General features: G+C 36.3%; 12 protein-coding genes across 19 annotated transcripts; 11 read left to right on the top strand and 1 right to left on the bottom strand.

The window, feature by feature from the left end:
- Positions 1–4,632: 4,632 nt before the first annotated feature.
- On the top strand, positions 4,633–9,272 carry LOC111405680 (late embryogenesis abundant protein At5g17165-like). 2 transcript variants are annotated; one of them, XM_023034681.1, is made up of 3 exons: positions 5,191–5,207; positions 8,559–8,657; positions 8,774–9,272. In XM_023034681.1, exons 2-3 carry the CDS (start codon positions 8,650–8,652, stop codon positions 9,033–9,035), a joined length of 270 nt encoding a protein of 89 aa, XP_022890449.1. In that variant the 5' UTR covers positions 5,191–5,207; positions 8,559–8,649; the 3' UTR covers positions 9,036–9,272. The 2 variants fall into 2 exon arrangements, with proteins under 2 accessions (XP_022890448.1, XP_022890449.1); XM_023034680.1 differs by lacking the exons at positions 5,191–5,207; positions 8,559–8,657 and adding an exon at positions 4,633–4,860.
- A 2,286-nt stretch (positions 9,273–11,558) lies between these two features.
- LOC111405679 (pentatricopeptide repeat-containing protein At5g42310, chloroplastic) lies at positions 11,559–15,206 on the bottom strand. Of its 4 annotated transcripts, none has more exons than XM_023034678.1 (5): positions 13,443–15,206; positions 13,204–13,356; positions 13,053–13,116; positions 12,038–12,285; positions 11,559–11,850 (listed from the first exon to the last, which is right to left on the bottom strand). In XM_023034678.1, exons 1-3 carry the CDS (start codon positions 14,682–14,684, stop codon positions 13,057–13,059), a joined length of 1,455 nt encoding a protein of 484 aa, XP_022890446.1. In that variant the 5' UTR covers positions 14,685–15,206; the 3' UTR covers positions 11,559–11,850; positions 12,038–12,285; positions 13,053–13,056. The 4 variants fall into 4 exon arrangements, with proteins under 4 accessions (XP_022890446.1, XP_022890443.1, XP_022890445.1 ...); XM_023034675.1 differs by having other exon boundaries at positions 13,053–13,124; positions 13,443–15,204; XM_023034677.1 differs by lacking the exon at positions 11,559–11,850 and having other exon boundaries at positions 12,161–12,285; positions 13,014–13,124.
- Positions 15,207–18,433: 3,227 nt separating this feature from the next.
- On the top strand, positions 18,434–25,351 carry LOC111405678 (pentatricopeptide repeat-containing protein At3g18110, chloroplastic). Its single transcript, XM_023034674.1, has 4 exons — positions 18,434–22,270; positions 22,390–22,590; positions 23,300–23,390; positions 24,244–25,351. The coding sequence occupies exons 1-4, from the start codon at positions 18,702–18,704 to the stop codon at positions 24,760–24,762; spliced, it is 4,380 nt and encodes a 1,459-aa protein (XP_022890442.1). The 5' UTR covers positions 18,434–18,701; the 3' UTR covers positions 24,763–25,351.
- A 15,318-nt stretch (positions 25,352–40,669) lies between these two features.
- LOC111405677 (60S ribosomal protein L13-1) lies at positions 40,670–43,184 on the top strand. Its single transcript, XM_023034673.1, has 5 exons — positions 40,670–40,762; positions 41,676–41,791; positions 41,930–42,063; positions 42,517–42,675; positions 42,753–43,184. The coding sequence occupies exons 2-5, from the start codon at positions 41,683–41,685 to the stop codon at positions 42,972–42,974; spliced, it is 624 nt and encodes a 207-aa protein (XP_022890441.1). The 5' UTR covers positions 40,670–40,762; positions 41,676–41,682; the 3' UTR covers positions 42,975–43,184.
- An 861-nt stretch (positions 43,185–44,045) lies between these two features.
- On the top strand, positions 44,046–45,021 carry LOC111406619 (aluminum-activated malate transporter 9-like). The gene is made up of 3 exons (XM_023036007.1): positions 44,046–44,385; positions 44,491–44,628; positions 44,753–45,021. The coding sequence occupies exons 1-3, from the start codon at positions 44,046–44,048 to the stop codon at positions 45,019–45,021; spliced, it is 747 nt and encodes a 248-aa protein (XP_022891775.1).
- Positions 45,022–45,068: 47 nt separating this feature from the next.
- On the top strand, positions 45,069–46,333 carry LOC111405675 (60S ribosomal protein L13-1-like). Its single transcript, XM_023034672.1, has 3 exons — positions 45,069–45,227; positions 45,689–45,847; positions 45,925–46,333. Exons 1-3 carry the CDS (start codon positions 45,084–45,086, stop codon positions 46,144–46,146), a joined length of 525 nt encoding a protein of 174 aa, XP_022890440.1. The 5' UTR covers positions 45,069–45,083; the 3' UTR covers positions 46,147–46,333.
- A 785-nt stretch (positions 46,334–47,118) lies between these two features.
- LOC111406618 (aluminum-activated malate transporter 4-like) lies at positions 47,119–49,726 on the top strand. The gene is made up of 6 exons (XM_023036006.1): positions 47,119–47,557; positions 47,663–47,800; positions 47,925–48,188; positions 48,272–48,408; positions 48,509–48,655; positions 49,061–49,726. Exons 1-6 carry the CDS (start codon positions 47,218–47,220, stop codon positions 49,724–49,726), a joined length of 1,692 nt encoding a protein of 563 aa, XP_022891774.1. The 5' UTR covers positions 47,119–47,217.
- Positions 49,727–50,476: 750 nt separating this feature from the next.
- LOC111405674 (aluminum-activated malate transporter 4-like) lies at positions 50,477–53,362 on the top strand. 3 transcript variants are annotated; one of them, XM_023034671.1, is made up of 8 exons: positions 50,477–50,916; positions 51,022–51,159; positions 51,284–51,547; positions 51,631–51,767; positions 51,868–52,014; positions 52,244–52,703; positions 52,791–53,011; positions 53,102–53,362. In XM_023034671.1, the coding sequence occupies exons 1-7, from the start codon at positions 50,577–50,579 to the stop codon at positions 52,934–52,936; spliced, it is 1,632 nt and encodes a 543-aa protein (XP_022890439.1). In that variant the 5' UTR covers positions 50,477–50,576; the 3' UTR covers positions 52,937–53,011; positions 53,102–53,362. The 3 variants fall into 3 exon arrangements, with proteins under 3 accessions (XP_022890439.1, XP_022890438.1, XP_022890437.1); XM_023034670.1 differs by having other exon boundaries at positions 51,671–51,767; positions 52,225–53,011; XM_023034669.1 differs by having other exon boundaries at positions 50,478–50,916; positions 52,244–53,011.
- A 1,455-nt stretch (positions 53,363–54,817) lies between these two features.
- On the top strand, positions 54,818–57,109 carry LOC111406617 (60S ribosomal protein L13-1-like). Its single transcript, XM_023036005.1, has 5 exons — positions 54,818–54,833; positions 55,773–55,812; positions 56,195–56,387; positions 56,430–56,600; positions 56,678–57,109. The coding sequence occupies exons 1-5, from the start codon at positions 54,818–54,820 to the stop codon at positions 56,897–56,899; spliced, it is 642 nt and encodes a 213-aa protein (XP_022891773.1). The 3' UTR covers positions 56,900–57,109.
- A 728-nt stretch (positions 57,110–57,837) lies between these two features.
- Positions 57,838–62,675, top strand: LOC111405673 (aluminum-activated malate transporter 4-like). Of its 2 annotated transcripts, XM_023034668.1 has the most exons (8): positions 57,838–57,995; positions 58,369–58,673; positions 58,783–58,920; positions 59,669–59,932; positions 60,012–60,148; positions 60,248–60,394; positions 61,577–62,359; positions 62,450–62,675. In XM_023034668.1, exons 1-7 carry the CDS (start codon positions 57,961–57,963, stop codon positions 62,267–62,269), a joined length of 1,719 nt encoding a protein of 572 aa, XP_022890436.1. In that variant the 5' UTR covers positions 57,838–57,960; the 3' UTR covers positions 62,270–62,359; positions 62,450–62,675. The 2 variants fall into 2 exon arrangements, with proteins under 2 accessions (XP_022890436.1, XP_022890435.1); XM_023034667.1 differs by lacking the exon at positions 57,838–57,995 and having other exon boundaries at positions 58,288–58,673.
- A 3,140-nt stretch (positions 62,676–65,815) lies between these two features.
- On the top strand, positions 65,816–66,244 carry LOC111406615 (S-protein homolog 5-like). The gene has a single exon (XM_023036004.1). It carries the CDS (start codon positions 65,816–65,818, stop codon positions 66,242–66,244), a length of 429 nt encoding a protein of 142 aa, XP_022891772.1.
- Positions 66,245–97,585: 31,341 nt separating this feature from the next.
- LOC111405672 (transmembrane protein 120 homolog) lies at positions 97,586–103,379 on the top strand. The gene is made up of 10 exons (XM_023034666.1): positions 97,586–97,890; positions 97,971–98,049; positions 98,135–98,229; positions 99,028–99,132; positions 99,240–99,319; positions 101,236–101,326; positions 101,472–101,579; positions 102,025–102,111; positions 102,701–102,769; positions 102,924–103,379. Exons 1-10 carry the CDS (start codon positions 97,699–97,701, stop codon positions 103,056–103,058), a joined length of 1,041 nt encoding a protein of 346 aa, XP_022890434.1. The 5' UTR covers positions 97,586–97,698; the 3' UTR covers positions 103,059–103,379.
- The last annotated feature ends 2,841 nt before the right edge of the window (positions 103,380–106,220 follow it).

Below are 106,220 nucleotides of genomic sequence, written 5' to 3'. Positions count from 1 at the left end.
CATGCTCGTTGCATTATTTAATTGCTTGATAACTAACAAGGTAATTAGTTGCTTATTGTAATGATGAAAGTAGAACATTGCATGATTAACACATTGACAACAAATGTTATAAATAACAATATTACATGTGCAATCACCTCAATAATTATTATTGAATACGTTATCCACCTAGATAATCGTGTAATTAAATGTGTTGTACTCATTTGAGTTCAGATTAGGAATAAGATTCAGTCGTGTTTAGAATAAAATTAATTTATATTGAAAAAGAATGTTGAGTACTATAGGACTGTCGATTGCCAACACATGCAATAATGAAAACAAAATTACATAATTAAGAATTGAAAATTAGATAATAATAATAAGTGGATTCAAAATTTCAACACATTTATCCATATTTATTTAAAAATAATTTTAATTAATTAATAGCTTGATTTAGGTATATAATCAAACACTCTCATTTATTATTTACATTCGAATTTGTTAAAATTCAATTTAAGTTTTATTCTTATGAGACGATACTCTTCACTTATCTAATCTTTTATTTTTCAAAGATCCCGTATGTCTGTGAAAATTGTCCGAACATTTGCTATTTTGAATCTTTCATACTGTGATGATGGAAATATCACAACAAAAATCTAGAAATAAACACGAAATGTCTATAAATATTAATTATTCAATTTTTTTTTTTTATCTTTCTTATTTTGCTTCCCATCTATTAATATAGTTCATATTTGATTCCACTAAAAATGTTAGATTAAAAATAAATCGAAAGTCTACAATTAACTCTAACCATATATTTCATATGATTTACAACTTCTCAATCCCTTATTTCATTAATTTTTATCAAGATTTAATAAAAAATTAATTTTTTATCTAAACCAAAAATGGGCATAATAGAATAAAGCCCTTGTCTGGGCTCCATTATAATGACAATTTGGGAAAAATGTATTTTAAAATAGTGATTTTTTAAATAATACGTTGTTAAAAAAGAATAGAAATTTGTGAATTTCGTGTAATATTATTTTATTGAAAAATATATAATTGATAAAAAGAGAAAAATGAATTATAATTTTAATTGGAACCAAACAGGAGCAAGTCTTTCTAAATAGAGAAGCAGGACGTGCCATCACCTACAATTTTTTGTTTTTTCGTAAAATGAAAAGAAAACAATTTGAAAGACGTGACTATTTTATGATCAAACTATGAACCTAATTACTTAACATTTAACTCATCAAATCTAAGATAGTCGAGAGTAGTCCCTCCACAATTTGGCAATTGACCAGAGAACAGAGCTAAAATACCAGATGGAAAAAGTTATTCTAACATATTCATTTAAACAGATTGTGTACAGATTACTCACAATAATATTATTTGTGCCATTTTTTAATTGGGTGGGACCCTTCTCATTTGTGAGTAACCTGTTCAAATGAATCTGGTTGTATAGCACTTTTCATTTCAAATTGAGGTGAATTAATTTTTACTTTTGATTAATCCTCCCTCCGTCTCATTTATACATGCTAATTTTGTTTTTAACGTGAAGTAAAAAATCTTATTTAATGTTGTTGAAAATGCAATTTTTGTCAAATACCCTTATTTTTATTTGTACAATTTTAAGATCAAGTAGGAAAAGTTGTTTATAATTAGACAAATTAAATAATTGTATATTAGTACACAAATAAAATAAAACATTCTCAATAAAGAACATGACTGTATAATTGGAATAATAGTATAAGAAAAGTCGGCCTATATAAATACGACGAAGGAATTATATAACTATTCTTTTTTAGATCTAGTGTGTGAGCCACATAATTTTGAAAGAACGTATTTTATAATAGTAGATTAATGGAGAATATGTTGTTAAAAAATAAAAAATAAGAATTTTTTTATTTAAGTGTAATATTATTTTATTGAAAAATATGTGATTAAAATGATATCAAATTACCATTTAAGAATATATTTTTTTGAAAGAATGCTAGTCAAACAAAACCTTAGTCTAAAGCGATCACCCGATTTTACCAAATGATTGTCTCTACAAAGCCGTAAGATGAGGTGTGGCGCCTAACATTAACTCAGCCCTTGTTTGGTTAATTAAAATCTAAGTTTTTAGCAATTTTTAATAAAAATTAATAAAATTTGTAATTGAAAAATTGTAGATCTTTATAGTATGATTAAAGTTAAGTAGTAACAAATTTTTAATCTAAACACGAAAAGGGGTTGATTGTCAATATGTTGTAGGAAAGATCACAATAAGCTTAATGAGGTCGCACGCAGCTTATCTACGCCCAATACGCGTTTCTTGCGTGTTACCAAGACAAGGAAGCATGCCGTGAGGCTAACCAAGAAAATAACTTCTATTTTGAGGGACAGATAAGTCAATTTATTAGGCACTGTGTCATTCCTGGGACACACTGACAATAAAATATACCAAAAAATAAGGAAGATAAGACTTAACGGTTGTTACGAGGTTCACTTCATCAATTAAGACCCTGTTTGATTTATTTAAAACTCATAGATTTAGTCCCCCTTTGACCCTCTTTTTCTTTCAAATTTTTTTTTTTATTCACGCAATCTTTCATAAATTAATATTACAAGGAAATCGAAATTTTTTCCTACTTTTTCAATCACATATTCTCCAACAAAATACCATTTTATACATTAAAAATTAAAAGAAAGGGGGCCAAATAGATGCTTAATAAATAGTGATAAAAAATTAATAAAATATGTGAATTTCATAAAATATATAATTAATATTAATTTTAACTTCATTTTGATCAATATTTTTAGCGAAATACCAATCCTTGTAGCAGAAATTAAAATACAATATTAGAGGGTATAAAATGCTCATTCTATTCCATAATTAATAATTTAGCAATTGATTCTTTATTCCAAAATTAAATTTTGCTTGAGTATAATTTGTATTTAATATCATACGTAGTAGGCAATCTCATCTTGAAAATAAAAATTTATTATCATCTTTAAAAATCGTAATTGAAGTCACAAAATCACAACACATAATTCTTACACGATTTAATTGATAGTGACCTTATAATGTTTTGATTAATAAATAAGTGTGTTTAAAACATAAATAATTTTCATTAATTAAAGTTGAAAATAAATAAATTACATTTTGATATGTAAAGAGTTGCTTTCTCATTCCGAATGCGGAATGTACGGAAAATAAAAGTAACATTGTTTTTGTTTGATTCCCATTCTTTGGAAAAAAATAAAATTTTTAATAGTATTTTGACATTATTTTTATCACATTTTTCAATAAAATAATATTACATGCAAATCCAATTTCATTATTTTTTAATCGGGTAATTGGCGCAAAACATCCTTACCTTTCGAGGTTATTGAGGAAAACGTCCCTACTTTTCATTTTTTGGTATTTTTGCCCTTATTTACCACCTTTCTTGCGTTGAAGGTCCTTTTCACTGTTTTTTGACGATTTTGCCCTCTATTCAAATAAAAGAAAAAGAATAGAATAGAAAACAAAAGAATTAATTGCAACTAATACCCCAAAATTTTAAAAAATTACAAATTAGTAATAAATATAGGAGTTAATAGCCCAAATAGTTACTAAACTTTGCCAAAGGTCCAAAAAGGTCATTAAACTTTTTTAAATACAAAAAGAAAAAAAAAACCAAAAAAACCAACAAAAAAAATTGAAGAAACGGGCCCCACAACAAAAAAAGGACCAAAAATAATAATAATAAAAATAAAATAAGGAATGTGAAAATAGAGGAAGGTGAAAAGTAAACCAAAAATTATTTTTTATTTTTTCAATCGTACATTTTTAATCAAAATTTATTGAAAATTTTATTTTTAGCAAAACTAATCTGTATTTTTTTTCTTTATTTTTAAAAATAAAATTTTCAATAAATTTTGATTAAAAATATATGATTGAAAAAATAAAAAATAATTTTTGGTTTACTTTTCACCTTCCTTATTTTTTTTGTCCTTTTTTTTGTTGGTGGGGCCCGTTTCTTCAATTTTTTTGTTGGTTTTTTTGGTTTTTTTTTTCTTTTTGTATTTAAAAAAGTTCAATGACCTTTTTGGACCTTTGGCAAAGTTTAGTAACCATTTGGGCTATTAACTCCTATATTTATTACTAATTTGTAATTTTTTGAAATTTTGGGGTATTAGTTGCAATTAATTCTTTTGTTTTCTATTCTATTCTTTTTCTTTTATTTGAATAAAGGGCAAAATCGTCAAAAAACAATGAAAAGGACCTTCAGCGCAAGAAAGGTGGTAAATAAGGGCAAAAATGCCAAAAAATGAAAGGTAGGAACGTTTTCCACAATAATTTCGAAAGTTAAGGATGTTTTGCGCCAATTACCCTTTTTAATCACACATTTCCAATCAATACATAATTCAAAAATTCATTTTCCCTCTAAAAATGGGGCTCAAACAAGGGCATTATCAATTTTTCAAGTTCAGCCAAAAATGTTCTAAAAGCAATGAATTAAGAAGTTTGAACTTGAACAAAAACAACTTTCAAAGGTATCCAAACAGTCCCTTGATTGCTCCGTTAATTGTGACGGTAGCCGTCCAATTGTTGGACGGAACCGGGTACTCCATAGTACGGGGTAGGTGCGGACCGGGAAGGAGACAGATTTTTTAATACACACGGTCACCAACCAACTCCACACTATAAGAAGGGTTTATCACATAATTATTTGGATATAAGCTCTGTATTTCTATTTTCTCTCTCTAAAATCTGTTAGTAAAAGGGTTTGTGATTTGTATGGCAGCAGCTAATTTGCATAATCGGAAACTGGCGAGTTTTGGAAAGCGATTTGTAAGCCAGATCGTTCCGCGTGATTCTACTCTACTCCCAACCACTTTTCTCTCTTTCAGGTATATAGTGTATGAATTTTGGTTTTTGGTGTTTGATGGTGAAATTTAACTACTGACTTTACTGTGTTTTTATTCCGATTATTTTGCATCTCTGTAGAAAACAATTAATTGATACCCTGAGTGAGTTGTAGGCTGTGATGGCGATCTTATGGACTCCGTGAATGTAGTGCTTTTCTGGATGTGTTTTCCCCGGAAACAATTTACACACACGAATTTCTTTGTGCTTGTGTAGACAAAGTCGGAACGGTATTTTTTGAGAAATTTTTTGGATGATCAAAATTAGAAGTTACGGCGCTGCACACAGACACACACATGCGAATTTTGAGTACATCGGCCTCATTTTAATGGTAATTTTGCCATATTCAAAGTTTTTTTCTTAACGAACTCTTCCGTTCAATATTGAATTTCTTCCCCTTTTTTAATTTGTTTACAGTTAAAACGGGAAATCAATTTCTACGCCATTATTCAACCGTATTTTTGACGTCATTATTTATGATATTTTCACACTTTAGCCCTTATTTGTCAACCATTCTGCTTCACATTCTATCACATTATTTTTCTTAAGGTATTCATTTTCAATTATACATTTTTCATTAAAATAATATTATTCATAAATAAAAAATTATTATTATTATTTTTTAAACCACACGTTTCAATATCAATCGCTATTCCATAATACACTTTTTGAATTTAAAGGGGGGCACAAATAGGCCTTTAGGGTGTTGAGTTCTCGTCTTTCTTTCGAGATATTTTCACGTTAGCTCTTGTTTGGCCCTATTTTTTGGAAATGAAAATGAGAGAGATAGTGTTTTTTTAGAAAAATGAATGGTTGAAAAAGAAAGAAAATTTTTCGATTTATGTATAATGTCATTTTATGGAAGATTGTACGGTTAAAAATAGGAAAAAGAAAAAGAAAATGTAATAGAATGAAAATTAACGAGGGGCCAAATGGGGGCTTAATGTGTTTGAGATTTTTGCTCGCAAGTCCAATTTATTATGGGACGTTTCGAGATATTTCTTACCTTAAATATATTAAAATACTACTTTTCGTAATTGGTGGGTGACAGTGGATATTGACAAGTCAATTAAACTACTTTCTCAGAATTATTTTGACATAATAGCTGACATTCTCTTACAACGCACCCTTTCCTATGTGAGTATTGGTCATCTATTATGTCAACAAAATTCGATCACCATAGCATGATTGATTGACAAGCTATTGCCACCCAAGAGCATGTTTGGTGACAGAGGAATGCTTGGTGTGCAGGGAGCGGTCCAGAATACTCGCAATAGGCGATGTGTGAGATTTTTTTTGGAATTAATCTCACAGAGCAATTCCAGATTACTCACATGGGTTATCCCCATACGAGTAAAACATTACAAAAAAAAATCCCACCCACCCCCTATTGTGAGCATTCAGGAGGGATTTCTTGTACACCAAGCATTTTTCAATGTGAATTAGTCTGTGTGTACATACTAATTGTTCACATAACAATTTTATAGTACTCACGTTGGTGGTCTCGTGTGAGTAAAATATTGCCAAAAAAAAAAAATTCACCTACCCCTTGTTGTGAGTATTCTGGAGGAATAATTGTTCACATAACAATTCTAGAATACTCATATGGGTAGCCTCAAGTGAGTAAAATATTACAAAATAAAAATAAAAATCTCTCACACTCCCTTATTATGAATATTCTAGAGGGGCTATGTGAATACCTCCCTACACAGACTAATTGTTGATGGAACAATTTTAGAATACTTACATAGATGGGCCCCATGTGAGTAAAATATTGCAAAAAGGAAAGAATGCTTGGTGTAGAGTTCACAGAACCCCTTTAGAATACTTACAATATAGGGGTGGGTGTGATTTTTTTGCAATATTTTATTCACATGGAGCCCACCCATGTGAGTATTTTGGAATTGTTTTGTGAACAATTGGTCTATACATATAGATTAATTCACATTGAAGAATGCTTAGTGTACAGGAAGGGGTTCATTTCTCGAGAATATTCACAATAGTGGGGTGCGTGGGATACTTTTGCAATATTTTACTTACATGGACCTGCCCATGTGAGTGTTTTGGAATTGTTCTTTGATTATTTCCAGTTACTTTCGTGAACTTATCTTAAAATTAGTGTACTTATTTTTAAGATAAATGACTTAATTACTATAAGCAGCATGAACCACTGTGTCTAAAAAATAAAGCATAAACCAAGGTGGTATATTATGGAGGTGTATTGAATATTTTTTTCCTCCTTTTTCATATATTTAATTTTGTCCTCCTCTTTTAAATTTGTTTACATGTTACTCGACACCCATATAAGCCTTGTACTTTATCTTTATTTGCACAATATGTAGAAAATGAGTCGCCTGCATGTTTACTAACTGAATTTTTAATATTAATTGAGATTTATGAATGAATTCTTAATTAGTACTTGGTCTTAAAATGGGAATTTGCTGAATCAGAACAAATTCTTAAATTTTGTGCTTGCGTGGGGATTTTCCCGAGAACGGCCAAGTAGTATAAATTCAAGCTTCGTCATTTGAGATGTAATACAAAAGATTACCTCTGTGTGCTTGGAAATGTTGAGATCATGTTAAAGAAGTCTAGAAACTGAACATTTAGTTTAATAAATTAGGTGATAATAAAGATGAATTAGGTACGACTCATGGCACACGTTAATTGTTAAGAAAAATGTGTACTGCCTAGCACTTTGACATGTTGGGTTGGAGTGAATGTGCCTTTTTGAAGCAAAAACATTGGTTATGATTTGATTGGATGCCTCTCACTTCATAGAATTAATCTGGTTTACAAACTAAGTGTTGACAAGATCTAGACCATTGATTTCAAAAATTGTTTTGAAATGATTAGCCTACATGTTGTCAACACATAGTTTGTCAACCTAGTTTGTACAAATAGCATGATTCCACTTCATATGAGCTTGTTGAAGGATATTTCTTGTGCACCTACTTTTTCATGGTCCTTGGGCTCCTTGCCATAGATCTGTTGCATAAACTTTGCATCTTAGAATTTCCTGTATTATTGCATACCTGATTAATATGCACAGGATTAGATATGACATGCGAATCAAAATTGATTGAATTTACTTTCTTTTAAACCAGAAACGAATTTACTTGATATGGTTGTAACCTTGTAAATTTCTTCAATCTTAGTCCTTGATTCAAGGTCTTATTATCTGTAACACACTGCTGAATTCGTGTCGTCTCTTCGCTGCCATATTATATATTTCAAAATTAATTTTCTTTTGGGTCCCCTATTTGAATTGGACATTTATAAAATAATTAATATTATGATCACTATCTCCTCCTCTTTTTCAATATTAGGACCCCACTACCATCTGATAGGATATGGAGTCATCATCATTGTTTGTTCTGTATGTATCCTTGTTTTGTTTACACTTTACAGCTTTTCTTTCACCTATATCAAACATCAACCGTGGAAATGTGCTAATATCTTATGTTCATTAATAAAGGAATGAAGCTTGGTTGGTGGCTAGTCCTTATCTCATTATTTGTTTTTCCCTGATCATGAGACTAATATCCCAACCCTATGGACACTGACTACTCTAACGTGTTACAAAAACAAACCTATCATTAAAGTTTAGTAGTATAGAGTTTTTGAATTTTTATTTTATTTTATTTTATTTTAAGTTCTCTAAATTTAATTTCATGCATAGGGATGGAGGGTGGCAAATTTAGTTTGGAGTGAACTATAAATTTTCCTTCAAAGAAGATTTATACAATTGTGACGTGCCTAGATTTACTGCCATGTTCAAGTATTCATTTTTTTTTCCCTGTATAATATTACGTGATTTTACAATTTTTGATCCTTGTTTCTATTATTTGTTGCTCGGTGATTATTAACTTGTGATGATTTTACCTCAACTTGTAGGAGGGTGCACGTTTCAGTTTATGACAAGAACCCAGAGGAGCATGTCCGCCCTACTGTGGTACCAGACGATGTAATCGCATCCCACTCTGACAAATACTGGGCTCCTAACCCGCAGACTGGCGTGTTTGGCCCAGAAACTGATCACAAACCAACTGCAGGCACTGCTGCAATTGGAAGTATCGGTGAAGATTCGGTCTTGGAACAGAAGGCCTTTTTCCGTCCTCTTGAGGTCGAGGATTTGGAGAAACCACCCCATCCTTGAGTTATCCTATTATAAATAAGTTCATTGTGGAGGCTATATTCGTGAGCTAGCACACATACATATATAGCTATATGTAGTACAGTGGAATAATACTGCTTTGATGTCTATAATCTTGTGAGTAGCTAGCTGGAACTTGCTTTTAACCAAAGCTGTTACTACTTAGTAGTTGTGTACTTATGGCTGGATGTTATATCAGTGTTATGCTTTGTGAAAGAATTTGTTTACTTTTATTTGTCACTTTATTCTTATGGAAACATAGTGGTTATGGCTTCTCAATTTGTGAAGAATATAACTAAAGCATTAATGAAGAAACAATCAGTTTAGGTTGTCAATGTTCAGTTAACCTGAGTCTATATGTGACATCGTCCTACATTGATGAAGTTGAACGCTAATGCCATGTCCTTCCAGGTCTGGATCTTGGTACCTCAAATGGGGATGTTTGGATGGTGATTCCCAAATAGAAAACACGTGACAAAATTTACCGGTTGTCACATTTTCCATGATCGCAAGCAGCCTAGATTGAGGGTAAGATTACAAATCACAAATTTGACAGTATTTTTGTTGGCAATAGCAAGCAGCAGCACATGTTGAATCAGTTATTACCAGTCATAAATCCCTAACCTGCCACTTCGTTGGCAAAATTAATATGAGATAAGATTGTGTAATGAAAGATAAGGTAGTTTGGCATCACTCTTGAGATGACTCTCTTTAGCCTCAGAAAAAGTATCTACGTCAAAAAAAAAATCTAAAACCTTTGATTTGTGGATTAGATTACATGAACGTTGATGTGCTCTACTAAGGGCTTAAATTTCGAAAAGTCAAAAACTACTTTTAATACTGAGAAACTACTTTTGAATCTTTCTAAATAATTTTTTAAAACTGTTATGTCTAATTAAAAGAGTTTTTAAAAAAAAAAAATGACATAAAATAACTTTTTCTCAAAACTCTTCTATAAAAAGCAAAAGCAACAGTAAAAATCCTCCTAAATAGTCTCAAAGTAATTTAAAATTTCGTATTTAATAAGTTATATAGTCAAAAAAGGCAACTTCAAAAATTTGAAGTACACGGTCCACACATTACCATAACAATTCATCAACGTGGAAAGTGGCTCATATCTAAAAGCAGACTAGCGAATCATAAAGGAAGAAAAATTCATCTATTAGCTTTGTCTTTTGATTAGCAAAAGCAGAAAAATCAAACATGAGAATATATTCATGCTTGGTGTCGTTAAGAACAAGTGCAGAGAGTAACTTTCATGGTACATTAAGTGGCGTAAAGAGCAACTAAAGTGTGATAAAAGTTATGCAACAAAAAAAACTCATTAAGATGCTTCCTGTTAATCAGCCACATCACCGTTTATAGAGAATTTCTCAAAATTCTGATTCGAATAGATATGAAAGTCATCAAAGAGCAATATGCATTACCAGGTGACAGAGACATGTTAAGGATTCCCAACTTCAACGGAAGAGAATTTAAGACAGAAAGACATGGGAATTCGTCCATGAAGTATACAGCAAAAGGGAGAGAGCTTAACAATCGTTATTTTGTGAAGCAGCATAACAGAATTAGCCTCTTGGAATGCAGAAACTGAACTCTTTCCGATGTGATTCAGTTTGTAGCCAAAAAATTACATTAAATTGCATATTTTGAGTGGAAATAGCAAGTGATTCAACTGGAAATATCTTGGGAGTTCAACTTATATAATCTTGCACCAAATTTCATTTATTGCATTGATACAATGTCACCAACACAAAAAAATAGCAAGCACCATGACAATCTACTATAGAGTCGAGAAAAGTGATGGTATGAGAAATGACAAAGTATTGAGTTTTTTACTGGGCTAGCATTGAAGAAAATTACAGCAATGTTTTAAATATATCAGTAACTTATGTTTCATCTATATCCAAATTATGGAAGTCATACTCTAATGTGATCTAGGTAAATTCAAAAGAAAGGGAAAACTACAAAAATTGTTCTGATTTCCATATCATATACTCTAAGCCTCAAATTGAAACTGGAATTAGGACAAATAGACCCTTCCACCCATATCTCGTCGTACACAGAATTTTTTGGTAGCTTGTTTGTCAATGGTGTAAAGGAAGTAATTGGAACCTTTTGCTCATATGTTACTGATATCTGATCTTATTGAAAGCTCCTGGGATGGCGTGGTATAAGGTATAGGTAAATGATTTGGGACTCATTTGACAAGACTTCCGAAAAGTTAAAAGCTGCTTCTAAGAGTTGATTTTGAACATGTTTTGATATTTTTCTGGAAGTGCTTTGTTGGGTTAGAAGAGCTTTTAGAGAAAATGAAATATTTATTTATCACTTAAGCATTAAATGGTCCTTCAAAATGTATTCTCCAAAGTAAAACGATTCATACTTTAATTGCCAAAAAACAAATAGAAAAGGAAATTTTCATATATTTCAATCCGAGTGCTGATATTCTGAAAACCACATTTCTCACATTTAAAAATGATAGCAACCAAGTTGCTCACACATATCTCAATTTTAGAAAATGCATCACCAAAGTTTTAGTTGAAAGTTCTTCATATTTACACATTAGACTCCCGTTTCTAATAGTGAAACCTAGAAAAGATTTTTCCTAATTGATATTAATTATTGGGCATTAGTAATATTGATCCCAAAACATGTCAATAATTATTAAACATTACTAAATTAACAAATATTAGTTATGAGAAGACCAATTACATTTTAGAGCTTTTACTGAACACATGACTCTACTAGGGACCAAGTTTCTTCACAAACCTTGAGGCATCATAGAGCAGCCAATCCACAAGGGAAGTAGCAATATCTGAGGAAAAGAGACAATTAAAGCATCATTCCAACTAAGTAGCCAAATTGTCAAAATAAATATTTGATAAAAAAATTTCATCACACGAAAAATTAGAACAAATAAGTCGATGGACAATATGTAGCAAGAAAGACAGGAAAAACGCAAGAAAAAACAGTAGTTATGAAATTAAGGATTAGTGACTTACTTGAGCTCCTCAAACTTGTCCAGGATTCCTGACAAACCCCAAGTAACAGTAGGACTCTTCATATCGACTCTAGTGGAAGTCTTTTGTAATAAGTAGCAGATAACCACAGTCCCTAAACCAACTAAAGCTTATTGAATATGCTGATAATGTTTCTGTTCAAGAACCATCAAAGCAGATTTCAGCATTTCTCTAGCTTTTCTATCTGGTGAACATCCAAAAGATTCCATCTCACTATATATCTTAGGGACCTGACGGGCAACCAACAGAAGAAACTTTGATTAAAGCAGGGTATAAATTTAGAAACTGAAGTTGTTCATGCTTTTAATACTATTAACTGGTCGGCACCATCTTCTGGTACAAACCCAAAAAGGGCCAAATTTTATGGGGCATTGAATATTAACTAGATGTAATTAAATAACACTTCTGAGCCACATAAAACTCATTCTTCTATTTTTCATTCATTCCTTTCTATTACATTAAGGTTCACAAACTGAAGGATGTCAGAAGAAATAGGTGGGAATTGCAATTCACAATAAAAGCAAAACTTTACATATGGGGAAGCGGGTGTTGTTCAAATGTATCTCAGGGAAGTCAGAGGGAGCCACATAAAACTCATTCTTCTATTTTTCATTCATTCCTTTCTATTACATTAAGGTTCACAAACTGAAGGATGTCAGAAGAAATAGGTGGGAATTGCAATTCACAATAAAAGCAAAACTTTACATATGGGGAAGCGGGTGTTGTTCAAATGTATCTCAGGGAAGTCAGAGGGAGTTCAATGAAAGTAAGGAGGATTCAAAGATAAAACTTGTATAGAAAACAAAGGATAATATATAAGCTGTGGATCAAAGAGCAATACTGACAGATTAGCTATCTAGCATTTTCGAATGTTAGCCTGCCACCTTAAGAACACTAGAGTTTTAATTCCTCCATTGAAAATTTGGCAAAGACTAGTGAAGATAGAATGAAATAGTACATTTGATGGTAGTCAGCTTCAAGAAGAGATAGCACGCACCAGATCAAACTTCCGAGCCCGTATAAATGCCTTCATAAGTGTACTGTAAGTAACTACATCTGGACTGATGCCCTTCAAGAGTGATAACACCACTATTAGTTAAGAAAAATGCATATTTAAACAATGATTAAATCATTGAGCTAAATCTTACGCTCTCTCTTATGTGACGATAAATCGATAGTGCCTCCATATGCCTTCCAGCAGTACCAAAAGCATTGATCAACACATTTAGCATTATCAGGTTTGGTTCCATTCCTTCTGCTTCCATGAGTTGCAGAACCCTAACAGTTTGCTCACACAAGCCCTGCATTGTAAATATGACAAAATCACCATGCAAGCCAAGATCAAATTTTGTCAGAACATACATAGATTGAAGAGGTATAAAGTAACCTGCTGAGCATAAGCATTTGCCAGAACACAAAATATGCTCGGTGAAAGCTCTAGACCTTCCAATTTTAATGTGCTTATGCAATCTTCAGCATTTTGGAATTTCCCATAATGCCCATAAATATCAACCAAAACGGCATAAATTGCACCACTCCTCTGATGTCCTCTGCCTTTCAAATTCTCAAAAATATTCTTCATGCTATCCCACTTCCCCTGCTCCCCTAAGCGTGTTATTATAGTAACGAAGATCTTCGGATCAGGATATATCCCTTGTTCCAGCATCTTACTAAACAAATCCAGAGCACTACCTAAGTTCCCGAATTTGCAATTCCATTGAATCAACGAATTCCATGTCCTGACATCAGGCACAATACCTTCTTGTTGCATTCTCTCAAAAATTTCCAATGCTTCTTCTAATTCTCCGTATTTTCCAAATGTATCAATGATGCTGTTATATATTCTCCTATCCATTGGTATCCCCATCTCCCGAATCTCCCGCATAATCGCAATTGCTTTCTTCCACATCCCATTGTCTCTATAAAGTTCAATAATCTTACTGTACACAAAAGAATCTAGCTGGTACTCCTTCCTCTTCATCTGAGAAATGACTAACCAAGTATCCTTCAACCTACCGGCGTGAACATAATAGTCAATAAGGATTTCAAATGTTTCGCGATTTCTTACCAAACCCGAATCATCCAATACTCTCGAGACTTTATCTGCAAGCTCCAAGAGGCCTTTTCTTAAACAACTTTTGAGCAATGCATTGAACACTTTAATTCCTGGCCTACAATTCGAAAGTATCATTTCATTGAAAATTGCATCCGCTTCTAATGTCCTGCCAATACTTCCAAGAGCTGTTATCAAGCAAGTGTAAGATATTGAATTTGGGTGGTATCCTAGAGCCTCCATTTGTGAAACCAATGTCATGGCACTATCAATATCTCCTTCTTTGCACAACTCACATATTGTTTCATTGTATGAATCACGAGAAAGCTCCTTTCCAGTGCCGTAAAAATCATTTGCATGCTCAGAAATTGAGATGTGACGGGAATTTAAATAAGACATCATTGATTTCGAGCCATGTTTTTTGACCCTATTTTGTTGTATATGGGAAAAATTTACTATCTTGAAATTTGCATTGTAATTAAGAAATTTGGAAACAATTTCACAGAAAGGTGGAAAGCCCTTTAATTTTGCAATTGAACGTGATTTACTGGCTGGCAAAATCTGCTGCAACTCCATGATTTTGACTTGACAATCCCAAAACCCCCCCCCCCCCTCCTGCAGTATATCACTAGAGGATATTGTCCGGGAAGTCGAAATTGGAGGATAGCAAAAATGAAATAATGAAATTTTAGAAGTTTTCTAAAAGAACTTCAAAAATTTTAATATTAGATACTGTATGATACAACTTCCCAATATCTCACCTCATCTCAATCCACATGTATCAATTATCATCCATCCTACTCTTTTTTACAGTGATTCTGATTGTACAGAATCCTTCCCACAGAATAAATCCAGAAAATTCATATGGGATGGGTCCTTGAAACCCTTGTTCTTTTATTTGGCTTCAAACCAGAAACGGGAGGATGGGAGCAAGACACTGTGCAGAGAGGAACCCGCTCGAGTGGATTCCACGATCATGTGAATGTGCGGATAGGGTTATGTACATAAAATTATTTATAAGTAGTTATTCTGGAGAAATTGGTGAAAACTGACCTCATTTTCAAAAGTGGTGCATATGGTTCTCTTCTCGAAAGCATGACCAAGCAAGTATTAAGATAAAATCAATATATAATCCTAAAAATGATAGAAGAGTGTAAATTTTATCCGCCGTTGATATCAATTGACTCACTAGTTGCCCGGTTGGAAAAATTTATAAACGATTTGATAAATAGATAAAATGAATGGCAAATAATTGAATAGTACCATGATCTATAAAAATACGCTGTTGAAATGAAAGTTGATTTATTATAAATAATTTATTATATTATAAATTAGCCAAACGGAGTTGGATATCTAAATTTAGTTCATAACTTTGTCACATTTTGTCATATATCTTTCTTTAAAAAAAATAAAAATGGTTGGTAGTCGTGCAATGTAAAAACAAAAACAAAAAAATAAAATAAAAATGGCAATACTCGTATTATAACATCTTTTAAAATAAAAATGTTAAAATGCACTATTTAACACTTTTATAGTGTGAATTCACATGTCATACAGTGATTGCACAAAGATACTTTTTGTGAGATGATTGTTAATTAAATAATTTTCATCAAATTAGGAGACCATACGCGACATAGTAGTAAAATTTTAAACTTAATTGAACTTTATATGTATATAATACACTCTCCATTTATGTTCTGCAAACTGTAAATCATATTTTTACATTTTACATGATATATTTTAGTTATTGGTATCAAAAAGCACTTTTTTTTTCCAGATGAAATAATGATATTTATAGTTATTTGTATATAAACATGCCAAAAATACCATTAACTGAAAATAATAAATCATACAAAATATATTGAACTATATAACAATCCACACACCAATCGTTGACTATTTTATTATTCCTTGAAAGTTTAATCGCTAAAAGCTTATGACATTTCATTACTTTTTCTCTAAAATAAAAGATGGTTAAGAGTGTTTACAAAAGTTACGAAGTTCATTCTTTTCCTAACTACAACTTAAAAATTAGAAAAATAAATTTAATAAATTAATAGTACCGAAAAACATAGCAAAAACTCCATTTGATTTCTTTCCATCATTTAGTTTAAATAAATTTATTTTTTAGTAAGGTGAGGAATTCTTGTACCGTTCTGTAACTTGACAAATTTTAAAGTATTTATAAACAAAATTTTAGCACCTGTTCTTAGTTTTCTTTTTACGAAAGAGTGTAAGAAAAGAAGACACATATAAATATTATTAATAAAAATATGAAATTATGTCTAAAAATGAAAATAAAAACATTTCATGACAATAGCTTAAAATTAACTTATAAAATAGAGATATCTAAGACCAAAAAAATAAAATAAAAATGAATGAAAGAATAATAAAAATTTAAATACTGAAAAAATCATGAAAGGTATATAAAGTGTTACGTAAGTTAGAAAACCACCCACGCCATGAATAGTGTGTGATGCAATTCCTTTCTATAAGGGTGTGTTTGATTGACATGGAAAATATTACCTAGAAAAGAAAATATTTTCCATCTTTTGTGGAAAATAAAAACCACCTCTATCCAAGGAAAATATTTTCCTTAAAAACAAGGAAAATTAGGCATATTTTCAAAAGTTGGAAAATGTTTTCCATGGAAAAAAATAGCAATCAAACACTCAAAGTGAAAATTTGGATGGAAAACTGATATTTTCCATGGAAAATAAATGTAATCAAACACACCCTAAATGTAGTGCAGTTCTCTTTTTTATGTCGTTCCCTCTTATTATCATCATCATCATCATCATTTTTTTCTAACTTACGTAACACTTTATATACCTTTCATGATTTTTTCAATATTTAAATTTTTATTATTCTTTCATTCATTTTTTTTTTTTTGGGTCTAAGATTTCTCTATTTTATAAGTTAATTTTAAGCTTTTGTCATGAAATGTTTTTATTTTCTTTTTTAGACATAATTTCATATTTTTATTAATAATATTTATACGTGTCTTCTTTTCTTACACTCTCTCGTAAAAAGAAAACTAAGAACAGGTGCTAAAATTTTGTTTATAAATACTTTAAAATTTGTCAAGTTACAAAACGGTACAAGAATTCCTCACCTTACTAAAAAATAAATTTATTTAAACTAAATGATGGAAAGAAATCAAATGGAGTTTTTGCTATATTTTTCGGTACCATTAATTTATTAAATTTATTTTTCTAATTTTTAAGTTGTAGTTAGGAAAAGAATGAACTTCGTAACTTTTGTAAACACCCTTAACCATCTTTTATTTTAGAGAAAAAAAGTAATGAAATGTCATAAGCTTTTAGCGATTAAACTTTCAAGGAATAATAAAATAGTCAACAATTGGTGTGTGGATTGTTACATAGTTTAATATATTTTGTATGATTTATAATTTTCAGTTAATGGTATTTTTGGCATTTTTATATACAAATAACTATAAATATCTCTATTTTATCTGAATTTTTTTTTTTGATATCAATAACTAAAATATATCATGTAAAAATATGATTTACAGTTTGCAAAAAATAAATAGAGAGTGTATTATATATATATATATATATATATATATATATAAAGTTCAATTAAGTTTAAAATTTTACTTCTATATCGTGTATGGTCTCCTAATTTGATGAAAATTATTTAATTAACAATTATCTCGCAAAAGTATCTTTTAGGCAATCATTGTATGACATGTGAATTCACACTATAAAAGTGTTAAATAGTGCATTTTAACATTTTTATTTTAAAAGATGTTATAATACGAGTATTGCTATTTTTATTTTGTTTTTGTTTTCGTATTGCACAACGACCAACCAATTTTTTTTTTTTTTTAAAAGAAAGATATATGACAAAATGTGATAAAGTTATGAACTAAGTTTAGAGATCCAACACTGTTTGGCTAATTTATAATATAATAAATTATTTATAATAGATCAACTTTCACTTCAACAACGTATTTTTATAGATCATAGTACTATTCAATTATTTGCCATTCATTTTATCTATTTATCAAATCGTTTATAAATTTTTTCCAACCTGGCAACTAGTGACTCAATTGATATCAATCGTGGATAAAATTTATACTCTGCTATCATTTTTAGGATTATATATTGATTTTATCTTAATATACTCGCTTGGTCATACTTTCAAGAAGAGACCCATATGCACCACTTTTGAACAAGAGGTCAGCTTTCACCAATTTTTCCAGAATAAAGCTACTTATAAATAATTTTATGTACATAATCCCGTCCGCACATTCACATGGTTGTGGAATCCACTCGAGCGGGGTCCTCTGTTGTGCGTCTTCCTCCCATTCTACCCTTTCTGGTTTGAAGCCAGATAAAAGAACAAACCACCAAAAGAAAATATCCGCCTTACATGCGTCTTATCTTTTAGAAATATAGCCCCTTCTAATCTTGAATGTACTGTACATATTTTTCCCGTGTACATATACAATTATCTTATAGACGAAATAAATCTATTCAACATGCCAAAATTCCATTTTTTCCCATACCAAATCGACGTCTTGACAACTTATGAAAGAGCCCAGAAATAAAATCAATTTCAGAGGGCATGAGTTTCACTGGAATGCTAATCGTCACTCCACTGTCATTACCCATACGCAGAAAATCAAAGGTACACAAGAAAACTTATGTTCCTTGCTGCTCAACTTCTGTTTGTACAAATACTGGTAGTGAACCAGAAACTGCTAAAAAATTTAGTTATAGTAGAGCCTCACCATCTGTGAGATGGCCCAACTCAAAATTCATAGATACCCACAAGTATTTACATGATTCCTCATTCATTGTTAACCCTCCCCCACTGACCGATGTTGGAAATGTACAAGATTCTGAAGGTAAAGATAAAAATGGAATAGGAAGTGAAGAGGAGTTATTGACTGTGGATAGAATGAATGATGAATATGTTGAGGTTTTGGATAGGAGGATTAGTAGGAATACGGTAAAGAAAATGAATAAACTGGCATTGAAAAGGGCAAAAGACTGGCAAAAGAGAGTACAATTTTTGACCGATATGATTTTAGAATTGAAGTCTGAGGAGTTTGTAGCTGATGTTTTGGACAAGAAGATGGTGCAAATGACCCCTACTGATTTTTGCTTTCTGGTGAAATGGGTCGGTCAGGCTAGTTGGCATAGAGCGTTGGAGGTTTATGAATGGTTAAATCTCCGGCATTGGTACTCTCCCAATGCTCGAATGCTTGCCACAATACTTTCCCTGCTTGGAAAGGCAAACCAGGAAGCGTTAGCTGTGGAGATATTTACTCGGGCGCAGCCTTCGGTAGGTAATATAGTCCAAGTTTACAATGCGATGATGGGGGTTTATGCTCGGAATGGTCGGTTTGCCGAAGTTCAGGAATTGCTTAATTTGATGAGAGAACGTGGCTGTGAGCCAGACCTTGTAAGTTTTAATACTCTGATAAATGCACGTTTGAAATCAGGGCCTATGACGCCAAACTTGGGGATTGAACTTTTAAGTGAAGTTAGAAGGTCAGGGATTCGACCTGATATAATTACTTACAACACTCTTATCAGTGCTTGTTCACGTGAGTCCAATTTGGAAGAAGCTGCGAAGGTTTTTGATGACATGGAAGCGCACAAATGTCAACCTGATTTATGGACTTATAATGCCATGATTTCTGTGTTTGGAAGATGTGGATTGGCTGGTGAGGCTGAACGGCTCTTTAAGGAGTTGGGATCGAAGGGTTTTTCCCCAGATGCAGTTACATACAATTCAGTAGTCTATGCATTTGCAAGAGAAGGGAATTTGGAGAAGGTGAAGGAAGTTTGTGAAGAAATGGTGAAGATGGGATTTTGTAAAGATGAGATGACCTATAATACTATCATTCATATGTATGGGAAGCAGGGTAAGCATGAGCTTGCACTGAAAATTTACAGAGACATGAAATTCTCTGGCAGAAATCCTGATGCAGTGACGTATACAGTTCTTATTGATTCACTAGGGAAAGCAAATAAGATGACAGAAGCTGCAAAGGTGATGTCAGAGATGCTAAATACTAGTGTTAAACCTACATTGTGTACCTACAGTGCTTTGATCTGTGGCCATGCAAAGGCTGGAAAGCGAGCAGAAGCGGAAGAGATGTTTGATTGCATGCTGCAGTGTGGAATTAAACCAGACAAGCTAGCATACTCAGTCATGCTGGATATCCATTTAAGATCAAATGATGCTAAAAAAGCAATATTGTTGTACCTTGAAATGGTTCGCAATGGTTTTGCCCCAGATCTTCTTCTGTACGAGGCACTGCTCCGGGTGCTTGGCAGAGAAAACAAAGAAGAAATTATCCAGAAAGTGTCCCAGGATCTGGAAGAATTGCATGGCTTGGGCCCAGAAATGATTTCATCTTTACTCACTAAGGGAGAATGCTATGACCATGCAGCAAAAATGTTGAGATCAGCAGTTAAGCAGGGTTATAGTTTTGACCGCAATCTCTTATTTTCAATTTTGAGTTCGTACAGTTCATCTGGACGATACTCTGAAGCAACAGAGTTGTTAAACTTTATAAAGGAACAAACCTCTGGATCCCGGCAGTTTATAACTGAGGCCTTAATTGTTATTCTCTGCAAAGCTAACCAATTGGATGCTGCTTTAGATGAGTACTACAAAAATAATAACTTATGTTTTTCTGAGAGTTTTGCCATGTACGAGTCCCTGATCCAGTGCTGCAAGGAGGAACGTATTTCTGAAGCTTCTCAAATATTTTCTGACATGAGCTTTTGTGGGGTTGAACCTTCCAAGAACATATACCAAATAATGGCCTCTATATATTGCAGAATGGATTTTCCAGAGACTGCGCAGCACTTAGTTGATCGTGCGGAAATAAAGGGCATTCCTGTTTGCGATATCTCAATTTGTACTGACCTCATCGAGACTTATGGAAAACTGAAGCAACTGGAGAAAGCAGAGAGTGTTGTGGGAAGGTTGAGACAGAAATGTAGTGTAGTGGACCGTAAAGCTTGGAATGCTTTGATAAAAGCTTACGCGGCAAGCGGCTGCTATGAGAAAGCAAGAGCTGCTTTTAATACAATGATGAGAGATAGTCCTTCCCCAACTGTCGACACAATTAACTGTCTCTTGCAAGCACTGATTACTGATGGAAGATTAAATGAGCTTTATGTTGCGATTCAGGATCTTCAAGATATGGGTTTTAAAATTAGCAAGAGTTCTATCGTTTTGATGCTGGATGCTTTTGCACAATCTGGTAACATATTTGAAGTGAAGAAAATATATCATGGAATGAAGGCTGCAGGGTATCTTCCTACCATGCATCTCTATAGAGTTATGATTGGGTTGCTGTCCAGGGGGAAACAAGTAAGGGATGTTGAGGCCATGGTCACTGAGATGCAGGAAGCAGGATTCACACCTGATCTTTCAATATGGAATTCAATGCTTAAGCTGTATACAAATATCAAAGATTATAAGAAGACAGTTGAAGTTTACCAGTGGATACAAGAATCTGGTCTTAAACTGGATGAGGAAACTTACAATACTTTGATACTGATGTACTGTAGAGATTGTAGGCCTGAAGAAGCTATTTCATTGATGCATGAAATGAGACGGCTTGGTCTAGAACCTGACTTAAACACCTACAAAAGCCTGATAGCAGCATTTTGTAAACAGCTGAAGCGAGAAGAAGCAGAACAACTGTTTGATGGTCTAAGAACAGAAGGAATCAAACTAGATCGCTCTTTTTATCATTTAATGATGAAAATGTATAGAAGCTCTGGAAACCACTATAAAGCTGAAAAGCTACTCGTCACTATGAAAGAATCAGGAGTTGTGCCCACCATTGCTACAATGCATCTGCTTATGACTTCTTATGGCAGCTCAGGGCATCCCATAGAAGCAGAAGAAGTGCTTAATAATTTAAAATCAACTGGGGCAGAACTTAGTACACTACACTACAGTTCTGTCATTAATGCTTATCTCAAAAATGGCGATTTCAACATTGGCATTCAGAAATTCACGGAGATGAAAATAGAAGGTATAGATCCAGACCACAGGATATGGACTTGTTTCATTCGCACTGCAAGTTTGCGACACTCTACTAGTGAAGCCATTACACTCTTAACTGCTATTAGAGATGCTGGTTTTGATATTCCTCTCAGGCATGGTTTCTTTACTTTTTTGTCCTTTTCTCTTGTTTTTCATTTTAGGGGTGCTGGTGTGGGATGTTCTGTTTAAACCTCTTCTCTGATTGCTAATATAAGTGATTTTACATTCACAGGCTTCTGACAGAGAAATCAGAGTCACTGTTGTCAGAGATAGACTGTTACATTAAGAAACTAGAACCCGTAGAAGACAATGCTGCTTTTAACTTTGTCAATGCTTTAGAGGATTTATTGTGGGCTTTTGAACGCCGTGCTACTGCCTCGTGTATTTTCCAACTAGCAATTAAAAGAAACATTTATCGCCATGACGTGTTCAGGTAACAAACTCTACTCTTTAAATATCTGGATCATCCTATTTATTTACTGCCACTCTTGTTTAAATATGGAGTTTGCTCAAAGAGTGCTCCGGAAGAATACAAAATATGTTTTTTCATTTCATTTTTGGAATCAGAAAATGAAACATGAGTCAGTTCACATGATTTAGGGGACCAATTGCATATTCTTGGCCCTAGTTGCAGGATTCGAGCATATCCCTTCAGGATGTATGATATGTAGTTTAGAGGAATGCCATATTGCAAGCGAACATGTGCTATTATATTATGTGATGTCTTTATTAGCTCATGCTAAAATTAATATATCAAGTATGCAAGATAATGAACGAATGCTTATAATCTCATACAACAGCAGTAACAATAAAATAAGCTTTGTTCTCAATAATTTCATCGTACTACTTCTGAGCTTAGTACCTTTTTAACTAATAACAATCTTGAATAACTTCTTTGTTCATATAGACAGGCAATATGACACTCTCTGTGCATTTGACATTTTTTTTTCCTCTTTATGATCTCATTGAATAATCCAATAGGTGAAAAATGATTATGTACCATGGATTTAATATGTTATCAACTAGCCAAAAGTATATCATATGCTTTCAAGAAAATCTTTCACATTGCTGGAGCTATCTGAAATAGCTTCTGAGTTTCTATTTATCTGATTTGCTTTTGATTTTATTTCTTTATTGTGCAGAGTGGCTGACAAGGAATGGGGAGCTGACTTTAGAAAGTTATCTCCTGGTGCTGCTCTTGTTGGTCTAACTCTATGGCTTGACCTCATGCAGGCAAAGCTTCTTGCCTCTCTCTCTTAGATTTGTGATTTTGAGTAATGACGTATTTCAGGTGGAGAAACAATTATGACGAATCAAGAACTCCATGTTCATAATTTTGAGCAAACTCTTCCCTACTAATGTTTTTACATAGCACTGTGAACTAATTTGCTTAAATGCACCATATTCAGGAGTTTGCTCACTTATTAAACCATAAATGAAGTAAAAATCACGATTTTGCTTATCATATTAATTAACAGTGCACATGAAACCTGGAATTTTCATTACCTCTCTGTATATTTTAGATATACTTGGTTATATCTTTAGTACCTAGAAAGTTACGAGTTTGGTCTATTTCTTTACCGATTGCCTCAATCATCAATCCTTGTTGCTTCACATTTTTGAGGTGGATTATACTCATACTTCAGTTCATAGTTCATTTATCCCTGTTTAATATTAGTACATCATATTGGCTTGTTATCTTCTGTTTCATTATCTTTAGTTCCATATAAACCCCTTTGGTTTGTATTTTTTGTAGTTTCTTGCTTTGCATGTGCTATAACACTATAATCACCATACGTTCTTGGAGGATTCCTATAATCCCTAAATCAGTAATACTGACTCAGATGACTTGTCAAACGAAGCCCCGCATGCACAACACAAAAGGGCAAGAATGATGATCATGATTTTACCCGTTGTCTGAAGTTGATAGTCCAAGTATACATGTTCAACGTTGATTCATTTTATTGACTTTGTGGCTTGCCTGCTATATCCGGCTTTAACAATTTATTAGGAGCACCATTTTCCGGTACATTTATTATTTTTATAATTTTATTTTCTATCGGAGATGACATTATGGTAGCTGCAGGATGCATCCTTGGAGGGGTTTCCTGAATCTCCGAAGTCTGTAGTACTGATTACAGGGGCATCAGACTACAATAAGGTTTCTTTGAACAGCACATTGAAGGCATACCTTTGGGAAATGGGATCTCCATTTCTTCCCTGTAAAACTCGGAGTGGAGTCCTTGTAGCTAAAGCTCATTCGTTGAGAATGTGGTTGAAGGATTCCCCATTCTGTCTGGACCTGGAGTTGAAAGATAACCCCGTGCTTCCAGAGATAAATTCAATGCAACTCATAGATGGATGCTTTATTAGACGTGGGCTCGTTCCTGCTTTCAAGGACATAAATGAGAGGCTCGGGCAAGTACCACCTAAAAAGTTTGCAAGGCTTGCCTTGCTTTCTGATGGGGAGAGAGACAAAGTTATTATGGCTGACATTTCAGGGAGGAAAGAAAAGTTAACCAAGTTGGGAAGGGTCGGGAAGGACATCTCGAATTTCAGGAATAGAATACTCCCAACTGCTGTTCCTTCAAAACCAGAAAATTGAGACGACCATGACATTCTCTAAACAAAAGTTCCCCCGACTTCTTTGTGGATCATGACCATATGGAGTTGTATAGCTGAGGCTTGAAGGTGCTGGAAACTTAAGAATGTACATTTGTCGCCATCAATGTAACTCGGACATTCTCTCTATGGAGTCATCGGAAAATCAGCTGGAAATTGGCTTGTTGCTTCTTTACACAATTGTGACATTCTTGAACATGATCGAATGGTACGGGGTTGTGAGAGAGGAGAAAAGCTGTGAAACAAGATCTTCAAGGCAATGAGTTACTAATGAAAACGGAATGACTTGAAAAGCTCATCCTTTTACAGGCAAGCTTTTTAACAGAGTAGCCTGTGCACTTGGTTGAACTTGAACCTGTGAATCCACCTACATGTAATAAGTAAATTATTTTTTTTTAATTTTTTTTTCTAAACATTAGTTATTGATTTACGTGGTAGGGCTAGAAAAGGAAAATCGACAAAGTTATCATGTATTTTTTCTTCTTTTATCTTGTCTAGTTGTATTATTTCAACGTCTTAAACATGTCGTAAGTTTGTATCAAGTTTGTATGCTTAGTTCCATTTAGATTCTCGAATATCAGTTTTCTTATTTGTCTGAAGTATTTCAAGATTTTTAATACCTGTTCATGAAATTATTTGTTTAGATTTAAAACTCACCGCAAGTGTACGGTTCGTTAACAAATAGTAAAATGAATTATGAGCCCAAGTATCGATCCCACAAGGATTGAATTAGTTCAAATCAACCTATAATGACCTTAACCGAAATACGAAAGTGAAATTGATGTATTGTAATTTAACTAAAGAAGACGTAAACTATGATGCAATTATGAATGAGAGAATTATATTAAATGCAAAATGACTTGGATACAATCTACTAGAATTTATAAAATTAATGAATTTACTAAAGCACTAGGATCACGAATCCCCAAACAATACCCGTTCAATTTTCAATCATTCAAATTTGACACAGAGTTCCGTAAAAGATGAATCAATATTTCTATTTTAATTTAGCAATCTCTTTCGAGTAATGTTAAACCTATCCCAATAGGCGATTCGACTATATCTCTATGACGAATACTAGCATACAAGAATGCATTATGATTTCATGAATATTCAACAATTCACACAAGGCATAGAGGTATATTTCTATCCCCTATCGGACCCTATGATGATTTATATTATGTCGAGCCTATTTTTCTTTTTTCGAATGCATAAAATAGGCCACCAAAATCATATAATAACGTGCACAATAACAATATGGAAATAAAAACGTAATAAATCATTCAATTTCGGAACATGTGTTTAAATATGTCAAATATCCAAATCAAAAATCAAACGTAGTATTGCAAGGTTCATCGATCTCCTAGCAATAAAAAATCTAGCCTAACATGCTAAAAAAAAAAAATACAAAAAAAAAAGTCATCACCCGAATCAAGTTTCAATCGAGTCTTCACTTGGTGCGATATTTTCCTCTTGTTTTCTTCTTAAAAATCTCCCTTTTTTCTTGTAAAAACGGCGTCCTCTTCGTTCTGGTCGAGTTTTTGTTTATATAGGACCCTAAAAAGATTGTTTTCATAAGAGTTTCGGCGGAATAAGGAAACTACGGATTTGGTCTAAGAAATGCTCTATGCGACAGCATAGAGCATCTCTATGCGGCCGCATAGAGTAAAAGTTTTGTGACATTTTATTTTCGGTTTGCCTCTATGCGACCGCATAGAGGGTAACACTATACCAACTATGGAAGATGTTCATTTTGGTCCTTCTACTTGAATTCTTCACTTCTTGGCATCTTTTCTTTATTCTTTCCATTCCATTATCCCAAGATATCATCAATTGGCATTTGGCTTAATCAATTTCGCAATTTTTTCATCAGGCCAACTTTTGGATAATTGCACCTTGGTCCCTGAACTTTCACTTTGTCATTTTAGTCATTTTTCGCGTCTTTTCTCCTGAATTTCACCATGTTCATCAACGTTCCCTACAATTCACAAATTTAACGAGATTAAGTCACAATTCAATCATTTTGCTCGTTATTTAAGTCATGTTTGTGACCTAAATAAGTGTGCAAAAACATACTTATCAAACCCCCTAAACTTGAACTATTGTTTGTCCTCAAACAAGATAGTGACTTAATTCTGAACAAATATGACTTAATACCTTGTTGTGGCTTAGGATTAGACTAAGTAATTGACTTTATGAAAATTTATCAGTGCAAAAATGACATTAACCTTTACCTGTTAAATGCAAATTGACGTGTGCGTGTGAATTCATGCCAACATATTAGGTTCATGATGAATTTGAGTCCCGACCCCAAGTGGTTAAATATATCCTTACTCGCTCGAGAGATACACAACCCCCAAACTTATTCTTTTCACTCAATTATCCCGGGGTTGTGTTTTAAGATTAGAAATTTTCATAGTTGTAGTCCTCACCCTCTCGTAGTTTGGATTAGTCTTACTATCACAGGTTTACATTTCAACAAGTGAAGACTCTTCTAAGTCTGATTGCTTCGACACTCAAGATTAAACTACGTTACTTGCCTCGCTTCAGAGGTATAGTTTCTTAACCAAATGTCCAAGGGCTTTTCGTCATATTATTGTCTCTCTTTTATTTTTCTCACTTTTCTCTAATTTTTCTCATTTATCTTCATCTTCTCATTTGCTTTCTATATAACCCATGTAACGAGTTTTAGGCCGGTGACTCCCAAACCAGTTGGCCTTAGGGCACCAGGTTTTAAACCCTTGCAGGCTTATTCACTCGAGTTATAAAGGCTCGATCAGATGACTTTTTATTAACCTCTTTCCCTCTTGTTTTCTATATGATCCATGTATCGAGTTTTGGGCCGGTGACTCCCAGGCCAGTTGGCTTTAGGGCACCAAATTTTGAAATATCCTTACAGGCTTACTTGCCCGAGTCATAAAGGCATGAAAAGAAGTGTCTTATTCTCACACATTAATTTTATGCCATTTGTTATTTTTCTAGACATTTAGTTTCCAAAACCAATCTCAATTTAAGATTTTCACCAACTCTTCACCCCACTGGTCTAGACAATCCACACAATAAAATTCATGTACGAAGCCCCCGCTCATCTCAATGCTCCCCTATAATAGCTCAACCATCACCAAAACTATCCTAAGGTAGTTTATGGGTTAATTTAATAGAGGGTTATCATTCTTTTCCTACTTTATGCTCAAAATCTAGTCATTCACCTAATGTGTTAAGCATGAATACTGTGCATAGATAATGTCAAGTGTTACATCAACAAGTATCAGTTAGTCTAATTAATACCAGATCCAAAGTTTTACATTTTAAACTAGTCCAATAATAACATCATAGCTAATAAGGTTATCAAACCCACACAAGCATGCATGAAGAGAATTAAAACAAACTGAATAAAATGCAAAAAAATTTTTAGCACTCATCATGCATACATTATGCAGTAATGGAAAACAGATAATGATGAACACAGATAAAGATTTAAAATTATGTCACCCCCAAACTCAATTAATGTATTGTCCTCAATGTAAGATTAACAAAAAATTAAAGACATAATTTTAAGAACAAAATGAAGAAGAAAAATCAAAATGGGGTAAACAGTACTCCTCTGATCAAAATGGTGGCTGTGATGGAAGGTTGGGTCCGACAGCATCATTTCCAGGAGGGGGAGGAAGGCGGGCTAAAATCTCTCGCAATATGTCAGACTGTTGGGTCTGCTCCACCTGCATGGCCTGAACCCTGGTCTCCAACCTCCCTAGACGGTCCCATGTCTCATTTACCCGCCACTGTATACCATCCATCCTGCCAAGGTATATGCCTAATCGCCCGTCAAAGGTACTCATCTGTCTTCACGCCGCAAGGGACTCACTGCTGGCAGTGGAAGCGAAGTTTCGTGTGGTTGCCATATCGGTCTGCAATTGCTGGATGGTGGTACCCAGTGCTCCAAATAAGTGCTGAAGACTCTGCATGTCTCGGCTGTGTCCTGTCATAGTGGCAAACATCTGCTTCAATAACTGGGTATCCATGTTAGTCGGTGGTGAAGGAGCTTGTGGCATTTCAAAGTCCTCAGCTGCTTGCCCTTCCTTAGCCTGTTGCTGTCGACGTCGCTCATTTTTCAACTTCTGTTGATGTATAATTCTGGCCTAGTCCTGGGCCTCGAGTGTGAGGTGCTTGATATAGGGACTTGGTTTCTCTAGTGCCTTCCTAGGTTGAACTTGTATGCCGGCAGTTCTACAAATCCCACTTATCAAGCTTGGAAAAATCAGTGAGGTGTGCCTGTCTCCCCAAGCGCCGATAACGTGTATCTAGTTGTAGATGTAAGTGACCAAGTCAATCTTGTTTCCCCGAACTAAATGATATATAAACCCTGCCTTTTGATTTGTGAATGTCGTCCTATGGGATATGGGCTCGATGTTGTGGCATATGAACAACCATAGGATGGTTATAAAAGGGGTGAGGTCAATCTGATACCAATCTGCATTAGGGAGAGGCCAAACATTTTCACGTCCCAATAAAACTTCTGCAACCTCAATCCAGTTGAAATCATGCCGGACTGGGACTACATTATTCCAGGTTAGCTGATAGTAGTCATGAATTATTTCAGGTGAAAACATAATCCATTTGCCTCGAACCCATATTTGATGCAGATGATCGGATCCAGGCGTGTCTATTTCGGTATTGAAGTTGGCATAGAACTCCTTCACCAGATTTTCATATACTGAGTGTGGTCTTTCAATCACTTTCTCCCAACCACAGTTGTGGATTAAATAAACCAATTCAAAACCGAGGAAATCATCCAACTTAACTGGCCTTTCGGGGATGAGTGCCAACTCACGGACAACATTGGCGTAACGGGCTGCTTTGTTTGAAAATAGAAATTGCCTGACGCCCCCTTCGGGCTCCCTAGTCCGAGTTGTACTAAATGTGAAACCAACATTCTCTTTTCCTTTTGATGTTCTTTTTGGAGGCATCCTGCAAAGGTGTAAAAATAAAATTCATTAAACTTCATATTTAAAAACGAGAGAGGGAAAGAGATTAGCAGGACATGTATTTCACAAATCCCCCAAACTTACTTCAACATGCACATATAACTCTTTGGTGTGCACTCTTCAAAACATGATATTCAAGATAGTGTAAATAGTGTGCCAATATGAAAAACTAAGAAAATTAGGCCTAAACATGCACATTTGAGAAATTGGACCCATGATTGAGTGCGCATGTTCTTCCCCAGACATCATCGAAAAATATCGAAATTTTCCCGGACAATCTCCAGGCATATGAAAGTATTCAATGAGATCTACCATATACTCAAATTTCAAAGCAATTGGACTTTGTTTGGTGTGTCAAATAATGGTGTAAAGTAGGGGATGTAGGGTGCCGTGACATGCCGTAACCTAGCCATGTGCCTATGTGTTGCAAAATGGATGTGATGTTTTACATGGCTTTTCAAGTGTTTGTGAATGTGGTAATATGCAAACTTCAGGAAAACATGCTCAAGAACGTATAAGGAAGGCAAAATAACAATATTCACACAAACGGAGCTCAAAACATCCAAATTGTGTCAAGTGACTCATGATTAAGTGCGCATTTTCACCCCGGACATCATCGAGAAAACTCGAATTTTTCCTGAGCAACCTCTGGGCATATGAAAGTACGTAGTGTGGAGTGGCACCTATTCAAATTTCAAGCTCATGGGATGTCTTACGAGTACTTAATGCAAGGGACGAAGTGGGTGCAGTGAAGTGACGTGAGCCTACCATGTGTGCCTACATGTGTGTGGTTGGTGAGTGAGTGTTTTGCGCTCAATTTGTATGACATTTTGATCGCAATGTGTATGTTAATGTACATATTCAGCTTATCGAATGCGGGATTGCATAAAATGCACAACAATCGTCACTTAGGCAAATTATCGAACATGTTGTGTGCAATAAATTCAACACCATTCTATGAATACTTGACAAAGTATAATCACCCACAATGCATAAACATAAATCAATGCCATAAATCAAGCCTACTTACACCCTTTCAATTCAATTCCCAATTGTAAATTGTGAGTAACTTACAAGCCAAAGTCTAAATGAGGAGAAGGAATAAAGTCCATACCTTTGTTGCCTTGGATTTGTATGATGAACACGGGAATGATTGAAGAAATGAAGGAGGGTTTAGGAATGTTGTTGGGTGCGTGTGTGTTAGAGGGGAATAATGGGGCCTAAGGTTTGAGAGAAAGATGGGCGAGGAAAATGGGGAGAGTGGGTTTCGAATGAGCCGGTCATGGCTTAAGTCCATGACCGGACAACTACTATGCTGCTGCATAGTTTATTCCTATGAGCATAGTGAAATAAAATCCCCCCTTTTTTGGTTTGGTTGGGGTTTATTTATTTATTTATTTTTAAAAAAAAACATAATGAGATAAAAACATTTATTTTCCCTCGTTGAATTCTCTAGTATACATTTCCTCTTAATTATTTTTGAAAACGTCATTTTGTCTTGAAATGCGTGAATTTTAATCCCAAACACCCAAAATTATTTCAAACTCACTGAACATGTGTGTAATGCCTAGAAAATTATGTGAACGATAATTTCGTCCTATTAACATTGCATGGATGAACGATGACCTAGACAAATGCAAATGCGAAAATTAAATAACTCTAAAAATAGTGTAAAAAGTAAGATAAATAGAAGGGTACAGTGGGTTGCCTCCCACCTAGCGCTAGGTTATAGTCGATAGCTCGATTTTACCGTATTACATCATTCTAGTGGTCTAAGATGAACGGTAGACTTTTCCTTCGAAAAATTGCCGCCCCAATAGTGCTTCAAACGCTGTCTATTGATCTTGAATGTCCCCTTACTGTCGTGAGTGATTTCAGCTATCCCATGTGAAAATACCTGTGTAATAGTATATGGACTAGACCATCTCGATCGCAGCTTTCTTAGAAACAGCTTAAGCCTAGAGTTGTAAAGTATAATTTTTGCCCCACCTTAAATTCACGCCTCTGAATATGCATATCATGCCACTTCTTGCTGCATTCTTTGTAGAGTCTTGAATTCTCGTAGGCCTCCATTTTGAGCTCATCCAGCTCATTAAGTTGTAGTAGATGTTTTTCTCCCGCAGCCTTCAAGTCCAAATTTAATTTCTTCATTGCCCCAATAAGCATGGTGTTCTATCTCAAGAGGTATGTGGCATGCCTTCCCGAAAATCAGTCGAAATGGTGACATTCCTATAGGGGTCTTGAATGCAATCCTATAGGCCCACAATGCGTCGTCCAACTTCTTAGACTAATCTTTTCGTGAAGAGCTTACTGCGACTTCGAGTATTCGCTTCAATTGCCTATTGGACACTTCGACCTGTCTGCTGATTTGGGGATGATATGCAGTGGCTATACGATGTTTAACGCCATATTTAGTCAACAACTGTTCAAATTGGCGATTGCAAAAATGTTTGCCCTCATCACCGATTATTGCTCTCTGTGTTCTAAAGCGGGTGAAAATATTTTTCTTTAGAAAATCGATCACCACCTTCCCATCGTTGGTAGGCAATGCAACGGCTTCTACCCACTTCGATACATAATCCACAGCCACCAATATGTACTGATTAGAGAATGATGGGGGAAATGGCCCCATGAAGTCGATCCCCCAGACGTCGAATAGTTCTACCTCCAGGATACTGTTTGTTGACATCCGAACTCCGATCTAGTAAAAACAGGTCGCTAACCCCACCTCAGTTAAAAGTGAGTTCGGTTCACACTCTCAGGTTGGAGTTACCCGTCGTTATCTTATAAAAACACCATGATTACCCCTTGTCACATTACCTTATCAATCAGAGACATTTGCCACAGGTGATGTCATCGTCGCCCGGAATAACCAATTCCAAGTCCTCGAATTCCAGCCCCCTACAGGTCATCATTACTTTGGCAATACATTGGCACATGACCACTGGCCTCGTTGGCCAATCATTGGAGAATTCGGCGACCCGAGTTGCGAGCTCGGCACCGTTGCTGATTTGATGTAATTTCAGTTGAAATATGTATAAATAGTGGAATAGGACCCTTGTCAAAGGAGAGAGAAGAAAAAGAATTGAGATAACGACGCATGGCACAATTACATCCTTGTGATCTTTTCTAAACACATATCGCCCTTTTTCTTAAAGTTGGTTCAAAATCATCCTTGCTAATTTTGACATCAACACTGTTCAAAGGCATTTCGTTTCTCCTGAATATATTATCGGTGCGTTGACATTGGTCATACCTTTTCACGAATTCAAAAGCATCCTTAAACAGTGTAGGCCAGTAAAAATCTGATTGAAGGATCTTCACCGCTGTTTTTGAAACACCAAAATGCCCTGCGTATGTAGATGAATGACAATGTGCTAATATCAAAGGCACTTCTTCCTCAGGTACGCAACGAAGAACGAGTTGATCAGCTCCCCGCCTGTATAGAATGGGTTCCTCCCAAAAATAATACTTCAATTCAGCGAAAAATTTCTTCTTTTGGTGACTTGAGTAATCTGGCGAAATGATAAACCTGGCTAAGTAGTTAACTATGTCAGCATACCAGGGTGCCTCCCCTACACCAAAAATCTGTTCATCTGGGAAAACTTTGTTGATTTCCACGGTCTCTGTCTGCTCTGTGGTCTTGAGTTGAGACAAGTGGTTTGCCACCACATTGTCACTGCCTTTCTTATCCCTGATTTCCAAATCAAACTCTTGAAGCAACGGTATCCAACGAATGAGACGTGACTTTGCATCCTTCTTTTCCATTAAGTACTTGATATCAGCGTGATCTGTGTAAATGATGACCTTTGACCCCATAAGATATGATCGAAATTTGTCAAAGGCGTAGATTACGGCAATGAGCTCTTTCTCTGTAGTGGCATAGTTTAGTTGAGCATCGTTCAAGGTCTGACTTGCATAGTAGATCACGTGAAATATCTTATTTTTTTGTTATCCCAATACGGCCCCAACAGCAAAATTACTGGCGTCGCACATTAATTCAACTGGCAGGTTCCAATCCGGTGTGATGATCACGGGTGCTGAAGTCAACTTCTCTTTCAAGGTGTTAAAAGCCAGCAAACACTCATCTGTGAACTCAAATGTGGATTCCTTCATTAATAAACAGTGCAGTGGTTTAGTAATTTTTGAGAAATCCTTGATAAATCTTGTTAGAACCCGACATGCCCGAGGAAGCTACGAACACCTTTCACTAATGTTAGTGGGTGTTCGTAGCGGTAATTTCTAGATCACTTGAATTTTTGCTTTGTCCACCTTACCCTTTGCTGAGATTCTGTGTCCTAAAACGATGCCCTCCTGTACCATAAAGTGACCTTTCTCCCAATTCAATACTAAGTTGGTCTCTGTACACTGCTGTAACACAAGACTCAGATGCTCCAAACACTCATCAAACGAAGACCCAAACATTGAGAAGTCGTCCATGAATACCTCAATGAATTTCTCAATCATATTCGAAAAGATAGCCATCATGCAGCGCTGAAAAGTGGCAGGAGCATTGCATAAATCAAAAGGCATCCTATGGTATGCAGATGCACCGTAGGGGCATGTGAAAGTTGTTTTCGCCTGATCGTTAGGTGCTACTGGAATTTGATTATACCCGGAGTGTCCATCCAGAAAATGGTAATGCGAGTGCCCTACTAGTCTCTCTAACATCTGATCAATGAATGGTAGTGAAAAATGATCCTTTCGAGTAGCAGCGTTCAGTTTGCGATAATCGATGCAAACTCTCAATCCAGTCATTGTCCTTGTAGGAATCAACTCAATTTTCTCATTTTGCACTACCGTGATACCCCCTTTCTTTGGAACAACCTGCACTGCACTGATCCATGCACTATCTAATATTGGACAGATGATGCCTGCGTCGAGCAACTTCAATACCTCAGCCCTTACCACTTCCTTCATGTGTGGATTCAATCTCCGCTGACCATCGATGCTTGGTTTGAATTTCTCCTCCATGAGTATTTTGTGCATGTATAGCGACGGGCTGATCCCTTTGATATCTACAATTGACCATCCAATGGCTGTTTTATTCTCCCTTAGCACCCGAAGTAGTCTTTCTTCCTCCACTTCATCGACAGTATTTGAAATAATAACCGGGAGTGTAGAAGACTCCCCCAAGTAAGCATATCGAAGATATGGTAGCAATTGTTTGGGTTCCAACTTGGGAGGTTGCTGAATAGATGACACTGACTTTGTGGTCCTAGTTCCCAGTTCTTCGAAGTGACGCTTGCGCATGTATGGTGGATTAGTTTCCAAAAATCGTGCACATGTTTCAATCTCACTTGAATTAGTGTGAGTGGATTGAGAATGTGCAATGCTTGTCTCGTATGCATCGGAAGAATGATGTAGCCGAAATGTATCTTGAATTATTTTGTCAATTACATCGATCTGGAAACAACTGTCTGACTCAGTGGGAAATTTCATTGTCTTGAACACGTTGAAGGAGATTTGTTTGTCGCCAATCCTCAATATAAGCTTCCCTTTCTGAACATCGACAATAGCTCTTCCAATAGTTAAGAAAGGTCGCCCCAATATGAGTGGAACATCCTTCTCTTCCTCCATGTCTAAGATGAGAAAATCGGCTAGAAATATGAACTTTTCTACTTTTACCAACACATATTCAATGATCCTTTTTAGATGTGTAAGGGATCGATTTGCTAACTGTAAGGTGACAGTTGTGACTTTAGCTTCTCCTAAGCTAAGTTTCCTGAAAACAGAGAGAGGCATCAAATTAATACTTGCACCTAAATCACACAAAGTTTTATCAAAATGACAATTTTTAATAGTACAAGGTACAGTAAAATTCCCTGAATCCTTTAGTTTTGGAGGCATCTTTTTCTGAATTCTGGCACTGCATTCCTTAGTTAGCATTACTGTTTCATTTTCTACTATCTTTCGTTTGTTAGAGATGATATCCTTTAGGAATTTAGCATAACTCGGCATCTGAAAAGTGTCTCAGCAAATGAGATGTTGATGTGTAATATCTTGAAGACTTCAAGAAATTTACTATATTGCTGATCCAATTTGTGCTTTTCAACCTCTACGGGAATGAAATAGGTGGCTCATGAGGGTTGATAGAATTGGTAGCTGTACCTCGTGATGTATTGGAACTCTTCTTGGCAACATCCCCTATTGTTCGTTCAGTCTGTTCCACAATCTCATCATCTGAGGTTGGTGCTGATTCCTTACTAGCTACTGGTCTTTTTACATGTATCTTCGATAATTGTACTCCACTTCTGGTTGTTATAGCCTTTGCGTGCTCCTTAGGATTGATTTCAGTGTTGCTGGGTAGGTTTGCTGGTGCTCTACCTGTTATGGAGATTGTCATATGTCCCATTTGCTTCTCCAAATTTTTTATTGCAGCACTTTGGTCTTGGAGAGTCGCGTCTGTCTTTCTCATAAACTGGTTGTTGGCCGCCATGTACTAATTAGTCGTTCCCATGTTCTCAAACATCTCTTCCAATGGTGACTTTTTATCCTGCTGCTGAAATTGACCTTGTGGTCTGTTTTGATTCTGGTTGCTTCATGAGAAGGTTTGGGTGTTTTCTCCAGCCCTGATTGAAGGTTTTCGAATGTGGATTTTTCTGTTAGCGTTGACCCCATTGCACAAAATCTGCATGTTCAACCCCCTGTGTGAGAATTGGACAGTTAACAGTATTGTGGTCAGCTTCACATTCTTCACAGCTTGGCTTCTTGACTTATTTTGCAGTGACGGTCTGTGAAATGCTCTCTACCTTATGGAACAAGGAGTCCATCTTAGCGGATAATGCTGAGTAAGTATCTACTTCATAAACCCCCGGCGTTCTTTTCTGAACCACTCGATCTGTAGACCACATGGCTGAAGTTGTAGCCATTCTCTCAAATAGTTCCTAGGCTCCGTCAATTGTTTTTGTGGAGATAGACCCGTCGGATGATGAATCTACCATGCTCTTGAAGGATGGAGGTAATCCAGTGTAGAAAAATCGGATTTGTCTTCTTATCAAAGCCATGTTGAGGACACTTCCTTAGCATATTTTTGAAACGATTCCAAGCCTCTTCAAATGATTCGGACTCGCCTTGATTGAATTTACAGATGTCATGCCACATTTTTGCTACCTTAGCTGGCAAAAAACTTGGTGCAGAATTTGTGGGCTAACTCGTTCCAAGTGGTGATACTTGCGACAGGAAGTGAATCTAGTCATTTAAGTGCTTTATCTCGCAAAGTGTGTGAAAACAATTACAGTCTTATAGCATCGTCTGAGATATTCTGGTACCTGAAGTGTTGGCACATGTCCAAAAATTGGGATATGTGTGTATGTGGGTTCTCACTAGCCATCCCGTGGTATTGATGCCCATTCTGAAATAATTGAATCACGTTTGTTTTTAGCTGGAAGTTCGGTTGCCCAAATGGAGGATACACAATGCTAGATTGACTTTGGACCAACAACGGCGCCATGAAGTCCCTAAGTACCGTATTCCCTTCATCTTCAACCCCCGCGCCTTTGTGGAGTTGAATTACCGGTCGATTTTGCTCGTTAGCCATCTGTTGTGCCGCTCTTGCTTCTCTTTGCCTGTGACGAAATGTGCGTTCGATCTCTGGATCTATGGGAACCAAGTCTCGATCAGGTGCTCCTTGCATACAAGTCCTGAGACAGCAAAATTAAATTAAAGTAAACAATAAACTAAACCTAGTAAGCTAACTACTACTAATCTAGATAAGTTCGAATTAGTGTCACAATAGATAAAATCAAACTAAGTTTCAATCCCCGATAACGGTGCCAAAAACTTGTTTACGAAATTATTTATTTCGATTTAAAACCCGATACAAGTGTACGGTTCGTTAACAAGTAGTAAAATTGACTATGAGTCCAAGTATCGATCACACAAGGATTGAATTAGTTCAAATCAACCTATTATGACTTTAACCGAAATACGAAAGTGAAATTGATGTATTGTGATTTAACTAAAGAAGACGTAAACTATGATGCAATGAATGGAAGAATTATATTAAATGCAAAATGACTTGGACACAATCTACTAGAATTTATGGAATTAATGAATTTACTAACGCACTAGGATCACGAATCCCCAAACAATACCCGTTCAATTTTCAATCATGCAAATTTAACACACAGTCCCACAAAAGATGAATCAATATTCCTATTTTAATTTAGCAATCTCTTTCGAGCAATGCCAAACCTACCTCAATATGTGATTTGACTATATCTCTATGACGAATATTAGCATACAAGAATGCATTATGATTTCATGAATATTCAACAATTCACACAAGACATAGAGGTATATTTATATCCCCTATCGGACCCTATGATAATTTATACTATGTCAAGCCTACTTTCCTTCTTTTGAATGCATAAAACAGGCCACCAAAATCATATAATTACGTGCACAATAACAATATGAAAATAAAAATGTAATAAATCATTCAATTCCGGAACATGCGCTTAAATATGTCAAATATCCAAATAAAAAATTAAAAGTTGTATTGCAAGGTTCATCGATCTCCTAGCAATGAAAAATCTAGCCTAACATGTTAAAAAGAAGAAAATACAAAAATAGTTTAAAAAACGTCATCACCCGAATCAAGTTTCAATCGAATCTTCACTTGGCGTGATGTTTTCCTCTTGTTTTCTCCTCATTTTCTTCTTCAAAATCTCCCTTTTTCTTGTGAAAATGGCGTTCCCTTCGTTCTGATCGAGTTTTCGTTTATATAGGACCCTAAAAAGATTGTTTCCATAAGAGTTTCGACGAAATAAGGAAATTACGAATTTGGCCTAAGAAATGCTCTATGCGACCGCATAGAGTATCTCTATGTGGTCGCATAGAGTAAAAGTTTTGTGATATTTTATTTTCGGTTTGCCTCTATGCGACCGCATAGAGGGTATATAGTGCTACTAACTATGGAAGATGTTCATTTTGATCCTTCTACTTGAATTCTTCACTTCTTGGCATCTTTTCTTCATTCTTTCAATTCCATCATCCCAGGATATCATCAATTGGCATTTAGCTTAATCAATTTCTCGATTTTTTCATCGGGTCAACTTTGGATAATTGCACCTTGGTCCCTGAACTTTCACTTTGCGTCATTTTAGTCATTTTTCGCGTCTTTTCTCTTAAATTTCACCATGTTCATCGGTGTTCCCTACAATTCACAAATGTAACAAGATTAAGTCACAATTCAATCATTTTGCTCATTATGAAGTCATGTTTGTGATCTAAATAAGTTTGCAAAAATTCACTTATCAATACTCTTAAACAATCTAGACTTTTTGATGAATAGATTTCAACAATTTGTAGAATAAAATTAGATAAACTTAAAACAATTCTTGGATAATAAACTTAAAACAATTCTTGGATATATGTAATAAAAATAATGCTAAATGTACACTCCATGGTTAACATTTTTGTGTACAGTTTATTGAAGTCCAAAAAGTGTTGGACATGAAAGTGTGTTTTTTTTTTCCTATAAAATTCTTTAATCATGTGTCGTCTCATGTCACAATGTTAACCATGATGTCAAAAAGAATGTATGTATGGTATGATTGATGTAATATTTGAACGGTTTGCTGATTGTGTTAATTTTATTTGTGCTGCAAAGAAAAATAAATAAATAAATGGAGTGATAAACGGGTCAAGACCTAAAGGGCCTTGCTCTATCCCATCTTGTCCCACTTCAAACCCATTCCATCTCGCTTTAACCAAGTATGGGGTATGGTGAGGTAAAAAGATTATTTGAACGGGATGGGAGATGGAAATGACATATCCGCTCCGATGTCATCTCTATAATAAGTAAATATAATTTTGAAACATTTTAACAGCAATAAGTCTGTTTTTTCAATTTATTAAAATTGAAAATAAGTTATTTTAACAGTAATTTAATAAATATATAGCTTTGATTACCCAAAAAGGGGGGAAAAAAACAAAAAGAGAGAGAGGGAGATATAAAATTCCCAATAAGACACTTTTAGAGTGAAAAATAAATTTTATCAACTAGTTTTAGAGTTAGAAATGAATTTTGTCTGGTGTTTGTAAATAATGTTCATTTTTTTAAAAAAAAAATTCTTTTAACAAATGCACCTCAACTCTTAAAAGTGTACTGGAATTCTCTGCTTTAGTTTTTTTTTTTATTTTATTTTATTTTTTTTAAAGCATTCTTGTCAAAGTAGGCAAAATTAACGAAAATTTCTAATTCATTTAGACAATATTTTCCTTCAAGCAGGAATTCAAACCATCTGGATTTCATCGTCAAACTAAGTAAATTTGAAGAGAATTTCTTTCATTTAGATACACTTTTCCTTCTTTTTTGCGAAAGAAATCAAATTATGTGGATATTTTTGTCAAACTTAACAATGTGAGAGAATTTTATATTCATTTATATGCTCTAGTCATGTTCTTCAGTATCATCTAAATTATTTAGAGGACATCTTAATAAAATAACATTACAATCTTATAACAAATTTTTTATAACAAAATAAAAATCTCAATATAAAGGAAGTGAGAAAAAGTTTCCACAAAACAATATATCTAATTTTAAAATAAAAGGTTACTTTTTCAATCTTATTAAACCTTAGCTAAGACCCCGTTTGGCCTCAATTAATTTTCATTTCATTAAATCTCATTTTTTTCTTTCCTATTTTTAACTACACAATTTTTTATAAAATAATATTATACGTAAATAATTTTTTTTTTCATTTTTTTAACTACTTATTTTTCAAAAAATATTATTCCACTTATTTTCATTTTTATAAAATGAGGGTCAAACGGGGACTAAACAAATAAGTATTTATCGATTCCCCTTGGCCCAAGACTGTCACTTTTCAGTATCTATTCGGCCTGGAACAAAACCTGTTAGGCCCAATGTATTGCAATATGGGCCGATGTGAAAATGTAGGGTTTCCTCGATCCTACACATATATACTCAGAAACGATCCACATTCAGATTTTGCAGCAAAGCCTTTCCACCCCATCCCAGCCGCCGCTGTAAGTGCAAACCCCAATAGTTCTTAATTGCTGTCTAATTCCGCTTTCTGTGTTAATGTATACCGGCATTTGTTGTTGATATGAAAATTATTTAAATCAAATTCCTTGTTTAACGCGTTCGTATGGATGCCGATTGAAACGCTGTGCTTTGTTTACTGGAAATGAATGTAGGAAAATTAAGCAAAAAATATGCTGTATAATTTTAGCTTTTTCTGTTCTCTGCTTCAGGAAAATCGGAACTTCATTGAATTACTAATTATATTTGGTTTTGTGATATTTAGATTTTGTAATTTTGGCTTGTTTCTGCTTCTTATAATTCTAATACCCCCCCGCTTTATAAGGTTTCCGCCAAAATCTAATTTTGACTGCTCAAACAAGTGTTAATGTTAAAAGGCTGTCAGTGGATTTATATGCGAAGAGATTCAATCTACCTAAATTTGGAATAAAAAATATTAGTGATTGTGATCTTTGGAGGCTTTGATACTATTCTCATTGTTAGCTGGGATGCTTTTGTAAATTCTGAATGCATCTGTTCAATTTTGTTGTTTAATTATGCAAATGGTTGTAATATTGTCTGTGTACATTTCGAATATATGTTTACTATTTTTTTATTAGACTGTGTGAGGGTATTAAAAAGATTGTTTTCATGGGTTATCCAGAACACGCATACTTTAATCATGAAATTTATATTAATGGCTAGTTTGCATTTGTTTTTTGCATTTCATTGCCGTTTTCTGGAGTGTGGAAATCAATATCTATTTTTTTTTATTCGGCATTAATGTAGATGCATATATCAGTTGAATTTTTGCCTTGTGCTTTAAATTTCCTTCGATGGATCATGGTTTTGGCGAGTGTATTCTAGCATAATGGCTGTTTTACTGGTCTAATTATTAGTCTATCTGGTTTACAATAGGTAAATCATGGTCAAGCACAACAATGTCATTCCTAATGGGCACTTCAGAAAGCATTGGCAGAACTATGTGAAGACATGGTTTAACCAGCCTGCTCGCAAAACCAGGAGAAGAATTGGTGAGTGAATTTTTTTCTGCCATTAACAGAATGCAGCTCACTTGTATAATGTTTGTTTGGCTTTTACTTGTTTAATTGCCTGTTCTAAATATTTGATCGATGGCTTGATTGGTTCTTGTTTGATTGATATGTTTTCAGCAAGACAAAAGAAGGCTGTGAAGGTCTTCCCTAGGCCTACAGCTGGACCTCTTCGTCCTATTGTTCATGGCCAGACCCTAAAGTACAATATGAAAGTCAGAGCTGGAAGGGGATTTTCTCTTGAGGAACTCAAGGTGAGATGTTTTAGACATAATGCATGCAAGTTTGACTTCAGTAAATACCTCGACTTTTTGCCGCATCTGCTTGGTTTTTGCTGTTGCAATGGTTATACAGATTAAGTCATCATGTTATTTCTTGCAGCATGAGATTCTGAAAGTAGGTTCATTTAATTTAAATTTAATAACTAAAGTTTTATAATTTGCCGAAGAAGTTTTGATAGCTAGGGATCACAAAAAACACTAAAAATTGTAAAATGAATATTGTCCATAATGTTGAAATTTGTTATTAATTGTAAATGATTGACAATAATTCACTAGATGAATTAGAATTCAAGAGATTGTACTATGGACTTCCCTTTCTGCACTTTATTAGCAGCAATAGTTGTCAGTTATCACTCTGTTGCTTTGTGTGTGGTCTTTTGAATGCTACTTGTGGCGTAATAACATCTTTCTTAATGGAGCAAACAGGCTGCAGGAATCCCAAAGAAATATGCACCAACCATTGGCATTGCAGTTGATCATCGCCGTAGGAACAGTTCCTTGGAGGGTTTCCAAACTAATGTTCAGAGGCTGAAGACATACAAAGCCAAATTAGTTGTCTTCCCAAGACGCACTCGAAAATTCAAGGTACACATACCTTTCTGAACAAAAATCCTTCCCTTTTAATATATAGGACAGTTCAAGAATACTTTTCCTCTTTGCAGGCGGGTGATTCTGCTCCCGAGGAGTTGGCAACTGCCACACAAGTACAAGGTCCTTACTTGCCAATAGTTCGTGAGAAGCCAACTGTTGAGCTTGTGAAGGTTACAGACGAAATGAAGTCGTTCAAGGCATATGACAAGCTCCGTATTGAGCGAACAAATAAGCGCCATGTTGGTGTCAGGGCCAAGAGGGCTGCTGAGGCTGAGAAGGAAGAGAAGAAATAGCGAGTTTTAGTGACAGTGGATATCTGAATCAACTCTGCTTTTTGAAATTGGAATTATTTACTTTATTCTGTTTGAATCGGTAATTCTAGCTATTATATTGCCAGTTGAATGTATGAATTTTAAAATTTTGTCGTGTCATCATTTCACGTGGATTTGCATTTTCCTCTAGTCCTGTTTCTATTTTTTATCCTTTTAATCAAGACGATGGAAGAAAGGAATAGGCTTCAAGCCTGAGCAGTATCAAGTGCAGGTGTGGTGTGAAGAAAGTCTTGTTCATTGCATCTCTTTCGTACGTAAACAAGAATAAGAACATGCTCTTTTATTGCATGGTCTGAGTATTTTGCAAGTTGAAAATTAGCAGCCCATTTTCAATTTCTGATACATACCTGTAATTAGTGAACAAGCTTTTCTTCGAAATTCTTGTCTCTTTCTTAGCTGCTGTTGGTTTATTTAAAAAATTAGATTAAAATAAAAGTCAAAAATAATAATTAATTTTAGTTATACATTTCATAAGTTTACATTCATCAATTTTTATTGAAATCTATTAAAAAATTAATTCTCTTTTTATCTAAGTGAAATATGGGTTTAATTAATTATTTATAGTGCCATTATGCAAATGACGTCATAAAAGTAAATTTGATTTTGCATTATTTTTATTAATATGTTTTTCTTGCAATACAATCTGTTTGTGATTATCAATCTTTTATCAGCAAAGATATTTTTTTATAGCAACATTTGTATTAATAATCATTCTCAAATAAACTAGTCAAATATGAATAATTAACTTTTAAACTTATTAATACAAGAAGTGCATAAAAGGTAAATCATGACACGCGACTCCCATTCATTTCATTTACGATAATGATTCACCACAATCCTTTCATCACAAGGGATCCATGACCCCACTCCAAAAGTACAACCACCCCGAACTGTCGAGATCCAATCATCCAGATAAGTTAAAATATTGGCCTTTCAGAACAAATAACTCAGACCTCTACACGCTTCAATAATTAACTCTTTGTTTATTTTTTTTTAAGAGAAGTACATCAGAAAACAAGTGTTATCAAAGAAATGGCACAAAGCTTTGCAGAAAGAAGCAAAGAAACATTGTTACCCAGTAAAGGATATTCAGACAACAGAGGATTTGGTCGCCATGAAGGTTGTTGGCAAAGGTTTTTTCTATCTATTTGTGACAGAGTTGCCAAATCTTGTAGTGAGTTTCAACAAGCTGCACTCAAGGCGTATGAAATGGGTTGGTCTGATCCAAGAAAAGTGGTGTTTGCAGCTAAAATGGGTCTTACTCTCTCCTTTGTTTCACTTCTCATTTTCTTCAGAGAACCATTGAATTATATTGGTCAATACTCTATATGGGCTATCCTCACCGTTGTTGTAGTATTTGAATTTAGCATAGGTAAGAAAAGTGTAATGAACTTACGTTTTTTTTTTTTTTCTTTATTTGATCTGCACGATTTGATCCATGAACATGTATGTTGGATTTGTTGGTGCATATATGTAGGGGCTACGCTAAATAAAGGATTTAATCGAGCACTTGGGACATTATCCGCTGGAGCACTAGCTTTGGGCATTGCTGAATTGTCAGAGTTGGTAGGACAATTGCAAGAAGTTGTAATTGTTCTCAGCATCTTTATTGCAGGTTTTTTCCATAATGAAGAATTCTATAAGATGTGTTAGTGTCAGTAAGAAGCCGTTAGATGCATTTCTTTTTGTTGATAACGAAAATTTCAATTGATTGATCTCTAAATGTTTCTGCTTTTTAGGATTTTGTGCGACTTATTTGAAGTTGTACCCTCCAATGAAGTCTTATGAATATGGATTCCGGGTTTTCTTGTTGACCTTCTGTATTGTATTGGTTTCTGGAAGTTCCCATTTTGTTCAAACGGCCGTTTCTAGATTGCTGTTAATTGCAGTTGGAGCTGGTGTTTGTTTACTTGTAAATATATGTGTTTACCCAATATGGGCCGGTGAGGATTTGCACAAATTGGTGGTGAAAAATTTTAAGGGAGTTGCAAATTCTCTGGAAGGTTAGCTTGTTTAATTGCCTGTTCTAAATATTTGATCGATGGCTTGATTGGTTCTTGTTTGATTGATATGTTTTCAGCAAGACAAAAGAAGGCTGTGAAGGTCTTCCCTAGGCCTACAGCTGGACCTCTTCGTCCTATTGTTCATGGCCAGACCCTAAAGTACAATATGAAAGTCAGAGCTGGAAGGGGATTTTCTCTTGAGGAACTCAAGGTGAGATGTTTTAGACATAATGCATGCAAGTTTGACTTCAGTAAATACCTCGACTTTTTGCCGCATCTGCTTGGTTTTTGCTGTTGCAATGGTTATACAGATTAAGTCATCATGTTATTTCTTGCAGCATGAGATTCTGAAAGTAGGTTCATTTAATTTAAATTTAATAACTAAAGTTTTATAATTTGCCGAAGAAGTTTTGATAGCTAGGGATCACAAAAAACACTAAAAATTGTAAAATGAATATTGTCCATAATGTTGAAATTTGTTATTAATTGTAAATGATTGACAATAATTCACTAGATGAATTAGAATTCAAGAGATTGTACTATGGACTTCCCTTTCTGCACTTTATTAGCAGCAATAGTTGTCAGTTATCACTCTGTTGCTTTGTGTGTGGTCTTTTGAATGCTACTTGTGGCGTAATAACATCTTTCTTACTTTCTTTATGGAGCAAACAGGCTGCAGGAATCCCAAAGAAATATGCACCAACCATTGGCATTGCAGTTGATCATCGCCGTAGGAACAGTTCCTTGGAGGGTTTCCAAACTAATGTTCAGAGGCTGAAGACATACAAAGCCAAATTAGTTGTCTTCCCAAGACGCACTCGAAAATTCAAGGTACACATACCTTTCTGAACAAAAATCCTTCCCTTTTAATATATAGGACAGTTCAAGAATACTTTTCCTCTTTGCAGGCGGGTGATTCTGCTCCCGAGGAGTTGGCAACTGCCACACAAGTACAAGGTCCTTACTTGCCAATAGTTCGTGAGAAGCCAACTGTTGAGCTTGTGAAGGTTACAGACGAAATGAAGTCGTTCAAGGCATATGACAAGCTCCGTATTGAGCGAACAAATAAGCGCCATGTTGGTGTCAGGGCCAAGAGGGCTGCTGAGGCTGAGAAGGAAGAGAAGAAATAGCGAGTTTTAGTGACAGTGGATATCTGAATCAACTCTGCTTTTTGAAATTGGAATTATTTACTTTATTCTGTTTGAATCGGTAATTCTAGCTATTATATTGCCAGTTGAATGTATGAATTTTAAAATTTTGTCGTGTCATCATTTCACGTGGATTTGCATTTTCCTCTAGTCCTGTTTCTATTTTTTATCCTTTTAATCAAGACGATGGAAGAAAGGAATAGGCTTCAAGCCTGAGCAGTATCAAGTGCAGGTGTGGTGTGAAGAAAGTCTTGTTCATTGCATCTCTTTCGTACGTAAACAAGAATAAGAACATGCTCTTTTATTGCATGGTCTGAGTATTTTGCAAGTTGAAAATTAGCAGCCCATTTTCAATTTCTGATACATACCTGTAATTAGTGAACAAGCTTTTCTTCGAAATTCTTGTCTCTTTCTTAGCTGCTGTTGGTTTATTTAAAAAATTAGATTAAAATAAAAGTCAAAAATAATAATTAATTTTAGTTATACATTTCATAAGTTTACATTCATCAATTTTTATTGAAATCTATTAAAAAATTAATTCTCTTTTTATCTAAGTGAAATATGGGTTTAATTAATTATTTATAGTGCCATTATGCAAATGACGTCATAAAAGTAAATTTGATTTTGCATTATTTTTATTAATATGTTTTTCTTGCAATACAATCTGTTTGTGATTATCAATCTTTTATCAGCAAAGATATTTTTTTATAGCAACATTTGTATTAATAATCATTCTCAAATAAACTAGTCAAATATGAATAATTAACTTTTAAACTTATTAATACAAGAAGTGCATAAAAGGTAAATCATGACACGCGACTCCCATTCATTTCATTTACGATAATGATTCACCACAATCCTTTCATCACAAGGGATCCATGACCCCACTCCAAAAGTACAACCACCCCGAACTGTCGAGATCCAATCATCCAGATAAGTTAAAATATTGGCCTTTCAGAACAAATAACTCAGACCTCTACACGCTTCAATAATTAACTCTTTGTTTATTTTTTTTTAAGAGAAGTACATCAGAAAACAAGTGTTATCAAAGAAATGGCACAAAGCTTTGCAGAAAGAAGCAAAGAAACATTGTTACCCAGTAAAGGATATTCAGACAACAGAGGATTTGGTCGCCATGAAGGTTGTTGGCAAAGGTTTTTTCTATCTATTTGTGACAGAGTTGCCAAATCTTGTAGTGAGTTTCAACAAGCTGCACTCAAGGCGTATGAAATGGGTTGGTCTGATCCAAGAAAAGTGGTGTTTGCAGCTAAAATGGGTCTTACTCTCTCCTTTGTTTCACTTCTCATTTTCTTCAGAGAACCATTGAATTATATTGGTCAATACTCTATATGGGCTATCCTCACCGTTGTTGTAGTATTTGAATTTAGCATAGGTAAGAAAAGTGTAATGAACTTACGTTTTTTTTTTTTTTCTTTATTTGATCTGCACGATTTGATCCATGAACATGTATGTTGGATTTGTTGGTGCATATATGTAGGGGCTACGCTAAATAAAGGATTTAATCGAGCACTTGGGACATTATCCGCTGGAGCACTAGCTTTGGGCATTGCTGAATTGTCAGAGTTGGTAGGACAATTGCAAGAAGTTGTAATTGTTCTCAGCATCTTTATTGCAGGTTTTTTCCATAATGAAGAATTCTATAAGATGTGTTAGTGTCAGTAAGAAGCCGTTAGATGCATTTCTTTTTGTTGATAACGAAAATTTCAATTGATTGATCTCTAAATGTTTCTGCTTTTTAGGATTTTGTGCGACTTATTTGAAGTTGTACCCTCCAATGAAGTCTTATGAATATGGATTCCGGGTTTTCTTGTTGACCTTCTGTATTGTATTGGTTTCTGGAAGTTCCCATTTTGTTCAAACGGCCGTTTCTAGATTGCTGTTAATTGCAGTTGGAGCTGGTGTTTGTTTACTTGTAAATATATGTGTTTACCCAATATGGGCCGGTGAGGATTTGCACAAATTGGTGGTGAAAAATTTTAAGGGAGTTGCAAATTCTCTGGAAGGTTAGTTTTTATTTTTTATTTTTTTTTCTATCTTGATGGCTTTTAGTTTTGATCTTGACTCGTAACTGTAATCCTTTGTATAGGTTGTGTCAATATGTATTTACAATCTATTGAATATACTAGGATACCGTCGAAAATTCTTCTCTATCAAGCTTCAGACGATCCTTTATATAGTGGATATAGAGCCGTATTGGAATCTACAAGCCAAGAGGATTCTCTGGTATGCTGTGCTTACATGGTTCCAAGTATTTTATTTTCTGACTGAAAAAATTTCCCTTTCAAGAATTGGTATCGTTAAGGTTTTCTTTTTTCCTTTCTAGCTTGGTTTTGCAGAATGGGAGCCACCACATGGACCTTACAAAATGTTCAATTATCCTTGGAGTGCATATGTTAAAGCTAGTGGCGCTCTTAGGCATTGTACATTCATGGTTATGGCAATGCATGGGAGTATACTTTCAGAGATTGGGGTAATAAAACTAATTTTGCTCATTCTATTCATTTCAGTTATACCATCTTCATTCTTATTTGGATGTTGTTACCCCATTTAAATTTTATTTTTGTCTGTCTTCCTACTAGATGAATTAGAATTCAAGAGATTGTACTATGGACTTCCCTTTCTGCACTTTATTAGCAGCAATAGTTGTCAGTTATCACTCTGTTGCTTTGTGTGTGGTCTTTTGAATGCTACTTGTGGCGTAATAACATCTTTCTTAACCCCATTTAAATTTTATTTTTGTCTGTCTTCCTATTTGTCTTTATGGTGAGAGACGCCTAAATTTTCAGATGCTCAATGTATTTTTAAACTGAAACCTTGTTTATTATATTATCTCATCCTACTCAACGTACCAAACAGGCCAAAGTTTCATTTGCAGGCATCATCTGAATTAAGGCAGGTTTTTAAGAACGAGATTCAAAGGGTAGGGAATGAAGGAGCTAAAGTGTTACGCCTGCTGGGAGAAAAAGTAGAAAGAATGGAAAAACTCGGCCCTGGAGACCTGCTTCAGGAGGTTCATAAAGCTGCAGAAGATCTGCAAATGATGATTGACCAAAAATCTTATCTTTTGGTCAGTCCAGAGAGATGGGAAAGTGGAAATCGACCCGACACATTGGAAGATCCTGAACACATTCAAGAACTAAAAGATAATGAGCACCAACCTTCTGTGGTAAATTCTCCAAGTGAATCAACTCCCAACCTAAAATCAACCCAGACATTGAGAGACTATGATCCTCACGACCCGTACATGGGCAGTAATCTCGCCGTTCCCCAGTGTGTTTCTGGAGAAAACGTGCTCAAACATCAGACAATGTGGCCTTCACGACTCTCATTGATAGGTGATAACATTCTCAATGAACGTGAATTACTGACATATGAAAGTGCAAGTGCATTATCACTGGCAACATTCACTTCTTTGTTGATAGAGTTTGTTGCAAGGCTTCAGAATCTCGTAAACTTCATCATTTCACGTGGATTTGCATTTTCCTCTAGTCCTGTTTCTATTTTTTATCCTTTTAATCAAGACGATGGAAGAAAGGAATAGGCTTCAAGCCTGAGCAGTATCAAGTGCAGGTGTGGTGTGAAGAAAGTCTTGTTCATTGCATCTCTTTCGTACGTAAACAAGAATAAGAACATGCTCTTTTATTGCATGGTCTGAGTATTTTGCAAGTTGAAAATTAGCAGCCCATTTTCAATTTCTGATACATACCTGTAATTAGTGAACAAGCTTTTCTTCGAAATTCTTGTCTCTTTCTTAGCTGCTGTTGGTTTATTTAAAAAATTAGATTAAAATAAAAGTCAAAAATAATAATTAATTTTAGTTATACATTTCATAAGTTTACATTCATCAATTTTTATTGAAATCTATTAAAAAATTAATTCTCTTTTTATCTAAGTGAAATATGGGTTTAATTAATTATTTATAGTGCCATTATGCAAATGACGTCATAAAAGTAAATTTGATTTTGCATTATTTTTATTAATATGTTTTTCTTGCAATACAATCTGTTTGTGATTATCAATCTTTTATCAGCAAAGATATTTTTTTATAGCAACATTTGTATTAATAATCATTCTCAAATAAACTAGTCAAATATGAATAATTAACTTTTAAACTTATTAATACAAGAAGTGCATAAAAGGTAAATCATGACACGCGACTCCCATTCATTTCATTTACGATAATGATTCACCACAATCCTTTCATCACAAGGGATCCATGACCCCACTCCAAAAGTACAACCACCCCGAACTGTCGAGATCCAATCATCCAGATAAGTTAAAATATTGGCCTTTCAGAACAAATAACTCAGACCTCTACACGCTTCAATAATTAACTCTTTGTTTATTTTTTTTTAAGAGAAGTACATCAGAAAACAAGTGTTATCAAAGAAATGGCACAAAGCTTTGCAGAAAGAAGCAAAGAAACATTGTTACCCAGTAAAGGATATTCAGACAACAGAGGATTTGGTCGCCATGAAGGTTGTTGGCAAAGGTTTTTTCTATCTATTTGTGACAGAGTTGCCAAATCTTGTAGTGAGTTTCAACAAGCTGCACTCAAGGCGTATGAAATGGGTTGGTCTGATCCAAGAAAAGTGGTGTTTGCAGCTAAAATGGGTCTTACTCTCTCCTTTGTTTCACTTCTCATTTTCTTCAGAGAACCATTGAATTATATTGGTCAATACTCTATATGGGCTATCCTCACCGTTGTTGTAGTATTTGAATTTAGCATAGGTAAGAAAAGTGTAATGAACTTACGTTTTTTTTTTTTTTCTTTATTTGATCTGCACGATTTGATCCATGAACATGTATGTTGGATTTGTTGGTGCATATATGTAGGGGCTACGCTAAATAAAGGATTTAATCGAGCACTTGGGACATTATCCGCTGGAGCACTAGCTTTGGGCATTGCTGAATTGTCAGAGTTGGTAGGACAATTGCAAGAAGTTGTAATTGTTCTCAGCATCTTTATTGCAGGTTTTTTCCATAATGAAGAATTCTATAAGATGTGTTAGTGTCAGTAAGAAGCCGTTAGATGCATTTCTTTTTGTTGATAATGAAAATTTCAATTGATTGAGCTTTAAATGTTTCTGCTTCTTAGGATTTTGTGCAACTTATTTGAAGTTGTACCCTCCAATGAAGTCTTATGAATATGGATTCCGGGTTTTCTTGTTGACCTTCTGTATTGTATTGGTTTCTGGAAGTTCCCATTTTGTTCAAACGGCCGTTTCTAGATTGCTGTTAATTGCAGTTGGAGCTGGTGTTTGTTTACTTGTAAATATATGTGTTTACCCAATATGGGCCGGTGAGGATTTGCACAAATTGGTGGTGAAAAATTTTAAGGGAGTTGCAAATTCTCTGGAAGGTTAGTTTTTATTTTTTATTTTTTTTTCTATCTTGATGGCTTTTAGTTTTGATCTTGACTCGTAACTGTAATCCTTTGTATAGGTTGTGTCAATATGTATTTACAATCTATTGAATATACTAGGATACCGTCGAAAATTCTTCTCTATCAAGCTTCAGACGATCCTTTATATAGTGGATATAGAGCCGTATTGGAATCTACAAGCCAAGAGGATTCTCTGGTATGCTGTGCTTACATGGTTCCAAGTATTTTATTTTCTGACTGAAAAAATTTCCCTTTCAAGAATTGGTATCGTTAAGGTTTTCTTTTTTCCTTTCTAGCTTGGTTTTGCAGAATGGGAGCCACCACATGGACCTTACAAAATGTTCAATTATCCTTGGAGTGCATATGTTAAAGCTAGTGGCGCTCTTAGGCATTGTACATTCATGGTTATGGCAATGCATGGGAGTATACTTTCAGAGATTGGGGTAATAAAACTAATTTTGCTCATTCTATTCATTTCAGTTATACCATCTTCATTCTTATTTGGATGTTGTTACCCCATTTAAATTTTATTTTTGTCTGTCTTCCTATTTGTCTTTATGGTGAGAGACGCCTAAATTTTCAGATGCTCAATGTATTTTTAAACTGAAACCTTGTTTATTATATTATCTCATCCTACTCAACGTACCAAACAGGCCAAAGTTTCATTTGCAGGCATCATCTGAATTAAGGCAGGTTTTTAAGAACGAGATTCAAAGGGTAGGGAATGAAGGAGCTAAAGTGTTACGCCTGCTGGGAGAAAAAGTAGAAAGAATGGAAAAACTCGGCCCTGGAGACCTGCTTCAGGAGGTTCATAAAGCTGCAGAAGATCTGCAAATGATGATTGACCAAAAATCTTATCTTTTGGTCAGTCCAGAGAGATGGGAAAGTGGAAATCGACCCGACACATTGGAAGATCCTGAACACATTCAAGAACTAAAAGATAATGAGCACCAACCTTCTGTGGTAAATTCTCCAAGTGAATCAACTCCCAACCTAAAATCAACCCAGACATTGAGAGACTATGATCCTCACGACCCGTACATGGGCAGTAATCTCGCCGTTCCCCAGTGTGTTTCTGGAGAAAACGTGCTCAAACATCAGACAATGTGGCCTTCACGACTCTCATTGATAGGTGATAACATTCTCAATGAACGTGAATTACTGACATATGAAAGTGCAAGTGCATTATCACTGGCAACATTCACTTCTTTGTTGATAGAGTTTGTTGCAAGGCTTCAGAATCTCGTAAACTCATTTGAAGAACTCAGTAAGAAAGCGAAATTCAAGGATCCAGTAGACATAATTGATACACCGGTTGTTGGTATCTGGACACGGTTGTTCAAGTTCATATGCTACAAGGACTGAGGTACTTATATTCGAGTAAAAAATGGAAGAATGAATACATCAAGATATACTATACATGAGCAGAATTTCACCTGCGTAAGTAGTGATCTCGTTATTACTTGTCTCTTGGATTTTAGTTTTTTCCGTCTTATGGGAATAATATATATGATACACTGTATTTTTCAGCAAAAGGAAGAATTACCAAGCACCCGTAGATATGAGGATCGAAGCGTACTACACAAAAAATTGAAGGATTGAACTTGAAAACAGGTATAAAGAAAGAAAGAACCAAGAATGGTTCTAGCTGGGAACGAAGCTTTTCTGAGTACTAGGATGATTATATTTTTCTTAATTTGTTCATCTGTGAGGAAAGGATTTAAAGTGCATTCATTTTTATTCAGAAGATATTTAAAGAGCTGTTCCCTCTCAAATTTCCGCCATTTGTCATTTCATAGTTCAGACAGATTAATTAAGATCCTTTGAGAAAATTATCAGTTTAAATAATCTGATAGTAGTCTTTGCTCTGTTACGAACAGTAAATCTAAAAATTATGAAATCAAATACAGAATCAACATAATTAGTAACCACATATTAGAAGCGAGTTTTCAGAGAGCAGCAGAAATTGATTTGCTGTAACTTTATCGACTCGAAAAGAGAAGATTTTCAATCTTTGCGGAGAAACTAGTGTTGTAACTTATTTAAGGTTTGATCTTTCAAGAAATAAAAATATTTAGTTTTCGGGTTTTGATTTAATGACAAATGTGAGATGTGGTCTTCAATGCGTGTGGTGCATAAAGGAGAACGGGCCATGTTTAGTGCTAAACCTGTTGCACGACCTGTGGTGTCAACCATGGAAGAATCCAAGCAACAAATAAGAATTGAGTAGCTAAATACAACATGTCATTGAAGGCATTTCCAGTTGAAGTGCTTTCTTCTTCTTCTAATTGTTTTTGGCAAGAAAAATAATAAATATTTATGAAATAAAAGAGAATTACTTTTGACTCTAGCACAAAGTTCGAAAAAACATGAGTTCAAGTGTAGAGGCCGGCCAGCCCATGCAATATAAAGTTACAGTTCGTGCTTTTCACATGTAACGCTATGTATATGTGGGTTGATTCGATACATTTTGACACATCAATTGCACAACTTACAATGACACATTTTACGGGAGTAAAACAAAACTATTGCTATGCGATCTCTTAATCTCGCTTAGATAAGTAATCGTGCTTTAAGTTTATATACTTTTTTAAAATATATTTTTCATGTTGGCTTTTGCTAAGTTGATTTAGGTGTTTAATACATTTAGAAAAATTATTATAGATGAATTTGGAGCATCTAGCAACACTATCTATAACTAGTACGATATCTATGGTGTTAAAAAGTGTCAACCACATATTTCTTGGAATTCACAACTTTTATTTTGAAATATTTCATCGACTTTATCAAGATATGCTAAACCTTTATCAAAAGCTATGTCAAACAACACAACAATTGTTTTATAAATAAATTTCTACCTGATATATAAGCGCAGGTCAATGATCTGGTGCCCAAAAACAAGACATGCAATCACCCCCTCATTTACAGTAAACACGGAAGTACCGGAAGCCAATTGATCTGCATTGTGATAACCTATGTTTCAAAAACAAATCAAGTCTTACTTGAAATACAATGTAACCTATATTGATTTACTAAAAATTACACGAGTAGTGATCTTGTAGGGGTCGGGAATGAGATAACCCTCATTGGGATTAGCAACAGAGTACTTGTCTGCTGTCATGTCACGGCCCATGAGATCTTCTGTTCTGCATCTGGACAGGAGATGCAACTTCTGATTTCTATGTTTTAAGTTCCAACAAACAGTACAAACGACCATAAGCCTCAAAATCTGGTTCGTGTTCTCAAATGAGTGAAAAAGAAGGTATCATCTATCAAGACAAACTCTATGCTGAACTGCAAAACAGAATGACAAATTTTTTTTTATTTCATTAATTTCTGCAACAACGATACTTGATGATCCAAGACCAAACTCTTTATTTTCATATTCGTAGTGACTCATTGTAATTATTTAGTTGTTTATTTATCTAAAATGGTATGTATTTTCGATTCTTCTTTTGTAGTCATTTTGTAACTGTATTTCTCAGATGGTTGCAATGTTCAAGAGTCCTCGTGAAACTGGATCATAGAAATATACACATTGTTAGTCACTCGGTTTACAGTTTATGTTATTAACCAACTTTATTTGGTTCTCGAAGTAATGAGTAAAAATTTATGCTTTGTGTTAGTCAAGTCCCTCAGTATCAATTAGTTTCTTTTAATGGGATGGATCGTACTATAAAAACTTGCGGAACATCGAATTAAACAAAAAGCAAAGTTCAATTGCCACTTGAAACAAAATAATGTTCGATGTTCTTAATTGTACAAGTGAAGTAGTTAATCAACACTTGCAAGTTGCAAACTAAATTTCACTTAATGACTTTGGTAAGAACTTTTATCTGAGGTAGCCTTTTTATTAATTGTCATTGAATTGCCTGCAGGAAAGATTGAACTAAATTATTTGATGAAATCGAGTAAAGTAAGAATAAAGTTCATAATCTAGAACTTGATTAGACTATATTAGAGATAATTAGAATCATAAGCACAGTTCAGGCTTTGGCTTCTAGTAATCTAGAATTTTTTTATTGTAGATTAACAGAATCATAAGCACTGTCTTCAAGTAATCTAGAATTTGATTAAAGACTATCAGAATCATAGGCACCGTTTAGCTTTGGCTTCAAGGAACCTAGAATTTGATTAGAGATTACCAAAATCATAAGCACTGCTTAGGTATGACTTCAAGTAATCTAGAATTTGATTACAGATTATCAGAATCATAACCAATTTTTAGGGTATGGTTTCAAGTAATCTAGATTTTGATTACAGGTTATCAAAATCATAATAGGAGGAGGGTTATTTACATTTCATTTGATAGTCAGAGGGGAATTGAAATGAGCACTATTAGATTATGACTTCAATTAATCTAGATTTTGATTATAGATTATCATATGTGCACACAAAAGACAACTATTTTTATAGAATAATGTTATGTAGTCCCATTGGCATTGCAAATCCCAATCTAGGTGGCATGAGATGATTGATTAAATAAAAGGTGAAATTAAATAAGTCATTTAATGCTATTTATCAATTAATGTCGCCTTAATGCCACCTAGACTAGGATTGCAATCCCGCTGGTGCTAAATAGCATTTTCATTCTTATAAATGCCTTTGAATGCTATTTGCCAGCTTTAGTTTGGGTCATCTTGTTACTGGATTGATAAATGCAGTGCATATTTTGATGAGTGACACCTCATCCTCCACTTCCCTCCACTCTCCTCCCCCATCTACAACCGTGTCCCCTATAAATTGCAAGAGCTTCCCTTTCTGCACTTTATTAGCAGCAATAGTTGTCAGTTATCACTCTGTTGCTTTGTGTGTGGTCTTTTGAATGCTACTTGTGGCGTAATAACATCTTTCTTAATGGAGCAAACAGGCTGCAGGAATCCCAAAGAAATATGCACCAACCATTGGCATTGCAGTTGATCATCGCCGTAGGAACAGTTCCTTGGAGGGTTTCCAAACTAATGTTCAGAGGCTGAAGACATACAAAGCCAAATTAGTTGTCTTCCCAAGACGCACTCGAAAATTCAAGGTACACATACCTTTCTGAACAAAAATCCTTCCCTTTTAATATATAGGACAGTTCAAGAATACTTTTCCTCTTTGCAGGCGGGTGATTCTGCTCCCGAGGAGTTGGCAACTGCCACACAAGTACAAGGTCCTTACTTGCCAATAGTTCGTGAGAAGCCAACTGTTGAGCTTGTGAAGGTTACAGACGAAATGAAGTCGTTCAAGGCATATGACAAGCTCCGTATTGAGCGAACAAATAAGCGCCATGTTGGTGTCAGGGCCAAGAGGGCTGCTGAGGCTGAGAAGGAAGAGAAGAAATAGCGAGTTTTAGTGACAGTGGATATCTGAATCAACTCTGCTTTTTGAAATTGGAATTATTTACTTTATTCTGTTTGAATCGGTAATTCTAGCTATTATATTGCCAGTTGAATGTATGAATTTTAAAATTTTGTCGTGTCATCATTTCACGTGGATTTGCATTTTCCTCTAGTCCTGTTTCTATTTTTTATCCTTTTAATCAAGACGATGGAAGAAAGGAATAGGCTTCAAGCCTGAGCAGTATCAAGTGCAGGTGTGGTGTGAAGAAAGTCTTGTTCATTGCATCTCTTTCGTACGTAAACAAGAATAAGAACATGCTCTTTTATTGCATGGTCTGAGTATTTTGCAAGTTGAAAATTAGCAGCCCATTTTCAATTTCTGATACATACCTGTAATTAGTGAACAAGCTTTTCTTCGAAATTCTTGTCTCTTTCTTAGCTGCTGTTGGTTTATTTAAAAAATTAGATTAAAATAAAAGTCAAAAATAATAATTAATTTTAGTTATACATTTCATAAGTTTACATTCATCAATTTTTATTGAAATCTATTAAAAAATTAATTCTCTTTTTATCTAAGTGAAATATGGGTTTAATTAATTATTTATAGTGCCATTATGCAAATGACTTCGTAAAAGTAAATTTGATTTTGAATTATTTTTATTAATATGTTTATCTTGCAATACAATCTGTTTGTGATTATCAATCTTTTATCAGCAAAGATATTTTTTTATAGCAACATTTGTATAATAATCATTCTCAAATAAACTAGTCAAATATGAATAATTAACTTATTAATACAAGAAGTGCATAAAAGGTAAATCATAACACGCGACTCCATTCATTTCATTTACGATAATGATTCACTACAATCCTTTCATCACAAGGGATCCATGACCCCACTCCAAAATTACAACCACCCCGAACTGTCGAGATCCAATCATCCAGATAAGTTAAAATATTGGCCTTTCAGAACAAATAACTCAGACCTCTACACGCTTCAATAATTAACTCTTTGTTTATTTTTTTTTAAGAGAAGTACATCAGAAAACAAGTGTTATCAAAGAAATGGCACAAAGCTTTGCAGAAAGAAGCAAAGAAACATTTCCTGGACCTCTAGCCCCCGGCCCCTCAGTGACTAGTGGAGGTAAATCGCAGGTTGTGCCCTTATTGGTTCCCAGGTTCCCACGTGGCTTTTACTCCTTCCCCAAAGGGACCCTCCTCCATAGTTATTACATCACCAAGCTGCTCCAACCCTTCCTCTGGTTATTACATCACTTGGCTGCTCCAACCAAGAATCGAACTCCCCACACTTGGTTCCAGAACCCCCAATGTGATTGTTCTGCCAACTTGAATGTGCCCTGGGGGGCAATTAACTCTTTGTTTATTTTTATTTTTTTTGTAAGAGAAGTAACATCAGAAAACAAGTGTTATCAAAGAAATGGCACAAAGCTTTGCAGAAAGAAGCAAAGAAACATTGTTACCCAGTAAAGGATATTCAGACAACAGAGGATTTGGTCGCCATGAAGGTTGTTGGCAAAGGTTTTTTCTATCTATTTGTGACAGAGTTGCCAAATCTTGTAGTGAGTTTCAACAAACTGCACTCAAGGCGTATGAAATGGGTTGGTCTGATCCAAGAAAAGTGGTGTTTGCAGCTAAAATGGGTCTTACTCTCTCCTTTGTTTCACTTCTCATTTTCTTCAGAGAACCATTGCATTATATTGGTCAATACTCTATATGGGCCATCCTCACCGTTGTTGTAGTATTTGATTTTAGCATAGGTAAGAAAAGTGTAATGAACTTACGTTTTTTTTTTTTTTTTTTCTTTATTTGATCTTCACGATTTGATCCATGAACATGTATGTTGGATTTGTTGGTGCATATATGTAGGGGCTACGCTAAATAAAGGATTTAATCGTGCACTTGGGACATTATCCGCTGGAGCACTAGCTTTGGGCATTGCTGAATTGTCAGAGTTGGTAGGACAATTGCAAGAAGTTGTAATTGTTCTCAGCATCTTTATTGCAGGTTTTTTCCATAATGAAGAATTCTATAAGATGTGTTAGTGTCAGTAAGAAGCCGTTAGATGCATTTCTTTTTGTTGATAATGAAAATTTCAATTGATTGAGCTTTAAATGTTTCTGCTTCTTAGGATTTTGTGCAACTTATTTGAAGTTGTACCCTCCAATGAAGTCTTATGAAAGTAAATCAATTATTTAATGAAATGTAATCACCACCTAAATTGAAGCTTAATGTCAGTGGTGCTGAATAGCATTACTTTATCTAAATGGTATAACACATTTAGAAACCTTAAATGCACAACATATAATGACACATTTAAGAGGGATAAACTAAAATTACTGCTACGCAGTCTCATAAGCTCGTCTAGATAACTAATCGTAATTGGTCATTTCTATTTTATTTTTTACTTGCCTTTACACAAATTTATATTTTCTTTAAATGAATTTTTCGCGTTCTCTTCTGCTAATTTCAGCTCCATTTGGGATTTATTTTGAAGCCAAATTTCTTATTCTTAGACAATCATAAGTTGTTTTAGGTGTTTGATAAATTTAGAAAAAAATGATTGTTGAAGAATCTGAGCACCTAACAAGAAAATTTGGGCAGCAGCAAAATGCTTTTCAACATAGGCAGGTTTTTTCCATAATGAAGAATTCTATAAGATGTGTTAGTGTCAGTAAGAAGCCGTTAGATGCATTTCTTTTTGTTGATAATGAAAATTTCAATTGATTGAGCTTTAAATGTTTCTGCTTCTTAGGATTTTGTGCAACTTATTTGAAGTTGTACCCTCCAATGAAGTCTTATGAATATGGATTCCGGGTTTTCTTGTTGACCTTCTGTATTGTATTGGTTTCTGGAAGTTCACATTTTGTTCAAACAGCCGTTTCTAGATTGCTGTTAATTGCAGTTGGAGCTGGTGTTTGTTTACTTGTAAATATTTGTGTTTACCCAATATGGGCCGGTGAGGATTTGCACAAATTGGTGGTGAAAAATTTTAAGGGAGTTGCAAATTCCTTGGAAGGTTAGTTTTTTTTATTTTTTTTCCTATCTTGATGGCTTTTAGTTTTGAACTTGACTCGTAACTGTAATCCTCTGTATAGGTTGTGTCAATATGTATTTGCAATCTATTGAATATACTAGGATACCGTCGAAAATTCTTCTCTATCAAGCTTCAGACGATCCTTTATATAGTGGATATAGAGCCGTATTGGAATCTACAAGCCAAGAGGATTCTCTGGTATGCTATGCTTACACGGTTCCAAGTATTTTATTTTCTGAGTGAAAAAATTTCCCTTTCGAGAATTGGTAACGTTAAGGTTTTCTTTTCCCTTTCTAGCTTGGTTTTGCAGAATGGGAGCCACCACATGGACCTTACAAAATGTTCAATTATCCTTGGAGTGCATATGTTAAAGCTAGTGGCGCTCTTAGGCATTGTACATTCATGGTTATGGCAATGCATGGAAGTATACTTTCCGAGATAGGGGTAATAAAACTAATTTTGTTCATTCTATTCATTTCAGTTATACCATCGTCATTCTTATTCGGATGTTGTTACCCCATTTAAATTTTTGTTTCTGTCTGTCTTCCATAAAATATCAAATTTAACTTTAATAATTAATTAATTCATTTCTTTCTCATAGGGTTTTTAATATTTCAAAAATAATTGAGAAACTAAATCATTGCTAGTCCATGCATTAAAGGTAATTTAAATCTATTTGAATATTTTTTTTCTATTGTATGCACTATGCTTTTGTTTTCAAACTTAAATAGAAACTTTATTTTTTATTTTAAAGTAAATATCGAACGTGAATAAATTTTTTTAGAAAAATATTTTATATTATTAAATATTGTTATAAAAGTAGTTTTTACAGTAGTTCTAATGAAAATAATAATACAAAAGAGATATCATTATAATCACTATATATTTTAGTAATTATATACGGGTGTAGCAATAAATTAATTGTATTTACCAAACGCTAAAATATTGATTTTGAAAAAAAATTCATCAATTTTATAATAAAGTTCATCAAACATTTAGAGTTTGTTTGGGAGTGATTTTAATAATTGATTTTTTGACTGTCGGGAGAAAAGTGGGGTCCATCCGTGAGAGAAGAAGTCAAACATGACGGCTTAAATAATGAAATAACGGTCGAAAAATCAATTTTTTGATCAAAAAATCACTTTCAAACAGGCTCTTAATTGATTCTTTCTCCAACATAGCAAAATCTGATTCTTTTGAAAACACAACAATTCCAAGCCAAACCACAACCTCTTACGTGCAAATTATGTTCACTTACACTTAAGCATCGCATTTAATAGTTTTAAGGATTTTTTAATTAGCATCTCTATATTACAAGTTTCTATCTTGATTCAATCTTCACCCGTTTTCGTCCATTTGACATGAAATATACTTCTTCTCCTTCCTTTTTCTTGATATATGGATGACAAAAGTCATTCGACCTTTGGGATTGACTCTAGTCAATCTTAATTAAATCTTCATTATATCCGAGATCCGATGCAATTGCGGTTAGGGTCCCACAAAAGAAACATATAGAATAATTCATATGGACAAAATTTCAGATGTCAACTTAGTGCAATCTCCTCTTTGATCTAATACAACATCATCCTACTCAACGTACCAAACAGGCCAAAGTTTCATTTGCAGGCATCATCTGAATTAAGGCAGGTTTTTAAGAACGAGATTCGGAGGGTAGGGAATGAAGGAGCTAAAGTGTTACGCCTGCTGGGAGAAAAAGTAGAAAGAATGGAAAAACTCGGCCCTGGAGACCTTCTTCAGGAGGTTCATAAAGCTGCAGAAGATCTGCAAATGATGATTGACCAAAAATCTTATCTTTTGGTCAGTCCAGAGAGATGGGAAAGTGGAAATCGACCCGACACATTGGAAGATCCTGAACACATTCAAGAACTGAAAGATAATGAGCACCAACCTTCTGTGGTAAATTCTCCAAGTGAATCAACTCTCAACCTAAAATCAACTGAGACATTGAGAGACTATGATCCTCACGACCCGTACATGAGCAGTAATCTTCCCGTTTCCCAGTGTGTTTCTAGAGAAAATGTGCTCAAACATCAGACAATGTGGCCTTCACGACTCTCATTGATAGGTGATAACATTCTCAATGAACGTGAATTACAGACATATGAAAGTGCAAGTGCATTATCACTGGCAACATTCACTTCTTTGTTGATAGAGTTTGTTGCAAGGCTTCAGAATCTCGTAAACTCATTTGAAGAACTCAGTGAGAAAGCGAAATTCAAGGATCCAGTAGACATAATTGATACACCGGTTGTTGGTATCTGGACACGGTTGTTCAAGTTCATATGCTGCAAGGACTGAGGTGGTCTTCCTTTTCATACTTATATTCGAGTAAAAAATGGAAGAATGAATACATCAAGATATACTATACATGAGCAGAATTTCACTTGCGTAAGTAGTGATCTCGTTATTTTTTGTCTCTTGGATTTTAGTTTTTCTGTCTTCTGTGAATAATAGATATGATACATTGTATTTTTTCAGCAAAAGGAAGACTTACCAAGCACCCATAGATAAGAGGATCGAAGCATACTGCACAAAAAATTGAAGGATTGAACTTGAAAACAGGTATAAAGAAAGAAAGAACCAAGAATGGATCTAGTTGGGAACCAAGCTCTCTGAATACTAAGATGATTATATGTTTCTTAATTTGTTCATCTATGAGGAAAGGATTTAAAGTGCATTCATTTTTATTCAGAAGATATTTAAAGAGCTGTTCCCTCTCAAATTTCCCCGATTTGTCATTTCATAGTTCAGACAGATTAATTAAGATCCTTTGAGAAAATTCAGTTTAAATAATCTGATGGTAGTCTTTGCTCTGTTACGAACAGTAAATCTAAAAATTATGAAATCAAATACAAAATCAACACAATTAGTGACCACATATTAGAAGAGTTTTCAGAGAGCAGCAGAAATTGATTCACTGTAACTTTATCTACTCGAAAAGAGAAGATTTTCAATCTTTGCGGAGAAACTAGTGTTGTAACTTATTTAAGTTTTGATCTTTCAAGAATTAAAACCATTTAGTTTTCGGGTTTTGATTTACTGACAAATGTGAGATTTGGTCTTCAATGCGTGTGGTACATAAAGGAGAACGGCCATGTTTAGTGCTAAACCTGTCGCACGACCTGTGGTGTCAACCATGGAAGAATCCAAGCAACAAATAAGAATTTAGTAGCTAAATACATGTCATTGAAGGCATTTCCAGTTGAAGTGCTTTCTTCTTCTGCTAATTGTTTTTGGCCAGAAAAATAGTAAATATTTATGAAACAAAGTTCGAAAAACATGAGTTCAAGTGTAGAGGCCGGCCAGCCCATGCAATAGAAACTTACAGGGCAGTTCGTGCTTTTCACATGTAATGCTATGTATATGTGGGTGATTCGACACATTTTGACACATCAATTGCACGACTTACAAGGACACGTTTCACGGGAGTAAAACAAAACTATTGCTATGCGATCTCTTAAACTCGCTTAGATAACTAATCATGCCTGGCCATTTCTATTTTTTACTTCCCTCTATACCGAAGTTTAAGTTTATATACTTTTTTAAACTAGATTTTTCATGTTGGCTTTTGCTAAGTTGATTTAGGTGTTTAATAAATTTAGAAAAATTATTATAGATGAATTTGGAGCATCTAGCAACAATTATCCACGACTAGTAAAAAGTAGTGTCAAAATCTAACAATTAGTTTAACCACATATTTCTGGGAATTCACAACTTTTATTTTGAAATATTTCATCAACTTTATCAAGATTTGCTAAACCTTTATCAAAAGCTATGTCAAACAACACAAAAATTGTTTTATAAATAAATTTCTACCTGATATATAAGCGCAGGTCAATGATCTGGTGCCCAAAAACAAGCCATGCAATCACCCCCTCATTTACAGTAAACACGAAAGTACCGGAAGCCAATTGATCTGCATGGTGATAACCTATGTTTCAAAAACAAATCAAGTCTTACTTGAAATACAATGTAACCTATATTGATTTACTAAAAATTACACGAGTAGTGATCTTGTAGGGGTCGGGAATGAGATAACCCTCATTGGGATTAGCAACAGAGTACTTGTCTGCTGTCATGTCACGGCCCATGAGATCTTCTGTTCTGCATCTGGACAGGAGATGCAACTTCTGATTTCTATGTTTTAAGTTCCAACAAACAGTACAAACGACCATAAGCCTCAAAATCTGGTTCGTGTATATCCCGAATCGAATAGTGTTCTCAAATGTGTGAAAAAGAAGGTATCATCTATCAAGACAACTCTATGCTGAACTGCAAATCAAAATGACAAAAAGATTTTTATTTCATTAATTTCTGCAACAACGATACTTGATTATCAAAGACCAAACTCTTTATTTTCATATTCATAGTGACTCATTGTAATTATTTAGTTGTTTATTTATCTAAAATGGTAAGTATTTTCGATTCTTCTTTTGTAGTCATTTTGTAACTGTATTTCTCAGATGGTTGCAATGTTCAAGAGTCCTCGTGAAACTGGATCATAGAAATAATCACATTGTTAGTCACTCGGTTTACAGTTTATGTTATTAACCAACTTTATTTGGTTCTCGAAGTAATGAGTAAAAATTTATGCTTTGTGTTAGTCAAGTCCCTCAGTATCTATTAGTTTCTTTTAATGGGATGGATCGTGCGGAAAATCTCATGTACTTCAAAAACTTGCGGAACATCGAATTAAACAAAAAGCAAAGTTCAATCGCCACTTCAAACAAAATAATGTTCGATGTTCTTAATTGTACAAGTGAAGTAGTTAATCAACACTTGCAAGTTGCAAACTAAATTTCACTTAATGACTTTGGTAAGAACTTTTATCTGAGGTAGCCTTTTTATTAATTGTCATTGAATTGCCTGCAGGAAAGATTGAACTAAATTATTTGATGAAATCGAGTAAAGTAAGAATAAAGTTCATAATCTAGAACTTGATTAGACTATATTAGAGATAATTAGAATCATAAGCACAGTTCAGGCTTTGGCTTCTAGTAATCTAGAATTTTTTTATTGTAGATTAACAGAATTATAAGCACTGTCTTCAAGTAATCTAGAATTTGATTAAAGACTATCAGAATCATAGGCACCGTTTAGCTTTGGCTTCAAGGAACCTAGAATTTGATTAGAGATTACCAAAATCATAAGCACTGCTTAGGTATGACTTCAAGTAATCTAGAATTTGATTACAGATTATCAGAATCATAACCAATTTTTAGGGTATGGTTTCAAGTAATCTAGATTTTGATTACAGGTTATCAAAATCATAATAGGAGGAGGGTTATTTACATTTCATTTGATAGTCAGAGGGGAATTGAAATGAGCACTATTAGATTATGACTTCAATTAATCTAGATTTTGATTATAGATTATCATATGTGCACACAAAAGACAACTATTTTTATAGAATAATGTTATGTAGCTCCATTGGCATTGCAAATCCCAATCTAGGTGGCATGAGATGATTGATTAAATAAAAGGTGAAATTAAATAAGTCATTTAATGCTATTTATCAATTAATGTCGCCTTAATGCCACCTAGACTAGGATTGCAATCCCGCTGGTGCTAAATAGCATTTTCATTCTTATAAATGCCTTTGAATGCTATTTACCAGCTTTAGTTTGGGTCATCTTGTTACTGGATTGATAAATGCAGTGCATATTTTGATGAGTGACACCTCATCCTCCACTCCCCTCCACTCTCCTCCCCCATCTACAACCGTGTCCCCTATAAATTGCAAGAGCAAGAGGGCAGTGCCTCATCAATTTCATTTCAAATCAACAAAAGGTTGGGAAAAAAAAAAAAAAGATAAAAATAAAAATAAAAAAATAATAAAAAAAGATGGGTTCATTCGATGTTAAACTTGTTATACTGTCTCTGAACTTGCTCTTCGTCACCCTATTGGAAGCACGCCCAAAGGCACATGTGGCTATTGTAGGTAACGTGCAAAGAGGTATTCTTACGATTCATTGTTATTCTGGAGATGATGATCTCGGAATCCATGATCTCGCCTACAACCAGTCTTTTCCATTCAATTTTGTGCCCAACATTTGGGGTAGTACCAAGTTTTTTTGTGACTTCACCACTCAATTCGGTTCAGGAAACTATGCTGTTTACGATAACCTAATGCAATCTCAAAGATGCGGTTATGATTGTGTGTGGTACATAAGGGAGAGCGGGCCATGTTTAATGCTAAATCCGGATAACAAACTGTGGTGTCAACCGTGGAAGAATCCACGCAAATGGTTGGACGAAACACATCAGAATTGAGTTGCTAAATAAAACATGTCATGGAAGGCATTTCCAGTTGAAGTACTCTCTTCTTTTTCTATTTGTTGTTAGCCTGAATAATAATAAATATTTATAGAATAAAAGAGAATTAATTTTGACTCTAGTACAAAGCTTGAAATACACCAGGTCGGCTGGGCCATGCCATGGAAAGTTAGAGGCCTGGCCATGCTTTCAAATGCAAGGCTACGTGAATGAATTATATTATCTAGCACTCGTGATTACACTTAATAGGCTTAATTAATTGAATCATGTGACATTGTATTTAAGTAAATCAATTATTTAATGAAATGTAATCACCACCTAAATTGAAGCTTAATGTCAGTGGTGCTGAATAGCATTACTTTATCTAAATGGTATAACACATTTAGAAACCTTAAATGCACAACATATAATGACACATTTAAGAGGAATAAACTGAAATTACTGCTACGCAGTCTCGTAAACATGTCTAGACAACTAATCATAATTGGTCATTTCTATCTTATGTTTTTACTTGCCTTTACACCCAAGTCTAAATTTATATTTTCTTTAAATGAAATTGTCACGAAAAAATGATTGTTGAAGAATCTGAGCACCTAACAAGAAAATTTGAGCAGCAGCAAAATGCTTTTCAACATATGCATTTAATTTCTTCAATTATCTATAATTAAATTATCAAATTTAACTTTAATAATTAATTAATTCATTTCTTTCTCATAGGGTTTTTAATATTTCAAAAATAATTGAGAAACTAAATCATTGCTAGTCCATGCATTAAAGGTAATTTAAATCTATTTGAATATTTTTTTTCTATTGTATGCACTATGCTTTTGTTTTCAAACTTAAATAGAAACTTTATTTTTTATTTTAAAGTAAATATCGAACGTGAATAATTTTTTTTAGAAAAATATTTTATATTATTACATATTGTTATAAAAGTAGTTTTTACAGTAGTTCTAATGAAAATAATAATACAAAAGAGATATCATTATAATCACTATATATTTTAGTAATTATATACGGGTGTAGCAATAAATTAATTGTATTTACCAAACGCTAAAATATTGATTTTGAAAAAAAATTCATCAATTTTATAATAAAGTTCATCAAACATTTAGAGTTTGTTTGGGAGTGATTTTAATAATTGATTTTTTGACTGTCGGGAGAAAAGTGGGGTCCATCCGTGAGAGAAGAAGTCAAACATGACGGCTTAAATAATGAAATAACGGTCGAAAAATCAATTTTTTGATCAAAAAATCACTTTCAAACAGGCTCTTAATTGATTCTTTCTCCAACATAGCAAAATCTGATTCTTTTGAAAACACAACAATACCAAGCCAAACCACAACCTCTTACGTGCAAATTATGTTCACTTACACTTAAGCATCGCATTTAATAGTTTTAAGGATTTTTTAATTAGCGTCTCTATATTACAAGTTTCTATCTTGATTCAATCTTCACCCGTTTTCGTCCATTTGACATGAAATATACTTCTTCTCCTTCCTTTTTCTTGATATATGGATGACAAAAGTCATTCGACCTTTGGGGTTAACTCTAGTCAATCTTAGTTAAATCTTCATTATATCCGAGATCCGATGCAATTGCGGTTAGGGTCCCACAAAAGAAACATATAGAATAATTCATATGGACAAAATTTCAGATGTCAACTTAGTGCAATCTCCTCTTTGATCTAATACAACATAAGCTATATTAATTCATTAAAAAATTCAGAAAAATATGAAATGAAACGATATATATGGCTTAAGCGGGAAATGATCTTGTATTGAGGGGTGAAATTCAGATCGTTTCTGGTTCTTTGGATATTTGCATGTTCTGGTATTCTAAAAATAAAAGATTTTTATATTTCTTTCTATAAATTATTTTACACTAGTTAAAAATAGTATAAAATTATTTAAATATTCAATAAACAACTGTACATTTATTTGTTTAGTAAACTATTTGAAAGTTTAATAGTTGGATTCACTTAAGATGTCAATAACTCATAGAATGCATCACATTCAAATAAATAATATATTGCTTGAATTAAAAAAAAAAAAAATTATGAAACCATTTTGAATCAAATTCAATTATCAGGATTTCACCGAACTCTAATTACTTGTTGAGCAATAATTACTAGTCTATTCATCTACTCTGTTTCTCTTGATATCTGACTTGTTGATACTCGATTGATTATGATATGAAGTTGAATGATTTGAGTGGATAATATTATAAATGATGATTTATATGATTAGTGTCCCATGAAAATAATAAAAAAAAAAATTAACAGAAAAATAGTAAAGAAATTGTTTTGGAATGTCAATGTAATATAATATGTATATATACTGTTGCGTGTTGTCACACCTGTTCTACCACTTGGGCCAATGGCCCACTCATCCTGATCCACGTGGCATTCCTGTCGAGGTGGCACGCATTGTCGAGGTGGGTTTATATCCGAAGTGCTTCAAGCCGAGGTCCATCCGCCGATGCTCCTCGATCCGATGTACGCGAGTCTGTCGAAGTCCAACTACCGAGGCCCATGACCCAGAAGCTTGGAACCTGTTGAATGTAGCTAAGGTCCTCAAGTGGAAGTACTTGTCAAATGGTCGAAGCCCCGAAACTGATGCACGAGCCTCTTAACGACAAGGAGCTTCCTCCACAGTCACTTCTCCCAAGAGATTGCCTGCTCAGAGATCTTATTCGAATGACTGATGGAACGTTTGTCACAAGCATAAAGGTCAAGTCTTGTCACTAGTATGGAGAACCTGCGCAAGCAATAAATGCGCCGTAAGGTAGCAAGTCAAGTCCCATGCCTAAGAAAAGACGTTTGAACTAAAGAGATGAGGCCACGTGCCACTTCATCCAAGGGCTTCCATTTCATATGTATCACTATAAATATTTCCATTGTGTAATGTCAAAGGCTAATGCAAGAATCAATACTAAAGACTACATCTACTCAACTCTCTCTGAGTTACTTGCAATACACAAATCGAGTTTATACACTTTTACATATACATTTACGAGCACCGGTTGGTAATTATTGTACAATCGGATTATGAACAACCCGTTGGATTCCGAACGTCACTGTCCCGCGTCGTTGGGCTACTCCCACGCCCCTTTGAACCGCTCGTTTTAGACCGTCCACGTGTCTTAGCGTGTTGGACATTCGCCCACGCAAGCGCGGGTGGGACCGACATCTGTTGGCGCACTTTTTGGGGTCAACAGATTGTCGCCGTCTGTGGGAAACCGTACCATAACCACGAGCGACCTTGTGGTAGAAGCTTACTGAAAAACATTTGGGCAACCCCCTTTGAAAAAGGATTTGTCCTTGAAAAAGAACAGGAGGAACCCCTATCACTTGGAGAAATCTAAATTTGATAAAAGAAAAATGAGTTCTAATGAAGATACTCCCCCAAGGAGGGTAAGAGAAAGTACGAATGTGCCTCCCCAGCCTGCTGCCCCAGCAGCTCGGCTGAGACTCCACCACCACCAAAGGAGAGGTGGGATGCGTGCGACAGCACGACTATCAAGAGAAATGGCTACCATGGCAGCCAACATGAGGGATATAGCCAACCAAAACTTGGCCATGAGGGAGCTCATGGCCCAAATGCAAGGCCAGGGAGGCTTCCCCATTCCCCCATATGCCCCCCACGGGCACTATCAGCAAGAGGACGAGGTCCAGAGTCATAGAGCTGCCTCGCCAGACTATGGCCGAGGTGAAAGCCCATTCGAGAGGGAAGTGGGAATCGACATTTCCTCCAACTATGCATCTGGCCGACCCACCGAGGTCCAAATGAGCCATGATAACTTTCCACCTCCGTATGAGCAAGACCCAAGACATAGGAGAGCATGAAGTGTTTTTGACAGAATCAGCCCTGCCGAACCAAGGCCCAGTCAACAGCAGACTCAGCAGCCTCAGACGAGGCCACAGCCTCCACCTCCGATGCCCCAGCAGTCGGAGAGAAGGCATGAAAATGCCCTCCACGCTGTCCCGCCTAGAAGTAGGCCACAAAGGAGGGAGGAAGAGGCTAGGAACCGGCCGGGACCCTCTCACCAACAACCGAGGTACGAGGCCGAAGACTACGATTTTGATGAGCAGCAGAGGTCCTGTGACTTGGACGATGATGATGAGAACCTGCCATTCTCAAGAGAACTAAGAAATGCCCAGGTCCCGAGCCACTATGTCATGTCAAAAATACCAAAGTATGATGGGAGAGGTGACCCAGAAAAGCACCTCAACGCTTACAAAACTCACATGAGCCTGAGGGACGCCACCCCAGCCGTAAAGTGCAAAGCATTCCATTTAACCCTCAGTGGAGCGGCTGAAATCTGGTATAGTAGGCTACCATCTAGGAGCATTCGAAGCTGGCTCGAGTTCAAAACTACCTTCTTGAAGAGGTTTGCAGTGAGCAAGGAAGGAGAGGCCCCCATCCAGCGTCTTCAAGACATGAGACAGGCGCATGGCGAGTCCTTGAAAAGCTTCCTATCCCGCTTCACCGACGAGATGACCTACTGTGTACAAGTCACCGACAGAGAAGCACTATCTGCATTGAGAGGAGGCCTGAACATGAACACCCTATTCTGGAGGGATGTGCAGAATCAAGACCCCACCACCTATGACGCCCTACTAGAGATGATGAGAAGGGAAATAATCAATGAAGAATTGATCGAGCATAGGAACAGGGCAAGCAGAGGCCTCCCACCTCCTCAAAGACAGCGAGGTAGGGGACCGACCTCTCACCTCATGGACTACCAGATGAACCGAGCCGGAAATGAGAACTCCGGCCAAGCCCTGGCCACCACAACTCTGAATGCGGTCCCAACCTTGGCATATGAGGATGTCAACCCCACAGGAGATGCAACTTCTGATTTCTATGTTTTAAGTTCCAACAAACAGTACAAACGACCATAAGCCTCAAAATCTGGTTCGTGTATATCCCGAATCGAATAGTGTTCTCAAATGTGTGAAAAAGAAGGTATCATCTATCAAGACAACTCTATGCTGAACTGCAAATCAAAATGACAAAAAGATTTTTATTTCATTAATTTCTGCAACAACGATACTTGATTATCAAAGACCAAACTCTTTATTTTCATATTCATAGTGACTCATTGTAATTATTTAGTTGTTTATTTATCTAAAATGGTAAGTATTTTCGATTCTTCTTTTGTAGTCATTTTGTAACTGTATTTCTCAGATGGTTGCAATGTTCAAGAGTCCTCGTGAAACTGGATCATAGAAATAATCACATTGTTAGTCACTCGGTTTACAGTTTATGTTATTAACCAACTTTATTTGGTTCTCGAAGTAATGAGTAAAAATTTATGCTTTGTGTTAGTCAAGTCCCTCAGTATCTATTAGTTTCTTTTAATGGGATGGATCGTGCGGAAAATCTCATGTACTTCAAAAACTTGCGGAACATCGAATTAAACAAAAAGCAAAGTTCAATCGCCACTTCAAACAAAATAATGTTCGATGTTCTTAATTGTACAAGTGAAGTAGTTAATCAACACTTGCAAGTTGCAAACTAAAATTCACTTAATGACTTTTGTAAGAACTCTTATATGAGGTAGCCTTTTATTAATTGTCATTGAATTGCCTACAGGAAAGATTGAACTAAATTATTTGATGAAAGCGAGTAAAGTAAGAATAAAGTTCATAATCTAGAACTTGATTAGACTATATTAGAGATAATTAGAATCATAAGCACAGTTCAGGCTTTGGCTTCTAGTAATCTAGAATTTTTTTATTGTAGATTAACAGAATTATAAGCACTGTCTTCAAGTAATCTAGAATTTGATTAAAGACGAGGCCGAGGTTTTGCACCTAGAAATAGGTCCAATCCGAACCTCCCTGGATACTGTTTGCACCACAGGTCCTACGGGCACGACACCACGGATTGTAGAGACTATGCACACAGCTCCCGACAGGAACCCGCCAGAGAAAGACATAACTCGCCCCAGGCGAACAAGCCCCCCCAGGCAGGACAACCGACATGGGCGTGAGGCGGCCACTCCTCGTCAAAGGGACGTATCCCCAAGGCGAAGAGAGCAAGACTCAGAGAGGCCCAGGGAAGGGCGTAGACACCGAAGAAATAGGCAAGCTCAAGATGAGGCCCCTATCCACGAGATAGATACCATATTTGGAGGCCCTTATGTTGGCGGTGAAACACGGAACGCGAAAAGAAATTATGCTAGGGAGGCTAAGCACCCCCTCTGACGAGTTACATTGTGGACAGTAGCTCTCGAAGAAACCAAATACCACCAATTGTCTTCACCCAGGAAGACGCCGAAGGAGTTCATTACCCCCACTGCAATGCGCTGGTGGTGAGGGCTATCATAGCCCGAAATGGGCTCAAACACCTTAATGCCACCTAGACTAGGATTGCAATCCCGCTGGTGCTAAATAGCATTTTCATTCTTATAAATGCCTTTGAATGCTATTTACCAGCTTTAGTTTGGGTCATCTTGTTACTGGATTGATAAATGCAGTGCATATTTTGATGAGTGACACCTCATCCTCCACTCTTGGACCATCAGTTGACGCCCACCACCACTCCATTGTACGGATTTACCGGAGATAGCATCACTCTGAGAGGAAAGATAACACTGGCAGTGGAGATGGGAGAATCTCCTCAAACTACGATGAACTTCATGGAATTCCTCGTAGTTGACAGCTGATCGGCTTACCACGGAGTCTTGGGCAGACCGGCCCTAAAGGAATTGGGAGCAGTCACCTCCATCCACCACCTATGCATGAAATTCCCAACAGAAAATGGGGTGGCAACAGTGAGAGGCAACCAGAGAGGTTCGAGAGAGTGCTATCTGAGCTCCATTAAGAAGGTAGAGCCCCGGGACGTCCACGTGATCATGGCTGATGTGGTCATGGCGGGTGTCCTAGGTGACACTCCCACTGACCAGGAAGATGTTGATATGATTGATGCACCGCTTGTTCAGGAGGTGCTGATCGTTGATGAGATCGACCCCCGCATAATGGAACATGAGCCTCAAGCATCCCCTGTAGAGGAACTTGAGAGCTTCTCAGTCGACCCCCGAGATCCGTCCAAGGTGTTGAAAGTAGGCAGAGGCCTATCCAACATTTTGAGAGAAAAGATTAAGGACTTCCTAGGCAAGAATCTTGACGTCTTTGCTTGGAGGCATGAGGACATGGTGGGCGCAGACCCCAAGATCAGTTGCCACCACTTGAAAATTGATCCTAATGTTGCCCCGCATAGACAAAAAAGGAGAGCCCTCAACCCTAAGAGGTATGAGGCCCTAAAGGAAGAGGTTCAGAAGCTCATCCAAAATGGTTTCATCAGGGAGACCACCTATCCGAGGTGGGTCTCCAACCCGGTCTTGGTTAAGAAACACAATGACAAATGGAGGGTATGCATCGACTTTACTAACCTCAATAGAGCTTGCCCGAAAGACAGCTTTTCGCTTCCAAGGATTGACCAATTGGTGGACTCCATGGCTGGGCACGAGTTGTTGAGCTTCATGGATGCATACTCCGGCTACAACCAGATCCCCATGCACTCGGCCGATGAAGAGCACACCTCTTTCATCACGGACCGAGGTCTCTATTGCTACAGAATGATGCCTTTCGGGTTGAAAAACGTCAGAGCAACCTACCAAAGACTCGTGAACAAAATGTTTACTGACCTCATTGGCAAGACAATGGAGGTCTACGTGGATGACATGCTGGTGAAGAGCTTAGAAGCAGAGAACCACATAGCGCACCTCAACAACACCTTCCAAATCCTGAGAAGGTACAGGATGAGGCTCAACCCCTTGAAATATGCCTTTGGGGTGGCTTCCGGCAAGTTCTTGGGATACATGGTCAACCAGCGAGGAATTGAAGCAAATCCCGAGAAGATTGAGGCTCTGTGCCAGATGAGGTCCCCTCAAAAGCCAAAGGAGGTGCAAAGCTTAACTGGACGAGTAGCAGCACTTAATCGCTTCGTCTCCAAAGCGACTGACAAGTGCCTCCCATTTTTCAAAGTGCTCAAGGCTGGGAAGAAATTTCAATGGACTGAGGAATGTGAAGAGGCCTTCCAAGGACTGAAAAGGCATTTGGGGCAGGCCCCCTCCTCTCCAAGCCGAAACCCGGTGACATCTTGCAACTATATCTTGTCGTCTCCAATGACGCCATCAGTTCGGTGCTGATTCGAGAAGAAGGGTCCACCCAACTTCCCGTCTACTATACGAGTAAAGCGCTCCTATCGCCGGAGACCCGATACCCCGATATGGAGAAGCTTGCTTTGGCCTTAATCACGGCCTCTAGGAAGTTGAGACCCTACTTCCAAGCTCATACCATCCATGTATTTACAAGTTTTCCCCTAAGGCAAGTCCTCCAAAATCCCGATGCCTCGGGAAGATTGTTGAAATGGGCAGTGGAACTAAGTGAATTTGACCTTATGTTCAAAGCTAGGGCAGCCATCAAAGGGCAAGCCTTAGCTGACTTTGTTGCTGAATTTGTCAACCTACCCGAGGTGGATGAAATCATGGAATCCGTCGAACCCCGTACGTGGAGCCTCTTCGTCGATGGCTCAGCTGGGGAGGTTGGCTCAGGTGCCGGGGTTGTCCTCATCAGCCCCGAGGGTCACAAACTCACCTCGGTCGTGAGGTTCGGATTCAAAGCCACCAACAATGTTGCAGAGTATGAAGCACTCCTTGCAGGCCTCAGACTGGCCAAGGAAATGCAAGTAAAGAAGCTACTCGTCAGTAGTGACTCCCAGCTGGTTGTTAGCCAAGTCAATGGTAATTTCTCAGCCAAAGATAAAACGATGGCCTCCTATCTGAAAATGGTGATGAACCTCATCCCATCCTTTGAGAAGTTCGAGTTAACCTAGATTCCCCGCATCGAAAATGCTCATGCGGATGCACTCTCGAAGCTAGCTAGTAGCAAAGACTCGGAGCTACTCACTGTAGTACCTATCGAGTACCTCCTCCTGCCTTCTACCGAGGCCCCTAATGTCATGTGGGTCGGTGGAACTCCCACCTGGATGCAACCAATCATAGCATATCTGAAAGACCAGGGGCTGCCCACCAACAAGAATGACGCTTATAAGCTGAGAAGGAGGTCAGCCTACTTCCTTTTCATCGATGACATTATCTACAAGAGAAGCTTCTCCTCTCCACTCTTACGATGCGTCGGGGGAGAAGAGGCTACCTACATACTAAGAGAAGTCCACGAGGGAGTGTGCGGCAACCACTCTGGAGGCCTATCTCTAGCACAAAAAAAACTGAGGTAAGGGTACTACCGGCCTACCCTGAAACGGGATGCCCTCCAATTCGTGTGAAAATGTGATAAATGTCAACGATTCTCTCCCGTACAAAGACGACCATCACAGGATTTGACTGCAGTTTCCAGCCCCTGGCCCTTCTCGAAATGGGGTGTGGACCTCATAGGCCCTCTACCTAAGGGTAGAGGAGGTGCAAGTTTTGCAATAGTGGCCATTGATTACTTCACAAAGTGGGTCGAAGCTGAACCACTGGCAAAAATCACAGAAGCAAACACCTCCAAGTTCCTATGGAAGAATATTATTTGCCGGTTCGAAATTCCCTACTCGATCATCTCAGACAATGGCAGGCAATTCGATAACAAGAATGTTAGAGAATTGTGTGAAGATCTTGGCATAAAGAAGCACTTCTCTACACCTCACCACCCACAAGCTAATGGCCAAGTTGAAGCCGTAAACAAGACAATCAAGCACGTCCTGAAAAGTAAGCTTGATATATCCAAGGGAGCTTAGGTTGATGAGCTGTCCCAAGTACTTTGGGCAATCCGAACCACCACCAGGACCCCAACTGGAGAGACCCCTTTTCTCATGGCTTTTGGGACTGAGGCGATGAGCGCCGTGGAGGTCGGACTCCCATCTCCACGGCGTCTGCACTTCAGCGAAGTGACAAACGACGAGCTCCGGAAGCTCGACCTCGATTTCATTGAGGAGAGAATGGATGACTCCCAGCTGAGGCTAGGCACCTATCAAAGAAAGATGACAAGGTACTTCAACTCCAAAGTCAAGAAGAAGTCGTTCCGAATCAACGATCTTGTGCTCAGGAGGGTCTTCCCATCTTCAAAAGAACCTGGTTCCGGTTCCCTGGGGCCGAACTGGGAAGGTCCATATAAGATCAGAGAAGAAATCCGACCTGGAACCTACTGGATTGAAGACATCGACGGCAAGGCACAACCCCGTCCATGGAACATTGAACACCTCAGAATCTTTTATCAATGAATTGTATCATGCTGGATGACTTTCCCAGCCTTTGTAATATTTCTATGGCTCAATAAAATGCATTGATTAAATCGTGTCATACTGCGTCGTCACCTCGGAGGAGAGGCTCGAGACCCACATGCGGGCCACCTCGCTTGAACTCCGAGGCTCTAGCACATGCCTCCCTTTGGCCTTGCTGAACGCCGAGGGGAGAAGGCTCAACATGACTGCACCATCCACCATATCTGGGATGCGTCGTCACCTCAGAGGAGAGGCTCGGGAGCCACCTCTGGGCCAAAATGTTTGAACTCCGAGGCTCTAGCACATGCCTCCCTTTGGCCTTGCTGAATGCCAAGGAGAGAAGCCTCAACATAGCTGTACCATCCATCATGTCTGGGATGCGTCGTCACCTCGGAGGAGAGGCTCGGGACGCACCTCTGGGCCAAAATGCTTGAACTCTGAGGCTCTAGCACATGCCTCCCTTTGGCCTTGCTGAACGCCAAGGGGAGAAGCCACAACCGCTACAGTCCGAGGCTCACACTGTTAATGTGCTTAAGTTCGAGGTTCACACAGTTCATCTCCTTTGGTCATGTTAATGTGCTTAAGTCCGAGGTTCACACAGTTCATCTCCTTAAGTTATGTTAATGTGCTTAAGTCCGAGGTTCGTACAGTTCATTTCCTTAAGTCATGTTAATGTGCTTAAGTCCGAGGTTCGAACAGTTCGTTTCCTTAAGTTATGTTAATGTGCTCAAGTCTGAGGTTCGCACTGTTCATCTCCTTAAGTTATGTTAATATGCTTAAGTCCGAGGTTCACACAGTTCATCTCCTTTGGTCATGTTAATGTGCTTAAGTCCGAGGCTCACACTGTTCATCTCCTTAAGTTATGTTAATGTGCTTAAGTCCGAGTCCGAGGCTCACAAAGTTATTTAGTTCATGCTTCTATCAAGTTCCAGTAAATTTGTTTAACGAGGTATAAAAACTTGGACAAAAAGCAACAATGAAAGAAGAAAGACATTATATTGATATTTCAAAGAAGGTTACAAAGGAGGGCCTCTGGCCACTACATCCAAATTACTGAAAAATAAAACCTAGTCTATGCCTGGCTAGATGACGGAGGCGCCTCGGCACTGGAGGCTTCGGCAACTTGGGCATCAATAGTTGTTTTCTCTGCCTCGGCACTTGGGGCTTCGACATCAACTTCTTCATCACCCTAGACCTCCTCAGCTGGGGTATGAGGTACCTCATCCACAAATTCTAACCTAAGTTGAGCCAGGTCCAAATTGGGATACAGCTCCTCTGCCCTCTCCAGCACTTCGGCATAGGCAAAGTTTCTCCAGTACGAGCTGAAGCTTTTATACTTCTCTGTAGTGTGGAAATTGGCGATGTATTCCTTCACCGCCTCTTTCCTTGCAGTTCGGGCCTCTTCTCTGGCAACAGAGGCGTCGTTCATGTACCACTTCGCCTGGCCTTCGAGAAACTGATAGGCATCTCGAGCACCGGCTAAGGAGAGATTCGCCTTCTCAAGAGCCTCAGCAGTCACCTTTTGGTGCTCATTGGAGACCTCCACCTTCTTTGTCAAAGAGGCCACCTCGCACTGTGACTCATACACTTCCTTCTTTAGGGCCTCAATTTGGGTCAAAGCAGACTCAAGCTTCGTCGCTTCTTCAACTCTCTGGGCTTTGGCATCACCGGCCTCGGCCTTAGCAGCTTTAACCTCCTCTACAAGGGAGGCAGCCTTCCCCTCCGAGGCGTGGGTCCTTGTCTGGAATTCGCTCAAGGCCTCTCTGCATTCGAGCGCGAGGCCAAAGGTCCGGGCGCTTTGGCTCACCAGTGCCCTTGTCAAGTCGGTGGCATCACAAGACGAGGCATGCAGCTGCCACCTCTCTGTCCAGAACTTGTAAAAGCTCTCGGTGGCACTTCTGATTTCTTTAGGGAGAGCCTCCACCAAGGCTGGGGCCAGCTCCTCCTCCCTCGCAGCTAGGAAGTTTGGAGACTTCCCCTTCTCCCGAACCGACTTCTGCTTTGCTGCCTCCTCTTCGACGGCTTCTGCAGCTCGCTTTGCGGCCTCTACTCTAGCCTGTTCAGCCTCTACCTCCCTGACCATCTCTATTTTGATGGCTTTGGAGGCTGTAGCAAGAAGCTTCGGCTCCCCAGTCTGTTCGGCCCTATAGGACACTGAGGTCCCAAACTTGCCAGCTGAGCTGGAGATGTGCACCAGCTTCCTCTTCTTAGTCTCCTCAGGGACTTTCTCTTTGCCCCGAGGCTCCTTAGGCTTCTCTGGCCTCTGAGTAGTTGCCTCCTCCGAAGCCCTGGGAGTGCAGTCCTTGGACAGGCGCTCAACCCTGCCTCGGACTTTCTTTGCCCCGCTGGACCCAGGCTTCAGAGGCCTCGCCTTCGCGGTAGACGTGGCCTTCAAGATAGAGGCCATGTCCGGAGCTGGGTACTCCCTCTTCTTGAATTTATCTGCACAATAGGTCAGATCAATATCAGTACAAGAAACAATAAGGATAAAAACAAGGGATAAAGTGTTGGGGCCTCATACCTCTGGATGCCATCAGCTTGAAGTCCAAAAAGTATCTGCTCCTATCAATCAGGTGATCGAAGTGGCGAAACTTTAGAGGCCTCTTGTAAATGTCCTCTATCACCTCGAATTCTTCCCTGCTGAGCTCGAACCTCGTACTACTATCTGCAAAGGAACCCCAACAGTTAGACGAATTCATATTCTGACTTCAAAAGACAAGCAGAGGTCGGGAGACTCACGAGCTTCGTAGTACTGGGTCGGCACTGTGCATGACAGGGCTTTGTCACCCTCCACTACCTGCCATTTACCTCGCACCCAGAACCAGGACTCCTTCCACCCCTTGATAGAGGAAGGAAGTCCCACCACAAAGGGTGCGTGAGCCCCCCAAGGCGTGAGGTAGTACCACCCCCTTGACTCCTTCCCAATTACCCGGGGCTGGAACAGGGTCATGAACACATGAAGAGGCATGTCCTCCCCAAGTGACACTTCCTTCCACAGGAAGTACGAGCCGACCAACTGGCTCCACCCATTCGGCAGAACTTGGGTCGGCGATAGCATGAATTTCCTAAACACCACCCTAAAGAAGGGGTGCAGAGGAAGACGCATACCTGCATTGAACAGGTATTCACTCACGGCCACGCAGCCGGGCCTCGGATAGCAGGCCCGTTCGTTCGGCTCAGGGACTAACATTTCTATATAGTAGGGTACACTGTACCTCTCTCTAAGTTCCCCCAACCTCTTCCCCGTCATATTCGAGGGCACTCTAGAAGCCCCCCACTCCTGGGTATAATTTACAGGCTCCTCGGCTATGGCATACCTATCCACTTCGGACATCCCCCCGTGACCGACCCCATAGTCTAAAGACGCCACTGTAACAAGCTCCCTACCCGAAGTGGACTCCATTTTGTCAGTAAAAAGACAGTAACAAGGGTTTTTCATGCAAACAATACCTAAGGGAGTTCGACACAAACGGAGACTGGCCGGAATTTAATATCACAGTCAACCTCGATGCAGGAAAATTGGAGACTTGAGAGAGTTTCAGAGTGCAAAGTGTTCAAAAATCCTGAAAATTGGGATTTTCTCGCCTTTTATAAAGGTTCAAGACGAACCCCAGCCGTCAAATCAAATCTCAGTCAATCCGAGCCCTCCATTTCAGATCCAATCCGAGGCGTTGAATTCAAACGATTTTTTTATCCTACGCTTCAGATTCATGCGTGCCTGCCATGCACCTCTCCAACGCATCTGCTTCTAGAAGCGCCAGCTGTCCTCATAATTGCATTTTTAATTCGACGGCAGCAGCGCCTTGGAAGTCGTAACGGTTCAGCCACCTTTCCTCGAAAACAAGCACAAAACATTAAATCATTGGCACAGCAGCCAACGCACAATCATTACCATTGGACCTCGGCAAGCCTTGCAGGTTTGGTTCCTCAACCACCTTGGCTTCTCTACTCGCCATTCAGCATCAAAGCCTCGCAGGTTCGGTTCCTGAACCACCTCGACTTCTCTCCTCGCCATTCAGCATCAAAGCCTCGCAGGTTCGATTCCTCAACCACCTCGATTTCTCTCCTCCCCATTCAGCATCAAAGCCTAGCAGGTTCGGCTACTCGACCACCTCGGCTCATCTTCAGACTTCAAACACCTCGCCTACTCCATCGCTCACCCACAGCAACACTTCTCAAACTCCAACCATGATATAAATATCTATACTTGGACTTGGGGGACTATTATTTGGGGTTCAAAAATTCTTTCAACTTTTACTCCATTAAAGTCCACGCATTACATTAATGATTATACTTAGATTTGGGGGACTATTGTTGCGTGTTGTCACACCTGTCCTACCCACCTGGGGTAATGGCCCACTCTTCTTGATCCACGTGGCATTCCTGCCGAGGTGGTATGCATTGCCGAGGTGGGTTTATATCCGAAGTGCTTCAAGCCGAGGTCCATCTGCCGAGGCTCCTCGATCCGATGTACGCGAGTCTGCCGAAGTCCAACTACCGAGGCCCATGACCCAGAAGCATGGAACCTGTTAAATGTAGCTAAGGTCCTCAAGTGGAAGTACTTGTCAAATGGTCGAAGCCCCGAAGCTGATGCACGAGCCTCTTAACCACAAGGAGCTTCCTCCACAGTCACTTCTCCCAAGAGATCGCCTGCTCAGAGATCTTATTCGAATGACTGATGGAACGTTTGTCACAAGCATAAATGTCAAGTCTTGTCACTAGTATGGAGGACCTGCGCAAGCAATAAATGCGTCGTAAGGTAGCAAGTCAAGTCCCATACCTAAGAAAAGATGTTTAAACTAAAGAGATGAGGCCACGTGCCACTTCATCCAAGGGCTTCCATTTCATATGTATAACTATAAATACTTTCATTGTGTAATGTCAAAGGCTAATGCAAGAATCAATACTAAAGACTACATCTACTCAACTCTCTCTGAGTTACTTGCAATACACAAATCGAGTTTATACACTTTTACATATACATTTACGAGCATCGGTTGGTAATTATTGTACAATCGGATTATGAACAACCCGTCGGATTCCGAACGTCACCGTCCCGCGTCGTTGGGCTACTTCCACGCCCCTTTGAACCGCTCGTTTTAGACCGTCCACGTGTCTTAGCGTGTTGGACATTCGCCCACGCAAGCGCGGGTGGGACCGGCATCTGTTGGCGCACTTTTTGGGGTCAACATATACTTCTAGCATAAAGTTCGTATTTTTCCTCAATTAACAATCATGTTACATGTACATTCTCATTTACACCTTCCTTTACAGTCTTCCACATGACAATATCTACACTCTTGGTCTCCCGGGACATATACCAGTGGTGCAAAGGACAGGAGTGACGTTATCTCACACTTTGCTGGCAGCCGCAGTGTGGAGGTTCGATTCCTGAGATATAGAATTGGACTCTTTGTAGGCGCAGTGCACATGCAGCTCTTGTTCCTTGGCCTGTTGGGGCATATCCCGAATTTACTTCCCTCACAAAACTTTAGGGACGGGACAGTGGGGGCCCTCAAAATAGGGGTTCAACCTTTTTTTATATCTACACTCTTGATTTTAAACTCATCAATCACATCACTGTACAAATTTCCTCCACATAGGGAAGAATGTCATCCAAATGGTAAGGGAAGATGTACATATAGCATGATCCAAACTTTTGCAACAACTCTATAACAAAGGTAACAAAGTACTCAATCTTTCCTAACTTTAGCCCACTATCCCACATTGCATGCAAATGATGAAGCTATTTTTCCATTTATTCTTCCACCTCGTTAAAATGGAAAATGGAGATTAACTTTATCCTACGTTGAAGACGGAGGTTATAATGTCTTTCACCTAGCCAAAATATCCTAGATAACCTTTCAATTTTCCTTCACTGAGTATTGTCAAGTGTTTTTAAATTTTATGTCCACAATTCTCCTGTAAATCTAGCTTCGTAACATTCTACAACTTTCAAGAGTCCTTGTGAATCTGGATCATAAAAATTGGGGTAAAATACATTGTGTCACTTGACTTGTAGCGGAATATTATGTTAAGAATTATTCTTGTAGTACATTGGTGTGTACATAAAGGTATCCATAATGGACACCCGACGTCCCCCTATTGGAGGGGGTGCCGGTGTGCCAATGTACGTGTAGCAAAGTCTTATGTTAATCTACTAACTTTATTTGGTTTCAAAGTAGTGAGTAAAATTTACGTTTTGTTTAAGTCATTTAGTATCTATTAGTTTTTTTAACAGCATGGATTGCGCACAAGATCCCATGTCCCATAAAAAACTTGTGGATTATGATTGAGTAATAAAAAAAAAATTAAAAAAATGGTGTTCAATCGTTGCTTCAAAACAAAATAAAGTTCGATGTTTTCATTGTGGATAGGAGTGAATCACCACTAGTAAGTTGCAAATTTAAATTCAGTTAATGCTGTTGGTATATGAGGTAGTCTTTTTATTAATTGCCATTGAATTGTCAACAGGTCTAAATGCTATGATAACACTTAGTTCAGCAAGGATAAAGTTCGATATCAAGAATTTGATTAGAGATTATTCGAATCATAACAAAAAACTCTGTTCTCATAAATGCCTTTGAATGCTATTTGCCTCATTTAATTTGTACGGTGTTGTTATTAAAATGGTCAACGTAGTGAGAAGTTTGATGAGTGACACCTACACTATCGTACCCTCGCTTCGCCTCGCCCCTTCCCCTGCACACAACTGCGTCCTCTATAAATTGAAAGAGCAAGAGGGCCATGCCTCATCAAATTCATTGCAAATCAACAGGAGCTTGGGGAAAAAAGATGAGTTCATTCGACATTATACTTGTTATACTGTCACTGAACTTGCTCTTTGTCATCCTATTGGAAGCACACCTGAAGGCATTGTTGGGAAATCTTCAACGTCAAGGGGTTGGAGAAGAAACAAACAAAGAAATAATATCAAGAAGATAAAAATAATGGAAAGAACCAAGACAAATATGAAGGATCAAAAAGACATTATATCGCTGTTCTCAAACAATATTTGCCACCTCTTGGATATTTCGGTGCTTAAACGGTTTCCTGACAAATGGTTTGTAAGAATAATCAAGCCTTATTGCAGAAAAAACACAAAAACACAAATATTTTTTTACCCGAACTTGAAGAACACAAGAGGGAAACATGAATATGGGAGAATGAGGTTTAATCCTTCATGTGGAATAATGTATATGTTTTTAATGTGATTTCAATATCCATCAATCACTTATTTATAGTCACGAAACATTGCTACACGAAGTGGTGCTAAAGACAAGTGAAAAGCCGCCAAATTTTGAATTAAAACCGCCTCCAACAACTACTCTTTTGCTCTATGCGACCGCATAAACATTTCAAAAGCTCTCGACCGCATAAACATTTCAAAAGCAGGGTCTTAAGCAGGGCCTTTAAGGCCTTGCAACCACCAATGTGACTGCGCTTTGAGGTTGCATAGATAAAATTGAGGCCCTCAATTATCACTTTCACTCCACATGGTTCTTCGTTGATTCTGAACAATATTTCCAACAATCCCCCACTCGTTCAAAATTTAATGAATCCCATATTCAAAGTATGTAATACTCACGTATAAGGATTAGATATCTTTCGATTTGAATTTAACCGTAGTGTAATTCAAACAAAGTAAAGTCGAAATCAAAGGTAACGTGAAACTTTGAACCAATTGTTTCGTGTGACAATACCTATAAGAATACACATATACACGAGTGTTAAGTATTTTCAATTTCCTCAAACTCGCTTAGTGCTAACATGACCTTGCGCTCATCATTTTCAACAAACTTTTAAGAGAGAAACTCCAACTCTCTATTGAGCTGGCACCACCTCGAAGTTCTTCTAGTCCAGTATATTTGTTACTTTTAGAGATACTAGTGTTTTAGCACCGACCTTTATTAAGAGCTTTAAACTCAACCATCATTTCAGTAACAACCAGCATTATTTTCATTAAAATAGAGTTATCGTGAATTTATATAATGCTGCAACTATCCACATATCAAATGACTTGTTTTTATCTTTTAAATTCGTGGATTACCTTTTGGGTAATGATAGGTAAGATTACCTTCATTGGTGGAGCTTTTTAGTTTAGGAGTTTCAACAACATCATGCTCAAAGTCGACGCTACGAAATCTCTATTTAGAGGTTTAGTTAAATGATTTGCTAAGTCTTTTAAAAAATTATTCCATCTTTGATGATTTCCTTGTGAAGTTATGTCTAAGACTCGTATGTCTTGACTTTCACCAAATGTCTAAGACTCATTATGTGTGACTTAATATCTTATCAAATGTAGCTAGCCAACGATCTATTCATTTGATAGATATAACTTGTCACCAACAAGAAATCCTTTTATGAAGTTACATGTTTTTCACTAGCTTTATCTAAAACTTCATTGATTTCCAAACACGGTTGGAAGATTTCTATCAACCATCACACTAGTCAATCCCTTTAATTTATGTATTCCACACCTGGGTATTCACTTATCATCATTGATTCATTACAATAAAAGTCATCTTATAGACCAACAATGCTTTTCCAAGCATAGACTAACTCAATTGGTTCCGCGATTGAAGTTATATTCAATCAATAAAGAAGACTAATTTTCTTAATTCACAAGAATTGCAACTTCTCCAATCATTTACAACTTATCGCTTTCACAAGATAGCATTATATTATGTTGAATAATAAGGCACATGTACATCTTATTCACATTTGGACAAAATCATATTTTTGTCATATTCTTATGCAAATATAATCTTACATAAGATCATCTCACTTAATTGCCCAGAATTAATTGAGGACATAAACATTACTCATATGCAAACACAAATTAATTGAGGCTATCGTTATCAACGAAAGTTAATATAATTTTCAACGAGTTATGAAAACTTTACCAAGACAGGAAACCACATCCAACAATATGGGTGGGCACCAAAACATGCCTCCTCATATAAGTTATATTATTCTCCACAAAATAACACATTTTTTTCATGCAAATGCACTTGTTTAAACTAAACCATGCACCTTTTATTGATCATCATCAATTTCCTTAGACGAATGGGCACCACTTGGCAGATCATTACCACCAATCATTACTAACACATAAACATTCCCAGTTTAATTTTCTATATTAAGCCTATATGAATTTCTTCCAGTAATATATCCAGAAATTTTGTTATCATGAAGACAACTACGGAAGAAACAAACATGCACAAATGCAACTAATTCTCCAAAACAACATTCGAGAAAAGGATCACACCATTTATGGAAACTACCTTTAATCACATCATATTATTTATTACAACAAGTGCATGCTTTCATTCTGGCAAATTGCAGAGATTTTTGGCAAAGTGAAATATATTATGTAATAAGCAAGATTCTGATAGGAATAAATGGACAACATTCAGATTCCTTTGCATCATCGAATAGTCACCAGCCAAACTAATTTAAAATCACATGCACTAGTACAAAACCATCTATCATTCACAGCAATTACTCAATTCTTTCAATTTCCCTCGAAGATAGATAACCATATGCTGTGTCATACACAGGGAAAAAATTCATGCTCACCATTTCAAGAATTTGGAAGGATGTGTATTTCCATACAATAAGCAGGCAACTTATGACACAAATTAATCTTTTAATATAGATACACTTTTTGGATTAAAAGGTTTTCTACCAAATAAAATTGGAAGATGAGACTCCCAACGTTTACAGTTGATGCACTATAATTTCGGCATATGAAATTACTTGGAACATACAATATATCGTCAATATGTGCGTACATATAGAATTTTAGATTCTAATTAGAATATAAAATGTACAACATACACAAAATTCATCTTAAGATTGTTGAAGTATAACATCGATGATGTGCATATTATATTCACAAAAAATACCGCATGAATATGTGAAATTGAAACGCAATTTCGGCTTACCGAATTTGGAGAAGACGAAATGATAATTTACCAAATCCAAATGCAAGAATCTGGATTCATGTCTTTCTACAAATCGAACCATCTCATGAAATTAGTACCATCAAACGATTCACACGAATAAAATCTCAATCCATCAACTTGATTTATGCCATAGTGGTTCCATTCTCCATCGCAAAGTATCGTTTGAGACTGTTGGAAAATCTTTAATGTGAACGGATTAGAGAAGAAACAGAAATAGAAATAATATCAAGAAGATTAAAATAAGGGGAAGAACCAAAATAAATAAAAGGTTCAAACATGACATTATATCGCTATCCACAAAAGATATTTGCCCCCTCTTAGATACGATTTCGAGGCATAAAGGGTTATCTGGCAAATAGTTTGCAAGAGTAATCAATCCTTATTGCTGAAAAAACATAAAAATACAAATATTTTACTACCTGAACTTGAAGAACACAAGAGGGAAACATGAATATGGAAGGAAGGAGGTTTAATCCTTTTTTGCGGAATAATGTAAATGTTTTTCACGTGTTTGTAATGTGATTTCAATGTCCATCAATCACTTATTTGTAGTCATGGAACATTGCTACACGAACTGGTGCCAAAGACAAGTGAAAAGCCGTCAAATTTTGAATTAAAACCACCTCCAACGGCTACTATTTTGCTCAATGCAACCACATAGGTATTCCAAAAGCCTTTAGGCCCTACAACCACTAATGCGACTGCATAAGCATAGATAAAATTGTAGCCCTCAATTATCACTTTCATTCCCACTTTCACGTGTGGTCACATAAATAAAATTGTAGTCCTCAATTATCACTTTCATTCCCACTTTCATTCTACGAGGTTCTTCATTGATTTTAAACAATATTTCCAACAGGCACATGTGACTATTACGGTAAAGTGGAGAGAGGTACTCTTATAATTCATTGTTATTTAGTAGACAATGATCTTGGAATCCACTATCTTGCCCAGAAGCAGTGTTTTTATATCAATTTCGTGCCAATCTTTTAGGGCAATACCAAGTTTATCAACGACTTCACCACTCAATTTTGATCAAGAAACTATGCTATTTACGATCACCTAATGGAATCTCAAAGATGTGATCTTAAATGTGTACGGTACATAAGGGAGAAGAGGCCATGTTTAGTGCTAAACCCCTGGCACAACCTGTAGTGTGAACCATTGAAGAATCCAAGCAAACAGTTGCAGGAAACACATCAGAATTGGTAAATAAAAAAAAACATATCATTGAAGGAATTTCCAATTGAAGTGCTTTCTTTTTCTTCTTCTTCTAATTGTTGCTGGCCTAAATAATAGTAAACACTTATGGAATAAAAGAATATTACTTTTGACTCTAACACAAAGTCCGAAATACACGAGTAAGGCTATGTATATGTGGGTGATCTTACACATTTTGACACATCAAATGCACAACGTACAAGGACATATTTTAGGGGAATAAAACAAAAGTATTGCTACGCGATCTCTTAAACTCGTTTAGATAACTAATCATATATGGTCATTTCTACTTTTTACTTATCCTTATACCAAAGTTTAAATTAATATACTTTTTAAAACTAATTTCTTCATGTTGGCTTTTACTATGTTCATTTAGGTGTTTAATACGTTTTTATAAATATTGTTATAGATGAATTTGGAGCATCTAACAAAATGATTTTTATTTTATTTTGCTTTTAACTTCTTTGATTATCTATAACTAGTGTTGTATCCATGTGCTAAAACATAGAGTCAAAATCAATAATTAATTTTAACGACGAATTTCTTGAGACCCACCCACAACATGTATTTCGAGACATTTTCTCAACTTTTATCAAAAGATATGTCAAACAACCCAAAAAATTGTTTTATAAACAAACTTCTACTTGAACACTTGCTTTTGCAGTGCCAAAGTAGGCAAGTCGCATGATACGAAAAGAGGGCTATTTTCAGTACAAGAGTGGTGTTGTATGTGTCGCTCAATTCACAAAAAGGTAAATTTAACAGCTACTTTTGAATCTCTAGTTGTTTCTTTCAATTTTTTAAGAATTGAATTTCTTACTTCAATCTGTCGTTTCTTGGCGACTTTTGACCAATCCTTAGCAGCAACACCACATTTCCTCTAGGATTCAATTGCCACCATAAGCACAGGCCAACAATCTGGTGAGTAGAAACAAGCAATGTAATCACTCGTCATTCACAATAAATGTGAAAGTGCCAGAAGCTAAACAATCGTCATGGTGATAACCTATGTTGTTTCAATAACGAATCAAGTCTTACTAGAAATATAATGTAACCTATATTGGTTTACTAAATAGTTTAGAAAAATATGAAGTTAAATTGTATAAATTGCTCACATGAGCAGTGATCGTAGGAGTTGAAATGGGAGCAAAAGAGTACTTGCTCACTGTCATGGCACGGTCCATTAGATCTTCTGTTATGCATCTAAATAGAAGATGCAGTTTTGAGTTCCAAACAAACTGGTTTACGTATATCCCGAATCGAATAGTGTTCTCAAATGTGTGAAAAAGAAGGTATCATCGAACATTATGCTCAACTGAAAAATAGAATTGTTGACTACCAGAATTGTTGGGAATCTACTTATACACGCACAGCGGAATTTAAAATAATTTTTGATTCCCACCAAGAATCGCCTTTGTATTTAGATAGAAATTGTGATAAGATTGTACCTTTCCAGATCTGCAAACTTCTTTGCTTTTCTTTCAGTTCCATCAACCTTGATTTGTCACCACAGCTGTCCAATTGTCCAGCCTCCAACGGTGATCCACACAGAGAATATGATTGCAGCCTCTAGGGTTTTCTCTTGTGCCAGCAAGAATAATAAAACTCATATGGACCTCAAACCCTAACTATGTATTTATATAAACCTAAACGGACTCGGCCCAGTCCGGTCCAATATTTAATTAATCCAATTAATTAAACCTGGTCCGTGAATTAATTAATCCAATTAATTAATTCGGGAATATAAATAACAAATCCAATTAATTAATTTATCCAACGATTGTTAAATTAACTAATTGGTAATTTGCAATCTTCCAATTCTCTTTTGTGTGCGACCCATTAGGTTCCCGATCACGATGCCTAACGACGTGAAATATTATTTCGATCTAATCAAAATTGATAAATTAAAACACCCTTTTAATTTATCGTCAATTCACATTCGCCGTCCCTGATTGACATCTAGCAATGTGTCAGGGCAATACATGTGACGGGAAATGTCACGTGGTATGACAAAACCAAATTCGTTCGTTTACCGTGAAACTATAATCCCTTCGTCAATATGATCCGATCAATTACGAGATATGGAATTGTGTCAATCTCGATCATCGATCATATCTTTCACTCCACTATTAAGTCAATATAAATCGAAAACTCATTTTCTACTTATGAGTACACCTTGGCCAAGGATTTGATCATTGACTTAATTGAATGAAACGCAGATCATAATCTCCTACTATCTAAGAGTGACGAATCCTTTATTGATCAATCACAACCTTCATACGATTCTTGACATACCCGAACGATATCGTATTAGCGGCCCTTTTCAGAGCAACATCCAATACCGCTAAAGTATGACTGTCCTCATATAAGGTACTATGACGATCTCAAGTCAAAGGACCAATTCCACTACCGAACGTTAGAGATTAACCACTGACACTCAGATAGTTATCCATGTGGAATCTCTCGACGGGTCTCCAATGTTTTGTTCTATAACAAAAACATCCACGTGTTCATTTAAGTGTCGCCACACTTTAACTTGTGAGATCAGCTACTTACTTCACAAGTAAGAAATGCCACACGTAATGGTCTATCCGTAATAACGATATCCGTATCTCGTTATTACTTACGATCACGGATGATTTAAGATTTAATCAGATGTAATTTGTATCTCACGATCACAACTCCTTGTGATTAACAAATTACGAAGATTTGAATCTACGGACTCTATTATTTATTTACGTCTATTAATTAAATAATAGATCTGCCATTTAATTGCATTAAATATATATAAAAGTATTTATATCCAAAGTTGATTGGACCTAGGGCATAATACTTACAAGACTCACATTTAATGTTCGCAGGGCCTACCTCATGCACATACAAGTTCGGCCTTTGAAACTCAGCTCGATCTCATTTTCGACATAATCTCGAGAGACATAATGATTGCAGATTCGTTACATCTTATCACATCACTCAATCAATCACGTACACTTGTTGAATATTATGTCGGTACCGTAAAAACCTGCCAATCAATCGCCTTGGCTCCCCTATCCTTTGCAGGCAATCATTACCCGAAGGGAACATTGACGCGAAGGCAACCGGCCTCATCAACCAATCGAAGAAGAGATCGACGGCTCGACGTCCGAGCTCGGTACTATAGCTGATTTGATTGACATAACAGCATTCCGGCTGAAACCTCCTAGAAATAGTGGAAAATAGTTCCATTTAAAGGGGGAGAAACAAAAAGAAAGAAAAGGATCCTGACAGCTTGTACCATTTGGCTTTCTATAAGTAATAAGACTAATACAATTTAGTCTTTAATGATGAATACAAAATGTCCTCTTTCTTAAAGTTGGCTGAATAATAGTCCGTCAACAAAAATGACAAAAGATTTTTATATCCGTTAGTTTCTGCAACAATGATGTTTGATGATCCAAGACCAAACTCTTTATTTCATATTCATAGATCCACTGTATTTTTCATTTGTTTATTTATCTAAAAAGGTATGTATTATTCATTTTGTAACTGTATTTTTAGATGGTGACAATGTTCAAGAGTCCTCGTGAAATTGGACCGGAGAAATTGGGTTAAAAACACATTGTTAGTCACTCTGGTTACAGTGAAATTTTTTGTTAGTCAACCAAATTTATTTGGTTTTTGAAGTAGTAAGTAAAATATACATTTTGTGTTGGTTAAGTCATTCGGTATCTATTAGTTTTTTTAATATTATAGATCATGCAGAATATCTCATGTCTTGCAGAATATTAAACATAAAAAAATGAAAAGTTCAATGGCCACTTCAAAACAAAATAAAGTTTGTTATTTTCAATTGTAGAATTGAAGGAGTGAATTGATTGCAAGTTGCAAACTGAAATTCGCTTAATGACTTTGGTAAGTACTTTTATCCGAGGTAGCCTTTTTATTAATTGTCATTGAATTGCCAATAGGAAAGATTGAACGAATTATTTGATGAAACTGAGCGAAGCAAAAATATAGTCGTAATCTAGAATTTTATTAGAGATTATTAAGATCATAAGCACTGTTTAGGCTTTGGCTTCAGGTAAACTAGAATTTTAATTAAAGATTATCAGAATCATAAATATTGTTTAGGCTATAGCTTCAAGTAATCAAGAATTTGATTAGAGACTACCATAGTCATTAGCATCATTTAGCCTATGGTTTCAATTAATCTAGAATTTGATTAAAGATCATCAGAATCACAAGCACTTTTTTAGGGTATGGCTTCATGTAACTTAGAAGTTGATTACAGACTATCAGAATTATAAGCACTATTTAGGCTATATGGCTTCAAGTAATTTAGAATTTGATTAGAAAATATCAAAATCATAAGCATCATATAAGTTATGGCTTCAAGTAATTTACAAGTTGATTACAGATTATCAAAATCATAAACACCATTTAGGTTATGGCTTCAAGTAATCTAGAATTTAATTAGAGACCATCAGGATCATAAGCATTGTTTAGGCTATGACTTCAAGTAATCAAGAATTTGATTAGAGACTACCATAGTCATTAACATCGTTTAGGCTATAGTTTCAAGTGATCTAGAATTTGATTACAAATTATCAGAATCACAAGCACTATTTAGGGTATGACTTCATGTAGCATAGAAGTTGATTACAGACTATCAGAATTATAAGCACCGTTTAGGCTATGGCTTCAAGTAATCTAGAATTTGATTAGAAAATATCAAAATCATGAGCACCGTTTAGGCTATGGCCTCAAGTAATCTACAAGTTGATTACAGATGATCAAAATCATAAACACCATTTAGGTTATGGCTTCAAGTAATCTAGAATTTAATTAGAGACTATCAGGATCATAAGAATTGTTTAGGCTATGACTTCAAATAATCTTCAAGTTGATTACAGATTATCAAAATCCTAAGCACTGTTTAGGCTATAGTTTCAAGTGATGTAGAATTTGATTACAGATTATTAGAATCATAAGCACTCTTTAGGCTTTGGCTTCAAGTAATCAAGAATTTGATTAGAGACTACCATAGTCATTAGCATCGTTTAGGCTATGGTTTCAAGTGATCTAGAATTTGATTACATATTATTAGAATTCAAGCACTATTTAGGGTATGACTTCATATAACCTAGAAGTTGATTACAGACTATCAGAATTATAAGCACTGTTTAGGCTATGGCTTCAAGTAATCTAGGATTTGATTAGAAAATATCAAAATCATAAGCACCATATGCGCTATGGCTTCAAGTAATCTACAAGTTGATTACAGATTATCAAAATCATAAACACCATTTAGGTCATTGCTTCAATTAATGTAGAAAATTAGAGTCTATCAGGATCATTAGCATTGTTTAGGCTATGACTTCAAGAAATCTTCAAGTTGATTACAGATTATCAGAATCCTAAGCACTGTTTAGGCTATGGTTTCAAGTGATCTAGAATTTGATTACAGATTATTAGAATCATAAGCACTATTTAGGCTTTGACTTCAAGTGATCAAGAATTTGATTAGAGACTACCATAGTCATTAGCATCGTTTAGGTTATAGTTTCAAGTGATCTAGAATTTGATTACATATTATCAGAATCACAAGCACAATTTAGGGTATGGCTTCATGTAACATAGAAGTTGATTACAGACTATCAGAATTATAAGCACTGTTTAGGCTATGGCTTCAAGTAATCTAGAATTTGATTATCAAAATCATGAGTACCGTTTAGGCTATGGCCTCAAGTAATCTACAAGTTGATTACAGATAATCAAAATCAAAAACACCATTTAGGTTATGGCTTCAAGTAATCTATAATTTAATTAGAGACTATTAGGATCATAAGAATTGTTTAGGCTATGACTTCAAATAATCTTCAAGTTGATTACAAATTATCAAAATCCTAAGCACTGTTTAGGCTATGATTTCAAGTGATCTAGAATTTGATTAATAATTATTAGAATCATAAGCACTCTTTAGGATTTGGCTTCAAGTAATCAAGAATTTGATTAGAGACTACCATAGTCATTAGCATCGTTCAGGCTATGGTTTCAAGTGATCTAGAATTTGATTACAGATTATCATAATCCAAGCACTATTTAGGGTATAGCTTCATGTAACCTAGAAGTTGATTACAGACTATCAGAATTATAAGCACTGTTTAGGTTATGACTTCATGTAATCTAGGATTTGATTAGAAAATATCAAAATCATAAGAGCCATATGGGCTATGGCTTCAAGTAATCTACAAGTTGATTATAGATTTATCAAAATCATAAACACCATTTTGGTCATGGCTTCAAGGCTTCAAGTAATCTAGAATTTCATTAGAGACTATCAGGATCATAAGCATTGTTTAGGCTATGACTTCAAGTAATCTTCATGTTGATTGCAGATTATCAGAATTCTAAGCACTATTTAGGATATGGTTTCAAGTGATCTAGAATTTGATTACAAATTATTAGAATCATAAGTATTGTTTAGGCATTAGCTTCAAGTAATCAAGAATTTGATTAGAGATTATCAAATGTGCACACAAAAGATATTTATTGTTATAAATGCTATTCGCCAGACCATCACATCCCTGCCTCCACCCATAACCGTCTATAAATTGCAAGAGCAAGAGAGTTGTGTCTCATCAAATTCATTGCAAATCAACAAAAGGTTGAGAAAAAATGATGAGTTCATTTGATATAAAACTTCTTGTGCTGTCAATGAATTTACTCTTCGTCGCCCTATTAGAAGCAAAGGCGCATGTGACTATTATAGATAACGTGAAGAGAGGTACTCTTACGATTCATTGTTTTTCCAAAGACAATGATCTTGGAACCCACAATCTAGCATACGGCAAGTCTTTTCAATTCAGTTTTTTGCCCAACTTTTGGGGCAATACCAAGTTTTTTTGCACCTTCACCACTCAGTTCGGTTCAGGAAACTATGCTGTTTTTGATCGTCGAATGGAAATTCAAAGATGTGATCATGACTGTGTGTGGTACATAGTGGAGAACGGGCCATGTTTAGTGCAAAGCAAGCGGCAAGACTTGTGGTGTCAACCGTGGAAGAATCCAAAAAAATGGTTGCATGAAACACATCATAATTGAGTGACTAAATGCGATATATCATTGAAGGCATTTCTAGTTGAAGTGCATTCTTCTCTTCTAATTGTTGTTGGCCTAAATAATACTAAAAACTTATGGAATAAAAGAGAATTACTTTTGTTATTTGACTCAGATTCAAACTAAGGTTTGAAACCAAACTTCACTCAAGGAGAATAGGCCGGATAATTTAGATGAAATCCAATGTAAATCCAATTTTTGATTCACTATGAGATCATGACAATCCATGGGGATTGTACCATCTCAAGCAAATTATTGTGTCAAGATGGATTTGAACTAGCATAATCATATTGCCAACTAATAAGTTGATGTGCCAAATAAGAGGCTTTTTTACGAGCTTTGAGCCCAAAATCATGTGAACAAAATTCATTCATGTATTTTTGTTTAACAATAGAAACAAAAATTCTTATTCTAAATCAACAAGTTAAATGCTACACAGTGATTGTTGATGCAACAAATTTTGTAACTAGACTAGTTGTCCCCGAGAATCTTTTGTAATAAAACTCGATAAAGATGGAAGGTCTACTTCTTAATCTTATATAGATGTATCAAAATAGGTGGATAGGTTCAAACTGGCCAATAAGAAAATACAGTAGGTCTTCAAACGACGTGAACCGCATGGGACCATGACAGGTGAATACTGTTGGCTGAACAAAAATTGAATCTGTTAAGCTATCATTGTCAATTTTTTCCCCTTTTTTCCACTTTCTATTTCCACCGCCAAATATCAAAAGTGTGGCATTTGGGCATTCACCATTTACATTGTTACTGAAAGATTTAGGTTTGAGTCATCTACCGACTGCAATTACGGCCTCTTTGATTCTCATTAATTTATTTTGTGGTTTGTTACATGATCATTTTCAATCACACATTCATACAATAAAATATTCTACACGTTCTTCAAAAAAATTCATACTTTTTAACCACATATTCTCCTAAAAAATTATTCAAAATTCCTTCTTCTTCTTTTTTTTATTTTTTTTATTTTTTTCAATTAATAGGAATCAAATGGGCACTTAATCCTTTCAAATTGTAAGTGATATTAAACTATTTTCCAGCCCAGTCCACCTTTATGGGCATGTCAACCTATTAGTCATTCTTATACAAGCTGGCTCTGGGTTCATAATCGTTTTTTAAGGAGTTCGGACTGCCTGATCCATTTTGACACTTCTAGAACAAAAGACGGAATATAAGCATCAGTCAAGACAATGAAAGAAGTACAATCAAGCTAAACACTAGGAGAGGACACAGATCGAACTGAATAATATATAAATTAATTAAATAAGACAACAAATTATAATACACTCCGAACTCAAGATCAATTAATAAGGGCATAAAAAATGATGAATTATTAAACACAATATGAACCGTAAAATCTGGATAAAAAATTAATTCTTAAGATAATTCATACTACGATATATATTAAAAAAAAAAAAAGGCATGTAGTATTTATAATCAGATTATCTTCAAGGAGAATATCTTGATTTTGATGATAGAACAATTTGATAACAATGAGATATTTGATTTCTTACGGGCATAAAAAATGATGAATTATTAAACACAATATGAACCGTAAAATCTGGATAAAAAATTAATTCTTAAGATAATTCATACTACAATATATATTAAAAAAGAAAAAAGGCATGTAGTATTTATAATCAGATTATCTTCAAGGAGAATATCTTGATTTTGATGATAGAACAATTTGATAACAATGAGATATTTGATTTCTTACAAAAAATTGAATTAATAATACACTTTTTCCTATTGAGGTTGCATTAAATATATGATTTTTTGTAAAGTATTTATAAAATTGTTTAAATTTAAATGTTGATTACCCATTAAATTTTACTGTAAAAGAAAGAATAAGAAAAGTATGGAAAGTAAAATTTTGCTGTGAGATAATTTTAGAGTCTAGTGTTCAAATATTTGGTGTATATTTGTGCAATATACCAACACGGAGAATTTAGGGAGAATCAAATTCGCAGTTAGTTCTTAAAGCACCAAGAACAGGATCGAAACTGATGGGTTCTCGATGTGTGATCCCAAAATCAATCCATTTAATAAAAGAACCAAAATCAAACCTGTCTACTCTGGAAAAGATGGCCCACTCTACTAAACAGTGATCCTAGACAATTAATCTGAAATGCATCTTGCAAACAGAATACAATAGTAAAACACTTTAAGCTCTTAATCCTTGTTCAGAAAATACAGCTAGAAAATGGAAGATTATGGATCCAATGGTTACAGGTTTCCAGAAGGTTTAGGATCTATTTGCACTATTTTACATGATACAAGACCCCAAATGAAATTTTCTCAAATATTATTTTATTTTAATACTCAATTACTTACCTACAAATCCCTTATATATAAAAATTTTAAGTCAAACCTGCGTGCTCTTTGTCAAGTTGCTTACAAACCTAACTAGTAACTACAATGAAATTGGTAGACAGAAAGAGAGAAATAACTTATAAACATTGCACTGCTTGTTTTTAAAATATTCCCTTGATAGTAAGTTAGTTCTTAATATTTAAAAGAACTAAGTTGATTCTCACCTGTTCATTACAATCTCAAATCACTAAAAATTGTTCGATCTTGGCTTATTTTGTAAGATTTCATTTTGCTCCTTGATTGTGGATGATTTTAAATTTTTTAAGTAAATTATGTTGTCACTCAAGACTCATATAATTCTTCGAAAAATTAAGGACCAAGTTGTTACTCCAGCAATAGATTGGAGACCAATTGTGCAAATTTCTCTTAAAAATTAAGCGTAAAGAACAAATATCAACACCATTTATCCGTCTAGTCAGCCTAGATTCTCTTCTTCCAATTTGACTCCACCCCTTATGCAAAAATAGTCATTAATTTCTTGTTGTAGCGTCTAAATCTAATCAAAGTTCCTATCAATTTCGCGTCCACTGTTGCATCCATGGGAGATTGGCCGGATGATCGAGTCGCCGGAGACGATATTGCGAGACTGGTGGAGCAAGCCAGGGAATTGCAGGACTCGGCGGCGGCGTTAATCTCACGCACTGCCCGCGACGAAGATGAGCTCCGTCAGCGCGTAGCCTCGCTCGACTCCCACATCCAGTCCCTCCGGAACTCCAAACACGACGATAAAGTAAATAGTAGAGTATCATTATACATGCATGTGCAGAGTGCAGTGTGTGTTTTGTTTCTGATCTTGTGTTTGGTTTTTAGTTGGATGTGGAGCTGATTAAAGCGACATACATTTTGAGTGAAGGAGATGCAGCGGCATTTCTTCCGAGCAAATCTCATGGTGTGTTTTTTTTAATTTTCTTTAGTACTGGTCTGCGGGATTTGATATGGGTGTGAGAATGGATGAGTGTTCTTTATATATGCAGGAAGCTTTTTGAGGATGTTTTTGGGGCCGATTAATGTTCGGGCAACTAGAAAAGATGTGCAGTTGAAAGTGAAGGAGGAATATAATAAATTCAGAGTACGACTTTAACCAAAAATATGTCTTAGCAGTTTATATTTTGCTTGAAAACTGTTTCTATTATGTTAATTTAAGTGATTGTTTTTGCTGAAGATGCATATTAGTAGGTAATTTCGTGATGGGAAAGTATTTGTCCAATAACAAACAAAAATACTTAGTCTTATAAAAAAAAAAAAAAAAATAAACTAACTAAAATACTTAGTACCATTGTTTATAATGATTGCAATGGTAATCAATTGTTACTCTCTATTTCTATCTAACTGAGTTTGTTATAAATTGTTCCTAAAAGATGTTGTATAAGATACTCAAGATGCATTCCTGGTTTTCTCTTGGAAATAGTTGAATTTATTTTCCATTTTATCCCTGTAGTCAACACAAAATCTCCACCAGCCATCCTTTTTCTTCATAGGTAGAACAGATACTTCCGTGTTTACCATATAATAAAAGCTGATCTTGGTCCATGGAGTCCCTAAATGTTAAAAACTCCAACCTATGCTTACTCCTTTCTACTGAGAAGAGGAAGGAGAACAGTGCATTATGACCTGTGGCTGCCTGGGGGATGTGTGTGTGTGTGTACCAGATTAGGAAAGTTTTCCTTCTTTAATTTCTACTATAATATGGATGTAGAAAAGGATGATTATAATTTTGATTGAATTGAGTAGTTTCTTGTAGAAAAATGTGTCTTGATGGAGATGTAAAGCAGTCACTGGTCTGATGTTCTCAACTTATGACGAAGCATTTGTGCATGTAAGACGATTGCTAACTATTATTGCTCATGTCTAATATCTCTCTTGACAGGATAGAACGTCCTTTTTGTTCCTTTTTTTCCCATTGCTGTTGCTGATGTTAAGGTCATGGATTTGGGATGGATGTCTGCCTGCATTGCCAGTACAACTTTATCAGGTATACAGCGTGTCTATTTTTTTCCTCAGTTATAATATTTGATGGCAATCATACCTTTTATAGTATGCTGAGAATTTTTGCTTTCCTTCTTAATTTCTTTACTCCAGGCATGGTTGCTGTATCTCTACACAGGTTTGGCATTGAGGGAGAACATCCTGAGAGTTAATGGAAGTGATATACGTCCATGGTAATCGTATAGTATGATCTCTCTTTTTTTGTATGGAGGGAGGCGCGGATTTAGATTTCTGCATCACATTTGATCATCCTCATTTTTTTTTTAATTGTAGAATTGAAAGTCTAAATTTTTTGTTCTTGTCCCCTTATGGCTGGAATGTATTATAAATATTAGGGTAATTGGGTGTATCTATTTGACCATTGTTGAGTTATAGATGGAACTATAGTTCTCGAAGATAAATTGGCTGGGCAAGTCACTACAATTAGGCTTTGTTTGAGCCCCATTTATGGGGAATATGAGTTTTGTAACAGTGATTTTTTATTTTTATTTTTTTTTTTTTTGGGAGAATGTATGGTTAAAAAGTAGGGTAAAGTTTTGGGTTTACGTGTAAAATTATTTATTGGGAGAATGTGTGGTTGAGAAATTGAGTTTGGGGAAAAATGATTTTTTAGAGTATGGGGCTTAAATAGGTGCTTAATTTGTTAGTTTCCAGTGCCATAAGAGTGGATGCAGAATTCACACAACAAGAGAAAAGGAGATAAGACGAAGATTTAGAGAACAAAGGAAGAATATTTGTAATTCAATTTCAATAATAAATGATAGTGTCATGAATAAAATGAAAAACTTAGGATCTCCCTTTATAGAAAAAAGAAATGAACCTCTAGTGAAAATCAATGTCCTAATTAACAAAAACTAGTAAAATCTTGTCTAACTCAAGTCTGTTATTTAATCTTGTTGCGCTCAGAATGCAATGTGACTGTAGCACCCTTTTAAAGCAAATCAACATAGTCTCAATGAGTTTTCAGGTTTCACCAAGGAAGGTTGATAGGGGTTAGATGCCCCGACCATATGTAAAATCAAACTCACGAGAACAAAAAGGAAGGGGACATAAACCTAACCTCCTAAAAGCAGAACAATGCAACATATAAAAGAATGAAATAAATGGGATAGCACTACTTCCTATACACTGTAGCACCTTATAAGCTTGGCCAAACATGTTATCTGTCAGACTGCAACTTCTACCGGGAGATGCTAGTGGTGCTATTTTGATAACTGAGATGCTAGGTGTGGGAAAATGTATATCATTTTTATTTTTTATTTTTGAATAAGATGGTGAAATTCGAACCACCTATTATTTGGCAAATTGTTCTTGATCTTTCTAATTTTGGAGTAATGCTATGGTTAGTGAAAGAATTCTTTTGAGCTGATAGTTTGTAGCTCTCAAAACAAAAAAAGTGTTGGAGTTGGTCAGATGGGTTACTTTTTGCCTGTTTAGCTATCTCATTTTAGAAAAAAGCTACATTTTGGAGAGGTTTAAAAGGTCAGTTTGCTTTTTAGGCTCACCTTTGTATGAATATGGTAATCAACCACATGTTGTTTTGGTTGAGGTATAAATTTCTTGAAGAAGTTTTATACCCTCATTGTGAACAGATTGCACTGTCATTGAAACAACACTGCCACGTTCAAAATCTTGGAAGAAAAAAAGCTATAAAAACAATGAGAATTATGGAGCTACATTGTCAAATATGATGTGCATAATTGACATGAATATTTGATATCATCATTATTCAGCCAGTATTTCTCAAGCTCCTTAATTGCTATATTTAGCCTCCGTCTGGAAAATTTATAAATATAAATTGGTCAGGCATTATGTTCAACCACACATTTCCAATGACCCACAAGTACTAGTCATTTCTATCTATTTATAAATTAATAGTTTATAAATTCTCTCCAAACTGAGGCTTAGGTTCTTTTTTATACTTGCTAATTGTTAGATCTTTCATGTTCAACTTTCTCATGCTCTCTGGTGTGCCAGCTTGCATACATCTTTTCTTTCAAATTCTCTCTCTTACATACATTAAAATTCTCTCCTGTCATATGCACAAGCCATGGAATATTTCGAAAGCATCATGATTTTACTTCTACAGGTGGATCAAACACCATTATTGTGCTCTGGCTATGGCCCTTATAAGTCTTACGTGGGAGATAGAGAGGGGATCTGATTGTGCCCAGAAACAGGTGTTTATGCATTGTCATGTTTCTGCACAGCATGCACACCGACCTGACAGCTCTAAAGTTTCTATGTCTTCCATGCTTAGTTTCGTCCTTTTTTTCTTTTCTTCTGTTTTTGTTAGATAATTGGAAATCAAATTGTTCATTGCAGAGAGGTGTACAACTGTTTCTGAAATGGGCAATTATGCAAGGAGTTGCAATGATTCTCCAGAATAGATACCAACGGCAAAGACTATATACACGTATTGCTCTAGGCAAGGTGCAGTCTTAAAATCATGTGTTTTTGACAATTCTTGTATGCCTTTTCTTCTCTCCCGACTGCTTGTGTTTCAAATTTATATTAATCTGATGAAGTTACGGCTTTCCATGCATAAGGTTTTAGCAAGACTTGGAAAAAAGTAAACAACTGCATTCGATCAGTTTATACTTTTGCATGATTGTTTATGCTCTCAAATGAGGAGAGTGGTGAGCATTTTGGCTCATCTTTCAGCTAAAACTAGTTTTAATATGCGTCTGAAATACGTCCAAGCCCTTTCATCCTACCGTAATAGTTGAAGCTGTGGTAAATCTATTGCTTGCAAACAGATTCTGGCATATAACCCAAAACTTTGGCTGACATGGAAATTTTTCTTTCATCACTTTCTCGTAAGGTTGTTTACATTATTTTATTTGAGACATTTTTGAGGTATTGCTTTTGCTTGTAGGCTAGGAGAATGGATGTTGTCTGGGGAGAAACTGCTGGAGTGGAGGGTCAGTTACTGTTGTTGTGCCCTATCCTCTTCATCTTGCAGGTATTCAAGTTGCTTGACTGTTTGTTTCCACAGAAGCTTGAAATTTGCTTTAGATGTTAAAATATATGCCTCCATCGGAAATTATGTTCTCTCTAGAGGTCAGCTTGGAGAGTGCTATAGTCTTTCAAGACCCTGAATCGTCTCGATGGATACAAATCTATGATGCACTGACACAGATAGATGTATTTGACACGATATAAGTCGGATACGTCAACACGTGATTTTTCAAAAAAGTACTGACACGACACTCCGCCGACAAGTTGATGAAATTCTTTATTTATATAAGATAGATTTAGTTTTACACTTATTATTGATTTTTCTTGTTGAAGTATTTTAAATACGAGTACTTATTTGTTATTTACTAATAACTTTTGAATTAAAAAAATTTCAAAAGTTATATTAAGAAATAAAAATGATTATTGTAGAATATCCGACGAGCGTTGGTATCGACACGTGTCCGACATGTGTCGGACATAGACACGCTACCCTAGTTAAAATGTCCATGCTACACAAATACAAATGTTTCATCTCTATATTCAATGCACTCCTTTAAACTAGTTACAGTAAGCAACTTGCTCTTTGTTTCCAGGGTTTTGAAGCATATGTTGGAGTCTTATTGCTTAAAACTACACTTGCTGGATTCTTCTCTGAGTGGCAGGTAGATATAATCATTTAAATGCACAATCTTGTGAATATTTTTTGTGTGATTTTGTATATTTGCACTTTGCAAGTCGACTGCAACTTTTGGTTTTATTTCGTTTTTGTTCAATCAGTTTGTTCGATATACTTTGTATATAATGCACCAATTTCAGGTGATCACCTGTGGGATTCTTCTGATTATCATGGCTGTTGGAAATTTTGCTAACACGGTGCAGACTCTAGCGATGAAGTCTCGTGTTAAAGCAAAAATTAAGAGAGGTCGAAGCAGGCAAGAATTAAATCAGTGATCTTAATTGCAAAAGTTCATAATGGGGTGCGGACTATTATTTATTGAGGTTTGATAACAAGATGAGGATGTAACAACTTTAAGCAGAATTTATTACATTGGCGTTTTAACCTTTTATGCATATTTAATTGATGGTTTTTCCAACGGTGACCTTACAACGTAGGAATCAGAATTTTATTAGTTTGTAACAGTTGTAGCAAAAACTAATCACCCTGTTTTTGAGTGAGTACTTTAAATCCCGTTCATCTAGTCACGTCCAGTACTCTATCCAGTCATGTGAATTATTTTGATTTCAATCGAAAAGAAGTTTTGTTCCTTTGAACATGTGTCACTGACGTCCCCCCCCCCCCCCCCCCCCCCCCAAATAAAGATATATTTCACAATCAAGTTCAAATATTTGCAACTGCAGGAAAGTGGGAGCATGCATGTTCCAATCACCTAAGTATACTAAAACAAGAGAAATTGCTGAGGCAGACAGCATTTCTGTATATCATCTGCCTCGAAGAGTCCCGATAAGGAAGCATTCCGATTCCTTAGATAGTCAATAAGAAGCCCATTCCGATTTAGTTATCATCATCTCAGGCAATAGCAGATTGGCAACTGAACTTGAATTGAACAGGAACAGACCAAGTTTCTCCAGTAATCTGTTGGTTAATATACCAGCAGCATAACAAAAACTCGAGACCATAAACCCTAAAACAACAAACTTTAAGATAGTTTTCAAGTAAGATTTTGGGGGTCTCTGGGTGTAGGCTTTTCCGGTAGCTAGTAAGCAATGCATAGCAAAGAAGCTACTGGAACTACCGCAAGCTTGAGTTCCTTGTTATCATTCTTGCGAAATGAGAAACCGTACACCAAATGTGGCACTAAGCCAACTATTATGTATGATAGTATCGCCACAGTTGCATGAATTACGAAATTCTCTCTCCTGCCAAAGAGTTCTTTATAACGATCTCCTTGCTCGGTTACTTCATTCAATACTTGCTCTGTGCAATTCCTCTTAGTTGCCAAAGCTGCAAATTTTAGCTTGAGGGTAAAAACGTGTTTTAGCTTTTAATTCGACTAATTAGAGCTTAAAATCAGTTGTGACTATTGACATCCCAAGTGAAGACATCAGAGATTTGTCCCACTGCTGACATTCCTAAATGAAGCTGTGAAATATCTAACAAATGCTGCTTAATTAAAACAATAAAATGATAAGCCCCCCGTGAATTTCGCTTACCAGCGTCGTCACAAGAAGGGCGTGTAGAGGAAGTTGGAGGGAATATTCTAGAAATGTTAAAGTCGTTACATTGAGGTCAGTGGTATATATAAATAGTGAAGGATAGGTTTGGAATATTTATTCAGAAAACTAGAAATCTAAGTCTAATGGGAAAGGAAGCAGCTCTCGAAACTTGCTTGTTAATTTCTCATTCCTTTCGATCATCGAGTCTGTAATTCTCAGTTTTAATAAAATTCTTATTAATTCCATTACTGTGTGATTCGACATATCAATTAATCAAGCATTATTTCACCTGGGCAATTCGAATTCAGCAGGTTTTATCAAATTGGTATCAGAGCGTGTGACATTCTGGGAAGCGGATGCCAGCGACAAGGATGGATAATCGAATTGAAGTGCTGGAAAACGCAGTGGCTCAGATTCAACCTTTGGGTACCTCAGTAATCGCATTGAAAGGGGACCTGGAACAGCTAAATGCGAGATTGGGGATGGAGTTGAGCAAAATGAATGAGAGGTTGGAGGTCAGTCTCACATTGGGTAGGAAGGAGCTGAACGAAGGCCTGCAAGCACTAGCGAAGATGTTCAAGGGTATGTCCCCAGAATCCTCCGTAATGACAGGGGAAGGAAGTAGAATGAAATCGATCGGTCTTATGGAAGAAGTTACGGAATCAGAAGTTATATTACCAAAGAAGGTGGTTGCTCCAGCGGCTGAAGGAACTTACCGTAAACTAGAGCTACCCCTATTTAATGGGGTTGACCCGGACTCCTGGATATTCAAAGCTGAAAGATACTTTTGCATAAACAAGTTGACTGATGCTGAACGAACGGTGGCAGCTGGGGTATGCATGGAAGGAAGTGCATTGTCTTGGTTTCAGTGGGAAGATGGGAGGCAGCCCATACGAAGCTGGATAAAACTAAAACAGAGGTTATTGGAGAGATTTTGAGATACCCAATATGGAACTCTACATCAGCGGTTTCTGGTAATCAGACAGACTGGGACCATTGCCGAATATAGAGAAAAATTTGAGGTAATGTCAGCAACTTTGAAGAATGTAAACGAGGAGACACTAGAGGGGGTCTTCATAAATGGGTTGGAAGAAGAAGTGCAGGCAGAGGTATTGATGGCAAAGCCAGTGGGACTCTCGCAGATCATGGATATGGCACAGAGGGTGGAGGATAGGAATAATCAGATTAACAGAGTGAAGGACAAGGAGCGACCAAGACATAAGGGTGTGATTATTCCAAGCCCAGCAAGGGTCGAGCAACGGACTGTCCTTAGCATCTAAACAAGGGACTGGAAGGGCAGGAAAAAAGGGGCAACCCTTTGACAAACACCACTATGGGATTCAAGAAATAATCACAGGCCGAGATTTAGACAAAGAAGGAAAGGGGATTATGTTTCCGATGCAATGAGAAATTCCACCCTGGGCACAAATGTCGCAACAAGGAGCTTCAGGTGTTGCTGGTTGACGAGGAAGAGGAAAGGGAAGTGGAGCGGCTAGAGGAGATCACAGATTGTAGTGAATTGGAAGGGGTTGTTATCGATGAACTCTGTAGTTGGGTTAACATCACCCAAGACCATGAAGGTTAAGGGTAAAGTGGAAGGGCAGGACGTAGTAGTGTTAATTGACTCCGGGGCAACGCACAATTTTATTTCTTGGGAATTAATCAGGAAGCTTAACCTGCCAATAACGGAGACCAATGGATATCGGGTGCAAGTGGGCACCGATATGGTTGTTAAAGGAAAAGGAAAATGTCAATGAGTGGTTTTATATATGCAGCCCGTGCTGGTGGTAGAGGATTATTTGCCCATAGAGCTGGGCAGCTCCGACATGATATTGGGAATGCAGTGGCTTAGTACTTTAGGCACGGTTCAGGTTAACTGGAAGTTGTTGGAGATGAAAATACCTATGGGAAGGGGGGGTTAACACGGTTACCTTAAAA

Source organism: Olea europaea, chromosome 12 (genome assembly GCF_002742605.1).
Source record: "Olea europaea var. sylvestris chromosome 12, O_europaea_v1, whole genome shotgun sequence".
Classification (NCBI taxonomy): Eukaryota; Viridiplantae; Streptophyta; class Magnoliopsida; order Lamiales; family Oleaceae; genus Olea; species Olea europaea.
This window is presented reverse-complemented; position numbering and strand designations above follow the sequence as displayed.

Excerpts from the sequence above, each read along its gene's own strand:
- LOC111405680 (XM_023034680.1), top strand. The coding sequence starts at position 4,748 with ATGGCAGCAGCTAATTTGCATAATCGGAAACTGGCGAGTTTTGGAAAG. Across the intron at positions 4,861-8,773 it reads ACCACTTTTCTCTCTTTCAG|GAGGGTGCACGTTTCAGTTT; the intron begins GTATATAGTGTA and ends CTCAACTTGTAG.
- LOC111405679 (XM_023034675.1), bottom strand. The coding sequence starts at position 14,684 with ATGGAGTTGCAGCAGATTTTGCCAGCCAGTAAATCACGTTCAATTGCA. Across the intron at positions 13,357-13,442 it reads CAAATGCTTATGCTCAGCAG|GGCTTGTGTGAGCAAACTGT; the intron begins GTTACTTTATAC and ends TTTACAATGCAG. Across the intron at positions 12,286-13,052 it reads GGGCTCGGAAGTTTGATCTG|GTCCCTAAGATATATAGTGA; the intron begins GTGCGTGCTATC and ends GTTGCCCGTCAG.
- LOC111405678 (XM_023034674.1), top strand. The coding sequence starts at position 18,702 with ATGAGTTTCACTGGAATGCTAATCGTCACTCCACTGTCATTACCCATA. Across the intron at positions 22,271-22,389 it reads GGTTTTGATATTCCTCTCAG|GCTTCTGACAGAGAAATCAG; the intron begins GCATGGTTTCTT and ends TTACATTCACAG. Across the intron at positions 22,591-23,299 it reads TATCGCCATGACGTGTTCAG|AGTGGCTGACAAGGAATGGG; the intron begins GTAACAAACTCT and ends TTTATTGTGCAG.
- LOC111405677 (XM_023034673.1), top strand. The coding sequence starts at position 41,683 with ATGGTCAAGCACAACAATGTCATTCCTAATGGGCACTTCAGAAAGCAT. Across the intron at positions 41,792-41,929 it reads CAAAACCAGGAGAAGAATTG|CAAGACAAAAGAAGGCTGTG; the intron begins GTGAGTGAATTT and ends ATATGTTTTCAG. Across the intron at positions 42,676-42,752 it reads GACGCACTCGAAAATTCAAG|GCGGGTGATTCTGCTCCCGA; the intron begins GTACACATACCT and ends TCCTCTTTGCAG.
- LOC111406619 (XM_023036007.1), top strand. The coding sequence starts at position 44,046 with ATGGCACAAAGCTTTGCAGAAAGAAGCAAAGAAACATTGTTACCCAGT. Across the intron at positions 44,386-44,490 it reads AGTATTTGAATTTAGCATAG|GGGCTACGCTAAATAAAGGA; the intron begins GTAAGAAAAGTG and ends GCATATATGTAG. Across the intron at positions 44,629-44,752 it reads TCTCAGCATCTTTATTGCAG|GATTTTGTGCGACTTATTTG; the intron begins GTTTTTTCCATA and ends TCTGCTTTTTAG.
- LOC111405675 (XM_023034672.1), top strand. The coding sequence starts at position 45,084 with ATGTTTTCAGCAAGACAAAAGAAGGCTGTGAAGGTCTTCCCTAGGCCT. Across the intron at positions 45,228-45,688 it reads TTTCTCTTGAGGAACTCAAG|GCTGCAGGAATCCCAAAGAA; the intron begins GTGAGATGTTTT and ends TGGAGCAAACAG. Across the intron at positions 45,848-45,924 it reads GACGCACTCGAAAATTCAAG|GCGGGTGATTCTGCTCCCGA; the intron begins GTACACATACCT and ends TCCTCTTTGCAG.
- LOC111406618 (XM_023036006.1), top strand. The coding sequence starts at position 47,218 with ATGGCACAAAGCTTTGCAGAAAGAAGCAAAGAAACATTGTTACCCAGT. Across the intron at positions 47,801-47,924 it reads TCTCAGCATCTTTATTGCAG|GATTTTGTGCGACTTATTTG; the intron begins GTTTTTTCCATA and ends TCTGCTTTTTAG. Across the intron at positions 48,189-48,271 it reads AGTTGCAAATTCTCTGGAAG|GTTGTGTCAATATGTATTTA; the intron begins GTTAGTTTTTAT and ends TCCTTTGTATAG.
- LOC111405674 (XM_023034669.1), top strand. The coding sequence starts at position 50,577 with ATGGCACAAAGCTTTGCAGAAAGAAGCAAAGAAACATTGTTACCCAGT. Across the intron at positions 51,548-51,630 it reads AGTTGCAAATTCTCTGGAAG|GTTGTGTCAATATGTATTTA; the intron begins GTTAGTTTTTAT and ends TCCTTTGTATAG. Across the intron at positions 51,768-51,867 it reads CAAGCCAAGAGGATTCTCTG|CTTGGTTTTGCAGAATGGGA; the intron begins GTATGCTGTGCT and ends TTTCCTTTCTAG.
- LOC111406617 (XM_023036005.1), top strand. Across the intron at positions 55,813-56,194 it reads TTTTTAGGGTATGGTTTCAA|CTTTAGTTTGGGTCATCTTG; the intron begins GTAATCTAGATT and ends GCTATTTGCCAG. Across the intron at positions 56,601-56,677 it reads GACGCACTCGAAAATTCAAG|GCGGGTGATTCTGCTCCCGA; the intron begins GTACACATACCT and ends TCCTCTTTGCAG.
- LOC111405673 (XM_023034668.1), top strand. The coding sequence starts at position 57,961 with ATGGCACAAAGCTTTGCAGAAAGAAGCAAAGAAAC. Across the intron at positions 60,149-60,247 it reads CAAGCCAAGAGGATTCTCTG|CTTGGTTTTGCAGAATGGGA; the intron begins GTATGCTATGCT and ends TTCCCTTTCTAG. Across the intron at positions 60,395-61,576 it reads GTATACTTTCCGAGATAGGG|GCATCATCTGAATTAAGGCA; the intron begins GTAATAAAACTA and ends TTTCATTTGCAG.
- LOC111406615 (XM_023036004.1), top strand. The coding sequence starts at position 65,816 with ATGGGTTCATTCGATGTTAAACTTGTTATACTGTCTCTGAACTTGCTC.
- LOC111405672 (XM_023034666.1), top strand. The coding sequence starts at position 97,699 with ATGGGAGATTGGCCGGATGATCGAGTCGCCGGAGACGATATTGCGAGA. Across the intron at positions 101,327-101,471 it reads CTGATTGTGCCCAGAAACAG|AGAGGTGTACAACTGTTTCT; the intron begins GTGTTTATGCAT and ends TGTTCATTGCAG. Across the intron at positions 102,112-102,700 it reads CTATCCTCTTCATCTTGCAG|GGTTTTGAAGCATATGTTGG; the intron begins GTATTCAAGTTG and ends CTTTGTTTCCAG.